Source organism: Cryptomeria japonica, chromosome 7, assembly GCF_030272615.1.
Source record: "Cryptomeria japonica chromosome 7, Sugi_1.0, whole genome shotgun sequence".
NCBI classification, from domain to species: domain Eukaryota; kingdom Viridiplantae; phylum Streptophyta; class Pinopsida; order Cupressales; family Cupressaceae; genus Cryptomeria; species Cryptomeria japonica.
In genome coordinates, this window is record NC_081411.1 from 128,220,439 (window position 1) to 128,364,617 (window position 144,179).

At 34.6% G+C, this 144,179-nt stretch overlaps 4 protein-coding genes across 4 annotated transcripts; 1 reads left to right on the forward strand and 3 right to left on the reverse strand.

Annotated features, from left to right (window-relative positions):
• Window positions 1-4,099: 4,099 nt before the first annotated feature.
• Window positions 4,100-9,127, reverse strand: LOC131072351 (cucumisin-like). The gene is made up of 12 exons (XM_059208320.1): window positions 8,999-9,127; window positions 8,784-8,887; window positions 8,556-8,653; window positions 6,903-7,049; window positions 6,683-6,788; window positions 6,201-6,398; window positions 5,892-6,108; window positions 5,687-5,790; window positions 5,354-5,578; window positions 5,139-5,247; window positions 4,716-4,929; window positions 4,100-4,467 (listed from the first exon to the last, which is right to left on the reverse strand). Exons 1-12 carry the CDS (start codon window positions 9,125-9,127, stop codon window positions 4,100-4,102), a joined length of 2,019 nt encoding a protein of 672 aa, XP_059064303.1.
• A 32,253-nt stretch (window positions 9,128-41,380) lies between these two features.
• Window positions 41,381-45,606, reverse strand: LOC131072350 (cucumisin-like). The gene is made up of 10 exons (XM_058008489.2): window positions 45,436-45,606; window positions 45,220-45,323; window positions 44,903-45,000; window positions 44,410-44,556; window positions 44,213-44,318; window positions 43,419-43,947; window positions 43,037-43,323; window positions 42,839-42,947; window positions 42,181-42,394; window positions 41,381-41,925 (listed from the first exon to the last, which is right to left on the reverse strand). Exons 1-10 carry the CDS (start codon window positions 45,604-45,606, stop codon window positions 41,381-41,383), a joined length of 2,310 nt encoding a protein of 769 aa, XP_057864472.2.
• Window positions 45,607-70,148: 24,542 nt separating this feature from the next.
• On the reverse strand, window positions 70,149-74,491 carry LOC131072349 (cucumisin-like). Its single transcript, XM_058008488.2, has 11 exons — window positions 74,453-74,491; window positions 74,242-74,345; window positions 73,895-73,992; window positions 73,381-73,527; window positions 73,163-73,268; window positions 72,355-72,883; window positions 72,162-72,259; window positions 71,786-72,013; window positions 71,595-71,703; window positions 70,943-71,156; window positions 70,149-70,693 (listed from the first exon to the last, which is right to left on the reverse strand). Exons 1-11 carry the CDS (start codon window positions 74,489-74,491, stop codon window positions 70,149-70,151), a joined length of 2,217 nt encoding a protein of 738 aa, XP_057864471.2.
• Window positions 74,492-78,536: 4,045 nt separating this feature from the next.
• On the forward strand, window positions 78,537-79,508 carry LOC131072348 (F-box/kelch-repeat protein At1g80440-like). The gene has a single exon (XM_058008487.2). It carries the CDS (start codon window positions 78,537-78,539, stop codon window positions 79,506-79,508), a length of 972 nt encoding a protein of 323 aa, XP_057864470.2.
• Window positions 79,509-144,179: the final 64,671 nt, after the last annotated feature.

The window sequence follows — 144,179 nt, forward strand, 5'->3', positions numbered from 1 at the left end:
ATGATTAGGATGAGTCTTATGATGCTACTAGCCAACAAGATGTGTTATGCTGGATGATTCATAGACCATCAACGCATCAGGTAGCATAGACAAGGATAAAACTAGCAAGCCATACTATGCTAGATGATCAAGAAAAAATATTATTATAGGAAAATTTTCTAGAGATAGATTGATAACCATGCCTTAAGGGCCATCATGAAGAACACAAACCACTACTCAAGGGGTACATCAATGGACACAACAAGAAAAAAGGAGGCTCATATGCCCCCCTTAAGATGTTAGTATACTACTATGTTGATATCTTAAGGAAAAGAGAGATCCATAAAAAAGATACACACCTTCAATACTAATGAGATAGCCTTAAAAATAATGCATGCATCTAAGCTAGGAAGGATACACACCTTGAAAAAAGGAAGATATCATCTTAAAGGATACATCTTGCAACAAGGGTAAATGGATCCTTATCAAGGATACATAGTTATTGAAAAGTCAAAGAGAGGGGGAGGATCCTTTTATAAGGATATATAACTCCACAAAGAGTAAAGATCCTAAAAGAACGATAAATTTCTAAAACTAAGGGGGAAAGAATATCTTTGCCAAGAATGCTCACCTTCCCAAAATAAAAGGAGAGGGGATTCCTTATGAAAGATGCACACTTTCAACTCCAAGGAGAGATCATCATGTAAAAGAATATACTTTCAAGAAAGGAAGAAGTCTAATAAAAGATGCACACTTCCAAGAAATGAGGAGATCCTCATGAAGGATGCAAAATTCTATGCAAGGAGGGGATCTTTAAAAAATATACATCTCCAACAAAGAGAAAAGGGATCCTTATTGAGGATATGTGTTTTTGAACTACTCTTGTCCCCTAGTGCATAAGAAAGAGTATTTATACCATAGACTATTATGTTTCTATCTAGGTATGATTGTACATGAAATTGTACAACCATGAATGACAATGAGCCTTCAAGAAGGTGAGATACTAATGTCACACAGTGAGGAGAAACATAATAGAGAAAATTTTATTTAATTATGTGACAAACCAAATGAAGAAGAAGTTGAATGCCACTTTTATAGGAATAATTCCATTACTAGGGATTTTTCTAACTTCTCTCTTAAAGGCTAAACAATCAGTAGTAGTATGACCATACATATAATGGTAAAAATAAAAAAATAAATTTATGTGGTCATCTTGTTGAGATTCGTAATCTTTTAGATGAGGAAGAATGAATGAATGGTGTTTTAAGAGTCTTAACAAGGTTTGGTCTTCTCTAGATAAAGGAAAATGGTTAGGCACTATTCACATGCCATGTGAAGGAAAGTTAGTTTGTATGTTAGGAGATAATAAAGGAAGGGGTAGATGTAAGGGATAAATAGGGAACCCTACACCATCTCTATAATAATAAAAATTTGATATCGATTGAAACCTTGATTCCTTGTTCCATATGTCCAAGACTATATAAATTATATCCTTTTTTAGAGAGTATGTTAAAGTCATCATTGATATCATGAGTATAATACCATATATCCATAATCATTTCATATCCATGATCTCACCAAAAACCATAGCCCAAATAAAATTATGTAACTCCCCAAAAAATAAAATCAATTCCATTTGCACTAGAAATGACTCTAATACCATGTAGAAATTAGCCAAGAAACTAGGAAAAATGAAAGCAATATATAAAAGAAAGTTGGAAAAATAGAGTATTGATGATTGGGTGAGTGATTAATGCTGAGGATGGAGGTATATATAGGAGAATTATCCTATCTACCCCTATAACTAACTTGCCACATAAGCGCCACCTAAGCATGATTAATACACTAATACTACTAAGGTGTTTATTGTTTATCCTTCTATTTCTAGTTAAAGTTCTTTAATATCAAGTAGTTTCCCTTCCTATGGTCTTACCCATTGAGAAATATATATGGTCATGAAATTGAAGTTCTCCAATTATTTCCTTCCATGGTGGTACTTATTAACCATTTTTTACTATGTTTAGACCATGGTTAACACCATCATAATCTATGTAATGACATTCATTAAATGGTCTCACCTCAAGCATTTATGTTGAGTTTGTGAACCCTTAGTATAAACTACATACCATTAGTTACAACATAGGTCTTGTATAAGATTATTTAGACATGTAATATAATAGATAATTTGTTGGAACTTCCTTGCATATTCATTAATTATCTCAAGTTATAATCATGGGATTTTAGTTCCATTTACCCAACATGATTGACTCTTTTGACACTGCATTTAATTGTTATTGGCTATGAGACATGCATGAGTCACATCAATTATGTGTGTTTGTTCTAGTTAATTATACAATGACTACACATGCTCTAGTGAAAAATATATAATTATTGTGTAATATCTACATAACCAATAGATGTCAAGTTAACATGATGACATTAAAATGAATTATAGGATTTATGGCAACACCAACATTTCCTTGACACAAAATTATATTATCATTTAAATTATCATCGTTGATTTATTTTTAAAGTAGTATTAATTAATGTCCTACCCCTTGTTTTAGACAATAGGAATTAGGTAGCCCCTCAATGATATGTAGTGCATCAGGTAGAATTTTTAATGTGACCATTGATGTTGGCACAACACACTCTTTGGTACCGCACGTGTTGGGGGAGATTGGACCTCATGACCTTGTGCCTACGATGTGAATCTCTCACTAATCAAGCTATACTCCCAATGTTAGTTAATGTCCTACCCTCATTTATAACTAAATATTACAATATATTTCAAATCATTTGAGAGGTCATGATTGATAAATATTTAGAGAGTATGCTTATTTGATAGTAGTTTATTTATGTTCCAAGAGTAGTTTAAGAGGATCCATATTAATGAAAACATTTAGTTCTTTATCTTGTTTACATATGTAATTTGGAGTTTTATCTAAAATAATAGAGGTCATTGGTTTATTTCTTAGTACAAGCCAACACTCATAGTACTTTGTGACAAATATTTGGGCCATTAGTGTTGACAATGTATAGATTTGTTGAGGACCATGTGTTGTTAATTCTCTTTAATTATCTTATTTTATATTGAATCAAACTACATGTTTTATAAAGATAAAAGTGCAAATGAGATTCCTGTTTCTATTAAACTCTCTTAGCTACTCACATATGATCATGTTTCTCACCATTTTTTTTAGATCAACATACATCACTAGACTTAGATATTGAATGATTGCTCTAGGATTCTAGGGTTGAATCTTTTTGAATCAACATTTCAAACTTATCTTTAGTAAAAATTCTCTTTTTAATGCACTAATATTTATTTTATAAATTTTAATTTCTATTTTATATTTATTTTAAACCATATTTTATCATCTGTGGTGAACAATTATATCATCAGTAGCAAAACAAATAATGCAAGATAATAGAATAAGTACATGTATTCATCATTAGTTTATTCTTGTATAGATGAAATTAAATAACATGTGTTAGTATTTTATTCACAAATTGATTGTGTTTAACATTAATTTACTTAAATATCCATTTTTCTCAAAACATATAAATTTAACAACATAGTTATCTAAGGCATCCAAAGAATTAAAAAACAAGAGGATTCTACTCTAAAATCATGATTTAACAGTTTTTTTCACAATAATATTATAAATTCTAATAGTATTATAATAATTAAATATATTAAGATTCTTTATTGAATATCATGTCTTAATAAAAAATATAATTTTATCATTTAAAAACTATTAAAATAAAAAAAATTCACCAAATTTCTAATGCACACTTTTCATATTACTCAAAGATAGAATGGAAGAACATGGATATTCTTAAATTGTCAAAGTTGTCAATCAAATAAAAATTTATATGGGAATAGCATAGATAGTGATTGGGCTTCTTACTGTGTAATTACAATAGCTCCATGTCAAGGAACCTGAAAGCAATGTGTTGGTAACAATAGATCGACCTTTAATTGTAACATTATATGATAACTTTTGGTTTAAAGAAGAAAATGATAATGTGTTTGGTTCAATTTTCACATCTATTCCGGAGGGTGCAGATACACTAGCCTTGTATGTACTTTTTGCAACTCCTACATTAGTAACTCCTACATTAGTAACTGTTCTAGGAAATTCAGCTTGAATAGGTTCTCCTGGTTTAGCAACAACCATGATTGAAGGGTAAATTCAGCTTGAATAGGTTCTCCTGGTTTAGCAACAACCATGATTGAAGGGTAATTAAGTTGTCTTCCTCCATTTTTAGATGGCTCTATAGAGTCACAATTACTAAAGTCCCCTATCACCAGAGGTAATGTGGTATCATTGTAATCTTCTCTACAAAGAAAATTGATGTAATCATCTAGGGTTGCATCAAACACAAGCCCTAGATTAGTGGCCATAATTGGATTAATTTGCCCAGCCCCATGCCCAAATTCTACATCTCCATTTCCAGCCAATGTTGGATCCATTATAAATACTGCATCATAAGTTAAATTAGTAAATATTTAAATTAAAATCTTATTTTTTAAGTTAAAAATGGAATTATAAATTTTTTACCTTATTATAAATCATTTGGACTAATAAATAAGGGTTAAAAGTAGATTACCCTTATAACATTACAAACTAAGATTTCAAATATAGAATATAGATGAAATTGAAAATATATAGCAATATTTATGAGTATATATATTGAACATGTTTAATGAGAGGTGAATAATAAAATACTTGTAGTCATTAGAGCTGATTTGATAGCAGTACGAGACCAATCATTATGATGTGACTTAACAAATCCTGCAGCTCCTGCAGTGTGTGGAGTTGACATGAATGTTCCAGATATTGTATTGAAGTCAGGGAATCTTGTCTCTTCTATATTGTGAGTGAGTGGTGCTTTTTTTGACCAAGATGCTAGAATGTTTACACCTGGTGCAGTAATATCTGGCTGAGCAATGATGAATACATTATATCAAGTTTTTTCTAATGGAATATTTATGTGCTATAACTAATTTATATATTTTTAATATTTTTTAACGAAATACATAATAGATGAAAATTATAAATTCTAATTGACTTTAATATATGAAAAAAAGTGTTATCAATTATCCTATAAATTAAAATTTTAATTCAAGTAATATTATAGAAAAACAATACCTTAAGAATGTCAAAAGTGATTGGATTGTAACCCCGAGATGAGAAGGAAGCAACAATGGGTGCTGGTGCTTTAGGAGTCGTAGTTTTGTGAATTATCGCAGTAGGAGAGCTAATAAAATGTGATCAACAATAAGAAATTTATAGTTTCCAATGTTAACACATTTGTTTACTTACTGTAAAAATATTTATTTAAAGAATACTTTTATATAAATTACCTAGTAGAATTGATGTAAGAAAAAACGAGGTCTGCTTGTTTAGTTGATATCACTGTAGTTGGACTAAGCCATGGAAAAGCTGTTTCATTAAATCCATTTAGTATTAAAATGAGGCCGGCACCACCAGCATGAAAAATAGAGTGATCTGGTGCAGTTAGAGAGGAATAGCAAAGAACTATGTTTCCTTTCACTTTTGTGTGATTTAGAGTATCAAATCTGCAAGTCCTGAAAATTTCATAGAAACAATAAATTGTGAGTTTTTTAATAAAAGCATAAATAAAATAAAATATGGCTTTTTAGGGTAAAAAAAGTCTAAATTATATATTTTATTACCTTGAATCATTTGAATTAAAACCACCAGAAACATTGGCAATATTACCTCCATATACTAAAGGATACCATGGTTGCTCCATTGTATATGTGTTTAAAGAAGTTCCCTATTAAGAACAAAAACAAAAACGATGAACTTAATTTAGAATTCTCTATATTCTATTTTGGGAAAGAAATAGAATAAAATGGGTGGATGTTTATAAATTACCTCTATAGAGATGTTGTTTCCTAAAAGAAGTTGAGAATCCATTTTACGATCAATGGTGCTTGCAGCCACAGTTAGAGACCATGGAGAATAATTGATAACTGATCTCTTGTCAGGTCCAGTATTTCCAGCTGAATTTGCTACCAAAATTCCCCTCTTCATTGCATGAAATGATCCAATAGCAATGGAATCTTCAAAGTATTTGGGACAGAAATGATGTCTACACCATCATAGATGGCATCATCAAATGCTGCAAGAATGTCTGCATCGGTACATGTGTCGTCAAAAGTAGAAACCCAACAAACCTTGTACATAGCAATCCTTGCACCAGGGACTCCACCTCTTGCATCTCCTTGAGCAATTCCATAAAGACTAGCATTTTTTATATAATTTCCAGCAGCAGTAGAGGAGGTGTGTGTTCCATGACCTGTTGCATCTCTTGGAGATAGAAAATCTTCTTTAAATATTGGACTCGATAAGCTGCGATAAAACTTTGCTCCCACTAGTTTCCTGGTGATTCATCCATATTTTTAGCTACACTTTTCATTTAACAACATGATGAAAAACTTAAAAACGGAAAATATGTAAAGGCATATTCTCATATAGGGTGAGTGGATGTTACAAGTATGGTATTCAATTGACTAATGAAAAGCTTAAACAATGAAATGTCTACAATTTTTTTGTGCTGTTATAATTTCTATAATATGTATTGTTATCTAATAACATTTTACTGGACCAAAAAGGTACAGTATGGAGTATGTTAATATAAAAATATGAGTAGGAATGAATCTTACTTGTTGCAGGCAGGGAAATCTGGTGTTGTTTGGCATCCACCTCTCCATTTGGATGGCACTGGACCAAATCCAACGTCATTAAAACTCTCTGATTCTGGCCATATTCCTAGAATGCCACATCAACATGAAAATTAATAGCTAAAACACTGTAACTTGTTGAAAAAGTATATAACATATTCTAAACTAAAAGATTAAACAATTTGGTTTAAGATAGTTTCACCTGTGTCCAGAACACCAATGACAATGTCGCTTTGATAATCCAAATTACTGTTTTGTGCAGATGCAGGAAAGCCAATAAAATCCCATGATCTGGTGGTTAAAACTTGCAGGTGCTTGCTTTCAAACACCGAAACCACACCATCCATATCTCTACATAAAAAGCATAGATATAAAATTCCAGTCTTCAACTTTCCCAATAATGACAAAAATTGAAAAAAAAACCTTTTAAAAATGTTTAATTTTAACAGGTTGGCTACACCCACGCTGATATTTTCAAGAAAAGGAGTGATCTAGTGGAATTTTGACAACAATGTAAGGGGATTCATCATTTTATTTTGTTTTTTCTCTAGCAGTATAGATTTTGTTGGGCTTCGTTCTGTTTGTGTTTTTTCAGTTATTTTATTGACTTGGTTCTACTACTGCGTGGGTGTGCTTCTCTAACACCCTCTTTCTAATTACAACAGGTTGTCTGTGTCCATGTTAATATCCTCAAAAAGAAGAGGAGCAATCTTGTGGAATTTTGCACATCAGTGCAAGGGCCATTTGCCCTTCTTTTATCTTTGATTTTAGCTGCATAGACTTTGTTGGACTTGACTCTGATTATATATATATTTTTTTTTTGGAGTATGCTATAGACTTGGTCTTCTTAGATTGTGTGAGTCTACTCCTCTAATGTGTTCCTTTGATTTTAATATTAAGACTTTGTTATGACAGGTTGGTTGTGTCCATGCTAATGTCCTCCAAAAGAAGAGCAGTGATCCAGCGGAATTATGACAACATTGTAAGGGCTATTTACCCTTCTCCTTCTAACTTGCTTTAGCTGCATAGACTTTGTTGAGCTTTTCTGATTATATTTTTCAAACTAAGCTATCGACTTGGTCTTCCTAGACTTTGTGAGTTTACTCTTCTAATATCCTATTTTTTAAATGTTAATACTTTGTTATGACAGGTCGGCTGTACCAAGCCAATGTTCTCCATAAAGAAGAGTGATCTAGTGGAATTCTGACAATAGTAAAAGGGCCATTCATCCATCTCCTTCTAATTGTATAGACTTGGTACTCTCAGACTTTGTGGGTGTGTTCCTTTAACATCTTGCTTTGTTTTTAATGTTAGATTTTGTGAGTGTACTCCTCTAATACCCTTCTTTGTTTTGAATGTTAAGACTTTTTTTTAAGACTGATTGGCTGTGCCCATGCCAATATCCTCAAAAAGAAAAAGAATGATCCAGACGAATTCTGATGATAGTGCAAGGGCCATTCACCCTTCTCCTTCCAACTTTCCTTTAACTGCATAGACTCTATTGAACTTGATTTTTGATTGCTATAGACTTGGTCCTCTCAGGCTTTGTGGGTGTGCCCCTTTAACACCTTGCTTTGTTTTTGATGTTAGACTCTGTGGGTATGCTCCTCTAACCCTCCTAGTTTTGACTGGCTGGTTATCCCCACACTGACATCCTCAAAAAGAAGAGTGATCCGGTGGAATGCTGGCAAGCATGCTGAGGGTCATTCACCCTTCTCTTTCTAACACTTTTTTTTAAAGCTGCATAGACTTTGTGGATACACCCTCTTTTGTTTTTAAAATCATACAATTATCTTTTATCAAATAAAATTATATAAGAAATATTCATTAAAAAGGTTTTAATTTTTATTTTCACCTAAGAGCTGCTCTACATGGGATGGAGAAATCATGGCAGCAAATCCACCGAAACTCTTCCAATAACTATACTTCAACGATTCCTCTGCTGCATCCCGGCTTCAATAACAATATTACAATTATGTATGATCATGTTAGCATTTTAATCAGAGTTCAATATAACAACCACTCATTTATTTTGACAACCCTGGTCAAGCATGACAATAGATTATAGGATTAGTATAATAACCTTCCATGCACAGATTCAAGCATATCAAGGTGCAATCCAGCAGCTGTTGTGTAAGAATGCCCATTATCTTCTGATGGAGCATTGCCCATGTAAACAACATATAGCTAATTTCACACAGCCATTGGTCAATCAGCATGCTGAAAATTTAGTTAAACATAATACTAAGTTTATAAATATCATGTAGTAGTGTAAGAAGTAGAAGAATTTAAATATACCTTTGTATCTTCCTCTGAAGACACTGCCATGCAAAACATTTTAGAATGCAACATTATCAGAAAGAAAAACATGGAGAAAAGAAGATAGCTTATGCTGGGGGCGGCCATGGCAGTTGCAGTGCATGTCATTATAGAAAACTCTCACACAAAACTAAGATGAAATGAGTCCCTGTTTATAGAGGCTGTTGATGCTAAAGTGGTTCGATCCCACGACCGCATGTGTTAGGACGGAAATTCCATCCCATCTGTATTGATGCTATTGAGATAACTCTGTTCTCTATTTTATGTCGATGATCTTGGGAAAGGTGTTCATTTTATGTGTAAAACAAATGCAGAGGTTTGGGGATTATAGGTAATGGAGTCCGGCATGTTCAGGCGGATATGACAATATTCTTAACGAGAAAGGCAAGGTGAAATCGATGATAATAAGATAGTAGTATTTATGTTTAGGATTGTTTATGGATTTATCGTATGTTTTGGATCACACATTGATCTATTATCAAGAAAAGGGCAATGGAGGATTAAGTTGCAGACATGATCTTAAAAAGAAGTAAAGGGAAGGGAGGATGATGGGAGAAAGTGGTAAAAAAAATATCAACAACAAATCTAGAAGCAATCTAATCAGAATCTATTTTATTAACTAATAATATGATAAATATAAGAATATTTTAGAGACGATTTTAGATGGAAATGACGAACCTGAATAAAGATTGTTCATACTTTCTGAGGGACTTATTATTAAATTGGAAAACTTATTTTTTAAATTTTTGCTATGTTTCCGTGCGTTGCCCGTGTTTGATGGTTTTTTTTGGGCTCTACCCGTCTGAGGGGTGATCCCGTATCCCCCTATTTTTTTTGTGAATAGTGTAATTTTTTTATTAATCTAATAGAATCCTGTTGCCTATTCATCAAAAAATATTAGAGATATAACATAATATTAAATATGAAAAAGTTAAAATCAAAATCCAAATACCATATACTTTAATACGAAGAATTTAATGTTGAGACAATTAATCTAGAAAAAAAATATGTTTCAAAGGATATAGTATTTTTTTAATCTTTTGATGTCAACTCATTAATCTTTTGAAGTAAGTTATTACCATCTAGTATCTTGTAATCAATGTCATACTAGGAACTTATGAAAAACTTCTTCTAGAAACTACTTTGACATAGGCCATGTTGCTCCATGAAACTTAGTCTAAGAATAGACAATGTTACACATCTATCTCCTATAGTGATACTAGCTGAGATTGATATGAGTTATGACAAATAATGTTGTTCAATGGTTTTTATGTTTAAGAATCATTTGCATTGAGACTTATAGTTTATTTTTTTCTAGGGGAGTGGTTGATAACTTGGCTTGTCTTAATAACAAGTCAAACTTGTAGCATCTTGATACCTTTATGTATTCACATAAAGCAAGTAATATAGTGCATTGAATATGCCTAATGATGTCAAAATGACATTTCAATTGTAGTGTTCTTGATTATTCTTTCAATTGATCTTTTTATTTCTTTACAACTCTCAAATCCTTTCATAATGACAATGGAATGTTTATATTTTGTAGATGTCCCTAGTCCCTCAACCGTAGGTATTTGGTATGCAAGCCAAAAATATAATGTTCACCTTTTGAAAAAGTATTATTAGGATAAAAGATATGAATTTTGATTTAGGTGATCTATACCACATTGTCTAGCTAGTCCATGGATAAGACCATGCAATGTAGCCTAGTATAAGATGAAGAGAGATCTAAAGAGTAGACTAGTCCTTACCAAGGAAATTGATATATAAATTTTGATAATAAGACTAATATTGGGGTCTATTTATATTCCAAGGAAGTGAATTGAGCATGATGAGAATACATTTAAATAATAGTGCCTGATATTGATGCATTACATATGATCAATGAGTATTCCCCTTTCTATTGTGATTCAAAAATAAAATAAAAGAACACCATCTATTTTGAAAGATTTAAATTTACCACAAACCACAATTAACAACCTTCCATGATAGATAGATGATGTTAATAAGTTTTGAATCTTGTTTAGATATTTTTTTAGCAGGTTGATATGTTTGGTGCAGAAATTAAAGATTTGAGCACTAAATATAGGATACAATTTATGAGGCAAGTGTACTATACAAGTGGATCCATTTTGGCACTAAAACTTGTTTGAGTAAGATTTTTCAATTGATTTTGAGACAACAAAAATATAGAACATCCCCAATTGCAATATTTGTGGAGTTTTGAGGGTGTATCAGCATGGTGTCATCGGAACATAGGAGGTGATATAAAAATAATTTGAACTACCATTCAATGGAAATGTGGGAATGTTCTTTTATAAGATATACATCGAGAAGTAAGGATGCTTGGAAAGGAACATGCATAATGAGGAAAACGTATAGAGGATATTATCCCATATTGGATGGGGAGATGTATTAGTATCATGAGAAAATAAACCAAAGGGGGTGAGGACTAAAGAGACAATATTCATAAAATAGAGGAGAGGATATGAGGTGTTAAAAATTCAAGAAAGAGATAAAGGATTTGAAAAGAGAAAAAAGATATAGGCATTTTTTTTCAAGAAGGTGAATATAATTGTTATAAAAAAGATATTTTGGAGAAGAAGAGAAGGCACATCATAGAGGGACAACACGGAAGACAAAACAATGGATACACGTCTTCATGGTATGAGAGTAGCCAATTGAGCTTCAAGAATTTAATAGAGAGAGAGAGATGGATTCAAGTAGTGTGTTGGTTAACAACTTTGCTCTTTCTTATTTTACGGTGAATGACTCATGTATACTTTTTTTGAAAAGGAAAATGAAACCAATAGTTGTGTAAACCGATTATTGGTTTACCCTCGACATAAGGGTGCAACTTATCGTAAGATATTCAATGAATTTTTTAACATACAAAAATATTAACTTCAATTTTAACCAGTTGGTGAGAAAAGGCATTTCAAATTCATTAGTCAACACCACATGAATGCTATGAAGATAAATACTATTGAGCACAAGATGCCACTGAGAGGGAAGGGGTGAATTAGTGATTTCTAAATTCTTAAAACTTTTACCTCCAAGAGAGATTAATAGTTACCAACTTAAGAACCAAGCAAACCTACCGGTAAGATAAAACTAGACAACACAATTCAACCACACAAATGACACATCACATAACACCAGTATATACGAGGAAAACCCAAGATGAGAAAAATCTTGGTGAGAAATGCCGCTGGAGTCTACTGCTCCAATCCAGCCTCATAGTGAAAACCTTCAATAACAACATTTAAGGCACCAACCCAAGTACCACTCCTTCTTTAGGGTACCAACCCAAGGAACACCAACCCCTAATTTTAGGGCAGCAATCCAAGGAGCACCAACCCCTGCATTGAGCTCCAACTCAGCGATCTATCTTGTACATAATCAATTACAAAAGTAATAGTCAGATTACAAATGAATCTGGTAACCACTGCATACACTTTATCCAACCAGTTTCTCACCTCCTCTATGTCACCAATTTACTTCTACTCTTCTTTCTATCTCCTTCTTAGTCTCTCTGCTCACCTTCACTTGCTGCTTCTGATAATGGTTCTACTTCTACCTATTGAATGAACAATCAGAACATAAACCTGCTACCAGTTACTCTGCTCACCGGGTTATCCTTTCTCTACTCACCACTTGCAGGATCTTCTCTCCATACACATGCAACTACTTCACTCTCCACTACCTTCCATTTGGCATGAACACTATCGGTTCCTACCTCTACAACACACTTTGCAACTTTCTAGTTTATTTGATCTTGCCGGTTAAGCCACTGTTAAACACTCTCACCGGTTTAACCTTTCCTGCTAGCTCTTTTATTCAGATGCTAAGTTCCTTGAATCTTCTAAGTATTATCTCTTCTTTTCTCTATTTAGGATCACTCTCCTTCACCATTCAACATCATCAAATACGGTCTTCTGCCTTCATAATTATTACTAAGCTTTCCTGCCAAAACACAACTTCAAATTGTTGGCATGCAAAGGTTTTTTCCATTGATCACAAGGTCAATCAAATCCAATCTGATCTCGTTCTGCATGAGGATGAACAACATGTAAGCAATCGGATATCTTCTACCATATCTTCTTCCTTCCAAGGCACATTTACTAAACTTAGCAAACACAAACTATCCATTAGCAAGGATCAAGATCAATCACCATAAATGGTTCTGTAGACTGCATGACCCACCTCATTCTAGACCTGGACACTCTGCATCGATCGATGAATCCCATCGATCACCTCTATTCAACCTTCCTTGAACCGCACACCTGTGCAATGTCTCCCATGATTTTCACAGTCAACATTAAATATTGACCAAATACCAACAACCTCACTGATACGACACTTCATCGACCTCTACAAGATTGTCACTTCAAATCCACGTGGAATCCCTGTCGGTATCCATCTCAGCTTAGACCTATGTGTTGGTTCAGATAGGATCACCGACCAAATACTCAACCAATGCACACCTACTAGACATCTAACCCTACTAGTTCTCTAACCTTGATGGTACGTCTTCCCTTACCAATTAACCTTCTTGCCTTCTCCTTCCTTGTGCCGGTGGATCTTGTTAGCTCGGTCATCAACCATGCCGGTCCTCAATAGAAATCTAGGGTGACTCACCATGTGCATCTTCAACAGATTGAGAGCACTTCACTTTTGTCTCTCTGTTCACTTGGTTGTATGTCGGTATCCACCTTGTTTACCGATTTACAAGTTTCTACCTTCATTCTAGTAATGTGCATGATATCTCTATGCCATCCATCTCCAACTCTTATGCACCTGTGTTAACACCACTTTTCATCTGCATACATAACTCCATGTGTGCAATTGTAGAGCCTTATCTTCATTTGACTGGTTCTCTTCTCAACCGGTTTGCTGAGGAGGAAAGATCACCATCTTAACTCTTCCTTCTCTGCCTAGGTAGCACATCATATCTTCAAATGCTGATCTGGTGTACATCTCTGATCTCAATGTTAGGAGCCATCCTCGTCTTTCACTTTAGTCATATGGTCTATGCATCCAATCACCTGCCTTTCCTTACTTTGACTAACTTATCTCGAAGATTCATGATGTATGCCATGTATGTTGTAGGATAAGCAAGGTATTACCATTTACCGAAGGGGAGGAATAGACGAATTCACTTCAAATGCTAAATACTAGTGGAGGAACATCTATGGCACCCGTCGATAATGATGTGACTTCATTGAAGAGAGGATAGATCTCCAACTTGACATATGTCCTAGTACCTTTTCCATATGTCATCTTTGCTCACTGAAGCAATACACACTCTGTCAACACTTTCTCTTTCTTTGTGGGAATCCTACTAGTTAACCTAAAACTACTAACGTATTGGTTCTAGTGCTAACCCTTCATTAGATCATACTGTAGTGAGTTTTACCATTCACATGCTTTCTAGTTCCCATCACTCACTAGTCACTTCTATTCATGCTTGTTCAACATCAGCATGCATACTCACAAACTGGTTCCTTCTTCCCAATACTGATATGTAAGCCAGTTACTCCAACATGCTTACTGTTGGCATTATATACTCAGATGAGAATGGTAGATGTTGTCATTGATGGAAACAAAGTGGAAACAAGGTTCAACAAGGTTTCACAGGTTCAATCAGCAACAGACTTCACCTACCAGCACCGGCAAATACTACAAGTCTTATTCACATCGGCATCCAGTTTACACCGACAACAGATCATACCGGCATCCAAAGCCGACTTGGCAATAGTACTGATTATGAAATGTAAATTATAATTGTATTGCCAACATAATGTATTGTAAAGACTCATATATGTATGAGATCTTGTAGGTCATTTGAAATGAAGTAGGTAATGAAATGTGTGTATGTAAGTGGTATATGTGATAAGATAGGGATATGATACCAGATAATTTCATATGCATTTTGATGTGTTTATCTTGAGAGAGAATACGAAGCAGAGCAGAGCGAAGACTATTCTATGTAAGCAAAATCATTTACCAGCAAGTTTTTTAGTAGAGGTATCAGACAGAGCTTAAACCGGTACTGAATCCAGCATTGCAGATGCTATTTTGAAGCAGTACATTGTTTTTGGATTTAACCATCCAATTGTGTAGTCAGTGGGACTCCATTTTTGTTGTTGAGTAGTGAGCTCTAGGCAGTTGGCCTTCCTGCATGTGGAGGCCCCTATTGTACCGAGTAATATTTATTCATATTGGCCAGTGAGTTTTGGGTCACAAATCCCATTGAGGTTTTTCCCTCACCAGGTTTCCTTGCCAAAATATCTGTGTTATGGTGTGCATTGATGCTGATTCTTTTGTTTCTCTTTATTGCATTATTATTTGCTTACCGGTATATTAATTTCAATTACAGTATTGCAAGTAAGTTTATATCTTTCATCTACCGGTCAGACACTAATTCACCCCCCCTTCTCAGTGTCTTTGGGATTAACCAAGTATCTAACAATTTGTATCAGAGCTTGGTCCTCTATTTGTAGAAGCCTAACAACTTGAGGAAGATTCTGAAACCGGTATTGATGGAAAGTTTGAGACAATAGTTGGAAGTAGCTCTTGAATATTTTGATGTAGAAAAATTGAAGAATATAAAACTGGAAGATGAACTCAGATCTACTCAAGAATTCATCAAAGAAGTTCAAGAAAACCTGATCATGGCACATAATAAGAGAAAATAATTACATGTACAATTAAAAAAATAAGATGATAAAGAAAAAGAAACTCTCAAAGATATTGTAGAGAAATTGAGACAAGAGAACAATAACATGAAGAATGAGATGCAAGGTTTAACCATGAGAATATGTAAGGATATTGAAGATAGAAAGAAGAATGAGGAAGATTTGGTTAGATGACTTAATGAAAGATTAAATGAATCTCTAAGGATTAGTTATGAAAATGATATGCTTAAAATAGAGTTGATTCAGATGCAACATGACAAAGAGGAAATTATGAGACAAGTTATCACTCTGGAAGGTGAGTTGGTCACTACAAGTGAATACGAGGACAAATTCAAAAAGAGCTCAGACAAGCTTGATGATATGATGAAAAGTCAAAACCTGATGGAGAAACAGTTGGAATTGGATTTGAACATGGAGAAAGTTATGGAATTGCAAACAATCATGATCACAACAAACCGGTAAGGCAACCCAATGCTTATAAATTCAATGGGAAATGTTTTAATTGTAATAAATTTGGTCATAGAGAAAATCAGTGTAGATTTAGGAATAATTAGAATACAAACTTATCCATCGGTTAATGTTTCAAATGCAATGAACATGGTCATAACTCAAACAATTGTAGAATGAATGTAAAATGCTATGCTTGTGGTAGATTTGGACATCTATCTAATCAATGCAGAACTCAAACCGGGAAAGGTTATGGAAAATCTATTTAAAGAAACAATGTAACTTGTTATGCATGTAACAAGATTGGGCATATTGAAAGATTTTGTAGAAGCAGGAATGTACCAACAAACGACAGAGGATCTAATGATAAAGGCAAGGAAAAAGTGAATGAAATCAAGCAAGAATTCTCTAAACAATGGGTCACGAAGAGAGATCAGAGAAATGATGAATCTGGCTCTGCACCGGCAGAACAGAGCAATCCCGCACTGGCAGGAGATTCTTCATCTAATTAAGGAATAATCCTTAGGAGTAAGGAAACTAATTGAAGATCATGCATTTTACCCTCAGATGGTGGTAAGAAGTTATAGTTCTTTTTTACCAGCACATATGTTGAGGATTCACTTAACCGACAAAGCATTTATTGTGGTTGTAAGTTAACTTTTTGGTTATAAAGCACTAAAATCTCTCATTTCGACTTATCGAGAATTCAAGTATTCAAAGAGCGCAGAAGTTGAGCACCGACATTCAAAAAGCGAAGCAACAAAGATTTTTTAGGGCATCCAAGGTTTTCACTTAAAAGGTATTTATTTTACGACATGGCTTCTTCATCTTTCATTCCTAAATTCATTGCAAACCCTATTGTTATGGATAATATCAAGCATCCTAGACTAGTCTTTAAGATAATCCCTAAGATAGCTAAGTTGGATGACTCCACTAGTGCATTTTCAAAAATCCCAAAGGGAGTGGCATTTGCTGAAGACCCTAGGGCATACATTCACTGTAACATTGAAGATTTAGGGTCCGAGGATTTAAATAACATGTTCATGAATGTTATCACAAACAAACAAGGTGTAGTCAAACCGAAACTCAAGATTGTAGAATATTTAGGGTTCATTAACATCCTTCACATGCCTGAATTTTTAGATGAGATTGTCCGTTATGTTCTTAGCAGAATTCACAGTGAATTTTTATGGCTAGACTCAGTTTTCAAAATCACTAAGGAAGCAATAGGGCTGTTATAGGTTTACCTTCTACCGGCACTAGGCCCAAGAAGAAAAATAAAATTCCAAACAAAGAGGCTATGAACTTAACCGGTGCTACATCAGATAATAGATCACTTAAGGTTAGCGATATAACTGATAACAATGTCAAATATGCAAGTATGGTTATTGGATACAAAGTTGCTCATACAAATAGGCTGAATTTTGTTTCCAGTCTATGCATTCACAATACTTATGAGATGATAATGAACGATGCTCAAATTGATATTTGTGAGTGGTTGAAAGATGAATTGATAGAAAATTTGGATAAGATCAAAGGTGATAAGAAGGGAAATTTCAAGTTTTGGAATTTGATTGTATGTTTAATGCTATATTTCTCAAAGGAGATTCCCGGTATAGGCCACAAAGATTTTGCCTATGATATTTTTGTTGGAAAATAGATTAAGGAGGCAATTACTGGCATGGGCTCAGATGGTCAAAACAAGGTAAAAGAATACTTCAAGGAATTTCAAGCTAAAATGAAGCAAAGGGAAATAATCTCTCAGAATATTGTTGATAAATATGACAAACATATATGGTTTGTTATTAAGAGAGATGAAGTATGGATGGAGGCAGTTAGACCTAGAACTGTCTAGGTAACTGAGATGGGTTATGAAGTGGATTCAAACATTCTGGAATATTATGCCAAGGTACTCCTAGATTATCTACTGGAACTAATAGAGAAGATCTTTGGCAATGCCAAAATAATTGAAAAAGATATTGAAATTCAGAAGTAGAGGAAGAAAAGAGACAAAATATTGAAAGATGCTTCAAAGTTTGGTGAAGTCTTTACTAAGGGCTTATTGAAACTTGATCTAATGAGTGGTGTTTTTGCACAAGAAATAAAATCGGAGCAATAACCGGTAGCACATATTTCTCCTGTGGCTACCTCATCTAAAACTGATAATGACAAGGCTGTAGAATTCAAAAGGGTGGATAGGAAGAAGAGAAAATCCTCACCGGCACTTGCTCCATCACCAAAAAAACCAAGGATTCTAAGAAAGAAACAACAGGCTGTGAGAGAGCCCAGTGGTCCGAGGAAGAAGGTCACACAGAATAAACTAGAACAAAAGGTATCTGTTACTCTTTCATTGGAAGAGCTTGTAAATGAAATAACTCAGGATGGCAATCTTGGAAATGTTAGTAAGTTCTATCATTCTTTCAAAGATTTTGATAAGGATACCATTGAGGAGAGTATAATTTTGTACTTAGATATATATAAGAAAGTTCTTATTGAAGTCATTGATGTTCTCCCTAATGACTTATATCTGAGACTTGAAGCTAAAAGAATGTCTACTATGGAATTGGATAAGAAATTGAAGGTTGAAGCACTATTGGCTGTTCATCTAGTTAAATCTAGACAAGAAATTGATGAATTAATAGTTGAAGCTAATAGAACTATTTTTGCAAGTGGTCACCGACAAGTAAGCCTCATGTATGGGAGAATAAAGGAACTAGAAGATGAGACAATAGATAAATGGGTATTTTCTTTGTAGACAAAGAGAAAAGAGAAGAAAAAGAAATACAAAAGATTGACAAATCTGTTACTAAGGTATACCAAAGAGGAGATAAAGGAAAGAATAAGGTTGGTAGTGTACCTGACTTCACAATTAAAGATAACTTACCCCCACCAGCACAGGACACCCCACTGATAGTAGCAGAGGCACCGAAAGAAATGCAAAATCAAACTGAAGAGAAGTCAGAGGAAGTGAAAGTAGATGATATTGATCCCTAGTTAAACATTCTATTCAGAATGAATGTTGACACTTGGGACATCAATATTGTAATGGATAAGGATATTTCTGAGGAAAAGAAAGCAGAATCTATCATAGTTGACACTCAACAGAATGTTGAGATACCAACAGACAAAGAAAAAGAACAAACATAATTTGAAATGACAGAGAATAAGAATGAGAGTAAGGATGAGATTAAGGAAGTTGTTAAGGTGGTTGAATAGGTACCTAGAGAAGAGAAGAAACATAATGCATAACCTAGCACTTCTCCCAGTACTTCTACTGTGGACTTCAGATCGACAAATATCATTGATGTATTATTGGATTCAATAAAGAAGATAACTGAATGCAATGCCTTAGAATTTAAGGCTATTGATGACTCTCCCAATTTTGCAAATGATTGCACTGGCGTGCAAGGTAGATCACATTGTTGGCTCAATAGGTAAATTGGAAACTCTATCCAAATTCATTTCTTCTAACATTTAGTCTTTAGATAAAATAAATGAGGAAACTATTCAGGAAAGAGTAAATAAAGAAAAGGAAGAGTTCTTTGATAAAACAATAAAGGATTGTAATCAACAAATTGATTCATTTCTACCGGCATTGAATTCCACTATTTTGGAATATAAGGAATTGTACAGGGAAGCTTGCAAACCTCATCATTCAACAGAATATATTGATGAACAAATCAGGAAAACTCAGAAGGAGATTGATGATATTGCAGATAACATAATTGGTTCTTCGAAACTAACATTAGTCTTAGATAAGGAAATGGATATTCATGAAGAGAAAATTAAAAATTTGGAAAGAGAGAAAGCAAGGTTGAAGATGAAAACCCAACAGTTAAAGAATAAACTTAGCCCAAGATTGGATAATCTATTAGGACACCAGAATGAACTATCCAAGGCAAAAATTCAAGGAGATAGATCACTGGAGCAACAAATGCATTATCTTACTGGGATGATCAGACAGACAGAGACAATAATTTATGATAGTACAAAATTCCTGCAGGGTCTTAATTTAGTTTTGGTGGATATTTTTCAGATTGTACACAACAGACTACATGTATCTAGATAATTTTTGAATTTTTGATACTTTTGACATCCTTTGTCATTGATGTAAAAGGGGGAGTGGTATTATGAGAAAAATGTACAGAGTAAGACATGGTGACAAGTGAACAGAAGGAGATCATTTGCTCAGGGGGAGCACTTTCAATTTTTGGATTTTAGTTTTGATTTTTCTCATGAGTGTTGCCATAAATTCCCAAGGGGGAGATTGTTGGCATTATACACTCAGATGAGAATGGTAGATGTTTTCATTGATGGCAACAAAGTGGCAACAAGGTTCAATAAGATTTCACAGTTTCAACTAGCAACAAACTTTACCTACTGGTACCGACAGATACTACAAGTCTTATTCACATTGGCATCCAGTTTACACCAGCAATAGATCATACCGACATCCCAAGCCAACTTGGTAATAATACTATTTATGTAATGTAAATTGTAATTGTATGGCCGATATGATGTATTGTAAAGACTCATATATGTATGAGATCTTGTAGGTCATTTGAAATGAAGTAGGTAATGAAATGTGTGTATGTAAGTTGTATATGTGATAAGATAGGGATATGATGTCAGATAATTGTATATGCACTTTGATGTGTTTATCTTGAGAGCGAATAAGAAGCAGAGTAGAGTGAAAAGTATTCTATGTAAGCATAATCATTTACCAACAAGGTTTTTGGCAGAGGTATCAGATAAAGCTTAAACTGGTACTAAATCTAGCATTGCACATGTTATTTTGAAGCAATACATTGTTATTGGATTTAACCATCCAATTGTGTAGTTAGTGGGACTCCATTTTTGTTGTTAAGCAGTGAGCTCTAGGCAGTTGGCCTTCCTTCATGTGTAGGTATCTATTGTAATGAGTAATATTTATTCATATTGACCAGTGAGTAAATATTGTGGGTCATAAATCCCACCGAGGTTTTTCCCTTAGCGGGTTTCCTCACCAAAATATCTATGTTATGGTGTGCATTGATGTTGATTCTTATGTTTCTCTTTACTGCATTATTATTTGTTTACCTGTATATTAATTTCAATTATAGTATTGCAAATAAGTTTAAATCTTTCATCTATTGGCCAGACACTGATTCACCCCCCCTCTCAGTGTCTTTGGGATTAACCAAGTATCTAACACTTACCAAGTGGCTTCACTATCCACACTACTAGTTGATAGTACTAACAACATATCAACTATTCTCCCATACCGGTTATCTTGATTTATACTATACCAGTTGACATCAATGACAATACAATGCCAACAATCTCCCCTTTTGGCATTGATGTCAACACATGTAGTATCTAGTATACTACAGATCCTTTCTCCCCCTTTGACAAAAATGGCAAAGGGTCTTGACAACCAGTATACTGAAAGATCTCTCTTCCCTTTTTGTACTGGTTACTTGTTCCCTTTTTACCACTATTCTCTACAACCTCTCAACTAGCAGCACTTGAACCATAGATTAGACACCAATCTATTTGACATATTCTCCCCATGTGCAGGTAACTCACATCTTGTTCACATCTTTCTGTATACTGGTCCATGATGTAGAATTGATGACATTTTAACTCACCCTATATCAAGTGTATTAGATACCAATTATAAGGTATGACTATGAACTCCCCCTGAATGACAACCCTCTACTCTTTATTTTCTGTCAAGTCCTAAATCGATACCCCAAATTGCATTTTGTACCAGTGGAAGTGAGCATCTTTAAATGTTGATGGTATTTCACTTCCACGACATCCATCCCATCTTTATGACATAAACATACCTAACCACAATGCCAAGTCATATTGAGTCCATGTCAACTCTCACACCGGTTGACATTATGATGTCTCATACACATGGGATCAGCTACTGGTCCAACATGCTGTCATTTAGAATAACTTCTAATATTATCCAAGACATAAATTCATCCGTCCAGACCACCGGAGCCACTACAACACAACCGGGACACAATGACTCGCATATACCACTATACTAGATAATATCCATATTGGTAACACAGTTCACACATGGGTTTACACTATTGGTTCACTATCTTCACGAGGACACCTTGTCCATTAGACTCTATCTTCTTTTGTTACTTGTCTCTTATCCCAATTACACTTTGAACTATACATTCACACAAGTATGAGTGCTTAGTCAAGGCAACAACCACACATACACCTATCTCACCTTTTTCCTTCTTAGAGGCAGCAACCTGGCTTCTCCTTTGTCCTTAACAACCATTTTGGGGGTGAATGATATGATCAACATATAACTCCCCCTAAGGATATGCATCTCATTTAAACTTTAGGAGATATCACCTATGCATTGAGTGCATAGTGTCATTTCATGGTCATGTTCTCTTCCTTCTTCCTCCATACCTACTTGGACTCCCTCCTCTTCTCATTTGTAGCCTTTGGATTAGGTCTCATCTTTTTCTATTGATAGATCTTTTCTTTACGAGGTTTGACAGTATAACTGGATATATTGCCATTGAATCATATTGCATTCATCCTAACTAGATAATTGGAAGATCTTTTATATCTAACCGGTTTGATCTTCTTCTTAGGGTCATGCCATTTTAGTCCACTACTAGTTTCAACTAATATCTTGATCTTGCAGGAGCATTTCTCCTTTGGACATAGTTGTTATGCCGACTGCCATGTGCATGAATCATCTTCTTCCTACACTCATTACTTCTATGGCTAGATCCATTGTAGTTATAACATATATAATTTACATTTCTTGAGGTAGGAAATGGACTCTGGTTAGCATAACTGAGAGTGGGCTTATGCATGTTTCTATATTTTGATGTTCTATGCCCAAATGCATTACATCTTTTACAAAATGGATTGCTATTCCTAGGAAAAACACTTTTTCTATTCCTAGACATCATTTTGCATTCCTGCTCCGTATGGCCATATCCTTTACAAGAAAAATAGTGACCAAATAATGGAGACTTATTACTTACAAATTCATGATGCCAAAAATGGGGTGATCTGACTAGTTTGGCTCCTCCACTTCTACTTCTTCGGGGTGTTGTGTCTCTTTGTCTTCCACGGGTGGGGAGTCTCTTAGGCTTCCTTCTTGCATTCTTGTTTCCGATGAACCTATATTCTCTCAGCTTTATTTTTCCTTTAGGATCTGCATTATTTCTTCTTGCTCCATCGATCTTTAGTTTTAGCCTCAAGTCTTCACTGGTTGTAGCTAGGTCAACCTTATCTCTTGGTGCACTTTGGATTGTGAAGGTCTGACCCTTGTTATCTCCATTAGAGGAGACAAACTGAATGTCCTTGTGAGAGACATCCTCACTTGTGGAGCATTCACTGGCATCATATCCTAATCCTCTGGTATTCTTGGTGCATTTTTGTTTACTCAATATTTTGTCCGAGGCCTCAGTATTGCCATCATACCGGATCCTTACCTTGGGCTCATTTTGACACATCTCAAGGTCTTTCCTGATGTTCTCCATTTCTCCTTTTAGGTCTTGACATTATTTTTCCTTTGTCTCCACTTCTAGCTGGAGTTCCTCACATCTTCTCTCCTTAGCATCAAAGACTGATTTCAATTCACTAGTCAATCCTTTTGCCTCTTCTAGTTGAGATGTCAATATATAGATATTATTATTTGATTCTTCAAGGAATATTCACAATCAGCTGTATTCTTCATGAATTGAATCTTTGTACCTCTTAAATTCCTTTCTAACATTTTGTAGCTCTTCTAGTGCACTTACTAGTTCACATTAAAGATCAACTTTGGTTTCATCTTCATCATCACTCCCAAACACATCTTGCCGGTAAGAATGATCTACATGATTACTCTATGATGTGTGCCTCTCATCTTCTGATTATTGAGCCATAAAGAGGTGATTTTCCTCTTCATCATTTCTGCTATAGCTAACAGATCTACCTTCATCATCTGCAAACACATGTCCTTCATTTCTTTTCTTGTTTCCACAAACTAGTTCTGTAGTGCAAGGTTCATTGCCATAAAGTTTCTTCAATCTGTCCCATAGGCTTTCAAAATATTCACATCTCTCCACTTGTGAGGAGACATCACCATATAGCCCACTGAGTATGGCCTCCATATCTTCATCACTACATTTGTTTCTCCTTTCTTCTTCAGGACCGATGGGAGGAATAACTTTACCAGGGCATCCATTTACTATTGAAATCCATACATCAAACCCAAGGGAGGATAGGTAGACTTCCATCCTTCGACTCCAAACAAAAAAAATTGAACCATCAAACATTGGAGTAGGGGGTGACACTAAACAGACCATTATGTTCAAATACCATAATCTACCTAAGTTGGAGAAAGCTTATCAACCGGTAACCTAGGCTCTGATACCAATTATTGAACACAAGATTCCACTGAGAGGGGAGGGGGGTTGAATCAGTGATTTCTAAATTCTTAAACCTTTTACCTCCAAGAGAGATTACCAGTTACCAACCTAAGAACCAAGAAAACCTACTAGTAAGATAAAATGAGACAACACAATTCAACCACACAAATGACACATCACATAACACCACTATATATGAGGAAAATACAAGATGGGAAAAACCTCGATGAAAAATGCTGCTGGAGTCTACTGCTCCAATCCAATCTCACAGTGAAAACCTTAGGTTACAAAATTTAGGGCACCAACCCAAGGAGTACCACTCTTGATTTAGGGCACCAACCCCTGCACCGAGCTCCAACTTAGTTATCTATCTTGTACATAATCAATTACAAAAGTAATAATCTGATTACAAGTGAATCTTGTAACCACTGCATACATTTTATCCTGTCGGTTTCTTACCTCCTTTGCATCACTGGTTTACTTATACTCTTCTTTCTATCTCCTTCTCAGTCTCTCTGCTCACTTGCTGCTGTTGATGCTGGTTTTACTTCTGCCTTTTGAATGAACAGTCATAACATATAACTGTTGCCGGTTACTCTACTCACTGGTTTATCCTTTCTCTGCACATTGCTTTTAGGATCTTCTCTCCATACACATGCAGCTACTTCACTCCCCACTACCTTCCAGTTGGTATGAACACTGCAGGTTCGTACCTCTGCAACAAACTTTGCAGGTTTCTGGTTTATCTGATCTTGTAGGTTAAGCCACTATTAAAGTGTCTCACCGGTTTAACCTTCCCTGCTAGCTCCTTTCTTTAGATGTTGAGTTCCTTGACTCTTCTCATTCTTATCTCCTCTTTTCTCTCTCCAGGATCACTCTCCTTCACTATTTAACATCATCAAATATGGTCTTCTACCTTCATACTTATTACTGAGATTTCCTACCAAAACACAACTTCAAACTGTTGGCATGCAAAGGTTTCTAAACTTAGCAAAGATAGACAATCCATCAACAAGGCTCAAGATCAATCACCATAAATGGTTCTATAGATTGCATCACCAACATCATTATGCACCTTGACACTATGCATCGATTACCTCTGTACGACCTTCCTCAAGCCGCACACCTCTGTAATGCCTCGCATGATTTTCGTAGTCAACATTAAGTGTCGACCAAATTAAAAAACCTCACCGACACGATGCTTGACTGACCTCATTCAGATTGCCATTTCAACTCCATGTGGCATCCTTGTCGGTATCCATCTCAGCTTAGACCTCTGTGTCGATTCAGACAGGATCATCAACCAAACACTCAATCGATGCACACCTAATAAAAATTTAACCCTATCGGTTATCTAACCCTGCTGGTATGTCTTCCCTTATTGTTTAACCTTCTTTCCTTCTCCTTCCTTGTACCGATGGATCTTGTCAGCACGATCATCAACCATGGTGGTCCTTAGCAGTAATCTAGAATGACTCACCATGTGCATCTTTCGCAGAGTGAGAGCACTTCACTGTTGTCTCTTTGTTGACTTGGTTGTATGTCAGTATCCACCTTGTTTATAGATTTACAAGTTTCTACCTTCATACCGGTAATGTGCATGATATCTTCATGTCATCCATCTCCAACTGTTATACATTTGTGGCAACACCACTTTCCATCTGCATATCGATAACTCCATGTTTGCAACTGCAAATCCTTATCTTCATTTGTCTAGTTCTCTTCTCAACTAGCTTTCCGAGGAGGAAAACTCACCATCTTAACTCTTCCTTGTCTTCCTAGGTAGCACATCATGTCTTTAGATGTTGATCAGGTGCACATCTCTGCTCTCAACTGCAGGAGGCATCGTCATCTTTCACTTTAGTGATCTGGTCTATGCATCCAATCACCTACCTTTTTTGACTCTGACTAACTTATCCCAAAAAGTCATGATGTATGTCATGTATGTTATGGGATAAGCAAGGTATTAACATTTACCAGAGGGGAGGAATAGACAACTCCACTTCAACTGGTAAACACCAGTGGAGAAAGATCTATGTCACCTGCCGGTAATGATGTGACTTAACTAAAGAGAGGATACATCTCCAATTCAACATATGTCCCAATACCTTTTCGATATGTCATCTTTGCTCACTGAAGAAACACACACTTTGTAAATTCTTTCTGTTTCTTGGTGGGAGTCCTGCTAGTTGAACTCATACTAACATATTGGTTTCATTGCTAACCCTTAATTAGATCATACTGCAGTGAGCTCTACTGGTCACATGCTTTCTGGTTCCCATCACTCACCAGTCACTTGTCTATTATTCTTGTTCAGCATCAACGTGCATACTCACAAAGCAGTTCCTTCTTCCCAATACTGATATGTAAACCGGTTACTCCAACATGCTTACCTAGTGGCTTCACTGTCCACACTACCAGTTGATATCACTAACATCATATCAACTATTCTCTTATACTGGTTGTCCTGCTTTATGCTATACCAGTTGACATCAATGACAACACAATGCCAAAAATTCCTTTATATACAAAGCCCATGGACTTGCAATCGGATTAATTTCATTTCACAAAACTATCCTTATTAAAGAAATCAAAATATCATGGACTCTGATCGAGGCTCTCTCATGCCTCAAAGGGCAAGGGGGATCAGATGGTTAATAGTAGAGTTATTTAATAGAATCATTCAAAGACTTATGAAAAGTGGATAATCAAAGAAGTAACATATTCTGTAGAAACACATATATCCCAACAAAGATTTTTTTTTTACATTCAAACACGTAGATTTGGAAGTTGCTGAAAATATATCATTTCATTCATAGATAAACATATCTTCATTGCAAATCCAGAACATGCCGAAAGAAACAAAATCTGATAATTTTTTCAAAGTTTTTCAGACCCTTGAAATGACTTCCAAGTTACATAAATAGCCTATAGGCTTATAGTTTTAAAAAGTAATCAAAATTAAATTTTAACTCTATCCAAGAGTTAAAGAAACTATCTTGCCTATAACTAACATAACTAAAAAAGATAACCAGCCAAGAGACGCCAACATAGTGACATGAACAAGATTTTGATGCAACCAAATAATCTTCTTTCTTATCTTTCTTTGTCGGGGTTCCCGGTATGTTCTGCCACTCCAAATGTGCCGCTGAGAAATTGAGGACAAGCTGATAATGAGGAAGCCCAATATGTATAATGCATTACTTCTATATTTCTTTTTCCTTGCTTACTTGCAAGAATTATATCTTATGTTCTTCAAGATGGTCAAAGAAAACTGTCAACATGGACTCAATCCTCGCTATTTGAGAGAAATCATCAGTAATTAGGTATTTTGTCTCTTTGATGAACTACACTCTTTCCTTGAAGGCCTTGATCATCTTTGTTGCATCTTTGACAGTTTGTCCATAATCCTTCAAAAGTTGTATATCAATGCACTACAAATATTTTTGCATTATGTTAACGAGTTCTTTTAACTCCTTAAGGAATTTGATGGATTCTTCATGGCCTTGTTTGATGATTGAGTTTCTCCATTCAATATTTTTCTCCGCCACATAAAACACGTTATCATCTAAACCATCCACAGGCTTCTCAGAAAGAAATTTCATAACTCCAAACCTTTGCATGTCATTCAATTGTGTCAATACTCGCTACCCATTTATTCTTTCCTTTTTCCCATGCTAAGGGCTTCCAATTTTAGCTTCTTATAGCTACGACATCCCCAAACATTTTATTAGATTATCAATGTAATCTATGCTTTCCTGTGCTATGGACTCAAGCCATTTATAAAAAATATCAGCTATCATGCGGTTCCTTTGAACTTGATCTAGTAGCTTTAGGTTCACTGGTGATTTCAGATCATTGGATGGTGATATTTGTGACAGAGGCTAGGGATCCGGGTTATGTATGTCATTAATATATTCACCCATCTGTTTGACAATTTTCTTCAACTCTTGTTTGTCCTTTTTGTCCTTCCAAGTTCTGGATATCATCCTCTTAGCAGAGGACTCCAAATGCTTAGCATCCGCAGACCTTGAAGCAACCCCTAAATCAACCCTTTCAACAACATAATATTTTTTAATGGAATTTTCTGCATCTTTATTTGAAATGGGCCTAGCCACTTCTACTACCCAGTGTCCTATGTTATCATCAACATCTATCATGGCCTTTGTTTTAAGATTTTTGGACTTAGATGTTTTCCCAAGGCATTTTCTAACCATGTCTTCAATGGGAATAGTGAAGGGAACCACACTATGTTTTTTTGCTAATAGAGATCTCTAGCCATCTAAGAGCACTAGAGGAAACTTTGGGTAAAGGCGTCTAATAGCTGGGAGGAACAACAATGGTCATGGTGCCTACTGGGTCCTGGTCTTCTTCAGGTTCTTTTTCCTTGTCCATATCTTGAACTGAGTAATCACTCCACACCTATTCATCCATGTGGTTACCCGAGTCTCTTTGCTCGAGTCTCTTCGCCTGATTCTAGGTCAACAATAATCTGGTTCCTTGTAGGTTTCTTTCTTTCCTTTTTGAGATCTGAGTGTGTGACTCGAATCGACGAGGGTTTTAATGGAGATTTATTTGGCCTTTTACTTCCCACTTCCTTTTCTTTTCATCTCGTGTCACCTTCAATATCAACAATCACATTAGAGGACGAAGTGGGAAACTGAGTAGCATCATGAGGTTGACTAGTTGTTTACACTTTAGGAGCGAATCTATGATACCTCAACTAGTTCTATGTTCTCCTTATGACATTAAAGGACTTAGTCTGAATACTTTCTTCCTCTCTTTTGTTTCAATTGATTTCAGGAATTGGTTGGGCTTGAACTCTCTCATTGAACTAGGGAACCAACACATCTTCACTCTCCTCCTCCCGTACTCTTGAAATATTTATTGACAATCCCATTATAACTATTTGTTGCAAGGTGAACCTTGACCACATTCTTCTTCTGACCTCCAATTCATCAGAACAATTTTCCTAATAGTCCTCTAATTGGGGTTCATGTCAAAAATATGCATCAACATTCAAATTCTCAATTGCATATCCTCTATTGTCAAACTTATGTTTGACAATGTAGGGCTGCAAGTTCAATTTATTGAATTCTAGTTCCAAGTTCAGAGCATCGAAAATAGACTTGCAACTGTAATGGCCAAGTTCAACTAGAAAAATTACTCCAGATTTACCTTTTTCCTTTAATTTCTTATCTATGTGGGCAAGATGTCTAGAGACTTCAATAAGCACATGGTTGTCTAGGGCATACTTGGGAAATTTAAATGGTTCACCTTCCAAGCCCCCCACTCTAATGTAGGTAAATTTGGAGAATTGGATGTAGTAGCTTCCATATATGCTGACTAATTCCCTGGCTTCATCTGACATCCTTTTATTCACATTTCCCTGCAACTCAAAGACAAGTCTGCCTGCAAAGACATCATTCCATCTCGTGAAATTCTCGACATACTTTTGTTGTTGAAAGTGTGAGTAATACTCATAAACTTTCATGCCATTGACCAAGGGTTCATGATGCAACCCTTGCCATTCTCTTATATAAGCAATAGTATAGAAGAGATAAGAAGACATATAGAAACTTGTAATACCGACAAAATGATGCAAACCCTCATGAATCTTGTCAGCGATAACTTGTGCCCAGTCTAGATATTTTTCACTAGCCAACAACACTTGAATGTAAAAATACATCCAATCCTCCTAGTAGAAGGCATGTGCATTTCCTTTAAGTCTATTCAAAAGAATTACAATATCGCGCATCTCTGTTATTAAATTCTCTCTTCTAAGAGGTCTGCGTAATCTGGAACCTCCTTTCTGCAACTTAAGGAGCCAATTCTTGGCAATGACACTCTTGTAGGTTCCCTTTTTCTTAGACAAAAAATGCATATGAAGTACAAATAGACCAATCCTCATACGACTCCTTATCGAGAATGCCCATGGCGGCCATCACCGTTTCCTTGTCAATTTTCACCAACACCTCACCATTACTGGTTCTAATAAACCTATTGTCCGTATCATATCTACTCATGCATTCCATAACCAATTTGGGGCAAGGGGCAGCAGTAGGGAAAGCAACAGCTTCAATCAACCGACTCTTAACAATATTTCTCATCATTGAATTACCATTCGGGTTCCCCACTCTCTCTAGAAAATCTCCCAAGTCAGCTTGAGCCAAAGAAGTATCTCCTAGCTCCAGAAGTGTACTCACTAAACATGATGTGCGACCAAGTTTTTGCAAGGTTGGCCTCATTATTTTTGCTCTTACATTCATCAACAACTTCAAAATAAGGACAAAATTCTACCCAAAATAACGATTTCACTACAGTGGTTTTCTGAGCAAGTAACACAGTGGGAAAGGGATAATCAAAACTCAACTGTTATTGTCATGAAATCTCTCCAACCCTTGGAAGTATGGAGCTATAATTACCTTCAACTCCCTTCGCTTCTCTAATAGTAAGAAGCTACTAAATTACAACTGAAGGGTTTACATATTAAAGGTAAGAAAATCTATAAAAAACTTACGCATGCTTCTTAAAACCTCTTACAATAATGCGAAGGAACTCCTAATTTGATGGGATTTTGATGACTTCTTTTATTACAAATCACTTCCACACAAGCAACTCGAGCTTCCATGATTACTTTCCATAATTAGGATTTTCAAACTTGACATGCTCGAAATATTCCTTTTTGTGCGCCACCTTTCATTAACTTTCTCTACCTTGTTATATTTATAGATAGCTTACAATGAAATTTGAACTGTGAACCATTTAACAAATTTCAAAGGTTCAAGTTCAACATGAGAGAACAATAATGAAGGGACCTTGAAGTGCAAAATACCATCCTGTAGCTCAACACAAAACTGAACTAGGAACGAGCAAAGACTTTTAGATGAACACACAGATGAACCTCAAACCTTGAACTCAACAAGAAGGGTTCAATGGTTCAAGTTCAAAATGGACCTGACATACTTAAGCCTGCCCCTTAACAACAAACAAAACCATAGGACACATAAAGGTGCCAGGTGAACTTTGAATTTTGAACCGAGACACAGGTTCAACATATAGGTTCACTGAAACAAGACAAGTAAGATCACTTCATAAGTAAGAATGAAACGTTCTGAATTTGGGGAGGAAACATTAATTATGCTTTATTTTACAAAAGATAGGATTTTAACTATTGACAAAATAATAGGGTAACATCGTGGAAGGGATTTTCCATCAAGGTATCACTTTGGAGTTCATGTAAGGGTAGAGGTTGTGAGAAATTCACCTTTCTTTGAGAAGTTATTAGGTTTCATGCTAAAATAACGAAGGTGTGATTCCCTTGAATCTAGTGATTTTTTGGTGTTGGAAACACAATAATACTCACAACTGATACCATGTTGAAGTGAGCACCTAGGTATATTAATCTGCAACACCAAATAACCTCCACAAGACAAGAGAGAGGCCATAATAGAAGATGCTATTTTATTAAATTAAGAATATGATATTATGACTACATGATTGACACATGAGATGAGATATAAAATGAGAGGTGTTAGCAAGAGAAATGGGGTTGTACAATCCAAATTTATGTACCTCAAGATATATTATGTATTTAGTTTATACCCCAGAAGACACAGTGAAAGAATTAAGGGGGGCGAATATGAGGGCTGCAATACCACTATCTCTTGATCGTAGTCTAGACTGGATTTAATCTTCCTCATTTTGACCAGTGTGGTATGTATCTGTGGGTCTTCACTATAAAAATAGAATCTATGCAAGAAATCTATCATTACTTCTTCTCATATATTAGTTTCTCCTCTTCTCTCCTAGTTGATATACCAATTTTGTGATACCAAAACTTTATAGTGTGTAATAGAATATATGAATTTGTATAATTAGTTATCATAATTTTAAAACTCCTCCAAATGATGTATGCATGTATCCAGGTGTTCTTCTAGTAGGATATTCCCCTTATATTTTACTATGTTTGGTTATTCTCCTTTTTTCGGTAAGTATATTGCTTTACTAGGATTTTAAAACAATCCCATCTAGTGATAGTAACCTTGTGTGTGTTGTATCCACATGCAATGCTACAAGTAAGTGCATGTATTAGGATTTCCACTCTATGGCCTTCAATGATAAAAAAAATATTCTATTTTCCCAATGTATTGTTTTAGATTTCCTACTTCAAAGTATCTAGTCAACTTGATATGTGATATGCCCCATAATATGTGTTTGACCTAGTGAGGTCCCTCATCAATGTTTTATTTTGTATTCTCTATGCTAGCACAATTGTCTTGTGACACTTCTTCCATGGGTGAATCTTCTTTTGGTGACTTTATTATCATAAATAGTCTTCTAGAGCCAAAATTCCTCTGAGAGTATACTTATGATTTATCATTCATCCATGCTTACAATATAATCCTACTATCCTTTCTTCCCTCAGTCTCATTTATTTCCAGCTCCCCTTCTGAATTGGGTTCTTCCAAAAAATTAGTTTTATATAGTTTAGTTATAGTGTTTATTAACCTCACCATTTTTTTCTCCATTGAATTCTTCTACATAGGATTGTTTTGGATTCCTTCCCAAGGGGATGTGTACTATCATTCACAAATGATATTTCTTCTTTCTTGACATCTACTACTTTCTATGAACAAAAAAAACCTCCTTAATCCTATTAGTGCATCAAATGAATCAAATAACTCGTTGATTATCATCTCCTCAAAATCAACAATCTCTTTTATCCCTTTGACATTAACTTCCACATGTTTCCAATTTCCTGATGTCTTCATATTGGTAGGCTCTATTAGACTAATATTTTAGGGAGTTGGATCTAGTTCTAGTCTCCCTAAGTATTCCACATCCATTTTGGGATTAGATTCAAACCTGCTCCTAAATTCACTATAACTCCAAAGATCTTTTTGTGATGAATCTGAAGGTCAATCATGATTGATTTGTCATTCTAATGATTCCCTACTATTTAGGATTGTAGAATAGATTTCTTATTCTAGTAGTTGCCAATTTTTTTTAAATTCACCAACAAGTTATGTTGTCTTTCCATATGTGCCATTTTTTTTAGGACTCTTACTTCTGGCTCTAAAAAATAGGTATTTTATTTATTGTCCTTTTTTTTTGGTTCATGATCCACTGTCCTCTTAATTTTTTTCATGATTTGATCATGTTGTTTCTTAGTGGGAAAAAACTCTTCTTCCTCCTCTGAGCTCTCCTCTTTTTTTGTTAGCCTTTCTTCTTTCTAGTATTGGCTCCTTGCTTGGTTACCACCATTGCTATACTCTTTTTCTTTGGCTTAGGCTTGATGTGATATTCTTCTTCTTTTGTGTTTCTCTCTTTGAAGTGTAATATTCATCTTCCCATCTCTATGACACCTCCTTATATCCTCCAAAGGGGTTTATGGTACTCTACGAAGGAACCTTTCTCCCATAGTTACATTTGAGATCTATAGACTATCATTTTGGGTCTATAGTGTCTCGATTTTATAATGTTGGTGTGCCTTCTCATAGTTAAAGTGGTCCTATTGGCCACAAAATTTACATTATTTCCTTTTCTCTCTCCAACATTCAGTTATGGTATGACTTGGTTTACAATAATTAAATCAAGTACCATTTTCTTGCCTTCCTCTTCCACAGCCTCAACCTCTTCTTCCCGAGAGAAAACAATTGTTGTAGGGTCCCAAATTTTATATAGCATTTTCATTCCTCTAGTTCTTCTAGCATGGTGGAATTTTGTACTCACTATCCTATGCATATATTTTTCTTTTTTGTTAGTCCTTTTACATATGCCATATCTTTATCATAATTTTGTTTGTCCTTTACTTGAAACCTCCAGGATGAACAATTTGTTGTTTTATGATCGTCCCATTATCTAAAAGTGCCACAGTATAATGAGTTTGGTTTCTTGACTATGCAGAGGTCCACTTTTAGTGCATTTTCCTTTTTCCCTCCAATTTCCCTAGGAAATTTGTTCTGCATATGACCCTCCTTACTATGGTAAGAGTACCGAAATTTTGGAATCTATGCTCCTATTTCCTTGTTTCATGATTTTTTATCTCAATTATTGCTACTCATTTTCTAGTTGTATTTGTTCTACTCTTATATTTTCTCTTTCCCTCTCTATCTTGTGCCACAATTGATTCTGTATCTAACATGCTACTATTACTAATTCTAAATATGCTGCAAAATATATTCCATCCAAATCCATCCTTAGTTCTAGTGTTACTATGGAAAGGAACCATTCCATCTTTTATTTATCATTGAGGGGTTCTTCTAGTGTTTGCATTACCTCTTTGAATCTTTTGTCAAACTATATGATGAATTTCTCATCTCATTGTGATAATTGCCTTAGTTTTCTTATTCCTTCTAGGCTATCAAAATTTTGTAGAATTGCCTTCTGCATGTCATCCCATTTCTTCTCATTTTGTTGATATAATTTGTTGTACCATTTTAAAGGTTTGTTCCTCAGGGAACCAATGAAATCAAATAGCCTTATGCTATCACAAGTTCTATTTCTGCTTTGCTATATGAACTCCAACAAAGAAATATTTTTTGTGTTATCATTTGTGTCTTTCTACAAATCATCATGGAGTCCATTGTACTGTTAACTAGTGCTTGAAACTAAATATCTCCTTGACCATTTGTATATCCTTAGAGGAACTTCTATGCAAAAAATTATGATAAGAATTATAGCATAAGTTTTCCTCTTGCCACATTTATGGTAAGGTTGTAATTATTTTTTGGTAAATGTCATAGAATTTTAAGTCATTACAAGATATATTTATAATGATATCTTCTTTATGGATCTTGATTTCTAATTTTGGAGTGATATATTATTATGTTTAGTTTTTGGTATTATATCTTTAGTGTATCTATATACATAAATTATATTGTGTTATAATTTCAATATGTTACATTTCTTGGTAAAATATTCCTCCATAACCCATTGAATTGTGTACTATTTCTAGAATCTAACTATATATTATCAAAATAAAAAATATCCTTGATGATTAGTTTAGGGTTAAAAAAAAATAGAATGTATGCACTTCATGATTCAATGATTCATCTAGTAAAAAATCTATAGTGATCCTCAATATCTCTTAAACTAAGGGATGATGTTTAAGAAACCTTCATCTTGCATTTGTGTAATGATGTAATTGTTAGATTAATAAAGGTTTAATATATTTTAAATTAGAAAATGGTGTAATGGACTTTTTTAGGCCAGTGATACAATAGATACTATCACAACACTTTGAATTTATATATTCTTAGTTATGATGAATCCTATTAAGGATACCTCTAGGAACACCCTCTCAGATATAGTTGAGCCCAAAGTGAATGATAGGATATCCACTCTTATCAATTAACCTTAAACTTCTCACATTATGTTCATGATCCAATCTATTCCCATATTATGTTCATGATCCAATCTATTCCCATTTGGAATGATACCTTCTTGACATTGCATTGGATTGATTCATCCAAGAGTATGAAAAATGATATTGGGATACAATGAATGGTTTTGTTATCCCAAGCATAGTGTATTGATCATTTTTAGGAATATAATTTGTTATTTGAATGAAATTTTTACTGTAGCCAACATTTTAGATAACTTGGTATTTTGATAAAATTTTGCATCTATATATTTTCCTTTTGTACATTTTTGGTATCCCATCAATTCATGTTAATAGAATATATTTGTTCCAAAAGATGTATTTTAATCTTTTTTTACACTTTTGGTAAAATGCATAGACATATAATTATACTAAATATTAAAAAGTACATATAGATAGTATAAAGATGCTGATTATCTATACCTAGAATAGTGAGCAAGAGGCTGAACCTGAGATTTGGAACCAAAGATCCTCCTTGGGAGTAACTGGGACAGTGACCAGATTGTGGGAGAAACTACTCAACCACAATAAAACAAAAAACAGGCGATAAATGGAAACATTATAACATGGGGAACATTAGCCACCTCCAAAGTGAAGCAAAAGAAGTTTCCTCGATAGAGAGAGAAAAAAATTGAGACGAGGAACGAAGCCTCAAGCTATGACAAAACATAGAACATGTATAAGTATAGCCTATACACAAAGAAGAACTAAAGGCTGAGTGAAAATGCTTAGCAAGCCTTAGACCATCTAAAGTATGTACAAAAGAAAGAAGATGGTAGCATATACATAGCCAAAAGGGCCTAAAAAGTGCATTGCTTTTCTATCAATATCAACCCAAGCTTTGATGTTCATAGTGCAAAAACTGAGACATGAAAGCCAAGAGAGAGTAGATTGACATTAGAAATTCTGGTTCACCTCATTCTGCTTGTCTTCGACAGTATTTGATTTGTGGCGAATTAAACATACCCTATTGTTAGGAAGATCACATAGAGGGGAGATATTGAGGTTGTGAAAGATTCTAGGATGTGCCGAGCAGCCCATAGGTCTTTTCCTACTCTTGATGTTAGTGGAGATGGAGATTTTGTGATCAAGGAGGAGGGAAAGGGCTTTGAACCTATTTTGGATACTCTCTACATTTCTAAGACCACAGCTGTCACTGAAGGCATACAAAGATCTACAAAGGATTTCTTTCTGAAGTGTCTCTAGAGCAATTTTGAGTTCGTCATACATCGAGGTTGAGTCGGGCTTCTTTTGCAAATCTTCTCGTGGGAACAAGACGCCAATGTCTGCGACTCCTTCAAAGAAACTGTATCTTCTAACTGCTGCATCCAACACAAGGTTAGGAAAAACAAATTCATGAACAAAGTCAGCAGCAATGCAGGATAATATGTCAAAGTCCCAACAAAGGTAAAAGCAATTAGACAGGAATATAGAGAGGACTTGGTAGGGAAACAACACACGAGGGGACTGAGGAGAAAGGATTCGGTCTCCAATGATCTCACGAATTTCCTCTTGCATCATGGAGTTCTTGAAGATGAAGATGCGGGGGAGGTGTAGAGAAGAAAAAAAGCCACAGACAGGAAACTCCCAGCACTTCATAGGAATTTTAAGCAAAAAATTATACGGTTGGTACATGAGTGTCGCCCTGTTCACAGAAGCAGCAATTAGGGGAGAGGGGAAAAGCACAAGAAGATGCAGAGAGGGCCCGAGATGGATGGGGAGACATAAAGGATGGGAAGGAAATGGAGCTGGGTGGAATAAGAGGAGAGCTCGGGAGGAGATTAAAAGACAAGCCTGCACATGTGAAAGGTACCTGAAGTGATCACGAAATAGTAAGATTTGGAATGGCGACGTAAAAGCATGTGGGTGATATTGCCAAGTGAGATCAGTGTGATCCAAATCGAGGGAACCATTAATTCGGGTGTCATGTCTGAGCTCATTGAAAGGATAGGAGCAGGGACATAAACTGTTTTGAGGAGAATTGAGGATAGATGCGAGGTACTAGACTTGCACCTACATGTTCCAGTACAATTAAAACCAAATATTAACTTATCTTGATCGATCCAGATTGCATGAGGCGAAGAAAGTGAAATTAGGTTGCCCACTGGTGGCGTTGATAGCACTTGTTGTGAAACTACACTTTTTCAAATACATAGTACGTGATCACAATAATTAGAGGATACTTTGAAGGTTATCCCTAACTTCTGAATAGGACGAAAGCTTGTCATCTGTGAAAAATTTCTCTTCTTGAGGTTGAGAAGAGCCGTTGTTTGCGAAGAATTTTGCTAGCTTGTTGCCCTCTCTCTAGCAGTGAGTAATCTTATACTTTCGAAAATAATAAAGAAGATTTCGAGCCACAGAAGATATATTGGAGTTTCTAATTTGAGGTTTGGTTCATGCTTAAGGCGTTGATGGTGATCAAAGAGTGCCCTTCGATGTCGAAGTTCAAGGATTTGATGTTGTTGGCCAATTTGAGACCTCGAAGCAGGGCCTTCACTTATACAGTATTATTTGTACCATCTTGAATTCGGGAAGCAGGAGCTACGATGACTATTTCTGAATAGGATCTAATGACACAACCCACACCTAAGATCTCGGGGTTAATCAAAATTTAATTTTAAATAATTTCGGGAGAGGTATTCACGAAATATTATTCCTATTTGTTTTGGAAGTCATATTGAATAACAAACTACCTTTGAAGGAGAGGGAAATTAATTTCCAATTTATTAATATGACATAATCCCATGATGAGGTGGAGGCCTTAACATTTTCTGAAATAGAGGATTCGATTTCTTTAGGTACTCTATCCACTGTTTGGAATTGATGTCTGAAAATTCTCTTATTGCTTTCCCAATAAGAAAGTTCCATAACAAGATGGGAGGGGCTACCAGCCAAATGAAACTAAAGAAAGAGTCTTGATGAAGAAGAGGGCAATTGTCTAATACTTCCTTCAGTAAGTGTTGCAAAGGGGTGATCCAATTAGGCTTGTTTCTCAACCAATCCCAACACCATTGGGAAAGGCGCATTGAACAAGAAGATCATGATTAATAAATATTTAGAGAGTGATCTTATGTGGATTTTAGTTTGCATATCTTCACAATCCCAACACCATTGGGAAAGGGGCATTGAACAAGAGTAATAAATATTTAGAGAGTGACCTTATGTGGATTCTAGTTTGCATATCTTGTAAGTGAAGGTTAAGAGGATTCATATGAAGTGAAATAAAGAGGTTTTTTTCTTTTTCTTAATCTTTCTTGTATGTGCAATTTGTAGTTTTTTTTTAGTAAATGCAGGAATATTTGGATTTACAAACAATCTTGTATCATTTTTGTTTTTGTTTTTATATTCATGGTTTGAATTTTTGGTGTAGGTTGGAGCTTCAAGAGCGTATTTTGGAGTTTTGAAGGACAAATATTAGTTTTATCAACACTTGTTTTGCATTTCAAAAAATCAGAGGCAAATAGGGTGTTTATTGTTATTTTACAAGTATTATATTTTATAATTTGAAGGTTTCAAAGGTTTAAGGGATTAATTGGCATATTGTAAATTGGTAATGAATTAATTTACTCATTTTGGATTATTAAGGAAGTTTTTATAAAGAAAGTGCCTATCGACATTCCATTCTTGTTTTAATCTTTCATTTCAGGTTCCTAAAATGGAAGGAAACTCTAGTGATTTTTGAGAAACTAATTAAAAACTCTTGAATTTTTGAAAGAGAACAACTTGGTTTTTATTTTCATTCAAATTCAAAAGGATTTTACAATAGAATTTTTTTGATATAGTTGAGAAAGGTTTGGTGTCATATTCAGAAGAATTTGATGAATAATTTCAAGCATATTCGTAGGAAGTTCAAAAGACAATTAGAGGAAAATGAAAGAGTGGATTTGGGGGCCTCCTTGTGATGCATCACAAGGGTTATAATACATATAAAATTAACCCTTCAAGGGTGTTAAAAAGAAGTAATAAACAACAACAAGTTTGGAGAAAAAACTTGCAAGTTGATGCAAAGAATTGCATAAGGAAGAGTGTGCTAAATTAGTTTGCCAAGAGGAGAAAGATAGAAGAAGAGAACAATTTTTTTTTAGGTTTGTAAGAGGTGTTAAAGGAATCCATGATGAATGAAAATATGATATTTACAAAGAGGAGCACAACCAAGAAATTTTCAGGCAAGAGTGTTTGAATATTTGAAGGCATAGAGTACCTAGAACTCTTGCAAAAATTTTGAAGTATGATTCTTGTTGAAATCCTCCATATATATGTAATCATTCTTGAATAGTTTTCTACCAAATATATTCTAAATTTTTTTTCTTGTGTTATTGTTAGCGGGATGATATGCAATGGTTGTAAGATTTAGAAGTTTGATAGAAACCCCTAATCTTGATTGTGCCAATAATAGAGGTCAGTGATTTATTTCTTAGCAAGCCAAGACTCAAAGTAATTAGTAACACATATTTTGGCCATTAGTCTTCATAATGTATTTCTTGTTGGAGCATAGATTTTATACTTCCTTTTTAATTATCTTATTTCATATCTCTTATCTATAAAACTCCATATTTTAGAGAGCTAAGAGTGCAAAGGAGAGTCCCTATTTTTATTAATTGTTATCTTAGCTACCCACATATGACCATGATTCTCACAACTTTGCCTAGGTAAATATGCATCACTAGACCTACATATTGAATGATTTCTTTAGAACTCCAGGCTTGTAGCTTTGGGAGTCAACATTTCAAACTTACACTTCTAGTAAACAATATCTTTTCAAGGCAATAAAATTTAATTTATGATTTTTTATCTATTTTATTATCTTTCTTTTAAATTATATTTGATTATATATGGTGAACAAAGGTTGAAATTGTGGGTAAGTATTCTCTATGCTTCTATTAATCATTGGTATATGCTTTTATAGATTAAATTATAAAATATATGCTTGTATGTAGGAAAATACTCACAAAAATTCACATAATATTCAAAAATGTTTTCTATTACACATAATTATTTCACATGAAATTTTAATTAGTTTAAAATTTGTGCATGATGCATTTGACGAATCATTTTTTATATGAATAATTGTGTTAACAAAATTGGTTATGTTTAACCTTAATTTACTTTTATCCATCATAATCAATACATACAAAGTCAACAAGATAGTTATCTAAGCCATCCAAAGAGTAAAAGATAATAGCACTCCATAATCCAAAACTCATGATTTGACAATTTTTTTATAATATTGGAATTCGTAATTCTATTATAGTCATAAAATATACTAAAATTTTGTACTATCATATCCCATAGAAAAATATGAGTTTATCATTTAGAGGATAATAAATTATTAAATCTTACCAAATTTATAATGTGCACTTTTTCTTATTATTCAAAGATAGAATGTAAGAACATTTAAAATCTTAAATGGTCATAGTAGCCAATTCAAAAAAGGTTATGTGGGAATAGCATAGATAGCGATTGGGCTTCTAACAGTGTAATTAGCATAGCTCCATGTTAATGAACCTGAAAGTAATGTGTTGGTTGCAATGGATCCACCTTTAATTGTAACATTATATGATAACTTTTGGTTTAGAGAAGAAAATGATAATGTGTCTGGTTCAACTATCACATCTATTCCGGAGGGTGCAGAAACACTAGCCTTGTATGTACTTTCTACAAGACCTACATTAGTAACCATTCTAGGAAATATGGCTTGAATAGGTTCTCCGGGAATGGTGACAACCATTATTGAAGGGTAGTTAAGTTGTCTTCCTCCATTTTTAGATGGCTCTATAGAGTCACAACTACTAAAGTCTCCTGTAACTAAACGTAATGTGGTATCATTGTAACCTTCCCTACAAAGAAAATTGATGTAATCATCTATAATTGCATCATACACAAGCCCTGGATTAATAGCCATGATTGGATTAATTTGTCCAACACCATACCCAAATTCTGCATCTCCATTTCCAGCCAATGTCCGATCCATTACAAATGCTGCATCATAAGTTAAATTATTAGATATTTTCATTAAAACCTTAATTTTTAGTTAAAATAGACATATAGCTTCCCACCTCCCCCCTCATTATAAATATTTTGGGCTAATAAATAAGGTTGTTAAAAGTAAATTACCCTTGTAGAACTACAAAAGAGATATTTCAAATATAGAATGCACATGAAATTAAATATATATAAAAATATTGAGGAGTATATGTAATAAAAATGTCTAACGATAGGTGAATAATATAATGCCTGTAGTCATTAGAGCTGATTTGATAGCAGTAGCAGACCAATCATTATGATGTGACTTAACAAACCCTGCTGCTCCCGCAATGTGTGGAGTTGACATGGATGTTCCAGATATTATATTGAACTCGGGGAATCGCGTCTCTTGTGTATTGTGAGTGAGTGGATCATTTTTGGACCAAGATGCTAGAATGTTTACACCCGGTGCCGTAATATCTGGCTAAATAAACATAAATACATTTTATCAAGGAAATTCCAATAAAATACTCTATAACTAATTTATATATGTTTGATCATTTTGAACCAAATACACAATATATGAAAATGGTAAACTCTAATTTAACTTAATATATAAAAAAGTGTTATTATACATCGTATTTTAAATAAATAATTATTCTTTGCTATTAACTATAGGTAGTTTGACAATATGAATTTTTTACATACTTTATCCAACACCATATATTAAATGATATTTAAGAAATATGATTTAATTTTATATAATAAAATAGAATATGATTATATTATCTTTTATTTTATGTAACAATCATACCTACTATTTAGCCACTTTCATTTCCTAATTAACTTTTTTTACTATTTATAACACAATAACATAGTTGTAAAAAAAAAAAGTTTTAATTCAATATAATATTGTAAAAAAAATTACCTTGAGAATATCAAATGTGATTGGATTATAACCCCGAGATGAAAAGGAAGCCACAATGGGTGCTTGTACTTTGGGAGTTGTAGTTTTTTGAATTTTTGCAATAGAAGAGCTAATGCAATGCAATCAACAATAAGAAATTAAGTTTTATAATAGAATTTAACATATTTATTCATTTATTAAATAAAAATATGTATTTACCTAGTAGAGTTGATGTAAGAAAATACAACTTCTGCTTGCTTAGCTGTTATCACTGTTGTGGGAATTAAATATGGAAAGACTACATCATCGTATCCTTCTTGTATTAAAATGAGACCCGCACCACCAGCATAAAAAATAAAACGGTCTGGCACAATTATAGAGGAATGGCAAAGAACTATATTTCCCTTCACATTTATGATATTTGGAGAATAATGTTCACAAATATCTGCTCCAATTACTAAAGGATACCATGGTTGTTCCATTGTATATGTGTTTAAAGAAGTACCCTATAAAGATCAAAAACCATGAATTTAATCTAGAATTTTCTATATTCTATTGTAGAAAAGTAAAAGTAAAAAATGGGTGGATGTTTAAAAATTACCTCTATAGAGATGTTGTTTCCTAAAAGAAGTTGAGAATCCATTTTACGATCAATGGTGCTTGCAGCCACAGTTAGAGACCATGGAGAATAATTGACAACCGATTCCTTGTCAGGTCCAGTATTTCCAGCTGAATTTGCTACCAAAATTCCCCTCTTCATTGCATGAAATGATCCAATAGCAATGGAATCTTCAAAGTATTTGGGACTTGTATATCCACCAAGTGATACAGAAATGATGTCTACACCATCATAGATGGCATCATCAAATGCTGCAAGAATGTCTGCATCGGTACATGTGTCGTCAAAAGTAGAAATCCAACAAACCTTATAAATAGCAATCCTTGCACCAGGGACTCCACCTCTTGCATCTCCTTGAGCAATTCCATAAAGACTAGCATTTTTAATATAATTTCCAGCAGCAGTAGAAGAGGTGTGTGTTCCATGGCCTATTGCATCTCTTGGAGATAGAAAATCCCTTTCCAATATTGGACCTGATAAACTGCGATAAAACTTTGCTCCTACTAGTTTCCTGGTGATTTATCCATATTTTCAGGTACATTATATATTTAGCAACATGATGAAAAACATTAAAACAGAAAATATGTAAGAGCATGACTCATATAGTTTTAGTGAATGTTACAAGTATGGTATTCAATTGACATATGAAAAGTTTAAACATTGAAATTCCTGCAATTTTCTTGAGCTATGATTATTTCTATAAAATGTATTGTTTAACATTTTACTGGACCAAAAAAGGTGTATTAATAAAAAATATGAGCAGGAATGAATCTAACTTGTTGCAGGACGTGAAATCTGATGTTGTTTGGCATCCACCTCTCCATTTGGATGGCACTGGACCAAATCCGGCATCATTGAAACTCTTTGATTCTGGCCATACTCCTACAACACCACATAAACATGAAAATTAATAGCTAAAACACTATAACTTGTTGAATAAGGAGATTAAACAATTTGGTTCAGATAGATTCACCTGTGTCCAAAACACCAATGATGATGTCGCTTTGATAATCCAAATTACTGTTTTGTGCAGATGCAGGAAAGCCAATAAAATCCCATGATCTGGTCGTTAAAACTTGCAGTTGCTTGCTCTCAAACACCGAAACCACACCATCCATATCTGTACATTAAAACAATAGATCTTAAAATCCCCTATTCAACTTTCCGAACGATGACCAAAATGAAAACAAAACAAGAAAATCCTTTTTAAACTATTTTAATTTTTACAAAAGGCTACACCCATGTTTCCACTCTGGCAATTCAGTGGTGTATTATGTGCAGACTTTGTTGGGCTTGACTCAATTTATATTTTCCAATTATATTAAGGACTTTGTTCTATTACGCTTTGTGAGTGGTCTCTTTAAGGTCTACCACTTTTATTTAATACGATACAATTATTTCTCATTAAATAAAATTATATAGAAAATATTCACTAAAAGAAAAAGGGTTTTAATTTTTTATTTTACCTAAGAGCTGTTGGACATGGGATGGAAAAATCATAGCAGCGAATCCACCAAAACTCTTCCAATAACTATATTTCAATGATTCCTCTGCTGCCACCCGGCTTCAATAACAATATTACAGTTATGTATGATCATGTTAGAATCTCAAGCTTAAACAGATGACTCATCTGAAAATACACTAGCTATTCCATTAGAATCCACTTGGTTAACATGATTTCAAATGATTCAAAACATAGAATGTACCTATTCAAATCAAAATATCAATCACAGTTCATATAACAACCACTCGTATATTTTGGTAATAGATAAAACATAATCACCTTCCATGCACAGATTCAAGCATATCAAGGTGCAATGCAGCAGCTGTTGTGTAAGAATGTCCATTATCTTGCGATGGAGCGTTGCCCATGTAAACAACATATAGCTAATTTCACACAACCATTGCATAATCAGCATGCTGAAAATTTAGTTAAACATAATACTTAGGTTTATAAATATCCTATTCTAGTCTAAGAAGGAGAAGAATTCAAATACACCTTTGTATCTTCCTCTGAAGACACTGCCATGCAGAACATTTTAGCATGCAGCATTATAAGAAAGAAAAGCACGGAGAAAAGAAGATAGCTAATGCTGGGGACGGCCATGGCAAATGCAGTTCTTATCATTTCATAAAACTCCCACACAAAACTAAGATGAAAAGAGTCCATGTTTATAGAGGCTGTTTGATGCTGCCGTTACGTAAACAGACGGCCTAAAACGATACGAACGAGAGATCATCGACCATATAAATGTAATTGGCATTCCATCTCTCTTGAGATAACTCTTCTTTCTATTTTATATGGATGATTTTTAGATTTGAGGATTGTAGTAAATGGAATCCGGCAGATCAGGTGGATACGACACAATATAAGGCGACATTTCTAATGAGAAGTGGAGAAGGAAACCTCAAATCGATGATAATAAGAATAAATGAAACATAAGTTAGATTAGTACAGGCAGAGTCCGAATTTATTACATAATTGTAGGAACAAACTAGTGGTATATGTCGTTTATTTTTTTATAATTTGAATTCAAATAGTTGGCATGAGTTTGTTATCGGTTTTATAATATTCATAATCAATGATCTATCATTATGAAGAAGGTAATGGAAAATTAAATTGTGAACATAATCCTAAAAATAAATAAGATTGGAGAAAGAGTTCAGATATAATGAATCTAGAAACAATCTTGATGTTAAATTAAAATAATTAAAATTTATTTTATTGATCAATAAATATAATACAAAATATTAAAATAATTTTAAAACAAGATTTCAGATATAAATAATCATATTCTATAAAAATTTGTTTATACTTTTTGAAAGGCTGATTCTTAATTTAAGAAAGTAAAGTAAGAAAATGAACATTAGAAATATTGATATAACATTAAATATCAAAATCTAAATCTAAATATTATATGCATTATAACTTAGAAATTAATGATGGGATAACTAATCAAGACAAAGCTACATATGTTAAGTGTTTCAAATGATCTAGTTTTATTTTAAAACTTTTAATGTTCACTCATTAGTCTTATGAGGTTATTCAATGTAATATCTTGTAATCGATATCATATCGAACATTTTGACACAATTTTCTTAGAAACTACTTTGACATAGATTGTGTTGATTGATGCAGTTTTTTTTTAAGGCAAGATAATGTCACACAACTATGTCGTATAATGATTGCATTCAAGATATGAAAGAGATAGTGCTCTTCAATGTTTCTTATGTTTGAGAATTAGTTGCATTGAGAATTACAGTTGATTGTTCTTTGATGGAAATGGTTGATAACCTTGTGGCCTTAATAACAAGTCATACCCATGTCATATTTATATATTTTTTTACATATGTTAAAAAAGTCATACCCATGTCATATTTATATATTTTTGTACACATGTTAAGAAAGTAATGCAGTTTATTGAATATGCCTATGATGTTAAGATGTTGAAATGATGTTTTTGATTTATTGGAGTTTTTATATTAATTAGTTTTAGTTAATAGTTAAATAGATAAATTAGTTAGTATGGTAGTTTTGGAGAAGTTATTTTCGTAGACAGTTTTCATAAGAGAAAATAAGACTTTAAAAAGCCATATAATTAAATCCAATTGAATCAGTTGAAAGTTCTGTTTTGACTTTTTCCCTTTGCACTCTCATTTTGGTATCAGAGCCGTTTCTACCTAAGAGACGTGTATTGGCGAATGTGAGGATGAAGTCGTGCCTGCAGTGAAATAATATGTTAGATTGTGTATTGCAGAGATGGTGTTGTGATGTTCTACTTGCATGGGCGTTTACAAAAAAAATGGTGCAGGTTCCTTGCTCTTACATAAACAATCTACAGTTTATGAATGACATTCGTAGTTTTATTTTGCTCTTTTACATAAACAATCTGCAAACATCTAAAGTAAGAAGGGTGACAAGGAGGCATGGCCTAGAAGCTGCATTTTACCTGAGCGATACATCGACACATGATGATTAGGCCAATCGCTATGGTGTCTGAGAATTGCATGAGAATGGTGTGAAGACTGCAGCACATGGAAACAAATGCCAAAAGTACTCTCACTTACTTGATTTTGCAAACTCCCACCAAGCTTAACCAACCTGTATACAAGCGCAATGTGTATGATGTAATCTGGTTATGCCAAAAGTTAAGGATAGAATATCCTATCTTATCAATTATCCTTAAATCACTCACATTATGTTTATGATCCAATCTGTCCCCATTTAGAGTAACATCTCTTTAGTCTTAAAGTGGATTGATTCATTTAAGAGTATGAGCAATGATTTTAGCATCTAATTGAATGATATTGTTACAAATGATAGTCTATTGATCATTTTTATAAATATAATTTGTTGTTTTAATGAAATTTTTATTCTAGCTAGTATTTTGGGTATCTTAGTATTTTGTTAAAATTTTGTAGTTATATAATTTTATTTTCTACATTTTGAACATCACATCAAATAACATCAATATAATAAATTTATTTTCAATGACATAATATTTATCATTATTAGATATGCATTTTCTTATGGAAGTTTTACACTAACTCATATTTTTAGGCCCTACCATATCTATTGAAAATCTTAGGATTCCAATGAATTTTATAACAATGTGTTTTGTTTGTGTGTAATTTTGATATCTTGTCAACTTGCACCAAAATAATAGAACCATTATTGGAGAGGCACTTATATATTGTTTATTATTTTAAAATTTCATTTGACGTGATCATTAAATAATATTGCTATTGTGTAAGTTAGTGTGTAAGTTTGTGTAAGTTTGTGTCCTCCAACTTACACCAACTAAATGGTGATAGGGATATAATTTTTCATTTAGTACTTTGTAGAGTCCAAATCTTAGAACAAATTTTGTCTCTTGTAGGTGAAGAGTGGTGAATATATTTCAATAAATCTTTAAATTAATTAATAAAAAGAAAGACTTTAAAGTTAAAAGAATAAGATAATATAGAAACTAAGAAAGGCAAGAAGAAGTTTTAGCTAACACAAGGACACAACAAATAATGTTGAAAACTCAAACCAATAGTAACTTAAATAGGAGTGTAGATCTATAACAATGTGTCCCATTTGTTGGATGTTAAAAAAATTTATGCATTAAGAAATGATTTTAGAAAACAACTTCATTTAAAGGTGATGCAAGAAGGAACTTCAAATGAAAGAATTTATTTATTACTTTTTTAAAGTAATAAATTTTTTTTATTTATTTGAAGATCTATACAGATGTGTTTTCAAATTCTACATTCTAGATATTTTTTACTATGTAAATGGAGTATGGGTTAACAAATGGAAGAATAGTAACTTAGTGAAAAATAGTCACCACATTTGTTATAGTAAGAATTGTGATTGAAAAATTCATGACAATTTCAAATTAAGGTGTCACTAGGAGCTATTGGTAGAAAGTAATGTTTGTAGGAATATAAGAAATACAATGTTAAATGTTTATTATATCACAAATGTTAGGAAACATATAAATATGTGAACCATAACTAGTAATTTAAGTGTTTTAGGTAATATACTATTAATATTATTTAATCTTTTATTTTTCATCATCATTGATCTTATTTTTTATTTAATGGTGATCAATAACATTGCTAAAATTTAATTTCACGCACACTATATTGTGTATGTGTTGGGCGACATATTGGATCTTATTGGCTTGTGTCTATCATGTTCATTAAGTAGGTGAATGTGTGTTGTTTCCCATGTGGTTAGCTTTAGAGTAGGCTGATCATAGGGCTCTAAGTGGTTTGTGGTAAAAGATTGTGCTGACTCATCCAAGAGTAGTAGTAAGTTGTCTAGGATCAATGTTAGTTAAAGGATTATGTTAGAAATATTAATAATTGATGATCATGTGACCTCAGATATGATGATTTACATTAAATCTTATTTGACCAATTAATCTTGATTTAAGTTGCGACAAGGTGCTATATTCGTTATTTGTGTAACAATGTATGAAGAATGAATTATGTGGAATCTTTTGATTGGTAATGGGTAGCAAGTTACTTAATGGGGAATCAACATATAAACTTATTTATTATTAGTAACAAAACTCTAGATAGTAGATATATGGGCTATTTTTTTTAGAATATGTGCTAATGATAGGTGACACGACTTCAAATAATTTAATCACATATTTGTTACTATTGATGTATAGAAGAAGAGATAAGTACATTGGAATATAATTTTATACTATTTCTTATAGAGAAATAATTAACTAATATAGGATAATTTAAGAGGGTGATGTCTCCATGTAATCTAACTACAAAAATACACAAAATTAATGTACTTTTCATATAGATATTTAGATGAGAATTTGGGATGGCCATGGTAATATGACAAAAGAAAATATAGTGGATGCCATTCATAGTAGAGGTTCATTAGATAATAGTTGGGTAGTAAATTTATTTCCCAAAGGTACAAGACAAATATTTTAAAACACAAGTTTTTGTTGGGAAGGTAGTTGGGAAATGGTGAGCTGATGAGTTTATGAGGGAAACTATGGTAATTATGGACAAAGATAAATCAAATAATTAATCTATTAATTGGTATAAAGAAAGTAGCCAAGAAATTGTGAGATGATAAGCTAATACATTCCATGTACTTTGAAATAAAATACAACTTGTTTTTATATATGGTTCATTCTTATAGTTAATAAGGACTAAATTTTGATGATGATTGGATGTTTAAGAAGATAAATACATGATTTGATAACCTTATCTCCCAGTTCTATAACATTCTATTGAGAAATAAATGTTTGAATAAAAATATGTTATTTAGTCTTTTGTACTTACAAAAATGCAAGCATCTTAAAGAATAAAAGGCATATAGTGATATTATAAAAATGTGTTCTCAAAATAAATTACTTTTTAATAATTTATTGAAGATTTCCTAAGTATACTTTAGGTTGTTTGTTTGAAATGGTTAGAATATAAGTTTATGTTAACTCTTTAAAAAGAGTATTATCCAAAAAAATTCCATAGTTGGGTGCCTCAATTTATAACTAGGGGATTTCGAAGACACATCTATTTATTTATTATCATTATTATTCAGTTGTTGTTGTAGACCATGATATATTATCAGGGTCTCTTAAAAACAAGTTTGATATTTGCATATGGGATATCCCTAAGTAGTTGTGGATATTTATGATAGAAAAGCCAGGAGCCTGACCTGCAAATGCACCTTCCCAAACCAAACATAATGATTTACATTGTTAAATAAGAGATGAGATAACACTCACAATATCATGTATTTATAATAGGAATGAGCATGGTATCCAGAGGGGAGTGTGGGATCATGATATCAATATGGGATCCATACAGAGCGGCTAGAAGCAGTAGGAGCAGCTAGAGCGGCTACCAGAATAAAAAATTAAATGTTCACCTAAGTCTAGTTAATGAGGTTGCACGCTATGAACATGTACTCTAACACCCCCCCTTAAGTACAACTTAGGAAGAAATATGTAAGAGATGCAACATGGTTCCTGGAAACATTGCCATATTGGGTACCGATAGACAACTATAATACAATGAAATAAATCTCTAATAACCGGAGAAAAGGAGAAAAACCCAGTGGGAGAAAACTCCTCTCCAAAAGAGAGAAATGAAATGATAAAAAGAAAAAGGAAAGGAAGAAACAAGGACTCCTCAAGAACCCCAAAGGACTACTTCCTAGACCCCTTACATTGATTGCAACAGAAGATAGTGAGGAGATGCCAAAGGTTTAGTGAGGATGTCTACAACCTGTTGTTCCATAGGTAAACACTCCAATGAAAGTATACCATCTTGAATGAGTTGTCGAATGAAATGCATATGGCTCTCAATATTCTTAGTGTGTTGATGTTTCATGGGGTTATGAGAAATATGTATGATACTTTGATTATCACACCAAAGAGTAGTGGGATGATCAATAGGAAACCCAAACTCAACCATTAATTATCAAAGCTAAAGAACCTCTTGACTAGCCAAGATGACTCCTTGATACTCAAACTCAGTGGATGATAATGCAATAGCAGTTCGCTTCTTGCAAGACCAAGCAACTCAATACTCAACCTCACTGGATGATAATGAAATAGTAGTTTTCTTCTTGCAATACCAAGAAATTGGACTAGAAACAAGATAAAAAACAAAGCCAAAGGTAGACTTTTGATCATCAACAACATCAACCCAATCTAAGTCAGTGAAGCCCACAATTATAGTAACACCTGATGAATAGTGAATGCCAAAATGTGTAGTGCCTTGAATGTACCACAAGATTCATTTGGCTTCCTTCCAATGACTTTCATGAGGATATTGAGAGAACTGAGATACAAGACCAATTGCAAAGGAATTTATTAGGATGACTATGTGTCAAGTATAAAAGGCTACCAACCAATTACCCATACAAGGTGGCCTCAAATGATGGAGTGATGTAATTGGTAGAAAAAACAATCTACCTGAGTGAAAAGGAGTAGGGAGTGGTTTGCAATCAACCATCACAAATCATTGAAGAAAAGCAAAAGCATACTCCTATTGGTAAATAGAGATATAGTCATAAGACTAATGAATTTAAAGACCAAAAAAAAGTGCAACAAACTAAGATCAGTCATATCAAAATACTCCATCAAATCTTTTTGAGTATCCTCAATCATGGCAAGATACTTCCTTGTGAGAGGCAAGTCATCCACATAAAGATCAAGAATGAGAAGAGCCCCCAAATGCTATTGAATATAAACTATAGGATGAGAGTGAAATCTTGTGAATCTAGAAGCAAGCAAAAAATTGTCCATCTTCTGATACCAAGCTCTAGGAGCTTGTTTGAGACCATACAATGAACATCAAATCCTGCAAACAAGTGAAGAGTCCTGCACAATTCCTGGTAGATGCTTCATATAGATCTCCTCTTGAAGATCACCGTGTAGGAAATAACTCTTCACATCCATCTGATACATTGACCAACCTTTAGTAGAAAGTACAAGACTAATGGAATTCATCTTGGTGACAAGAGAAAAGGTTTTTAAAGAATAGTCACTACCCTCAACATGAGTAAAACCCTTAGCCACTAGATGAGCCTTATACTTATCAATAAAACCATCAACTATAATTTTAATACGATACACCCATTTACACCAAAACAATTTTCTTCCATTAGGAAGAGGAACCAAATTCCAAGTATGATTATTCATTAAAAAAGAATACTCCTTAGCCATATCACTACCCCATGCTGGAATGCCAAAAGAATCTAAATACTTTTGAGCATCAGTAGAAACTACATGACTCAATATACTAATACTTGAGGTTTGGGAATGAGTGCGGCAAGTATTTGTGGAATCACATGTAAGAGAACCAACATCCTCGACAACTATACGAGTTCATAAGGGTTGACTAGGTGCAAGTAGAGGAGAAGGAGAAGATGGGGAAATGTCAACACTAGATCAATACCATCATTAGCGACAATATCATTAGGATCATTAGCATCATCATCATTATCCTTTGGAAGAAAAATATCATCTAAAGAAGAACTTAAAACAAGGAAGGGAGAGGTTTGTGATGCTAAATCCATCGAAGTGAAGGACTCATCAAATTCAAAATTATAGTAAAAATATACCTCTCGAGTGATAGGATTAAATAATTGATAACCCTTCACATCCTTGCATTAACCAAGAAAGATGAACCACTGGCTTTTCTTCTCCATTCCTTTGAATTGACCATCTAGAATGAAAGTCCATGCATCACTATCAAATACCCTAAAAGAGGAAACCTTGGGCTTGACATGAGACCAAGCCTCCTTGGAAGTCATATTCAAAACTATCTTGTGAGGCATACAATTCTAAATGTAATTGGCATAATTAACAACCTCTACCCAAAAAGTTGGAGCCATGGATCTAGACTGAAATCATACAATTGGCCATCCCCCATAAGGTTCTATTCTTCCACTTGGCCACACCATTTTGCTGAGGAGTGTATGGCACTATGTGGTTATGAAGAATACTTCGAGCATGACAAAATCCTTGGAATGCCTAATTGATATACTCTCCTCTATTATCTATATGAATCTTGAAAATGGAATGTCCTAACTACTTCTCCACAAGCACAAGGAAGGTCATGAAATGTCGAAGAGCCTCATCCTTCTACTTCAAAAAGTACAACCATGTGCATCTAGAGAAGTCATCAATAAAGGTGAGCACATACTTGGCCCTTGAAAAATGGAGTGAGAAATGACATAAGGTCACTATGCACCAACTCAAAGAGTGCCAAAGAACGTGTGGCCATACCCTTAGGAAAGAGATCTCTATGATGTTTTCTAAGGACACAACGTTGACAAACTCCCTCTAAACAAGAGATCTCAGGTAGACCAATCACCAAGTTTTGTATTCTCATTTGTTGAAGATATCTATAGTTGAGGTGCCCAAACCGGTCGTGTCAAATTTTTCTCATAGAATTTGCATGAGCAATAAGGGATGATCTTGATGAAGACTCAAATCCATCAAACCTATACAAACGAGATGCATGATCAACTATTCCTATAGCAATGACCATGTCAGGATCTTGCATCTCTCGAATAGTCACCTCTATAGGAGAGAATTCAATGATCCTTCCATCATCATGATTGCAAATTTGGTAGATGGAAAGGAGATTCAGAGAAATATTAGGAAAAAGAGAAACATCATCAATGCTACTATCCTACATTTGAATTGAGCTTGTCTCCAAAACTAGAATTTGAGAAGAGATTCCAACAACAATATGTGAAGTAGGACTATCAGAAAGAGAATCAAGAAGATATAGAGTGTGAGTAATGTGGTGAGATGCACCAGAATCAAGAATCCAATTGGATCTGCTAGAGGACGAAGCCTTAGCTGAGAGAACTTCCCCTTAACCTAAAGAAGAATACTTAGGCATGACAAGATTATGCTTCCTCATAGTTTCCTCTAATGCAGATAGCCTCACACAATATTGTGCATTAGTATGCCTAGGCTTTCCACAAAAGGAATAATTCTTTGTTTTCTTTTTATACTTAGAAGATGATTCTTCTAAGTGAGGAGGAGTAGGAGGAAATTTTTTATTGATCATTCTTCACCTTAGGTGTGGATGGAGTCTCACCACTATAAGATGAATATATCTTGATCTTCGTCTTATACTTACCCTTGCCCTTAGGAAATTGAACCATCAAAGCATGACTCTTAGAATGATCATCCATCTTAACCAATTTGGCATGCTCCCTAATCAAACGATCACAAAATACCTCAAAAGAAGGCATTTTATGGTCTTCTCCCATAGCATCCATAGTAGAATAGAAGGTATAGGTAAACACTTGGAAAGGACCTCTAAGCTTAGATAGAATCAAGAAAATACACTCCTTATCTTGTTTGGCATGACAACATCCTTTCAAATGAGACATAATTGACTTAAATTGCATAAGAAAATCCTGAATAGAGGGAAATGCATTTGAAGTGAGAGAAGTGAGATCAACTTCAAGTCGCAAGATCCGAAATTGGTTGACCTTACCATACAACTCAACGAGCTTACCCCATACTTATTTAGGTGTTGTACACTAAGCAAAATAAAATAGCAAATTATCTGACACATGAAGACCACTAAGTCCTTTTGCCTCATCCATTTTGTTCTTATGAACAAACTGCTTAAATGATAGTGATTTTGGGTTGGTCAACATCCAACATTTTCCGAAGACCCCGAGATTGTAACAATTGGGCCATTATGAGCTTCTATGTGTGATAGTTGTGTGGAGTGAGCAATTCAATCCTAGGGTCTGACATGATGTATAAAGACAAACAAGGGACTGATATGAAATATACACCCCCTAGAATAGATACAAACTAAAATTGCAATTTCCAAACACTAAATTTACCAATAGAGACAATAGAAATAACTTACAACTTCAAGTTAGTAAAATTGTCAAAAAAACACAAAACAAATTGACAAAATTTTCAAATAAAACCTCTAACATAGTGTAGTTCATCAAAGCAGCTTTCTAGTGATATCTTGATTGTTGAAAAAGGACTTCATAGACATAAGTTATGTGAGTTTGGAAAAAAGACTATTTTAGGCACTTTTGGAATCAAAGAAAGCATTTATTCCTCTGGCATAATGACAAGGCGCCATGTCACTACTGTAACCAAGGTGAGCACACCACACCATACATTTCATGGCAGTGAAGGCACCGCATCACCACTGCCACACGCCACACCAAAAGTCTGCAAAATCAATAGAGATTCTGAGAATGAGAGGTTACATCATGAGTCCACGACAAAGAGGACACCTCACCATTGTAAACGGAACATGCTCACATAGACTGCAGCATCGTATGAAACATTAGCCAAAAATCAAATAATTTGACGTGTACAAGAATATTAATAGGCTTAAAATTCAAAGACAGTATATATATGGGAGTAAAGTCCCTCTTCATGTTCCAGCACCGCCACAGACGGGCCCACCACAAGCGCTTTGCTTGAACAATAAAACCCTAAATGCCCAAATAGTGTAGAAAATATATATAAATTTAGGGCCAAATATATGAATTGGCCGATAAGAAGAATATGTGCATAGAAGTCTTCAGAGCAGCGATAACCAGCGATGAGTCATGATAATCAAACGAGAGCTCTCCAAATACGGCTCCCTAGCTCTTCACCAACACACCTGTTCCACAACTCTCCAAACGAAGCTCCCTAGCTCTTCATGGGCATGCCTCTTCCATATAAATAAATTGGTAATAATCTGAGAATGTGCACATGTGAGCTCTCAATGTCGGAAGAAGATGCAGAGTTAGAGGTTCTGATACCATGATAGAAAAGCTAGGAGCCTGACCTGCGAATGCACCTTCACAAACCAAACAGAATGATTTACATTACTGAATAAGAGCTGAGATTACAATCACAATATCCTGTATTTATAACAGGAATGAGCATGGTAGCCAGAGGGGAGTGTGGGATCATGATATCAATATGGGATCCACATGGAGCGACTAGAAGCGACCAGAAGCAGCGGGAGTGGCTAGAGCAGCTGCTGAAAGCAAAAACATTAAATGTTAATTATCCTTCAAATTTATTGTACTCTAATTTTGAATGAATGTGTATTAATATATAGTAGTTATGTGGTCAAATTATTGTTTAAATTATCATAATCATTTTTTTTTTAAATAATGTTAAAATTAATGCTATACCCTCATTTATAACTAAATATTATTATTCATGTCAAATCATTTGAGAGTTATGATTGATAAATATTTAGAGAGTTTTCTTATGTGTATTCTAGTTTGTATATCTTGTAAGTGAGATTTAAGAAGTTAAGTGAAATAAATAGTGTTTTGTCTTTCTTGTATGTGCAATTTGTAGCTTTATCTACAATAATAGAGGTCACTAGTTTATTTCTTAGCAAGCCAACAATCGTAGTTATAGAGGATGTGATTTGTTACAGTCAAGGTGATGAACCTTAAGGAACTAACCTACATTCGCTCTACCTCACTTAAACTGGTGCTAAAGGTGAGCTAGGGGATGAAAATGCAAAACCAAGCTAACTGACTATAAATGAAACTCTCAGATGACTTTGCTGAGTCTCTATCTTTGAGATGAGTGTGCAAGGCTGAGACACTAGCACGACGTACTACCGTCCTATACAGATAGAACACAAAATTCGTATGAAAGCGACAGGTATGATAAAACAATTACATGAATGATATAATGATAAACTAAATAAATGACTGAGAATACAAAGTATTAGAGTAAAGTGAGAAAAGATGAGGGAAGCTTACAATCAGTCCATGATTGAAGCCTCCCACAAGATGATCATCTTCTAATGATTATAGACCTGCACACGAGAAAGATGGAAAATGTTGGGGGTTGTGTTTAGAGGACTGCCTTAGTCAAACCCCCGTTTTGGTGTTTCCACCTCAACAGAGAACATAGATAGTAGAAACCGTGAAAATCAAAATGACAAAGATAAATGATATATGATTAAGCTAATAGATAGATTGAAAATGAGAGATTATAGATACACAAATGAACCAAGAAGAGTAAGTAAAATCCCTCCAACACTTGTGAAGATGGTATCATGAGTTCCTCAAGAGGCTGCAACAATGGTGGTCTTCAAGATGTTGGAAAAAAGGTGCAAGGTAAGAGGAATGGATGCCAAGAGCTCAAAATATCTCCAAATGATTCAGAAGTCCCCATAAAGGCTAGAAATGTGGAAGATATAGCCTCCTAGGTGAACCCTGACATCGATGGTTGCAAATAGAGGTGTTACAAGCTCTTCTGTGCATAGACGTAACACTCAAATGGCCACCTGCGAGCTGACACCTTTGAGGGACGCAAGTGTGGCACATGGATGTCTTCGTGGTGCTATAGTGTATCATGCTCAAATGGTTAGCATGGTCAGAAGAAACCAAGTCCCAATATGACAAGGCAATCCATGTGGACAAAAGGACAAAAATGGAGATGCATGATCTCTAATGAGTTGGAGTGAAGAAGCTTACATGATGTAAAATTGCATGGGGTGCAATTTACAACATTACATTTTGTCCCTGCTTTAGCAAGAATATCTTTATCGAGAAATGTGAAGCTAAAATAGAGAGATGAAGTCGAGATTAATAAAAGGGCTAGAAAATTCATTGATCAAATGAAGTTGCCCCGAGTGAGATAAAGTTGAGATTTGAAACAGATTTTGCTAAGTTGTTTCATCACAAACACATTAGCTGTAGACTAACATGTTAGATGAAAGAGTGATCAAAGATTGAATAGGCATAAAAGCACAAAGTTGTGGCACACTTTTATAAAGGAAATAGTCAATGTTGATGCAACTTTTTAAATTGAATCAAAGGAAAGTGAAATATATGTTTTGAATTTTGAAATTATGTAAACTAATAAAATGTATATATTTTTGTGTATTTTATGTTTGTAATTTTTTAAAAAAATTAAAAGGTTATTTGAATATACTTTCTTAGAAAGTAAACATTAAAATTTAGTTGTTGATAAAATGCTGAAATTGAAGTTACATGAGGCGACACATTTTATATAGTAAATTTTACCTTTTTTTCTTCAATTTTTTTTGTGTATATTGATAACTTGAAACTTTAGTGCCAAATAATATTTTAAACTATTTTTTATGTATTATTTTTCAATAAATTTAAACAGTTGCATGGGCTAAAATGTAACTCTTTTTATTTGGCATCACCTTTTTCCTTAATTGTTTATCCAAATTAGAAAAGAATTATATCATCTTGACCTAGACTCTTTTCTCTAGTGCATTTTTTTTTCAAATTTTTAAAATAAATTTTAGTATTTTTCCTTTACAAGATAATCTATCTTATATTTTAGTATTGATGACCTACTTTCAATAAAAATAAAATATAAAATATAAATATACTAATTAAAATATTAAAAGATATATTTTTTGAAAAAATCACGTATAGATATATAAAAGGGTATTTTTACCTTTCAAAAATAATATTATTTATAAGAGTAGAAGTTGTTAAAACATCGAGTCTTTCAATTTATTTATTTTTGGTAATTGGGCCTAAAGTGGTATAAAATATATATTTAGTAGATAGTTCCAATTGGAAATGTTGTGGCCCATATATAATATAGATATAATGGATCACTATAGACCATATGTTTTACTAGAATTAATTTTTAGTTAGAAGTACTTAAATTCACTTGTGCTGATAAGTTGTCCTGAAACATGACACAATTTTGTGCTTTTACCCATAAATCAAGATAGATAAGATGGCATAATAGAAACAAACCCCACTTAATGGAGGACTATTACGCAAGATACAAGGTAGCAGCTGTTGTGATAAAAGGATAGTGTTAGTATGGGTAGCAAAGTGTGTTATGGTAGATAGCCATACGATAGGGCGATGATTTGCAAGCACAAGGGATTCATTTAGCGAGTCTAGGTTATATCACATACATTCACGACATACCAAAAAATCGCCCTATTTTCACCAAATCTTGTATTTTTTTATAGCATAAATTAAAAACCTCCTATTTTCATCAATAGGTAATATATTGTACCCTTATTTTTGGGTGCACATGCTATAATATTTCCTTGCTATTGCAACGCCCGTGTTTGCAAGAATTTGTTAGTATAGATAGAAAATTGTACTATGATAGATAATCATATGATATGTCAAGATTTAACTTGTATGAATTGAAAGATGCTAGATAGTCATGCGATTGGGTGATCTCGTAGATTGATTTGATAAGTAGTGGATTGGTCCCCACAAAATGAGATAATAAAAATAGATCAAGTGGTTTGGCCCCCGCCAAGGAAAACATGATTAAGAGATCAAGTGGTTTTTCCCCCACTAAGGAAAACATGATAAAGAGAATGTCAAGATAAACAGATGCAAGATGTAGATAATGCATAAATTATAGAAAATGTAGATTATATAGATATGATAGCCTCCCCTTTGAATGATATACATGAAAGGTGTGATATTCTAAGGAGAAGAAATGTTGTAGCACATCAACATAGCGAGAGGTTTACATGGAATGTCATTTGCGATGGATGATACATAAGACCCAAAACATCAACATAAATGAAAGGGCACAAGGAGATCTAATTGTTGGATTTTGCCAAGATCAAGAGGTCAATGAAATTTACAAGATAGAGACATAATATGGGACAAGAATAAACTGTATTCTCATCAATAGAAAAATGATCAACAATCAACTGGATTATTATTGCATACAATGTAGATGAGCCTGCTTATATAGGCAAGGCTAGGGATATGTATGAGCACACAAATATGACATGTGGCTCAATAAGAAACAAGGGTAGGTAGGAAATATGTGTGGGTAGGTAGGAGAAATAATATAATATTCCACATGAGGTGGATCATCCACTGAAGGTGGAATTATCACTCCACTATAAGTGGATATGATAGTGTAATAACAAGATCAACACCATAAGAGGTGGAATTTCTCCTACACACACTATCCCAATGTGGCACAAACACCCAAGTGTCTCATATCCAAACTACTATGAAATGCATTATCCTAAGTAAACTTAAGTAAGTGTAATAATATCCATGATGAATAATTATTTACACCAACACTAATAGTTAGGCACTAGAACCCATAGCAACAGAATAAAATAAATGACATAGTTGCAGATGGGTGTGTCATCATAATGCCAAAGTTCTCAGATCTAAAGAAGTGTACATGAAGACAAAGATAAAATCAAGATTCGGGTCAACATGGAAGAAGGCCTAAATGCCCCCAACACTTTGCGTTGTCCCTAAATGTTGAAAAGAAATAACATTTAATAGAAGAAATAGGTAGACAAATAGAAGAAGTTGTATGATCAAAAAGCTCTTGTATTCGAGCACCTACAAAGTAACTTGGGTCCTCCAGGAGTGGAATAGATAAAGATAGTCAACCTATCATTTCCAAGCACCTATAGAGTAACATGGTTTCCCCAAAAGGGAATAAACATGAAAAGAAACTACAAGGAATACAATCAAACACACATGCTAACGAAAAGATAAAGAAAAATGCATTGTCCTAAAGGTTATGCCTTAGGAGATCATCATCATCCCAATCTAGATAGTAGGGAGAAGGAGGATGAGCTCAGAGAGGGACCACCACAAGAGAAGCACCAGGCACCTCACCAGTAGTGAGAGCCAGAAACAAAGCAACATCAACATCTAGGTTCGGGTATAAGTAAAAAGTTGTGTCACACTTTAATAAAGGAAATGGTCAATGCTGAATCAAAATTTTAAATTAAATCAATAGAAAGTCAATTATATGTTTTTAATTTTGAATTAATGTAAACTAATAAAATTAATATTCTTTTGTCTATTTTATGTTTGTAATTTTAACAAATATAAAAATAAAACTATTTAAAAGTAGTTTTTTATAAAGTAAACACTATATTTTAGCTGTTTATAAAATGTTGATGTTGAAGTTACACAAGCCACCACATTTTATTTAAGAAATTTTAATTTTTTTCTTCAATTGTTTTTGTGTATATAGATAACTTGAAACTTTAGTGTATGGATATATTTTTTACTATTTTTTATAAATATATATTTTTCAATAAAATTGAAAAGTGTTGTGTATTGAAATATAACTCTTTGAGATTCATACCATCTTTTTTCTTAATTATTTATCCAAATTAGAAAAGAATTATACTACTTTGACATAGATTCTTTTCTCTATTGCATCATACCTTTTTCACAAATTTTAAATAAATTTTAGTATTTTTTCTTGACAAGATAATCAACCTTATATTTTAGTGCTGATGACCTACTTTCAATAAAAGTAAAATATAAAATATAAAAACTAATTATAAGTTTAAAAGATATATATTTTGGAAAATTCACTTATAGATCTATAAAATAGTATTTTTTACATTTCAAAAACAATATCATTTATAATAGTAGGAGTTGTTGAAACATTGAGTTTTTTTAATTTTTAATATTTTTTGGTAACTAGACCCAAAGTGGTATAAAATATACATTTAGTAGACATTTCCAATTGAAAAAGTTGGGGCCCATAAATAACTTGGCTATAATGAATCTATATAGACCATATGTTTTATTAAAATTAATTTTTAGTTAGAATTACTTACATTCACTTGTACTGATGAGTTGGCCTGAAATGTGACAGAGTTTTGTGCTTTTACCCACTCACAATCTCAGAAGAGGCAAGGGTCAATGATTGTGTACAGATCGTAGATCATAGACAGTGTTGTGGTATCCTCTAAAGAGTCAAACAAGAATGCCTCTATATAGGATGCATGTGACTCAATCTGAGAAAACAAAACAGGAGTGGGATTGCTACCTTTAGCAAGAGGAGAAGTGACAAATTCAAGAGAAGGCAGGGCTTTCTCAATAACACAAATAGAGATAGGTAAAGAAGTAGACACTAAAACACATAGAGAGATAGCAGTGGAATATATCTGAGCTGATTTGCGCTATCAAAAATCTAGAATGAGGCCTTGTTCAAACTTATGCTTAGGGTGGACAAGAGATATAGGCCTCTTATCAACCATAGTAGGTTGGAGGACTCCAATAAAGATTTGATGAAAAAGTGGCTACAAGATAAGAGGGTCATATAATGATACACAAGACACCACCTATGTGTGCAATGTATCCAAAGGCTAGGACAACAAAGGGATATCCAATAGTAAAATGATAAGGAGTGGCTCCAAGGAAGGAGCAATAAAAACCTACACCCATTTAGAGGGAGGCTCATTGAGAGGTCTTGAAACAACCAGAAATAATACCAAAGATGATGTAGAGGCTGGAATAGCTTAGAAGATAGGATTTGATATGATAGGAACATGTGCCAAAGGTGCACCACCAGATTGCAAGGCAACATCACATTCTTGAGCCATGGCCAATTGATAACACTTACGCTCATGCACACACTGATTGTGATGAAGATGAGGGCTAGGAGATAAGGACCAACAAAATCAAAAGCATCATGCTCCCTAGGAGAGGTATCTAAAACCATGTTAAGGATAGGAGAAGACCCAATCGATGGAACAAGAGGTGCATTCGACATATGCACTACATTCACAACAACATGTAGCCTACCTCACTTCACTCAAAGAGTAGCCAAGGGAATAGAGGGTATCTACACAAGCTATGAAGTAGGCACAAGTGGCAATGAATGAACATGATGATAATGATTTCCCTTCTCATATCGAGAGGGATGAGAGATGTTGGTGAGGATTGGGAGCTAGAAAGGAGGGCGAGCCGCATACTTTGATAGTGTAAGTGCCCTTCCCTTGTCTTCACTAGGAAAAAACACAAGAATAAAAGACACCATCAAAAGTTGTGTGATCCTAGGAAGATGAGGAGGTATATTAGGAGGAATGATTTAAGCCTCAAACCCTGATGAAAAAGGAGCATAAAGCACTACCAGATCCATCTTAGGAATAAAGGGAGTAAAGGTTGATGCAAGAGGCAACAAATGGCTAGGATGGACCAATGTAGGGGCCAAATCCCTTGTCTTATACTAATAATATGCATAGTACATCAAGTCACCATAGGGAAGCATAGGTCCCACTAAAGTAGACCAAAAATTATCCAATGAAAAATCCCCATGGGCTGCTAGTGGTTGATATCCAATATCCTAGATGATATGCACCAAACCCTCATGAGAAAACTTCAAGCACTTATAAATTACTAAAGGGATTGCATGAATAGAAACCAACCAGGGAATACCTATTTTGATAAGAAAGAGGTCCAATTCAAGAATGATAACAAACGTAGATGAAGCAGCCTTGGATCTAACAAGGACTGCCAAGGCAATACTGCCCAAAGGAGAAAGAGACAACCCATTATGTGTCCTAAAAGTTGCATGACACTTTTCATATCTCAACCTATGCCATCCATTGGCAAATAACATTTCCCCTATGATGACATTAACTGTGCATGAAGGATCAACCATCACACCTATAATAGTTTGATAATTGAGCTTAGCCGGGATGTATAGAGGAGTAGACTCTCCACAACATGGGTTAGCTAGAAGGGTGAAAGATATATCAAATATTTAAACTTCTTACTAGAAGGAGATGTCAGAGTGATAGTAACTAGATATTAATATAGGCTCCATCATCTAGCATTAAATCTGATGGAGACATAAAATTAAAAGAATGTAGAGGGAATGAATCTATGTATATCTGCAAATCACTTGTTGTGTTATCAACAAACTTGTTGGATATCTTCTAAAGATTCGAACAATAATTCCTCTATAAAGGATACAGGTGACTGAATCTGAGAAAATGAAACAGGATTGGGATTTTTAGTCCTTGCAAGAGGGATAGTGATAAATTCAAGAGAAAAGGCAAGGCCTTCTCAATAATACAAATAAAGATACGGAAAGAAGTAGACACTAAAATATGTAGAGAGATAGGAGTGTAGCATACCTAAGCCGATTTATGCTTTCAAAACTCTAGAATGAGGCCGTACTCGATCTTCAGTTGAGGCTGGACAAGAGACACATGCCTTCTATCAACTGTAGCAGGTTGGAGGACCCCAAGAAAGCTTTGATGAAAAAGTGGCTCCAAAATAAGAGGGTCAGATAATGCTAAACAAGAGACCACCTATGTGTGCAAAATATCCAAAGACTAGGACAACAAAGGGACATCTGATAGCGAAATGATAAGGGCTGAATCCAAGGAAGGAGTAATAAAAACTTGCACCTACTTAGGGGGAGGTTTATTGAGAGGCCCTAAAATAACCAGAAGCAATAAAAAAGATGATAAAGAGGCTGGAATAGCTTAAGAGATAAGATCTATAATGATACGAACATGTCCCAAAGGTGTACCACCAGATTGCATGGCAACATCACATTCTCAAGCCATAGCCCGTCGATAGTGCTTATACTGATGCACACACTAATTGTGATGAAGATGAGGGCTAGGAGCTAAGGCCCAATAGAATTAGGAGCATCATGCTCCATAGGAGAGGCATCCAAAACCATGTTAAGGACAGTAGAAGGCCTAGCTGATGGAACAAGAGGTACATTTGAGATAGGAACTACATTCATAGTAACAGGTTCCCTACCTCGCTTCGTTCAAAGAGAAGTCAAAGGAATAGAGGGTGCTTGCATAAGATATGAAGTAGGAGAAAGAGATGATGAATGATCATGAGGGTAATGGATCCTCTTCTCATATCAAGAGGGCCAAGGGATGTCGGCCAGGATTGGAAGCTAGAAGGAAGGGAGAGGCACAAACTTTGATAGTACAGGTGCCTTTCCCTTGTCTTCACTAGGTGAAATCACAAGAATAGAAGACACCATCAGAAGATATGTGGTCCTAGGTGGATGATGAGGTCTACTAGGAGGAATGATTTAAGTCTTAATCACTGATGATGAAGGAGCATAAAGCACTGCCGCTCTAACATAGGAATAGTGGGAGTAGATATTGATGCAAGAAGAGGTAATGAATAGCTAGGTTGGACCAATTTAGGGTCCAAATCCCTCATCTTATACTAATAATATACATTCTTTATCAAGTTACCATGGGGAAGCATAGGTTGCACCGAAGTAGGCCAAAAATTATCCAATGAAAAATCCCCATGGGCTACTAGTGGTTGATATCCAGTATCCTGGATGACATGCACCGAGCCCTCATGAGGAAACTTCAAGCACTTATGAATTATTGAAGGGATCATATTCATATAAATCAACTAGGGAATACCTATTTTGACTCAAAAGAAGTCCAATTCAAGAATGATAACAAACATATATGATATAGCCTAGGATCTGACAAGGACCGTCAAGATGATACTGCCCAAAGGAGAAAGATACAACTCATTATGTATCCTTAAAGTTGCATGCCACTTGTCATATCATCCTATGCCATCAATTGACAAATAAGGTTTCCTCTATGATGACATTAACTGTGCATGAATGGTCAACCATCACACCTATAATAGTTTGATCATTGAGGTTCACATGGATGTATAGAGAAGTAGACTCTCCACAACATGGGGCATCTAGAAGGGTGAATGATATATTGAATATTTTAACCTTCTATCTAGGATGTAAGATCATAGTGATAGTAACTAGATATTAATATAGGGTCTATCATCTGGCACTAAATCTGTTGTAGACATAAAATTAGATGAATGTAGAGGGAATGGTTTTGTGTATATCTGCAAATCATAGTTTGTTTTGTCAACAAACTTATTGGATTTATGTTTTTTATCACCAACTTTTATATCTTAACTACCAATATCATCTTGAGATATGTGTCTAAGATGATAACATTGCCCAGTATCGTGACTAGGTACACGGTGATATTGACAAAATTTAGATCCATCATACCAATAAGGGTATGGTATATTGTTAAGTAGAGGTGTGATCTCTAGAAGGTTTATGAGATTGTCTTTCAATAACCTTCACATTATTATTAGATAAGAGTAATTAAGTTTAGTGAAGACCCTATTACACTGTGGTTTCTTTCCAACAGTTATTGAAGGAGTAGATACGACCTTAGCCATAGCTTTGTTATTTCGAGATCCTTTTGAGGACATGCCCAGGAAAGTACTAGATGGGGGTTCGAAGTGGAATCTCCAAACTGAGTCAATGCATGCTGGTAATCAGTGAGTGCAAAACATAGATTAGCAAAGTTTTAATACTAATTAAGGGATAACTTCTCCCTCAATTCCAGCTGCAGCTTTTTTATGAAGATCCTCTATAAACCACAAGATGAAATTTATAATCTTCTCAATTTGTCTTTACTTGCAATGAACAAGGTCAATGATGGTGACCTATTTCCATTGTTATCTTGGAACCATTCGAGGAACAAATTTGTATGCCTATCAAACATTTGAATACAATGGTTAGATAATGAACTATGCCATTCTAATGCGGTTCCCTTAAGAGAATGCAGAAATAGATTAAGTAATACAAAATCTAAACTGTGATAGTCATTACACATGGTCATGAATGAATCAACATGCATATTAGAATATCTATCACCATTAAATCAATGAAACTTCAATGAATCAATTCCCTAGGGAAGGAGAGTGTTCAAGATGGTGATGTCAAGAGGTCTCTTACAATAATAAGTAGGCATCAAAGATAGACCTGAGAAAATGCCAGGTTTATGAGATGTAATTGCAACTATCCCATGCTTTGCAGTATAGTATTTATGATAGGAAAAGTAGGTGGTAGAGGAGGAGGAGGAGAATGATGTGCAAGACTACCTCTGCCAGCACTGACATGAGGACTGGTACCACCACCAGGGATAACATTAGTGCCTAGACGAACACTAACATAAGTGTTATGTACCACAAAAGTGGTGGTAGATCTACTAGCCATGCCAGTATAACCCAAGGGAATGGTAGAAGCATTGATCCTAGGAATGGTGGAATCAACCATATGCACTGTCATCCGATGAATATAAAAATCAAGTTGAGAAACATAAGTATCAGACTATCCAAGGGAAACATACCAGTTAAGGGTATATGACTTTTGACAATCATAAATGATACTCTGAACATCTCCAGGGCTCTTCTATCTAAGTTTAACATGTCTCTCAAAGTGTTTACAATATTTCTGACCTGGGGGAGGATGCTCTCCTAGTTTAGAAAACCCTCAAAGCCTCTCATATTTTACTCTAACATGTTAATTTGTTAAAAATCAATGATGAGAATAGAGTCATGATCAATTGTAGGAGGTGAAGATGGAGGAGAAGCCTTCAGAGTATTACTCTAATAATTTGATTGTGGACTAGGTAGAGAAAGTTCCCTTGTCAAAATGGTTTTGACAAGGTAAGAAGATAGGAAATCATTTCGATCAAGAAAATGATCATTAAACATCAAACCTGGTTGAGGAGGATTGTAGTGATTTGTACGAATACTCTTCCTAGTAGTCCTTCTTATGCCAACTCCCATGGTAGTCTAGGTTGTAAAGCTCATGGACAATCTGTACAATGCTTCGACCATACTATGAGGATGTCTCATGCCTATGACATGTAGAGATAAAGGAAGTTGTTCAGGGTTTTGCTTCTAAGTTATAATGTGATTACGTTTGTCTTTTTTTTTCCTTTACTTTAAAATCTAAATGAAATTATGCAATAAAGAAAATATAGAAATAATAATGAAACTAGTTTAGTTTGAGTTTATTAAAATGTAGAGGATGGGATTTGCTACCCTCAAGGTGATGAACATTAAGGAAAAAACCTACCTTCGCTCTACCTCACTTAAGTTGGCACTAAAGGTGAGCCAGGAGATGAAAATGCAAAACTAAGCTAACTACAAATGAAACTCCTGGATGACTCTGTTGAGTCTCTATCTTTGGAATGAGTGCATGGGATTGGGACACTAGTGTGACACATTGCCATCCCATATGGATAAAACATTGAAGTTGTACGTAAGTGACATGTATGACATAGAATACAAATTACTATAATAAAGTGAGCAAAGATGAGGGAAGATAACAACTAGTCCACAATTGAGGCCTCCCACAAGATACTCTCCTTCTCACGATAATAGACCCACACATAAGAAAGAAGGAAAATATTGGGGGTTATGTTTAGAGGCCTGCCTAAGTCAGACCCTCGTTTTAGTGTTTCCACCTCCACGGACAAACCGAATAGTAGTAATGATGAAAATCAAAATGATAAAGATAAAAGAGATATAATTAAGATAATCAATAGATTGAAAATGAGAGATTATAGATATGCAAATGAACCAAGAAGAGTAATTAAATTCCCTCCAACAGTTGTGAAGACTGCACCATGAGTTCTTCAAGAGGCTGCAACAATGGTGGTCTTCAAGATGCTAGAAACCTTCCGTAAGATAAGAAGAATAGATGCCAAGAGCTCAAAATATCTTCAAATGATCCAGAAGTCCCCCAAAAGGATAGAAACATGAAAGATATATCCTCCTAGGAAAATCCCAACATTGGTGGCCATAGACAGAGGTGTTATGAACTCTTTCAGATGTAGGTGTAATGCTCAAACAACCACTAGCGGGCTGATATATTCATAGGATGCGAGCGCGGTGTGCTAGCATCCCTTGCTCAATTGGTCAACATTAGAAATCAAGTCCCAAGATGACAAGGCAATCCATGTGGACAAAATGACAAAAATGGAGATGCATGATCTACAACAACTTGGAGCAAAGAAGCTTATGTGATGTAGAATTTCACAGGGTATAATTTATGACATTACAATAATACTTAGTGATAGATATTAGGGCTATTACTTTTGATATTTGTATTGCTTGTTGGAGATCAAACTCTATTACTTCTCTTTAATTACCTTATTCAATATCTCTTTGATCAAACTCCATGTTTTATAGAGTAAAATTGCAATGAGACTCCCATTTTTGTTAATTAGTATCTTATATGCCCAAATATGATAATGATTCTCACAACTTTGTCTAGGTCAACATACATGACTAAACCTACATATTAAATAATTGCTCTAGAATTATAGACATGTAGCTTTGGGAATCAACATTTCAAACCTCACTTAGTAAAAAGTATCTTTTTAATGCATTAAAATATATTTTATAATTTGTTTGTTTCTTTTATTATTTCTTTTAAAGTATATTTTATCTTCTATGATGCAAAAGGTATGATATTGTTGGTAAGTGTTCTTTATGCTTTGAACTATTTTATTTATAACATCAAAATAAAAGTAAATCATAAAAAATAATGGAATAAATACATTTATTTGTCATTAGCATATGTTTTAATAGATTTAAAATTAAATAATATACATTAGTAGTTAGGTAAATTCTCACAAAAATTCACATACTATGGTTAAACATTTTTTATAGTACAATATAATTATTTCACATGAAATTTTCATTATTTTAAGATTCATGAAAGTTGTATTCGATGAATCATTTTCTACTTAAATATTTTTTTTAACAAAATTGGTTGTATTTAATCTTAAATTTACTTAAATATCCATTATTCTCAATGCATATAAAGTCAACATCGTAGTTATCTAAGCCATCCAAATATTTAAAAATAAGATAACTCCATAATCAAAACATTATGATTTGGAATTTTTTTTCACAATATTGTAAATCTTAATTATATTATAGTAATAAACATGCTAAAATATTTTATTATCACATCCTAATGAAAAATATGAGTTTATTATTTAGAGGCATCTAAACTGATAAAAATTCACCAAATTTATGATGCACGCTTTTTTCAATTATTCAAAGATAGAATGGGAGAACATGGAGAATATTAAATGGTTAGAGTATCCAATCAAATAAAGCTATATGGGAATAGCATAGATAGTGATTGGGCTTCTAACAGTGTAATTAGCATAGCTCCATGTTAATGAACCTGAAAGCAACGTGTCAGTTACAATGGATCCACCTTTGATTGTAACATTGTATGATAACTTTTGGTTTAGAGAAGTGAATGATAATGTGTCTGGTTCAACTATTACATCTATCCCAGAGGGTGCAGATACACTAGCCTTGTATATACTTTTTACAATTCCTACATTAGTAACTATTCTAGGAAATTCAGCTAGAATAGGTTCTCCAGGGATGGCAACAACCATTATTGAAGGGTAGTTAAGTTGTCTTCCTCCATTTTTAGAAGGATCTATGGAGTCACAACTACTAAAGTCTCCTGTCACTAAACGTAATGTGGTATCATTGTAACCTTCCCTACAAAGAAAATTTATGTAATCATCTATGGTTGCATCATATACAAGCCCTGGATTAATTGCCATAATTGGATTAATTTGTCCAGCACCATACCCAAATTCCACATCTCCATTTCCATCCAATGTTGTATCCATTACAAATGCTGCATCATAAGTTAAATTAGTATATATTTTCACTAAACCCTTAAGTTTGAGTTGAAAATGGACTTATAACTTTTCTCTCCTTGTTATAAATCTTTTGGGCTCATAAATAATGTTGTTAAAAGTATATTACCTTACAAAATGATAAAAGAGACATTTCAAATATAGAATACACATGGAGCTAATTATATATACTAATATTTAGGAGTATACATAATAAAAGAATTAAATAGAGATGAATAATAGAATACCTGTAGTCATTAGAGCTGATTTGATAGCAGTAGCAGACCAATCATTATGATGTGACTTAACAAATCCTGCAGCTCCTGCAACGTGTGGAGTTGACATGGATGTTCCAGATATTATATTAAAGTCAGGGAATCTTGTCTCGTCTGCATAATCAGTGACTGGAACATTTTTGGACCAAGATGCTAGAATGTTTACTCCCGGGGCAGTAATATCTGGCTAAATAAATATAAACACATTATATCAAGAAAATTCTGACAAAATGCTCTATAACTAATTTATATATTTTTAATCATTTTTAATAAAATAAATAATATATGAAAATGATAAATTTTAATTCAACTTAATATATGAAAACAATGTTATTATATCATCTTATTTGTAAATAGACAATTATTCTGGTCTATTAAGTATAGATCATTCTACAATCTAAAGTTTTGGCATTCTTTCTTGAACATCATATATTAAATGATATTTTATGAAATATGATTTAAAGTTAGATCATAAAAAGCAATGAATCTATTTTATGTAATAATTAGACCTACTATATAGCTACTCGTTATTTTCTAATTAACATTTTTTGTTATTTGTAATACACTAAAATATTGACAAAAGAAATAAAATCTTAATTCAATATAATTTTGTAAAAAACAATACCTTGAGAATGTCAAATGTAATTGGATTATAACCCCGAGATGAAAAGGAGGCCACAATGGGTGCTGGTACTTTGGGAGTACTAGTTTTTTGAATGTTGGCAACAGGAGAGCTAATGAAATGTAATCAACAACAAGAAATTATATCTGCAATAAGTGTTGATATATATAAATATTTTCTTAAGAAAAAATTACCTAGTAGAATTGATGTAAGATAATACAACTTCTGCTTGTTTAGTTGTTATCGCTGTTGCGGGATTAAAATATGGAAAAGCTACATCATTATTTCCATCTCGTATTAAAATGAGACCCGCACCACCACGACGAAAAATATAATCATCTGGCACAATTAGAGAGGAGTGGCAAAGAACTATTTTTCCCTTCACATCTGTGTGATTAAGAGAATCATGTCCACAAATACTGCTATTTTCATAGAAACAAGAAATGGTGAGTTTTTCATTATAAAAGAACTAAATATATAAATATTTTATTTTGTAGGACACAAACAAATCCAAATTACATACGTATAATATTTTGTTGTAGTTTAGTATTTTTTATATTATCGTTTTACCTTGTAATACTTGAATTAAAGGAAAAATTGCCAGGATCTCCTCCATATACTAAAGGATACCATGGTTTCTCCATTGTATATGTGTTTATAGCAGTTCCCTACAAAGAACAAAAACCATGAAATTAATTTAGAATTATCTGCATCCTATTGTGATAGAGAAAAAGAAAAAAATGGGTAGATGTTTAAACGTTACATCTATAGAGATGTTGTTTCCTAAAAGAAGTTGAGAATCCAGTTTACGATCAGTGGTGCTTGCAGCCACAGTTAGAGACCATGGAGAATAATTGATAACTGATCCTTTCATGGGTCCAGTATTTCCAGCTGAATTTGCCACTAAAATTCCCCTCTTTGTTGCATGAAATGATCCAATAGCAATGGAATCTTCAAAGTATTTGGGACTTGTATATACACCAAGTGATACAGAAATGATGTCGACGCCATCATAGATGGCATCATCAAATGCTGCAAGAATGTCTGCATCGGTACATGTGTCATCAAAAGTAGCAATCCAACAAACCTTATACATAGCAATCCTTGCACCAGGGACCCCACCCCTTGCATCTCCTTGGGCAACTCCATAAAGACTAGCATTTGTTATATAATTTCCAGCAGCAGTAGAGGAGGTATGTGTTCCATGGCCTTCTCCATCTCTTGGAGATAGAAAATCCTGTTTAAATAGTGGACCTGGTAAACTGCGATAAAACTTTGCTCCCACTAGTTTCCTGGTGATTTATCCATATTTTTAGGTACATCATTGATTTAGTAACCTGATGAATTACTTTTAAAAATATGTAAAAGCATGTTCTCATATAGGGTGAGTGGATTCTACAAGTATGGTATTCAATTGATCAACAAAATGTTTAAAAATTGAAATTGGCGTAATTTTCTTGTGCTATGATAATTTCTCTAATGTGTATTGTTATCTAATAACATTTTACTCGACCAAAAAAGGAACAATGTCGAGTATATTAATAAAAAATATTAGCAGGATTGAATCTTACTTGTTGCAGGCAGTGAAATCTGATGTTGTTTGACATCCACCTTTCCATTTGGAAGGCACTGGACCGAATCCCACGTCGTTGAAACTCTCAGATTCTGGCCACACTCCTACAACGCCACACGAACATGAAAATTAATAGCTAAAACACTATAACTTGTTGAAAAGTATATAACATATTCTAAACCAGGAGATTAAACAATCTGGTTCAGATAGTTTCACCTGTGTCCAAAACACCAATGATGATGTCGCTTTGATAATCCAAATTATTGTTTTGTGCAGATGCAGGAAAACCAATAAAATCCCATGATCTGGTGGTTAAAACTTGGAGGTTCTTGCTCTCAAACACCGAAACCACACCATCCATATCTGTACATTAATACCATATATATTAAAGTCCAGCATGCAAATTCCCCAACAAAGACCAAAATGGAAAAAAATTCTTTTAAAACTGTCTTAATTTTGGCACGGTGGCTACAGCCATCTTTCCATTCTCAAGGAGGGGAGTAGAGATCTGTGGAATCCTGGCAATAGTGTAAGGGGCATTCATTTTTTCTCTTTTCATTTATGCTTTATCTGCATGGACTTTGTTGGTCTTGACTTTGCTATCGACTTTGTTCTATTAGGATTTGTGGGTGTTATCTTTTAACACCTTCATTCTTTTATATGTTTCATTAAATAAAATTATATAAAATATATTCATAAAAAATAAAAAGGTTTTAATTTTTGTTTTCACCTAAGAGCTGTTGGACATGGGATGGAGAAATCAAAGCAGCAAATCCACCAAAGCTCTTCCAATAACTATACTTTAATGATCCCTCTGCTGCCTCTCGACTTCAGCAACAATATTACAATTATATATAATATGTTAGCATATTAATATTAGTCTTCTAGGAGATTAAATAACAATTGTAAATCAATTCATCTGAAATCACATTAGCTATTCTAATAGAACTCACTTATTAAGATAATTTCAAATAAAAATAAATCAAAGCTTAAAATGTATCTATTTATATCAAAGACAATAAAATCACAGATCAATATAACAATCACTCATATTGATTATAGATAATATATAACCACCTTCCATGCACAGATTCAAGCATATCAAGGTGCAATGCAGCAGCTGTTGTGTAAGAATGTCCATTATCTTGTGATGGAGCGTTGCCCATGTAAACAACATATAGCTAATTTCACGCAAAAATTGCAGTCAGCATGCTGAAAATTTAGTTAAACATAATACTTAGGTTTATAGATATCCTATAGTAGTGTAAGAAGGAGAATTCAAAAATACCTTTGTATCTTCCCCTGAAGACACAGCCATGCAGAACATTTTAGCGTGAAGCATTATCAGAAAGAAAAGAATGGAGAAAAAAAGACAGCTAATGCTCGGGACCGCCATGGGAGTTGCAGTGCTTATCATCAGAGAAAGCTTTCACGCAAAACTACAATGAAATGAGTCCCTGTTTATAGAAGCTGTGGGCACGTAAACAGACAGTCTAAAACGATTAGAACGAGGTATCATCGTGCACATAAATGTAATTTGCATTCTATCTCTCTTGAGATAATTCTGCTTTCTATTTTATATCGATGATCTTGAGATTTGAGCATTGTAGGAAATGGATTGTAGGATATGACACAATATATGGCGAAATTGCTAATGAGAAATGGCAAAGAAAACATCAAATCGATGATAATAAGAATGAAAGAAACACAAGTTCATTGTTATATGTCATCTCTTTTTTCTATAATTTATATTCAAATAGTTGGCATGCGTTTTTTCATGGCCTATAGTATTCATAGTCAGAATGTTTTTTCTGATTTATTGCGTGCATTTTTATTTTATATTTTTAGAATTACATTAAGTGATTTATCATTAAGAAGAGGACAATGAAGAATTAAATTGCAGACATAACATTGAAAAGAAACAAGAGGAAAACAAAAATGGAGAAAGAGAAAAAAATATAAAGTAAATCTAGAAACAATCTTATTATTAAATTAAAATAATAAATATAAAATAAATCTAGAAACAATCTTAATATTAAATTAAAATAATTAAAATTTGTTTTATTAATAATAAAGATGATAACTATTAGAATCATTTGGAAAGAAGATTTCAAACTTAAATGACAAATTTCAATAAAGATTTGTTTATACTTTTTGAAGGGCCTATTGTTAATTTGAAAAGGTAAAGTTAAAAAATGGAAATTAAAGATACTAATATAATATTAAATATGAAATATCAAAATCAAAATCCACATAACATATGTATTAAAATTAAGAAAATTATATAATAATAAGACAATCAATAAAGAAAAAGAAACATACATATATATATATATGTGTGTGTGTGTGTGTGTGTGTTTCTTTTTCTTTGTATATATATGCATGTGTGTGTACATTTATATATACACACTATATACATACATGCATACATATACACACTTTAATAAATTCATGCTTTCATATATCAACATATTCATACTATATACACAGTGTAGAAAATACATATATACACATATATACATACATACATACATACATACATATGTTTGTATATATTTTCTACACTATGTATCTAGTATGTGTATGTTGACAAATGAAAAACATGAATTTATTAATTTGTGAGTCTGTGTGTGGTAGGTAGGATTATTTTTCCAATTTTTTGATTAGTTTCATGGTTACACATTATGTATGCTATCCAAGTTTCAAGAAGCATCAAGCTATCATTTCTTGTTACATGTTGCAAACAATGATATTCATTGATATGTTTCCTCCACTTATGTTGTCAATTTCACATCATTGTATAGATGTCATCTAAGGGTTAATTATCAATATAACTCTTTGACTTTATACTATGAAATAATTTTAGTGTCTGAAATAATTAGAATATTACATGGTTTTATTCTAAAACCCCATTTATATTCATGATTTTTTTTTTACAATAATATTTGAAACACTTTTCCTACTAATAGGGTTTAAATTATATGAAATCTATTGTTTTATAGAGTGAAATAATTACAAAGGCTATCTATTAAATAGAAAATTTTGTGATTTTATTCTCAAAACCCCATTTATATGCATGAAAAATATGGATGAGGGAATATGCCATGCATTTTTTGAACTGATACAATAATATATAAATTTAGTTATATCAAGCTCTCTTGTTCATATTGTTATTCATGTTTTTCTTTTGAACTTTAATAATTGAATATTAAACAGATACATACATACATACATACATACATACTCCACACCATTTCTTCTCTATCATGCACTAATCTCTATGGTTTAAAAATCATAAATTTATCTTGATAGACCACTATTTCTATCATGGAAGACCTTTATATTAAACATAGATACATACAAATTAATTTATATTGTGCACACGCTCATATATACATGATTTAATAAATTTATTTATATATATTCATGAAAAACTTTGTATGTTAGATTATAGTATTATGCCTTTCACACCATGCATGTTTATGCTTTTGTTAGTGTCAAATGTATTTATTGTTTCAATTACAAGCAATACTATTTATATATTCATTCTATTGATTTCTATTATATGCTTCACGTGGAAGTTCATTGAAAATAATGACACTATAGAAAAGAAAAGAGATCAACTAGAAGAAGCACAATTAGAGTCACTTGTGGGGTGCACTTCACTTCTACATAGTTTGTTGAGGAAGAAACAAAAATGTCTAAGAATAAGGTGTTGTTCTTGAATGTGCAAAAGAAATAACCAATACAAATAATTTCAAACTAGATGTTAAAACACCTATTACCATTGCTAGATCACAATATGTACAATCAGGGCCCTCACTTAGCCCAATCAAATAATGGTCTATTACTAACATGAAAAGTGCAGTTACCAATATAGAAGACAATGATTGTTAGGGTTACAAAAATCAAGTGGGGAATCTCTCATAAAAGTTTGAGATCAAGGTTGGTTGGAGTTACCATCATCAAGAAGAAGGAACCATGAACCATTTTATCTGAGGAGAACGAAGTTGATGTTACCCAATAGTGCAAGGACATGGTTGATATTGGCCCTATACTTCAAGTGAGTTAACTAAAATCTAATATTACATGAATGATCGGATGTAGACCTAACCCATTCACACAGGGATTCTAAGGAGGTCATAGTGGGATTCCTAAATAATGATTCTTGATCTTCCATGAGTGATTTCTAGTGTGTCTTCTGTCATATGAAAAAAAATATTTGTATGTGGGATATATGATTTTTTTTATAAATAGTAGCCATTTCTATTAAAAGAGATAAAGTACTCTATTCACATTTAAGTACAAAAATAACACAATTGGATGACTCAGGACGAGGAGAGACGAGGAGAAAGGGGAGGCTACTATAAAGAAAGATGGCCCCTTTCAAACAATAACCCTTGTCCTTAAACCCTACCTATGTAGGGACACATCATTTTCAATATATAAGACTATTAAAAATATATAAAATAAAATACAATAATAACATTGCTAATTACAAAAGTTGAGACATATTAAGAGTTATTCAAATATTAAGACAAATTGTTGTGAAAATCTATATTATCATAAAACAAATTTATATTTTATTATAATTCTACATAATATTTAATAGTCTAACACAAATTTCTTCTTTGGTATGACAATCTTCCCAAATTTCCATTGTATTTTAATATAAAATTCTAAAAGGAAGAAAAATGTAATCCAATTTAATCACAACAGAAAAAAATTTGAAATTCAAAGAATAAATCTCAAACAAAATTACTTATAACTAATTTAAAAAGGTGAATTTATAATATAATGATGAAATTTCTGAAAGGACCTATTTTTTTTTTGGACATAAGACAATCATTACTCCAATTTTCAGAAAAATATCAAATTTAATTGCAATATTTTATTGTTTAAACGATATAAATTATAATTTGCTGGCATCCAAAATGATAACATAGATTAATTGTCATTTGCTTTATTTTAAGTATTTGTAATTCACTAAAACGTTATTTTCACTTACATGTTATATCTACCATTAATTTGAAATAAAACAAAGCAAGTATTTCATTTAGAAGATAACAGATTTGATTTATTTTAATCATTACAATTTTTTTATTTTTTAATTTAAATTTAAAAATCCTATAATTCGAAGATATGCATAATTCTATTTATGACATAGCTCATATATATTTAAAATAAATAATTTACACATTTTTCCTCTTAATTTAGTCTGTATCATAATGGCATTCCCCAAGGGTGTGACCTTTGAATCTGGAGAAGCGTTTTCAAGTATAAATCAATGCCCTTTAACACACAACTAGATATAATTCTCTAAATTTCTGCACAGGGAAGAGTAGAGTTTCATAAGGAAGAAGAGTTTGATAATGGATTTTTTGAAGGAACTATCTGAACAAATATTTAGAGACGTCCTACTAAGAGTTCCGTATAAATCTCAATGGAAGATTAAGAAGTTTTTAAAACCTGCCAAAGAGATGATGGAATGTTTCCAATATTATCAAGATAGAATTAAGTTTGGGCTGAGTAAGAAATTCATATGTTTGCTTTATCCTACTGGGATAACTCTATATGACCCTGTCGACCAATCATCTAAAAGGCTCCCTCGTACTCCCACGGGACTTGAAATCTGCCGTATTTCTAGGATTATATGTCTTAATCATAAGATTGTTTTGCTAGGCTTGAAACAGTCTCAGGGTTATACTGCAAAGATTTTGATATATGATTTATTATCTTGTAAATGGAAGCAAGGTGCTGAAATTCCCACTGACAGATTTGACCACATGTTTGCATTTTGTGCCTCAACTGAAGGATCAATTTACATTGCTGGAGGAATCTCTAAAGGTGGGCGTCCACTCCGTAAAGCAGCAATTTATAAAGTGGATGAAGACAAATGGGAGCTTCTTCCTGAGATGAACCAAGAAATTGAGAGGTGTAGGGGTGTTTTTATTGAGGGAATATTTTATGTCATTGGTTATATGTGTTGTAATAAATGTGAAAGATTTGATCCCAAAACAGGAGAATGGACAACAATGCAAAGTATGTTTGCACCAATGCATAAACAAGTTCTGTATGCTTTTGGACAACTAATTGCGTTTAGAATTAGAGGAATAGATCAATACGATTGGGAAGGAAATGTATGGAGAGAGCTAGTAGCCCTCCCTCAAGAAATTAAACTTTTTCATCCCACAGCCACAGTGTGGAATGATCGAATTTTGTTGTGCGGATTTAATTCGAAATTTTATATGTATAAACCTGGAGCAATCTCCGAGGGGTGGAATTCTGTTGGCCAGGTAGATTTTTTGGAGACTGTCATATCTATTGGCACAATAGAAATCTAATAAATCTCTGCCCGTTTCATCACTAAATCATTTGTAATATATAATTGTTCAAAATAGATTTCAGATATTTATCCTTTGAATCTTACAATCTGTGGTCTAAAATTTAAAACATTTGTATTTCAAACCTCTTTATCTTATATAATTTAAGTATATTGTTCATAAATATTTATTTATATTTTTTCAAACAATTAATGATTCTAAATGAAAAGATAAACCTTGATGAATGCAAGACCCATACAACAATCAAACGAAACTGTAAAAATGTTTTGGCATGTGAACATGCCCTCAAATCTCTCACAGATGAATCTACAGTTCCGTTCATTCGACCTCCTTTAGTGGCATCTCTCTCCTCTGGGCATGCCACTTTGTTTCTCCCAAACAAAAGAAAAATATATTAAAATAAAGTTATTGGAAGCACGCAAGCATCCACTAGGTTGGGTACTTAAAACAAATGCACAAATACCGATGTTTTCCTTTTTTATTAAAATTTTAATATATTATATACATATATCTAAAATAGAGAGCAGAGGGGGTGTTTCCTTCTCCTCCTCTTTCTATATAACGAAAGCATGAATGTAGATCTTATAGTAACTCGGAATACCTTAATTGATTAGTTTATGTAATCTATATTTATCTCTAAGTTTCTTATAGAGGTTATTTTAACGAAGAGGCATGGTTACCACTTCTATATAATAGAAGTTCAGATTTTATTTATTTTTTATAAAATGTATTGTTGGATTGTGACAACAGTTCAGCGAAAAAACAAGAAAAGAAATTCAATTTTTTTTAAAGAAAGAAAATAGTTTTTATCTGTTATAAGAAAATTCTTAATTTCATTAAAGGAATAAAACAAATTTTTTCTATGTTTAGTAGATGTAGTTATCTTGAAGATATTTTATATATCTTGGTCGATTTGAAGGCAAAGTAATAGAGTTGTAAAATTTTAGATCGGAAGAACAACTTTAAAGTTGTAGAGTGCAAGAGCAATTGCAAGAGAAATTATAATAGCAGCAACTAGAAGAATAGTAATTGTTTTCTCTCAAGAATAAGAATACCCATACCCTTGCCTGGTGGATGTTTCCTTGATAGCCTTTTTGTAATCAATCTATTGAAGGACAATTATATTCTTGAAATAAATGCATTCTAACACATTATAGGTGGCTAATTTTTTTTGCTCATATTTATGGACTCATCCTTGAGACAAAGACACAGTGAAAGAAATCGCTTGTAAAAAAATTATGATTGATACAATGATTAGTGTAAGCATCTTCTAGGAGATCTATAATCATACCTCAAGAATCAAGTGCCCACATACTATTTGGACAAAGACTTGGGAGATCTATCTAGATCAACATAATCCCTCATTCCTGTATGATCCTACATAACATATTCCACTTAATGATGTTAATCTACCTGTTTCATGATAATAAATTAGAGGATCGTGAATATGATGCAACACTTGAACATCTTATTGATCAAGATACCTAGACTACAACTCTCACTTCTCCAATTGAGATAACAAATCCATCATTTGTAATAGGAATCAGGTGTTGTACACCTTACAAAGGTGTCTAATGTTTACTTTATTATTATGTGTGGTGCACCTAGTGGGCACCTAGACGAACATGCATTACTATGAGTTAACATTTGGAACTAGTTAAGTTGTATGTAACATTGGGATATTTTAATGTAATTTATAAAATTATAAATTTATACAATGCTGAGGAAATTTATTTAATAAAATACCCAATATTAAATGTGGGGGCAATGGGTTTGTAATTTCATGGTATTAGTCCTATGGTTTTATGTGAGCTTGTTTCTATAAAAGAAAACACAAAGGTAGTTGTCTAAGGTTGGCTAGTTTGGGTTTTGAATCTTCTTCTAGAGAGTGCGTATTTGAAGTATGACATGGGATGCATGGATTCATTCTTAGACACATGGAGGATGTATTGGAGAAGCTTGATGTTTCAAAGGTCTTCATGGAGGCTTTAAAGATGTATTGTAATGTTTATTGCTAAATAATACCCGAATCGTTGATATTTTTGAAGGCTAGGTATTTCCCTCTTGAGGGTTTTCCTAGGATATATCTTGTGTCATCTTTTGGTGGCTATATTGTCTCTCCTCTTGCAAATGGGTTTTGAATACTTGTTTGTGTCGATTCCTCCTTTTATTTATATAGAAATTTTCATTATGTGGCTGAAACTTCCCTTTCATTTTTCTATTTTATTAGAGTTTAGAAATGCTTCTTTGACATATTCAGTTGATTATATGTATTATGTAAATCAAATTCATTCAGATTCAATCTCGTGGGATGATTTATGGATAGGTGTTTCAAACTTGTTTGTGGAGTCTCAAATTTAATATTTGGAGTACCAATTTGGGGGGTTACTTCTCCTATTTTATGATAGACATGGTATAGTTGTTGTCAAATGATATTTGTGTTTGGATCTATTTTAAAATCAATTGGAATTTGATCTTTGTTTTATATCTTCTCTTTGATTGGGAATGTGCCTAATTTGATTTACATCATAATCTACCAAGGAAATGGCACACATGAGTAGATTTCAAAGACATAATCTCCATACATATAGATTCTTCTTATTACCAATTCTTGTCTAGGATGAGAAGCATTCATGCATTTGTATATGGTCTAACCTCTTCCCAAAGGGATAAATATTTTTTGTAGCCATTGGATCATGTTTTGTCTTCAAGTATTTACCATTTTGTAGGACATTATATATTGTGGGGTGGGAGGAAATAGTTTCCATCTTTCCTTCCTATGGAGATAAATTGGTAGTATATTTGTGGCGTATTTAGTGCTTTTGGTCTATTGAGTCCTCCATTCCACTCTTTCATCATTTGCATATGATTTTTTGTTCATTTTCTTTCTTTTGGAGATGATTTTTTTCCCATGAGGTTTTCTCCTTTTTCTCTTTGTGAGATATTGCATTTTTAAATGGATATCTAATATGTCCTAGTAGTTGGGTCCCAAAATAATCACAATTTTTTGTATCTTTTACATTTTTATACTTCTCTTTAACTTGCGTTTAAAGGGGTTTTATTTTGAATATGTTATTTTACCTAACAAGTTTGCTACAAGGTCTTATTCACATGTTAAGTTTACTTAGGTCCTATAAATATTTTTAAAAGTGTAATTTTGAGCCAAATCTTATCTTCTTTTAATGTTTTCCATGTTAGCTGTCTTATCATATAGTATTAAGAAAAATGTGTCCAACTTGTTTAATTGCACCTATACCTTTCCTATATAAGAAAGGCATAATATGTACATGTTGTATCCAAGATAACAAAATCCAATTTCCCACAATCATTCATTATTTTTCTCTTGATATCCTCTTTTACATTGCATATTTTTGCTTATTTAGGTGATCTTGAAGGCTTGAGAGCATTAGCAACTCTAGCATCTATGCATTTTTAGATTACAGATAATTTTTTCATCCAATCAACTAGAATCAATAGAATTTTGTTTCCTCCAGGAATCTACTATTAATCATGGTCATGGATTTAATGTTTATTGTTATGAAAGTTATACTCTAAATCATATTTTCAAGACCCTTGTATAAATTGAGGATCATAGTAATCAAATGACTTTGTTTTGTTTGTGTAGTGATGGAATCCCATCAGCTCGAATCAAAATTATGGCACCATCATTAGGGAGAGAATTATATCTTTTGTATTATTTTAAAAATTCCTTGAGCATAGTAACTTAAGAGTATTTATTATTAGCTGGTAAGTTGACATCCTCCCAATATACACCAACCAAATGGTGATAGGGATGTAATTTCTCATTTAGAACTATATTATGGCATTTAAAAGAAATATTTTCTCTTTTAGGTAAAGAGTGGTGTGTTTATTAGTAAATAAGTCAAAAGACTTTAAAGTTGAAAGAATAAGATACAAAGACAAGAAGAATTTTTAGTTAAGATAACGAGACAACAAACAACATGGAAAGACCAAACCAATAGTAATTCAAATATCGATAGACCCACAATAGTGAGTCTAACTTGTAGGACATTTTTTATGTATGGGGAGAATTTTAAAGAAAACACATTCATCCAAAGGTGATAGAAGAAAGAACTTGAAATTACATAATCTATTTATTATTTTTAAAATAATAAAAAAATCTTTCTTTTGGAAATACCTTTCAATAAGATTTTTTTTTAATTTAATTTTGTATAGACTTTATTGTATTTTCAAACTCTATATTCAAAATATTTTTCATTATGTAAATGGAGTAAGGTTTATAAAGTGCAAGAATTAAAAAAAATGGTTATCTCATTTAGCATAGTTATAAATTTCATTGGAAAATTCATGTAAATTTTATATAGTTAGAAATTTCATTGGAAAATTCATGTAAATTTTATATACCTCATCTAGGTATTAGTTGAAAGGCATGTTTATAGGTATAGAATAAAGCTCATGGTGAGTATTTGTTATATTATGAGGAAGCATGGAAATATGTGATCCATAACTAATAATTTAAGATTTTTAGGTAATTCCTTATTATGATTATTTACGTTTTTTTATTATTCATTGTCATTGATCTTATTTTAAATTTAATGGTGATCAACAACCTTGCTAAAATTAAGTGTCATGCACACTATATAATATGCATGTTGGGTGACCTATTAGATGTTGGATTGTGTATCTCATGTTCATTAGGTTGAATTTATGTGGTTTCCAATGTGGTTATATTTAAGTTAGACTAATAATAAGGTTCTATGTGTGTTGCAAGGTGTGCGCCCTTGGTCTCTGTGCAACACAAGCGATGGGTTTGTGACATGGTTTAACCGCCTCCCATGTATTTTATGTGTCTGGTGGTTGTAGCGGTCATTGACATGTCGATATTTTGGTGCAATGGCAACCGTGTTTCCAACAATTGGTATCAGAGATTGGGTCAGAAGTTCAAAACCCGGTTATGCTAAGGGGAGGATTGTTGCAAGGTGTGCGCCCTTGGTCTCTGTGCATCACAAGCAATGAGTTTGAAACATGTCTTAACTGCATCTCATGTATTCTATGTGTCTAGTGGTTGTAGTGTGCATTGACAAGTCGATCTTTTGGTACAATGGTATCCTTGTTTCCAACAATGTGGCTAGTTCTTCATGCTTATGTAGACTCATATAATATTAGTAGGAAATTGTATTGGACCAATATTAGTTAAGGGTTTATGTTGGCCATGTGAATATTTGATCAAATACATGACATCACTAAAAATGATTTATATTATTATATTGGACTAATTTTTTTTATTTTAATTTTAACTAAGATACCACATGATAATTACTTGATTAACAATGCACAAAGAATTAACTATGTGGCATTTTTTTTTGTTCATGGGTAGCAAGGTATTTTCTTTTTTTTTGGTCAGTAATATAGTTTTTTATTAAAATTCATCAAAAAGATTACATAAATAAAAAAACCTCCATATTTTCCTTCTAAATAGCATACCACCCACTAGATCTAAATTTGATATAAACCCTTTACCCCCCACAAAAAAAACTCCAAAAAGAAAGAGTATGAAAATACAGTGTAATGAGCATGTATATTGCCCAATAGTCATCAATATACAACATACATTCAAAACTATTTCATTGTTCTTAACACTTCTAAACAAACATAAGCTATATCACACTAAGCATTTAACTAATGTTCTCAGGATCATCTTTGAACCTAGATAGGACTTTCATCGCCTCCACTATTTGTGCCCTCAGACTCAGATCCCAACCCACCTCCACCTTTGCCACTTCATACTCTATTCTAATAACCTCTTCAACTCGCATTAATTTTGTAAGTGTCTTCAAAGCCTCCCAACTACATCTTTCGAGAGCTCTGCATCTTGCCTCCAAATCATCCTCTTGCTAGTAGACAAAAGGAAGAAGATTCATAGGCTCTGCCATCCCTCTAGAAATGTCAATTCCCACTCCCAAGATAACCCATTCATTAATAGATTCCATGGCTCCCAAATATTATTTCGCTATTAAATCATGTAAAACCCTCTTCACCTTATCCACAACATCCTCAAATTCTAAACCCCAAGAGGCTATTAGAGAATGAATTTCCATATTATTCCTATACCTATGGCTTATATGTGCAATCTCCTCCACCAAAATAAGCTACATCACCTGCACTAATCTTTTGTCCTTGTAAAGAAAAATACCCTGTAGTCATCTATCCATCACCTTACCCACGAAAAGCACCAGTTTCTTCTCTTTTTTGAAGGTAAAGCTAACTTCCATTTTCCCTCTACTATAGTGTCTCCAATCACTACAATTCACTCTCAGAGAAAATAAAGAGATAATAGAAATAAAATGTAGAGCCACCAAATTTAAATATCAATCAATCCTCCTTGCACCACAACCAACACTATTGTCTTACTTCATTGGCATAAACCAAAATCATCAGTGCACTGCCATAAAAATACTATCTGAGCTTTATCCTCCATTATGTCTGCACTATTCGGTATTAATTCCACCTCTAAGTCATGCCAATTAACTTGTCTAACATCCATCACTTCATCCTTCCATAATTATTGGAGTTGCCATAGAGATGTTAACATTCACCACATCATCAATCGATAGACTGCAAAGATCTTCCATTTGATACTCCTATATCTCTCCAAACGATGTGGTCCATTTGGAAAACACATTAGCCACTTTGTTCCCTGCTCTGTGCACATGAGTGACTTTGAAGTCACTAAAACAATTTAAGTCACTTTTATTTTTATGGACATAATTATTTAATAGTCATGTATGTATTTACCCTTTGATTATTGCATTTACAATGATCAAAGACTCATCTTCAAAATGGTATTTTTTGAAACCAAATTTTAATCTGCATTCAATAGCCATGAGTGTTGCTTGCACCCCAGCTTCATTGTTCATACCCTTCTCCAATCGTTTGGCACCCCATGCTATTATGTTTCTCTTCCAATCCCGAAACACCATGCATGCACCAAAATCTACTATATTACCTTTTCACGCACCATCAAAATTAGCCTTGATCCATCCTTCTTCTTGTGTTTTCCATTGTCAATTGAAATGTGAGTTTGTAGATCCTAAAGATAGATCATCCCATCTAGGCCCATGAATGGCCATGGGTAGTAAAGTATTTGGTGGGTAATAAACATATGAATTTATTTATTACTGATCATGGAAATATTGTTTGTGTATATGGGTATTTTTTTTATACATTATGTTCCATTAATATAAACCATGAGTAATAGAGTTGTCACTATTGGTTTATAGAAGAAGAGGTAAGTTTAATTGCAATAAATTTTTATACTAGTATCTATATAGAAATTATTAATTACTATAGCAAGTTGATGAGGTTAATATCTCAATGTAATCTAACTATGAAAATGTAACAATTAAAAGGCTTGTTTTGATAGATTTTTAGATGATTGGTTGCAATGACTATGGTAATGTGGAAAAAAATATCTAAGGAATGTCAAACATATTAGGTCTTGATTAGAGAATTAATTACTATAGGAAATTGATGAGGTTAATATCTTGATATAATATAACTATGAAAATGCGATAATTAAATAGCTTTTTCTTGTAGATTTTTAGATGACTAGTTGGCATGGCTATGGTAATGTGGCAAAAAAACATCTATGCTTGATGTTGAACAAATTAGGCCTTGATTAGAAACTACTTGAGTAGTAATAATTTAAGAATGAGTTAGTATTGAAAAGGTAGTTGGGAAACAGTGAGATAATATGCTCATGTGCAATGTGCTTTGAACTAAACTTAAACCCAAGATTTGGTATATGGTCCAATAAATTATTGTACTTAATTAGGGTTAAATTTTGGTACTGATTGGGTGTTAGGAGAAGCTAAGTACATGATTGGAGAACCTTTTTCTTGATATCTATAGAAATATAATTAGAAATAATTTTTTTAATATAGATATATCATTTATTTTTATTTTTCTGTATATACAAAAATGTAAGCATCTTAAAGTATCTAAGGCATATTATAATATTTTTTTTGATCAGTAATGGGCCAAACCCGAATCACTTTTGACTGGAGATATGAACTAGTGAGACCATATTTTTGAGGGGCCTTATCCTCAGGTTTGTTCAACATTAACACCATTATATCTCCTTGTGTTGTCCTATCTATCCTTGTTAACTACTTATTTCTCCAAGTTACATCTTATCCCTACATTCATCTCTACCATCTTGTACATTCCAATATACCTTATCACTCCAATAAATTCCCTTCTCTCCATTGGTGCGTTCCTCCTTATCTCTCCATGCCATGTCATCCTCGTGGTATCTCTTGCAAACCATCATGGCTCACCGCTAGGTTGGTTAAGCATGATCTACAGGGGTCATCATCATACTTAGCTTCTCATAACATCCAAGGAGAAGATAAGGGGGCATCACCATACTTATTTGGAGAAGCTAAGGATGTTTGATGATCTACAAAAGCTAAGTACATGCTGTTAAGCATGATCTGTAGGGGGCATCACCATACTCCACTATGTCCTTTCCACATCTTCCACTATGAAAACATTTGGTGACATCGTGTGGGTATGAAACACCCTCCTTGAGTGATTCAATTGGTAGGGTATCCAAAAAATGGTGGGGGTTTTGAGAAAGCTCAAACCCAAGACCTCCTAAGTAGGAGGCGCACAACTTACCGCTGCATGGTGGGGTCATCCCCCTAAGGTATATTGTAATATAATAAATTTATGATCCTCTATAAAGAAAATATATTTTAATATTCCGCATAAGATTTAATAAATATATTTTAAGACATCTAATAAAAAAGGCCAAATTATAAGTTTATGTTGATAGGAAAGAAGGAATTATCCTATAGAAACTTTTTCATAGCTAGATTTCTCCATGTGTAACTAGGTTGTTTTAATAAATAATATTATTTTAAATTCACAATTTCTTAATTCTTGTTAATATTTACTTGATGTTGTATACAATACAAAAGTCTCAGGGTATCTTAAGAAGTTTGATAATTGCATGTAGGACATCTCTAAGTAGTAATTAATATCTAATCTATGACAAGTTGTGTAATTGCCTCCTCTCCCATTGAACTGCATATATATGTATTTCAAATTTTCCTACTTTTATTTCTTTATCATATTTATTGTGTTTTATCTTTGAATGAATAAGCACTAGTATATAGTTTTGTGTTTAAATTATCATTTAATTTATCATCATTGCTTCATTTTGTAGTAGTTTAAGTTAATATGCTACCTTTATTTATAAGTAATATCATAATTTATGTCAAATCATTTAAGGTCTCCTGATTGATAAATATTTAGAGAATATTTTTATGTAGATTTTAACATGTATATATTATAGGTGAATTTAATAGGATCCATATTAAGGGAAATACATAGATCTTTATCTATAATAATAAATGTCTTTGGTTTATTTCTTAGTAAGTTGACACTAATAAAATATAGTGACAATATTTAGACCAATATTTTTTATAATGTATATGACTTTCAACAAACCATGTGCTATTAGTTCTCCTTAATTGTCTTATTTCATATATTTTGGATCAAAATTCATTTTTTTGTAGGGCTAATTTAGTGAAAGTAATACTCCCATTTCTATTAAATAACCAATTAGCTACCCATATATGATCATGAATTTCACCAATTCATTTAGGCAAACATACATCTCTATACATGGATATTCATTGATGGCTTTAGGACTCTAGGAGCCAACATTCCAAATGTATCCTTATAATTAATTAGATGTAAGTTTTGGTGATGATTGGGTGCTATGAGAAGCTAAGTACATAACTAAAGAAACTCATCTCTTGAGATTACTTTAGTGGTGAATATTCATCAATGGTGAATTTTTCACGTCAGCCATGTCGGAAATGGCAAATATTTGTACTGACTGGGGGTGGCCATGTTGCCAAAACATTATCAATTTCTGTCAAAGTCACGGCTTGATCGCAATATGTTTTATGCAATTAAATGTTTTCATGCGATGATTTTGCCAATACAATATACGGTGGACACACGGTAAATTTAATTTTTTCGCCTACACTCTCCAAGGTTTCTTTAATAGACGACCATAATTCACCTATAGGCATGTGAAGATTTGTTAGCCAGAAGGACCCAATTCACCTAACATTTTTCCTACAAATGTCTCCATTCACTTCAACTTTTCCCAACTATATTATATTTGCCAATTATTTGGATGACCTATAATCACCTCGAAAATTACATAAGTGGTATTTGGATGACATATAATCGCCTCGAAAATTACTTAAGTCGTGTTATAGTTATGCAAAATTTGCCAAATATTTGTATACCATATAAAATTCCTACATAATTTGCCATATAAGGATTGGTATAAATACATGCAAGGATCAGATCTATCTCAACACAATCTGGTGGGTTCTAGGCTCTGAATTTTGATCAATAGAAAAGTTTCAGACCAAGAAAAATCATTGTTGTTGACTGCATTGGCGATTGCTAGTGACTTAAAGGTGAGCAATCATATTTTTAATTTTGAAGTGTTATAATATTATTCTAAATTTGTCTATATTTGTTTGCATTGTTGAGTTCATTTTTATTCAGTGGTGACCTGTCAATGCCAAGTAGTCAGGACTTAGGGGGGACATTCAAACCTTAGACATCTAGATTGTAGGTCGTAGGGCCAATGAAACATATATTATACATTATAGTCTATTATTGCTTCTTCAACAAATTGATATTTTTTTGGCAGCCTTTATTTCATTGGAGATGTTGAACAGAAAGAGGGGTAGGAAACCTGAATGTGGGGAAGGCCATGAGAGGCCAACCAAAAGAAGAATGTTGTCTTCATACTTTGGCAATGGAAAAGATTGTGGTAAAAATCAAGAAGTTACATCATCACAAGTACAAGTACAAAATTCGCCACCTACACCACATGTTGAAGACGACGGTGAACCTAATATCTCAGATCAGGATGATCTTGAAGAATATTATTTGGTAGATTCCCAAGTTAGCCAAAATGATATAATTGACTTGGGTGATAATGCCATTGATGATAATGCATAGAAGGGGAAAAAAAAACCCATGTCAAAAAAGGGTGAACCACAATTTAAAAAAAGGATCGGGAGTGGGATATATCAGTGAGGAATTTTCAAATTAATTGGGCATCAAAGTATCCATTCATTGAACCAGTGGAGAATCCAATTGAAGGAGAGCCTCCAATAGAATGCCGGTCTAATATTTGCACTTGGAAACATAACAAGGAAATTAGGTTGCAGCTAAAATTTGACACCATAGAAAAGCATATGGGTAAAGTTTATGAAAAACAAATGATAGATGGAGTTGAAAAATTAGTGATACGATGAAAAACAAAGGAGGAATGTAAGCATGTGAGGATTGCTAAAGAGTATTATTTTCATGAGAAAATACAGACAAAGCCTGCTGAAGCTAAAGGTTTTATTGAAGCTAGTTTTGGAAAAGAAATGCAAATAGAGCAACTAGGAAAGTTTGTTCAGTTAAGCGTTGTTTTTTATATTTTGATTAGAGGACATGCTATGACAGATTTCCCATCGATTAGTGGTTTATTAAACTTTTTGAAAGTTCCTAACTATCCTAATAGACACTGGTCAATAAAAAATGGATGGGAATGGGCAAGTTGTCTTGCTGAGGTTGAAAAAGAAGATGTAAAGGAAAAAATAAGAGAGTCAAACTTTATTAAATTTTCTTTAGATGAAGTTACATCAGTAGACAATAGTTCATGGGTATGCATGCATGTTTATGCTATACATAATCATGCCCGCCAACCTCATCTACTATCTATTGCTAAAATGAAGAAGAGTGCGACAATGGAAAATTTATTTCAACTAGTAAAGAGAAGTTTAATTGAATATGGAGTTATGGATGACATGATGGTTGCAAAAAAAATGGTGTGTGTTGGAGTAGATGGAGCTTTAGTATTGCAAGGTCACAAGAATGGTCTTTGTACAAAAATTGAAACTTCATTTGTACCATACATTACTGCAATTCACTGAATAGCTCACAAAATGAATCTACCTTTTGGAATTGTGAGCAAGTATGCTTCGATAAAAAAATTGAAATTTTAATAAGAGAGCTCTACTCACACTTCTGTCAAAGTCCCAAGCAATTTATGGAATTTGAACACTTTGCTGATGGAATAACTGATGAGAAAAAGCTTCTCAAGGATAATGATACCAGATGGATCTCTTTGGATGGTCCAACACATCGAGTTTTTTCAAAATATCCATCCTTGATTGGACTATATCACACAACTCGTGATGAATTAGAACAACTGAAATTTCCTGACCTTCTTCAGAGGTTAAGTAATCTTGAGACACTATTAACTTTAGCAACTCTTCTGCCCATGCTAGAGGAAATGAGGAATATTATGAAGGCTTCCCAAAAAAGAGCTCTGTATTTTGCAGAATATGCTATGCTGCGTAAGATGACATGCATGACCCTTGGCAATCTCTATCGAAATCAACCAACACTATTTGATGAAAAATTTGTTAAGTGGTGGACATTCATAGATTTGAACAATCTTGATAACTTTTTACAAATCGGTGCAAATGGGGAGGTATGTGCCAATGTATGGGGAGTTGAGATACCAATGCACTTCTATGCCATGGTCGACCCCAAGGAACCAGGAAAGCACTCTAGGAAGCAACTATCAAGAATTACAAGGGAAGATTTCAACAAGATTGTTGAGACTGTAACTACTTCTGTGAAGAAAATTCCCTATGATCTTTCCTCACAAATTAGAAGCAGATTCCCTCCTAACAACCTATTCGAAGCCATGTCTATTACGTTTCCTCAATATTGGAGCCTCAACAATGCAACTAATTTTCGAAGTAAGCTATTGACTTTGATAAAATAATTTTGCATATCCAGAGATTTGAATGGAGTAACTATAAATGGAATATTAGATGAAACTCATCTTCAAGAGAAATCATCTCATTTTGCATACACTATGTGAGAACAATATGGAAAAATGGAGAACCTCCACGAAGATGGATCAGTAACAATGCTTTGGAAATATATAGCTGAGAACTTAGTGTTGCATGATTCAATGCCAGAATATTTGAAGCTTGCTGATTTATGTCTTACCATGATATTGGGTTCCGTGGAAGATGAGAGATTTTTCAGTGCTTTGGGGTTCCTAAATTAATGCTAAGAAACAAACTAGACAAAAATTTGGAAAATTGCTTGAGGCTCTATACATGTAGGTATGATGTCCACACTTTTCCTTGTGATAGGGCACTGCAAATCTGGAGGTCCAAATGTGAAAGAAGAGGTTTGGGCAACACTTCAAACCAAAGTTCTAGTGGGAATATTGACTCATGTTTTGGACCTACTGGTAGCATCGAGATGCAATTCAACGAAGGTATGCAGACTCAGAGTGAAGAAACCACAGATAAGAATCAAGAAAGCTCTGAATTTGATGAGGATGAATGACAACTATAAGAGATTGGTATTTATTAATCTTATTACTATATCTCAACATTCATATTTCAAAAGCATATTAGTTTTTGCATTTAGAATTTAATATTGATTTGTAATTGTATTTTTCAACTTTCTATTTCTAGATTTAAAATAGCATAATAAAATACCATAATGTGTTTATTGATGTAGATATGTTTATTGTTTATTTAGACATGTTTGAGAACTTATATTTTCATTAATTCTTTCAAAATATAGCCATATGATACAATTCATTCAATAGTAATACACCAATCTGTGTGATTCTCCATGCAAATTGCAAAAGTGAATGCAAAGTTTTAGAACCCTGTGCAAATGACCTTGAATTCCCTTTTATAGAAATAAGAGAGAAACAATAGCTCCTGTGTGATTCACCAATGTCCATGAATAAGTGAATACAATGTTTTAGAACCCTTTGCAAATGACCCTGGATTCCCTTTTATAGAAACAAGAGAGCAACAACAGCTTCAGGTCAAATTACAAATTTGCAACATGTGAAGACTCAACATCAAAATCACAAACTCAACATAGATTTATATGGCCATCACCAACCGTATTAGCAATTTAACATCTGGTAGATGTCTGATGTCTCCTATTCAAAAAACAAAGTTAAAAATTAAATATTAATTCACGCCATGACAAATTAAATATAGATAATAACAGTGCCTAAAACCTAGTAATCAGAAATAAAGAAATGCATAAATGTTAAAGCAAGGGAGAATTTGAGAATACAAATTTACTGGTTGAAGTTTTGCACTGTGCATCATAGATTCATAGGCTAGATTAGCAAATTAGCAATAGTGAGTGCTGGTTTTTTCCTATTCACAAAACAGAGTTATTTCAAGCGATGCCAAATTCCAAACAGAAAAAACATAAAACCTTGAAATTAAGAGTAAAAGAAGAAAATTGTGCAATACATACTATGATTTTTAAGATTTATGTTCCAATTTTTGTAGGGTGCTCCACTCTTTGTCTGATGGAAGGTCAATATTCTGTAAACTATGCAAAGTCAACTGCAACTTCGTCAACATTCCATAATTAGAAGATTGACTTGACATCACTGTTTCATCCAATACCGAATTTAGAGTTGTAAATGGTTGGATGAATTCCAGAAAGCTTTGGGGAGTTGTGCCCTTAAGAAGCAAGTCTAAATCAGACTTCATTTTTATCTCCATGCTTTTTTTTGTAAGCTTCTTTTCCAATGAATTTATTTGATGGGTCAACGGTCTTAGGCAAACCAAGTTTAATCAAATTATCTTTCTTTTCTTGTAGCTTCAATATCTTTTTTCCACAATCTTCCATAACTTCTGGTGTTTCCCTTAGTTTCTGGCATTTTTGAATGATAGATGATGTCTTAACTGTGGTATGAATGCGGCTCTTAATTCCCTTGGATGCCAAGTAGCTATCAATGGTACTATAGACTACTTGCAAAATATTTTTTCCATATCCTCTTTTGAATAAACATGTATGCTCAACTCAAAGTGCCATTTGATTTTCATATAAATTACTCTCAGACTTTCATTCAATTCAAACCATTCACACAACTTGTCACTCCTCTGCATTATTTGCCGCCAAATTTTTTCTTGTATATACTTCGTTGTATTTTTCATATTATCTTTCAATCTATCCTCCAAAGTTTTTATTTTATCATTTGCATTGTGCAAGTCTTCTTTCATTTGTGTACATTTTTTTATTTCTTCCTCTACTTCCTCTTGCAAATGTTTTTCTTTTTCCTTCCCACAATCAAATAGGTCCTGTATTTTTCTTATTTTGGTAGCAGCAGACTCATAAATTTTGTATAATTTTTGAAAGCTGGCTCTTTCCTTATCAACTTTTTACTACTTTTAGCCAGTTTTTCTATCAGGTCCTTCAATTCTACATCCATCTTCTCCTGCTCTACAATTTCTACTACAGTGCCTGAAATTTTTATCCTTTTCTGTAAATCATTGCACTTGTTATGCTAGGTCTGCCTGTAACTTTTCTATTTGTTTCTCTAGTCTATTTTTTTTTCTATCCACATTTAGCAGTGAAGTGTAGACCACTTCGTTAGTCCTTTTTGACACACTAATTTTGTCCACATTATGTACTTTGGAAAAATCCATTTGGAGGGTGCTAACTTAAAATTTAGAGGGATCTATCTGACAGTGTGGTGGATTTTTATCTTTAGTTGGGGCTGGGGTCATAACATCCATAAACTCTATCATATCTTTTTGTGGGTCATATGTTGGAAATACCCTGTTCCTTGTGGGTTGTTCATCTAAAACTTCAGTCAAGGCAACCCTATGAAATGCTTTCTTTTTTTCTTTATTCACTTTTGTTGTGTGTTCATATTTTCATAGTAATCACGAAATTGAAAATCTGGGCTTGCTGAAGCAATTGAATGTTTGAAAGGTGAGATAGGAATACCAGAGGCTACAGTTCCACTTATTCCTGTAGTTTTAACTAATGCTTGACTAGGATTACCAACAACAATTCTTGATCCTGTCCCACTCCTACTGACACTTTCATGTGTAGTTTTCATAATCTTCTTAGGTGTGTGATCTGAAGCTGCAAATGCTTGTTTTGTAGTGTCAGTGGCACTTGATATAGGATTCTGAATAGTATGAGTATCTACCACTAGTGGCCTCTTGTGAGAGATATTTTGTTGTGGCCCTTGTCCAATACCAAGACAACTAGTATCAGTAGTATTACCCATGCCAACCCCACCAATCACAACGTCACTTGACTGAACAATAATGGGAATACTATCCCCAAATTTCCCACCTATGGCAGTGGCACTTGATTCACCACCAATTGGAATACCATGGTGTGGTGGTGGTTGTGGATTTGAACCTAAAACAAATGTAGGTGGACCCTCAGGGTAATGAGTAGTACCTATCTATGATAAATCTGAAGAATCAAGTCCAATGGCTGGTTTAACAAGAGCTTTTGATTTTGAATTTGATGAAAGTTGTACCTGAAGTGGATACCAAATACCCTCTCATATAGGACCTAGACCACCACTTTCAAAACCCATTTTTTCCATAATGCTTGCCCCTTTGCTATATTTTTATTTCATGGACTCATTGACTCCACCTAATATTTTATGGACTGTAGTAGTTGTTGGAGTGGTCTCAACCTCATACTCATCATCATCTTCACTCCTGTCATATGCTGTTGTGGGATTCTCCATATTCCACAATTTTCTAAACTCTCCATCCTCGTCGATGGTCTCAAATTCTGCACTAGTCTTTGGTTCACTGAGATTCTTCATCAGTCCAAAAATCATTTATTTTGGTTTGAGTCCAAAAACTATCTTTACATTCTTGCAGAATTATTTTGGGAATAGATTTGTTAGATGGAGTAGCAAATTTTTGGTAGAAATTATAGGACCTCCTATTTTGGATGCCTTGGCCCTCCTCTGTTGTCCTCTGTCTGTACAATGCCATAATTTATGATAAAATTTCTCCTGTTGAAATGTTATTCTCAACTACAATTTTCTCCATCTCTTTTTTTACCTCATCCCAGGAGTCCATGTTTCTAAGCTTTTCTAGAAATGGTTTACTTTCATGTTGACATAATGCTAAAGAGTTCCCATTTTTCTTAAGCCTTGCTTGAACTACACCAATTGGATCATACTGCCAGAGACCCTCTTTACCAAATTTAAAAACTGTCAAAAAATCATGTGCCACATTGAATGCTTTTCTCTCAAATGTGAACCCTCCACATGAGAAAGTCAAGGAAGGAAATATGCTCTTCTTTTGCTAACCATGGAAGTGCCTATCTATGCTCTCCAATTTCTGTACTTACTCCAATACAAATACCCTCTCTGTCACATGTATTAGAAGTCTATATGGTTTGATTGCCGATTCGTAAAACCTTAACACAGTGAATTCTTCCATGAAGAACCAATCATGCAATTCTATTTGACTTCCAAGTTGAATGCAATCTCTACAAGACAAAGCCAACCTAGGCATTGGAGTGCTTGTAATTTTATTATACATTAGTGCTAAAAAGAAGTCTACAAAATGATTGTAGTTCTTTCTGTTATCATGCATCCTTATCTTCGGTGTCCATTCATATATTGGACACTCTATTCTATTCTGAGTCTTCTCATCAATCTTATAGTTCACAATTTGAAGCTTGTTGGTCTCTAATATTGTATGATACTTGGATAGAAGGAGATAACACAAGTAGGATGAGAACCTAAATATCTTACAGGAACCTTTTTTATCATTAGTAATTGTTTTTGCATGAATTGAACAATGTGCTCGATAAAATTATATCTTACTGGCTAACCTACATAATGGATATTATAAACCATTTCAAGAGGGCTTTCACCCACTTCCCTACCATTTTCCAATCCTAGGAAAAATGACAGCAAGGAAATAGTATCCCCAACCCATGGAACAAAAATGTTAGAATCATAAGAAGGCTTATGATTCTGATCCAATAGAATACCAATACCACTCTTTATTATAACTTTGATAAATGAATCTCTGTGACTTTGATCGAGACTCTCATAGTTCCCTACCAACTTTCCAAGGTCAATTTGGATGCTTGAGTTTTGGGCTTCAAATCCTAGGTTCAACAAACGAGCAAATTCTCCCTCGTTTATGGATAGAATTTCCTCTTTTGTATTTTTATTGATAATTGTTTTTTATCTTCATCATAATTTTTGGTGCAGACCATGATAAAATTAGGGCAAAGGAATACTTCAGGTAACACCATGCTTCCCAATCCAACATCCCACGATGCGCTTTTATTTGTTCTTTGTTTTAACATTCGATTGAAAATAGTAAAATTTGCCCTCAATACATCTGCTGCCTTACTAGACAATGCATATCTAATATCTATGATACAATTTTCACCATGGATAGCATGGTCATAAATATCATGGTATTCATCAGTGAAACCTGGTGTTTTAACTAGTTCAATTAGGTACATTTTATTTTTCACTTGGCTTCCTGTTGAACTATTGCTTCCCATTTTCCCTATTGCTGTTATTGTTAATAATTCAAAATAATGCTAGGTAAAAACCTAAAAATTCTAACCCTCAAATTGGACCATGAGATTAAAAAAATCAAAAAAGGCGGGATGTAGGTGTTCTAGATTTTACCCAGAATTTCTATTTCACTAGATTGGTGTAGATAGTCTCTATTGTAGCTTGCATTCCTCAATCTAGTAGCTATTTCTGACTCTCCCTTGATTTACTAGCTTGTCCATGAAATGAAATACGATTATTATTTATGAGTCTCTTATTTTGAAAAATCTGAAAAGTACAAAAGTAATACCTAAAGGGCAAAATGTCTAGAGTGATCTTGTAATTTTATTAATTATTATTAATAATAATAATTATTCGATGCAGAAGGATAAAACATTAATTACTTCAGTATAAATTCTAAGGACATTAAATGTAAAACGTTCAATTCTGGGTGAAGTTCTCACAAATGTGTTCACTTCCCACATTCAAACCGAAATCCAACCTAAGCCATTGATCTTTTCTCATCCAACAGATGATGGTACCTATTGTCAGATGTTGTGGGTCCCATGACTTCTGCCATTTTTCAGGCACATCACCATACTTGTGCGACTTATTTTTAAGTCTGTTTAATCATTTTAAACTTTCACCCAAAAAAGAGCTTTATAGACTTAATTATATTTAATTAAATTTAAAACGTTCAATTTCGGGTGAAGTTCTCATAAATGTTGTCACTTCTCGCATTCGGGCCGAAATCCACCCTAAGCCATTGATCTTTGCTCATCCAATGGATGAAGGTACCTGTTGTTAGTTGTCGTAGGTCCCATGACTTCTGCCAATTTTCGGGCACATCACCATACTCGTGTCACTTTTAGGGTCTATTTTTTAAGTTTGTTTAATCATTTTAAAATTTTGCCTGAAAAAGAGCTTTATAGACTTAATTATATTTAATTAAATTTAAAATGTTCAATTCTGGGCAAAGTTCTCACAAATGTGTTCACTTCCCACATTCGGGCCGAAATCCATCCTAAGCCGTTGATCTTTTCTCATCCAATGGACGATGGTACCTATTGTCAGATGTCGTGGGTCCCATGACTTCTACCATTTTTTCAGGCATGTCACCATACTCATGTCACTTTTTGGGTCTTCTTTTTGAGTCTATTTAATCATTTTAAACTTCCACCCGAAAAAGAGCTTTATAGACTTAATTATATTTAAATAAATTTAAAATGTTCAATTCTAGGTGAATTTCTCACAAATGTGTTCACTTCCCACATTTGGGCCAAAATCCACCCTAAGTCATTGATCTTTGCTCATCCAATAGACAATGCTACCTATTGTCAGATGTCATCGGTCCCATAATAAGAGACATTTAAACATGTGCAATAGTTTGAGATAACTATTAAATATAATGTTAATATTATTTGTAAAAATATGAAATTCAAAAATAGTATAAAACATGAAACTTAGTTTCTAGAATAAAACAAATCACTAAATAAAAATATAAATTTTGATATACAATTTGAAAGGTAAAAGTTTAATATAAAAAAGAAAACATTCAAAATTAAATCTAAAATATTAATTTAAAGTTTAACAAAATTCTTTAAAAATATGTTTACGATATATAATTTTAAAAACTAGTTTAAAAATATATATATAAGTCCACCATAAATTTAGTATAATATTAATTTTAATTTAATAAATAAATAAAGACTAAAAATATATAACAAAGTTCAACATAAATTTAGTTTAATATAAATTTTCATTTAATATAATTTTATTGATAAATAATATGGTGAATCTTATTGATAAATCTGCACCTCCTAAGGAATTATGCAATATGCATTACCTTTGATCCTAGTGAGACAATTGGAAATTGAAATTTGAAACACTTGATGGCCCAATATAAGTCTATATATCACTTGCAAGGATCAAAGACATACTTTCACGAGGGGTTCTCATTGATGATTGATCCAACATGTATGGTGAGCATAATAAGTTAAGAATATCTTTATACTTTACAATTGCATGAAGTAACATATTGATATGATAAATTTGATTTAGTCATTAAGATCTTAGATGGTTTATCTTCTCCTACTATAGGTTCTATTACTCTTCCAGTTCTTGTTAAGGTTGGTACTAAGTGCTTGGATGTCATTTTTGCTATCATTCCTAAATCCTACTTCAGATTAATTTTGTGTGAAGTTGGGACATCCTTGCCCTTTGTTATATTCCATGAAAGCGATCCCATATACCGGGTACCCTTCATAAATGTCTCAAATTTCTTCATTATGACAAAATCTTAACTATAGATCATAGCATGTACCTAGTACCAACCCACACATGCACTAGTTCAAAACTTCAAATTCAACAACAAGTAAGTTGGAATTTTAGTTCAAATCTTAACTATATATTTATAAAATTATAATCAACCATAATCAATGTACAAATAATTAATGGAACGAACTGATTTTTTTTTTATATATTAAATATAGAGGAAGAAGCATTACATAAAAAAAGATCATAGTATTAAATTTATTTTCATTGCTTAACAAATTATTGAAATAACGTAGCTCCTATACCAAAAAAATTTGAAAAAAATTAATTAATAAACATGAAATAGAATTATAGAAAGCATTTTTATATCCATAAGACTCTAAGAGGCAAACTAAAACAAACTAGAATTTGAAAAATTATTTTTAATATTTATGCTTTGGAAATTGACAATTTTTATGTCTGAGACTTGAGTCCCTCAAAAACTTAAAAACCAAAATGAGTGATCCACTGAGCCTGTTAGGTTTTGAGGACATAGGAAAAAAAAAACTACTAGGGGCCCATGGGGGCAAGGCTAGGGTAGAGGTAGTGGATGGTTTACAACTTCTCCCTAAGAATTTGGCCCTCCTTCCATGTAGAATTCTTCAGATAGCATAAGCTGAGAGAATTCTTCAAGCCACATGTGATCTAGAAAGTCTTTGAGGAGAAACCATTTCCGGAGGAAGTCCCTGCCAATTCGCGCCCATTTCCTGTGATGTGTCAAGTGCTTCACATTCAGGTTTAGGAGAAACTGTTGCCGGCCACTGGCACTATTTGGTCAGGGAGGAGAAGCTTGGATAATTCACTCATCCAAGGGATCCCCACCCCTAATTCTGCAAGGACGAAAATAGTAATGTCATCTCCAAGGAAGTCTTTCTTAAAAACCTTCCTCAATAGCATTAGCATATCCGCCTTGTCTCCTCCCAGGTTTAGAAGAGATGCCAAGAACTGGGATATAATGTCCGTGTTAACACAGTATCTATTTTTCTTTTCACAGAAACTCTCTACCCAACACCATCCGCACAACCTCATTGGTGAAGAACCCAACCTCCTTGCAGACTGATTGGAGGGTTGGGTCTCTCGCGGAGCCCAGAAAGGCCCTCTGGTCCTCTACAGAAATGCTTCTCAAGCGGATGGGAGTGTCCATCTTGAGAAATAAGATTAACAAATTAAACAACCTGAGCCTATAAACAGGTAAACCAGAGGAAGAATTTAAATACCGCGAGCTTCGACGATTTATCTAGCAAATGGCAAAGGCTAATTGAAGATGAAAGAAGCAGAGATCGTATATAAATAATGTAAAGTGGAAAATCGCGGTCGAACCCTAGTTGTTCTCCCCTCTTCTAACTCCGAGGAGAGAGAAGGGAGGTTCGCTAGGATTCGATGGGTTTTCACTTAGGGGGAAGACTTTACATTCAAAAGAGGGGTTGAAACTCATAAGATTCAATCCCACACAATGTAAGATTGGATGCTAAATGAATTTCAAGGGTTAGGAAAGCAAGGCTACCCTCTTTTGTAAAGAATGTGCATAGAAGAATTAAGCTAAGCATGCATAGAAAGTGACAAAGATTCGCTTATAAACTGAGTTCAGGTTATAGGATGAAGCTGCGGACTTGGAATTAGCAGAAAAATGTCGATACGGCGCTGTCCTGCAAATTTGAGCAAAAGTTGTCGGGACGATGGCGCTCGGCGCCACGGTCCTCCGAAAAATCCGTCAAACGAAGGGGGATCGGTTCGTCTCTGCACAAGGATTCCAGATCTTCAATTTCAGCCGCGTACTTGCAACCTACACACAGAAAAGCGAAGACGATTGGGGGGTTAGGGATTAGGGGTTTGCCTTTAGGTCAAACCCTGGTTTTGGAATTAACCAAGAAATGAGCAAGAGCTGTAAATGTAAATGACTGTAATGTAAACAAGTACTAATACCTTGTTCTAAGGATGTTGGTATCCTTATGTGCGAAGGTTTAGATGTTGTATGTTGTAGTATGTAGTATGTTGTATGTAGCATGTAGTAAATGATCTCCTCTTCAATGGTTGAATCCTTGTCTTGAATGCAACACTTAGCCTTGAATGGAGACTTAGAAGGAATGCTTGAATGCTTGAATGCTTGAATGCTTGAGTATAGTTTCCACGCCTTTTCCCATCATATCGAATGAAAGAGGAAAATGTAGTTTATATACTTGTCATTTAGGGCTGATAGACTGATTTTCCCGACCTTAGGCCGACCAGGGAAGTATATTTCCAAATTGCAATAAAAAAGACCCGATATCACTTAGGAGACCGGGCCCAAAATAGGACCCAGGGACCAGGGCGCTGGGCGCTCTGGTCCCACCTCCGGGACAGCGGGGTGCAAGGAGGTTCAGGCCAAGGTGCTTGAAAAATGCAGTTTTTGGTGTCGTGAGCAAGTTTTGGGGTCTCCATTCAGGTTGCGTGTTGCGTCGCCATCGTGAAGACCAACATGTAGTCGAAATTGCAAGTGTCGCAATTTTAGGACGCTACAAATAATTGAAGCTCTTGATTGTAATAATTACTTCTCTAACCATATTAATTGCTTTAATTTTTTTAAAATCTTTCGTATCTCTACAAATCTTTCTCATAAATGCATGAGTGTGCGAAATTGGAAACATCTATAAACCAGTACCAAGTTGGCAAGTACCAGATTGGAAGTCATGGGGACAGAGTGGATTGCAGTAAGTGAATAGATATATATTAAATGACTAAAATTATCGATCGTGATTCGTGACATTTGATATGTGTCTATTGAATCCAATTCCATTCTGGGCACCTTCTGGTGACCTATGCTCTCTTCAAAAAATTGGGCCGAAATAAAACTTTAGCCATTGATCTACAATCATCGAACGGTTTAAAATCATTCATGGATTTTAGGTATGTGTCACCCTTCATGTGTCAAAGAGGTCACGCTTATTGATACATCATGAAAAGTCTGGACTGAATGTGATGTACATATGTGATGTGATGTGCCTTGTCTATTAATGGCAATGAATTCATTAAATTGCCAATAAATTATATATTTTCCATAAATAACAATATATACACCAAAACAAATTAAATAATTTTCAAGCGGTGGATAAAAATCGCCAATACATTTAAATAATTTTTCCTTCGGAGTAAAATTTTTCGCCCATACAATAATATATTTGTTCCTTTTAACAAAAATTATTCACCTCCTACAATATATATTCTCCTCATAGAACAAGGTATTATTCGCTAGAAATTTATGGACTTTTCCTACCCTAGAAAAAAATCGCCTATACAAAATAATTTTTTTCCCTATTTAAAAAAAAAAAATCGCCATCAATATGAAAATTTCCCCCCGAAAATAATGTCTGATTCGCCAGGATTTTACACAGTTGCCCGGGGCTTGGTTTCTTAAAGTTATCCCTGCTCATCTGCTATTCCCATAAAGTGCTAATGAGAAGCAAATATTTGGATATATATGTGTCTTTTAGTGATTTGTATTTATAGAACATGTAAGCATCTTAAAGGATCTAGGGAATGATATAATATTATCATATACGTTCCTCTCTAAATTAAATAATTTTTTACATTTTGTATAAGCTTTCATGAGTCTATTTTATGTGTTCTATTAGAAATGGTTAAATCATATTTTTATGTTGTCTCTAAAAGAGAATTATCCTATATAGACTTCTCCATGGTTGGATGTATCCATGTGTAACTAAGGTGATTTATTAAATAAAATTAATTTTGAAGTCACATTGCTTAGTTATTGTCATTACTGTTCACTTGTCATTGCAGACGATAAAAGATTCTTAAGGTGTCTTAAGAAGAAGTATGATAGTGACATATGAGACATTCCAAGTAGTAATGGATATTTAAAGTAGAAAAGGTATAAAATTGCCTCTTGTCCCATTGATCTAAATATATATGTACAAGTTTAGTTCACATTTCCTATTTTATTTTCTCTTTCAAATTTCTATATCCTATTTTTAAATGAATAAGCACTATGATTAAAATTTAAGTGGTGAAATTATATTTGTTGATTCCTTATTGTATTAGTGTTTAGATTATAGTTAAATGTTATTATTTATGTCAAAACATATAAGAGATGATTCATAAGTATTTAGAGAGTATGTTTACATGGATTGCAATTTATATATGTTGAATTTAATTGATTTCTTGAAGATCCAAATTAAGGGAAATAAATAGTTATTTAATTTTTTTGTATGTGTAATTTATGAATTTATCTAGAGTGTTAGAAGTGACAAATAAAAATAACTTTTTTTTGTGCACATTATTTGTTGACAAACATTTGGGACATTAATGTTGATATGTATAGATTGTTCAAGACCACATGCTATTACTTCTCTTTAGTTATTTGATTTCATATCTCTTAGATGAAAGTCTATGTTTTATAAAGCAAGACTCCCACTTCTATTAATTGGTCTATTAGATACCAATATTTTATCATGATTCTCACCACTTTTTCTAGGTCCACCTTGATATAGAATGATTTCTCTAACATTTTGTGGCTTTGGCAGTCCACATTTGAAACTCATGTTCATGAAAGAAAATCTCATTTTAATGCACTAAAATTTATTTTTAAATATTTTGGTTTTATTTTAATATTTCTTTTAAATCATATTTGATCACATATAATAAAAAAAGGCTGATATTGTTGGCAAGTATTCTCTATTAGTCAAGATATTTTATTTATAACATTAGTAGAGAAATAATTCATACAAAATAATATGATCATCTACATGGGAGTGAGTAAGGCACGAGCTATGAAACTATGTCAAATGGTGTTCCTGCATGCATTTTTGCATGAAATTGACGTGTTCTTGGAGAACATTGATGGAAATATCTTAATCCCCAAGCTGCAGAACTACTACATGAGCTTGAGTAATAGATCAGAAGTGAGAAAAGAGCCCATTGTCCAACCCTTAGATTCAGAGGCCCTAGAAGAAATTCAGAATGAGAAGATGTGGAGCATCAATTTCCTAATGAAGATGGCTAAAATGAGCTCGAGGTCACGGCCTAAGGGCTGGGTGAAGAGACACTTGAGAGAGGAAAGGCTGTTGTAAAAGGAAGGTGAGCTCGACAAGGAAATCCAGGCAGTGGAAGACGCAGAGGATTGGGTTTGGGCCTTGGAGAAGAGTGGGTTGAAAATGATACTCAGAATGTGGAAGAGGTGGCTATGCCTGAGGCACATGAAGAATGTTGGACCAATTGCCCAATGATTTCCAGAGCTCTGGCTACATGGAAGATAAGGATGGAGGACAAGTTTGGGTCTAAGGATATGGCAACAGACGAGACCACCTAAGGATTTCATCATTGTCTGGTTTGGGGATAGTTATTTTCTTTGTGCTAGAATATATCAGGCCCGATTTTCAAGCCATGGGCACTGCTAATATAGGAAGATAAGTAATAGCTTCTAGGTAGAATAGTTTATGGCAAAATTAGAAGATGGCTTTTTTGGTTGGCTGATAAGAAAAGCCAAAGCATGTACATAACTATGTAACTCTTTTTAAGTTTTAATATAATAGGTGCAGTGTCTTAGCAATTATTTAATGATAAATAAAAAAATGATAAAAAATAATAAAATAAATATACATTTATTCATCATTAGAATGCAATTTTATAAATGAAATTAAATAATGTATGATATTGTCAAACATTTATTATTAAACTTATAATTATTTCAAATGAAAATTGAAATAATTTTCATATTTATGCAAAATGTATTTCTTGAATCATTTTCTATTTAAATAATTTTATTATCATACTCAGATTATGTTTAACCTTAATTTAATTGCATATTCATATTTTTCAAAATATACAAAGTCAAGAACATAGTTATCTAAGCCATGAAAAATTTAAAATATAATAACATGCCACAATCCAAAATCATGATTTCATAATTTGTTTCAGGTCCCAATTGTATCATAGAAATAAATTATACTAAAATGCTGTAATAAAATATCATCTCTTAGTGAAAAATATGAATACTGAAATAATAAAATGTCATCAAATTACCAATGTGCACTTTTTTTATTATTCAAAGACAGAAAGAGAGAATATGAAGTGTCTTAAATGGTCAAAATAACCAATTAAATAAAAATCTATATGGGAATAGCATAGATAGTGACAGGGTTTCTAACAGTATAATTAGTATTGCTCTAGGTTAAGGAACCTTAAAGCCATATTTTGGTAACAATGGGTTCATCTTCAATTGTAACATTATATGTTAAATTTTCTTTAGAGAAGAAAATGACAATGTGTTTGGTTCAACTATAACATTTATTCTACAAGGTAGACATACACTAGCTTTGTATGTACTTTCTCAAAATCCTACATAGTAACTACTCTAGGAAACATTGCTTGAATAGGTTCTCCTAGGATGGCAATAACCCTTTAAATTGTCATCCTCCATTTTTTAGATTTCTCTATTAAGTCACAACTACTAAAATATCTTCTCAGAAAACATAATGTAGTATCATTGTAACCTTTCTTAAAAAAAACTTGATATAATCCATGGATCAATGATGATAAATGGATTTATTTGTCCACTACTGTACCCAAATTTTGCATCTCCAAAATCTGCATATCCATTTCCAGCAAATGTTGGATCTATTACAAATGCCACATTATAAGTTAAATTACTAAATATTTAAATAAAAATATTATTTTCTAGTTAAAAATTTGGTTATAATTACTAAATATCTCTGAAAGAAGTTGGGATATCCCTCCTCTTTAATTAAGAGGAAGTATAGATCGAGGAGGAGTGTGGTACAAAACAACCAAAGCGTACTAGTGATCTACACAACCCAAAAAATTGTCCTAGTTTGTTTTCCCGTGGTTTGTTTGGTTTTCATTCGCCTTCCAGAGTTTCTCTCCATCTTCAACGAGTGTGTAAACCCCTTAATGACGATGATAGAATAAGATATAACATAGTTGTTTGATGTCTACACCTCAGTAGAATTTCTGTAGTATATTGGAAACTTTAAGCAAATGTAAGTGACTGATGAAAAGCCAGTTTCGACAACCTTTGGCAATATTCTCCGGACCCTTGCCAAATGGCAGCTTTGAAATAGAGTTTAGACATCCATCAAAGCATAAATAGAGAGCAATTTTTGTCTGATATTACATTTGTATTGCTCTGGTTAGTCTGTAGTCAAAATGATAAGGCACGTAAGATTTTGACAGAATACCTCAAAATAATATCAGGAATGTAGGCGATGCACAAAATGGATTTATTTATTAGGCTTTAGCATTTTTTTATCAAAATAAGGAAGAAAGAGGCTACATTTGGACAGAGAAGAAAGTAAGGCATGTGACATATTGCCTGAGAATGCGAGGGTTGAAGGAATGAAAAAGAGGTAGCATATATAGAATCTTACCCATAAATAAATAGGGTAGCAACAAAGGGAAGGTGTATAAAAGTGACCAGGAAAAAGCCATAGTTGGTTTGAAATTGCAAAGATGAGATCTGGGAGAATATAAAGAGCATTTTTTAGAGGAATAAAGTGCAGAAATAGGCCTTTGAGTGATAATGTATTTATTAATATGTTTACAAATAATTGAATGTATTCAATTAGACGGAATTATTTTCTAATATGTCTGATTTGTGTTGATTCAAAAATAGAGAATCTATGCCATCTTTATTTTGGTGACTATTAAGATTGTTGAATGAAATTCAAGTTGTTTCAGATAGAGGAGACCTCAGTCTTGGTAGATTAGATTTATAAAAAAAGTTATGTTGATGTACCAGCAAAATTTAATTGTTTTCCATCAATGAAAAGGGAGAGATTGTTAGACATATGTTGTCATTGATGCAAAAAACGATGTTGTATCTTAGGAAGATTGTTGTACAAATATCTATAGTGAAGTGTCATGCATATTACTTACTCCTATGGAATCCAAAAAGTTGGAGAATTATGTTATTATCTTGTCATGATAGAGCATTTTGATTTGCGGTAGTACCTTTGATTGATATGACTATTGAATTTGTTGGGACGTGTTTGTAATATTATGATGCAACTAGTCAAGTTAATGGAAATGTTCTGGAAATATGTTTCAAAAATTTAGTTGTAGTTACACAAGCATGGCACTTAGTCTAATAATTGGCATTGGTTCATATTCACAATTGCTTAAGAGTATTGTCCTATAGCTTGAATGGAGAGTATGCCTACATATGTTTGATTTCTAAAATTTAAGTATAATAGAACTATAGTAGGTGAAAATAAGGGTTTCACCAATTAAGATTGTTTATGGTGAAAATGGATAACAATAATAACAAAATTGAAAGGCTAAATGAATTCAACCACCAAACCCTAGCCTAACAACAACAAAGATTCACCATAACATATGAAGATTACCTAAGACAATGCAAATCAAATGAAATCACAAAGATTATACCATTACATGTCCAATAGGGTTTTGATCTCCATTCTTCCTATCTCCATTGATCTTGCTTGATATATTTGCTCTCAGATTTTATGTGCACAAGAGCTCAACAAAGAACGAAATGTGGTTGCAAGTAGGATCGTAGTGTAGTCAAATGCATAAAATGATTAGCTAGGTTGATTAGGATGATTGATTAGGATGATTGATTAGGGTTTGATAATGAAGGAAGTATCTCCTTATATAGAAGACACTATATGAAATGGAGGGATAAGATTGAGAGGTGTAAAAGGAGGTCGGCTATGATTAGAGGGTAGGTAGAAGAAATAATAAAATAATGAAAGAGGTAGGTAGTGTAGGAATTAAGAGATGAATGACATGTATCATAGGTGGAAAAGGTTAATGAATTAATTAAATAAATAAAGATTTATTTAATTAATAGAAGAAGTGGGATAATTAAATAAATAAAATATTTATTTAATTTAGGAAAAGGATAATTTAAATAAATAAATGTATTTATTTAAATGAGAAATAAGGCTAGAAGAGGATAAATGAATTAATTAAATAAATAAAGATTTATTTAATTAATAGAAGAATTAGGCTTAGATAATTAAATAAATAAAATATTTATTTAAAGTAGACATGACAATTTTGGGTGTCTACATTTTGCCCCTCTTTGAGACAATGCGGCTTGTCGCATTGTTTCAAAGAAGATAAGATGAACTGATACAGAGTTGCCCCAAGATGGGAATTATATGCCCCCTCGAGAGATTGGATGAAAATGTCTGAAAAGATCGCAGACAATCTCTCGATAAGAAAGATGGGATAGAATGGATTGACCGGATAAAGTGACAGAGTCATGGGATAAAGAAGACTGACTCAGGAAACGAGGGCTAGGGTAGTCTATAAGATAGACCACGAGGGGAAAACATCCTCATTGTCATCCACACATCCAAGAGATCAGAGAGTAGAGAGAGAATAGAGCAGCAACAGTCAACAGTGATGGCAATGGCTCACAAATTCGACCATGTTCATCGATTTCAGAGGCCAGCAGAGGTAGGAGAGCGAGTAAGTATCACAAAACCTCCTTGTACTTTTATGCATTTATTGTTGTCATTAATGCATGCTAGGTAGAGTAATAAATGCGCTTAGAATAGGTTCCAAAAAATGTCAAAAATGTGTAGGCGCGTTTGCGTTGGTGCCTGGCACGTTTATGCAATCATCAAAGCACATTTGTGTCCAAAAATGTGAATTTGTGTCTTCTAGGTCAAATCGGCAGTTCTGTGATGAACATACACTATCGATTGGATAAGCTGCTGAGAGGATACACTCAAGTAGGTCCTCTAGGGAAGACTAGAATAGATCAAGGCACTTTGTGATGAACAGTGAGTACCAAGTGTAGTCACATAAATCTGTCAATTTTAATTAAATGAATATTTCGTATTTATTTGATTAAAAATCCACTAGCCATCAGTTAATTAAATTAATATTTAATTAATTCATCTCCAAACATTCTTCTATTAATTAAATAAATTATTCAATTTATTCTAATTAATTCATTAAAATCATATTCTAATTAATTAAATAAATAAAATCAATTTATTTAATTAAAATCCCTTTTTCCTCTTTTAAATAAAATTAAATCAAACATTTATTTAAATCATTATCCCCCCACTTGCATTTTCCTACAAATGCAACTTCAACACATTTATTGAAATAAATGAATTTTTATTTTTATAAAATCCTATTTTCCCTCACCCACCAAATCCACTTGCAAAATCTAATCCCCTTGTAGATTCTTCTAATCCTTTCCTAATTAGCCTAATCCATCCCCTAATTATTGTCACATTCCTAAGCAAAGGGAAGTCACTTCTCAAAGCCTAAAAGTCTTTGATAACCATTAAAGGCTTTCAACCTTCAACCACTTAAATCCTCAAAGTCTTTGATAGCCATTAAAGGCTTCCAACTTTCAACCACTTAATCCCCAAAGTCTCCAATAACTATTAATGGTTAACTCAAACCCTCTTACATGGTTAAAACATTTGTTTTAACTCAACCTTCACCCAACCCAAGGGTCTCATCAAGCCTTTAATGCTTTGACCATGATTATCTCTTAATCATTTGCAGAAAAGTTTTATCCTTGGATTAACTCTTAATCTAGTGGGTAATCCTAATTTAGACTTGACCCTTAGCCTTCTAGATAACCATGAGGTCTTCTCAGGCCTTTAATGCCTCCAACCTCTTCTTTCAATCCAACCCTATGTGGACATTTGTCATCATTTCATTGGTGCCAATTGTGCACATGGATCCCCAACTTTCAAGCTTGACCCTTGATTAAACCTTTCAATCATGGCCATCCATTGCTCCATTTTTCCTATAAATAGAGCCCATTCCTTCATAATCCAGATCCTGAAAACTTGTATGCATTTAGGCTATAGACATTTTTAGAGAGCATTTAGCATAGCATAACTAAAATCTTATCTTTTTGGCAAAATCAATCATTTTAGCATCACTAGCATAGTATTTGGCTTTTCATTTCATATTTGAAGCTTAATATTAAATCTCAATCCTCCATAAGCATCCATAGTGCAAAAAGCTGCTGAGAGCTACACTATTTTGGAACTTGGAGAGGAGAGGAACAAGGGAGAAGAAGCTAAGGCCATGTTAAGAGGCAGTTGGAGATGCCTCATAATCTTTGTTTCGTTTATTAGATACATTAGCATGATTTTAGTGTCTCTCTTGGTATGCCTTCATAGATTAGTTTTTGATTGACTAACACTAACGGTTTTTGTGTCTTTGGTGTTGTTTATCATTGACTAACCTTGTGCCATTTAGGAGGGCATCATTTGGTGAACCCGACGTGAATCAAAGCACCAAAAACATATCCTTTTTTTTTTAACTAACATGTTTGCTTGTTGAAAGTGCCACACAGGTCGTGCTTTAGCGCTATTGAACACTTTCTAGCGCTACCGAACTTTTTCTTTTAGCGCTATTGTTCTTACAATAGCGCTATTGTAAAAGTTTCAGTGCTTTTGAAATTGTTTTAGCGCTTCTGTGATTCTTCTGGCGCTATTGGAACACTTCTAGCACTTTTGCCTCTCTGTCTTCCCCGTTCTTTCAGCACTTCTGTTTAAAGTAGCGCTTCTGTCCAAACACAGACTAGCACTATTGCGACAGAGTGTCGTCCAAGTTGCCTTGTAACCAAAAAATTGAACATCTTAGGCTTGTGGAAGCCCCCCCTTTGACATAAATTTTACTCATGAATTGTGGTTTTTGCAGGTTAAAACTAACCCCTAAAAATCATAAAATTTTCATTTTGGTTCTTTTAAAACTTGAACAAAATCAAATTTCCATTGTTTTCTAGTTAGGATTCATCTTTATTTTGGTGCTTAAAATCGACACACAAAGTTTCTTTTCTTGCATCAAACTAAAGAATTTACAAACCACACTTCAAATTTTGGTGCAAATAAAATACACAATCCACTTTTTTTGATTTTTTGCAAGCGATTTTACTTCATGCAAACGTGTTTTTCATTAAGTTGACCAGGATTTCCGAATTCTAGATTACAAAACACATTGCTTTTGAAGTTAAAAAGAACACCATGACTGTTGGAGCAACATCTCCAAATAGTTAGATCACATTGCAATGATGGATTAAAAAGAACAAGTGAATTTGGTGTTTGGCACGCTTGTGCACAAAGGTCAGTCGAGTGGTCCTACCTCTAACACACACTATCCTCTCCCTTGGCTCTCGTGGTCCTAGGTGCAAGAGAAAAGTGTTAGTAACACTCAAATTTTATCTTTTTAAGAGAGGCCTGCTAAGGGATCGATACTCTTAGGAATGACCTCGAGCGGTAAATCCTTCGAGCCGCTATAGAAATCAGGTGAGAGCGAAAGCTGTAGCCTTGGGTATAACTATTCCTACAGTGTAACTGGCAGAAAGGACAAATGGGCCCCACCACCAGTTACAAGGCTCTTAAGTGAGTCACTGCAGAATGAACTTATGTCCAAAAACATCGAACATGACTAAACACCTTTAAGTAGTAGCCCACCCGTTCTACTGATTGAGGATATTTGAGATATAATTTAGTGCAAGAGCATAGATGGTTTTGCTCCCAAGATACTCACCATACATATTTCCTTGAGTAGAAACATAGCTTTTTGAAAAGTCACTTGTGGCTTGATAAAAGTGGTGACTCCCCCATCATAGGGATCATCTATTTGTTATGCTCGTGCAAGACTTAGTATATCACATCCTTACCTGCCACATCGGGATTCATAAGGTATGTAGTACCAAAGTCGAAGAAATATCAAGATGTGGGCTAAATTTATCACAATTGGCAATTTGACCTTAGGGATAAAAAATGTTTGAAGTGTGTTCGTTTTACAGACCTAGTGCAAATTGAGCCAACTTCAGGCTTTGGAAATACATCTTAAAATACATCTAAGAGAAGGGTCATATACAAGTCCAAGGATTGGGTTGATCTAGACCCATACTCATTTGTACCTTTTGAGGCTACATTCTTGTGTTTGTGTGCTTGCTTTGTTTTCTTGTCAGAGAAAAATAAAAAAATCAATCCCAAAAACAAAGTATTCATCAAACATTTCTCAAAAAACAAACAAAAATACCAAAAACAAAGTGCAAACAACAAAAAGTCAAATTTTATGACCATTCTTCACATATTACGAAAGAAGAAGCGTCATCAGAATATCAACTTGAAAAGAAGACCATTAAGTTCAAAGGCTTTGATCAAACGAAGGAAATTCTTCTATCTAAATAGACAAATCTTTGTCTCACATAGAGTCTTTCTGCATCGCATGCGTCTTTACCTTCAAGGCAAAACAAATGAGTTTGATTCAGAATCATTGAATCGCAGAGCTTTTATGCAATATAGGGCTTTGAGTTATCACAAAAATCAAGGAGGAAAGATTAATCCCAACTTCTTCCCAAACGTCTGCATCACCTACAACATAGCTCGAGAAATACCATCAACACCTAAAAGGGAAGAGATAGAGTTTGTCCCATTTATAACTCAAAGTTTTTATTAAAGTTGAAAACAAAAACATCCATCATCTCATTCATACATCATCAATCCATCCCAAAACTCTCAAAACATTAAGAGGTTCTTGTCCCAGGATTCCTTTTTTAGATATTGCTTGAATCAAACACATCACATCACTTTTTAGATTGTTTCTACATCTAGGATAAGCTCATCCTAAGAGACACATCTACGCAGGTTAAAACTAGTTCATGAGTAAATCCTCTCATTGCTAGGTAGTCAAAATCTGTAACACATCTCAGATTTCTCTACACCTTATCACATCCAAAACTCCTCAAACAAACAAGCAATTCAAACAAAAAAGGAATTTCGGTTACATCTACCTTAAAGTGCTAGAGATCTACATACCACACAATCCACCAATCATCAATCTTTCATCAACAACTCATCATCATCTTCAATCAACTTCACACAAAACTTGCAAACAAAATGGCTCAAAACCCTCTTACATGGTTAAAACATTTGTTTTAACTCAACCTTCACCCAACCCAAGGGTCTCATCAAGCCTTTAATGCTTTGACCATGATTATCTCTTAATCATTTGCACAAAAGTTTTATCCTTGGATTAACTCTTAATCCAGTAGGTAATCCTAATTTATACTTGACCCTTAGCCTTCTAGATAACCATGAGGTCTTCTCAGGCCTTTAATGCCTCCAACCTCTTCTTTCAATCCAACCCTATGTGGACATTTGTCATCATTTCATTGGTGCCAATTGTGCACATGGATCCCCAACTTTCAAGCTTGACCCTTGATTAAACCTTTCAATCCTGGCCATCCATTGCTCCATTTTTCCTATAAATAGAGCCCATTCCTTCATAATATAGATCCTAAAAACTTGTATGCATTTAGGCTATAGATATTTTTAGAGAGCATTTAGCATAGCATAACTAAAATCTTGTCTTTTTGGTAAAATCAATCATTTTAGCATCACTAGCATAGTATTTGGCTTTTCATTTCATATTTGAAGCTTAATATTAAATCTCAATCCTCCATAAGCATCCATAGTGCAAAAAGCTGCTGAGAGCTACACTATTTTGGAACTTGGAGAGGAGAGGAACAAGGGAGAAGAAGCTAAGGCCATGTTAAGAGGCAGTTGGAGATGCCTCATAATCTTTGTTTCGTTTATTAGATACATTAGCATGCTTTTAATGTCTCTCTTGGTATGCCTTCATAGATTAGTTTTTGATTGACTAACACTAACGGTTTTTGTGTCTTTGGTGTTGTTTATCATTGACTAACCTTGTGCCATTTAGGAGGGCATCATTTGGTGAACCCGACGTGAAGAACTAAACTTGCAAACAAAATGGCTCAAACCCGATCACGGTCAAGGCAACGGGAAATAGAAATTGAGGAAGAAGAAGACAAAAATCTCAATGAATTTCAAGAAGCACTTGGAGGAAATATAAATGACGAAAACCCAAGTACTCCCACTCCTACAACAATCGAAAGGGCTCAGCATAATCCTCACTTTAACAGATTGTTTGATGAAATACTCAGGAGCAATGCGGATGCTCACTTCTTAAAACTCGCTCAAGAAGGAGCCAAACTCCCCTCTAGCTTTGATCTTGCCCAATTAAGACAAGCATCAGAAAGACAAAGTCACCATGAGGAGGAAAGAGGTAGAAATCACATCAGATATAACATTCCTCGAGGTAACCCACCACCTCCTCCTCCAAATGAAATGGAGATGTTGTGGCAACAAGTCGAGAATCTCGCCCAACAACTTCATAGTGGTGTTAAGACCAATCAATTCTCACTTAACGACATCTGTCCCTATCTGTTTGATAGGAATATTTATATGCCACCCTTTCCACGAGGATTCGAAACACCCAAATTTGAAAAATATAGAGGAAAGGGGGATCCCCGTGATCATGTCCGAGAATTTCATTCTGCTTGTCTTGAAGTGGCATATGAAGACACATACCTAATGCGCCTTTTTCCCCAAAGCTTGGGAGGAACAACCACATCATGGTTTTCTTGACTACCAGGTGGCATTAGAACATTTGAGGAACTCATCCAGAAGTTCCTATCTCATTACTCTTATAACATTGAACGCGACATCACCATGGCTGATCTGTGCAATACCAAACAAAAACTAGGTGAACTATTCTCAGTATTCCTGCAATGATGGCGCCAAATGTCTAGCAGACGTTCTCTTCAGTTACCTGAACGAGAACTAGTGGAAATTTTCATTTCCAACTTAAACGAAGAAATGGAATTTCACCTGGATGTCAAAGACACGGACTCTTTTAACAATATGATCACCAAGGGTTTAAAATGTGAAAGGGCACTCATCAAGAAAGGACTCATCAAAATCTTTAACAAACCAAAAGATGGTCCTTGCCCATGCTTCAATAATGATAAACCAAACTTCTGGAACAAGAATAAGAATATTGTCAACGATGGGGTTGTGGATGCTCGAACTGTCCAAAATGCACAACCTGTGGTTTGGTTTGCAGGACAAAATCTTCCACCTCAGAATAACACAAATGTTCCTCCTAATCAAGGTCGCATCACATCTCATGATGAACCAAGACCTCGTCCACAAAAAAAAAAATGCACATACACTCCCTTAGGGGAACCCATTGAAACAGTGTTGCGACAACTCATTTCTCAAAATTTGATCACTCTACCTAAGCTATCAAACTATGAGCCTCAGGTCAAACCGGCATGGTGGAGAGATACTGAACACTATGAGTTCCATCAAGGAAGAGGACACAAGACAAGTAATTGTCACCGAATGAAAGATCTCATTCAGGATCTTATTGATCGAGGAGAAATTGAAATTGAAAGACATAACCTAAAAACGACCAATAATGATCATCTGATGTTCAAGAATCCACTTCCATCACAAGATCAAAGGGGTCCTTCCACTTCCTGGCGAGGCACTGATACCACTGATTATACGCAGGCTGCGTATAACTACACTGTAAGTCATCTGTATGATGCCAGTGAACAAATTGCAACTATCACCTTCAAAAATCCCACCTCAAATTGCAATGTTGTTACAAGTCATGGCAAGGTCACCATCAAGGCAGCTCCACAGGGCACCACCTCCATCCCAAAGCAGTACAATCTTGTGGAATACTTAGATAAAACGCCTGCGCTTATATCCATTTTAGAGCTATTGCGCCTATCGCCATCTCATAAAACAATCTTGGATCAAGCACTTCAAGAGGCGTCAGTCCCTGCAAATTTGAATATAGACCAGTTTCAAGCCATGGTTGGAAATCTAAAGTCATCACCTTGTCTCACTTTTTCCGAAAGTGACAACTCTTCTTTCCAACAACCTCATAATGCTTCACTACACATTGAAGGCTTTATCAACCAACACAGGATCAAGCGAGTCTTGATCGATAATGGAGCAGGCCTAAACATTTGTACACTACAGTTGGTCATAGCATTGGGATATGCAATAGAATTAGTGGATCCTCGCAAGAAGATCACCATCAAAGCCTATGATGATGTAGAGCGTTCATCCAAAGGAGCTGTGGTACTACCAATCCGAGTAGGCCCCGTGGTCAAGCACATCATTTGTCAGGTTCTGGACCTTCCTCTGCCATACAATCTATTATTAGGGAGACCTTGGATACATGCCATGCAAGCTGTTCCATCTACCTACCATCAATGTATCAAGTTCCCACATAACGGTACAAAGATCACAATCCTAGGCGATGCAAATCCCTTTGCATTTTGCCATAATATTAGCCATCAACCAGAAATTACTATTCCTAATAATAGGGAAGCTATTTCCTCCACATCATATGTAAGTCCCACCTCTCTTACCAGTTCGAACACCCCTATACCCAAGCAAGAAAAGCTTAAGATGAAAGTAGCAGAGGAAGGTCTTGGAGAATACAACTTGAGTCAGCTCTTTTGTGTGGGAAAAATGCCCACTTCTCCTAGAACACATGGTAAACCACAACAGTTACTCCAGCAACCACTAATCATGCCTGCATGTGCCTTGATGCCTTTCATCCTTGGAAAGAGTCAAGAGGAAGAGACACAAGATGAGGACCTAGCGGACTGGATCTATAAAAATCCCATCACCACTGATAAACCGCGAGTTATACTTCCTATGGAACAGTATGGCAAAGGCCACCTCATTATGCAAAGAATGGGATATGATGGTCAGAGTGCTTTGGGATATTGCAAACAAGGATGACATGAACCTCTGCTACCAGAATTCAAGCCCAAAGGTAATACAGGCCTAGGCTTTGAAAAAGAGATCCTTCCTAAACTCAGATTCAAAGGAAAACCTAGCAAACCATTTTGCCCACCTACTACAAAGAGGACACCTTTCATAATCAAAGCATCATCAAGCACTATCCCCACTGGCCCATCGAGGCTCACAACCCCACCGCAACTATCACCAATGTCATTCATCCCACCCAATGAACCAGTAAACCCATCAGCAACACCATTTGTAGCAACAACTGTATCCGAACCCGTAGCAGCATCTATGGCACCAGCCGTTCCAATAGAAGCCACTAAGTCAACACTGCCGATACTTCCAGTAACAAATCCTTTAATCCCCATCACAATTCCTGCAGCAGCAATTACTACAAAGATACATAAACCAATCACGCCTGCAGTATTTAACTCAAAAGACATCCCGGTATGGTATAGCAATCGGATGCTGGAAAGTGATTCAGAGACCGACTCACATGAGTGGGAATTTGATTCTGTGCAGCTTAATACTTCAGATGAGGAAGGCACATCACCACCTCTGCCACACAAAGACATCCCTGTTTACAGAGAAGCACAGATAAAGACCACTTGGGTACCTGAGCTGGAAATATCTTCCACAGACCCTACGTCTCATCCTACGCCTGATTCTGATAGGGAGACTACCATCAACGACCTTCACCACACTGTCTTAACCCTCACTGATACATCTAACGCACTTAACCTAATCGATGAAGTAATGCCCATTATCTACCCTGAACTCATCAAATGGACCCAATCAAATCCCCCATGTCTTGACCTCTTCCAAAATGATGAGGCTATCATTGACTTTTTGGAATTAAGGGATAATCTACCAAGCAGGGATCACAAAGCTGGATTCGCCATTGAACTTAATAGCGCAGCATACTTCGGGGTGAATGCCAAACCCTTCAGCTGCAAAAATATAACAATAAAGCATGGATCTTCCAGTGAAAACCACACTGTGGCACTGTTTGATCCAACAAAAGTAAAAAGAAAGAGTGTATCCAATGGTGAAAACCTCTCTGAGGCACCTGAGGATGAAGGGTTTGACATTCTCCCTGCTAGTACACAACAGGAACGATCAACAATTCTTATCGAGGAAACCAATGAATACAATGTGGGGACTCCTGAAAATCCTCATATTATACATCTGGCATCTCTTCTCACTCCAGAGGAACAGTCTAAATTTATAGAGTTCTTCCAGCAACGTCAGATCAACTTTGCATGGTCATATGTAGACATTCTTGGGCTTGATCCTGATTTAGTTATGCATCATCTCACAGTAGCAGAAGGAGCCAAACCTATCAAGCAGAAGCTTCGTAAGATGCATCCTCAGATTGCAGTGCTAGTCAAAATAGAAATCAAGAAACTCCTGGATGTTGGTTTCATTAGACCAATTGATTATGCAGAATGGATCTCCAACATTGTGCCAGTCGGCAAACTGAAAGGGGGCATCCGCATTTGTACCGAATTTAGAGATCTAAATAAGGCTTGTCCTAAGGATGATTTCCCCCTACCAAATATCGACATCATAGTGGATCTAACAGCAGGACATGCGATGCTTTCACTCATGGATGGCTTCTCCAGCTACAATCAGATAAAGATCGCACCCGAAGATCAACATAAGATAGCCTTCACATGTCCATGGGGCACATACTGTTGGAATGTAATGCCTTTTGGTCTAAAGAATGCAGGAGCGACCTATCAACGAGAAATGACCACCATCTTCCATGACATGATGCATACTATGATGGAAGATTATGTGGATGACTTACTAGCAAAATCACTCACTAGAGATGGACATCTCCACATCTTAGATAAAATCTTTGATAGACTGGAACAATACCATGTTCGACTCAACCCAAAGAAATGTGTCTTTAGAGTGACCTCCGAGAAGCTTCTAGGATACATTGTCTCAAGAAAAGGCATTGAGGTCGATCTAGCAAAGGTTAAGGCAATAATGGACATGCCACCACCAAAGAATATCAACCAGCTAAGAACACTACAAGGGCGGCTTCAATCCATCCACAGATTCATTGCACAATTGGCTGATAAGTGTCACCCATTCACACATCTGCTACACAAGAACATCCGCTTTCAGTGGGATGACAAATGCCAACAAGCATTTCAGGCGCTTAAAGACTATCTCATGAATCCACCATTGTTGATGCCACCAGATCCATGTAGACCGTTGTTACTCTATATCTTAGCAACAAGTACAACATTGGGTGTACTACTAGCACAACATAATGTAGAAGGAAAAGAGTGTGCTGTATACTACATCTCTCGCACACTGGTTGGCTATGAACTCAATTACACACCTATTGAGCAAGCTTGCCTAGCAGTAATCTTAGCAGCCACTAAATTGCGGCACTATCTGTTGATGCACAAGGTACAACTCATCGCAAAGATTGATCCACTCAAGTATTTACTCAGCAAAGCAGCATTGACAGGTCGCTTGGCCAAATGGGTGATGATTCTAAGTGAATTTGACATTGAGTATGTAGACCGTAAAGCTATCAAAGGTCAAGTTATTGCAGATCAGTTGGCTGATGCACCACTCATAGGCAATCATCCCCTCATTTCCAATTTTCCAGATGAAGAGATATTCATGATCACAACAGCACAACCCTAGAAGCTATATTTTGATGGTTCATACACTAGGCACGGCTCGGGGGCAGGCATTCTGTTTATCACACCTCAAGGTGATAGCATCCCAAAGTCTTACAGGCTCACATTTACATGCACCAACAACATAGAAGAGTATGAGGCCTTGATCACGGGACTCAGGCTAGCCGTACAATGGAAATTACAAGAACTGTAAGTATATGGCGATTCCCAACTGGTCATTCGACAAGCAACAGATGAGTATCAGACCAAAGATGATAAACTCATGCCATACAAGCAAATGGTGGACACTCTAAAGACATCATTTACTACTATCACTTTTGAGCAGATACCAAGAGATCAGAATCGAGCTGCTGACACTATGGCTACTATCGCATCTCTCCTAGATCTTCCATAGAATTCAACACGCTACAAGTTCTTGGTAGAACAGCTTTGGATCCCCGCTTATGATATCCCCGAATCTGAAATGATATGTCACCTTATTGGTTCTGAATCCGCATGGTACGGTGAGTTCTACACCTATCTCTGCGATCATACCCTTCCTCCCAACCAATCAAATAACCAACGAAAAACCTTCATCTGCCAAACTGCTCGATATACCATTATTGCCAAAACCCTATACCGATGTAGTCTTGATGGTACTCTCCTTCGATGTCTAGAACAAGATGAGATAACAAAGGCTTTGGAAGAGGTACATAAAGGAATTTGCGGGACTCATGCAAGCGGTCCATCACTAGCCAAAAAGATCATGCGAGCTGGATACTATTGGCCATCTATGGAAAAAGATTCCTACTACTTTGTCAGGAAGTGCAAGAAATGTCAAATTCATGGTGACCTGATACATGCACCAGCCTAGGAACTACAACCAATCACAACACCATGGCCTTTTTGTCAATGGGGCCTTGACCTTGTGGGTAAGATTCATCCATCTTCATCTAATGGCCATAAATTCATTATTACCGCCACCAAATACTTCACAAAGTGGATCGAAGCTATTCCACGTACCCAAGTCACCAGCAAGCAGATCACCTCATTCATCCTCAATTACATCATCTGTCGGTATGGTGTACCCATGTCCATCATCACAGATAATGGTCTTCCTTTCAAAAATCAGGATGTCTGCGAACTTTGTGAGAAATTTCATATCCAACACTGCTTTTCCACTCCCTATTACCCACAAGGCAATGGTCAGGCCAAAGCATCCAATAAAAACATATTGAGAATCCTAAAGAAGACAGTCAATGATGCCAATCGCGATTGGCATGTTCAATTAAATCCAGCACTGTGGGCATATCGAACTAGCATTCGAACCCCTACAGGTGCAACTCCTTATTCATTGGTCTATGGTGCAAAAGCTATCTTACCTATTGAGGTTGAGATACCATCACTATGGGTTTCCTTGCATAATCTCATTGATGATGAAGCCTACAGAGTATCTCATCTTTAGGACTTAGAGCTACTTGATGAGAAGCGACAAGCTGCATACAACCATCTCAAAGCCTATCAGCAACGCATGAGTAGAAGCTACAATCACCGAGTTAGATCTCGTACATTTGAGGTAGGTGATCTTGTTCTTCGAGAGAATCCTCACAACCAACCAAACAGAGAACATCAAGGCAAGTTTGAATCAAACTAGCTCGGCCTATATGTTGTCACTGCTGTATTTGGGTCCGGGGCATATCAGTTGGCTACATCAGATAGAGAACCGCTCACAGATCCAATCAATAGCATGCACCTCAAACGATTTTATACCTAAGGTGTACAAAGCATCAGGCTCCCCTACATATTAGAAAATACCAAAAACATTCAGAAAAATGTCCTAAAGAAAATACAAAAACATTCAAAAAGTAAAGAAAAATCATGCATCCAAATGGTGAACAACCACTCCGGTGGCACCTTGGGTAAGCGCGATGGCGAAAACCTGGCAAACAGGCGCTACTCGTAAACACCATGGCTCCAGTATCTTTCAAGCTCGTTGCGATCACATTCATACTTACACACATCCATCCAAAACCATGGCTTGTTATTCCTCTGCAATTATGATGGTACTCCATGCGTCTAGCATCCCACTTTTTCATAGTCAGGTCTAAAAACTAGGGGCAATACCCTTAACATATTGATGGAAGTGGATTGTACATTGTCTTATGTGTCATTACGCTCTTCATTCAGGCAATCATCAAAAATATCAAAAACATTCAAAAATGTCCTAGAAAATATCAAAAACATTCAAAAATGTCCCAGAAAATATCAAAAAACATTCAAAAATGTCCCAGAAAATACCAAAAACATTCAAAAACAATACAAAATCCAAAAACATTCAAAATTAGTTCACAAAATCCAAAAAACATCGAAAAACCATTGAAAATCAAAAACAAAAACATGGCAACACCTTGTACATCCGATCAGATACAAAACAAACATTGACATAAAACTCACACGATGACCATTTATCAATCAAACCAAAACAATCAACATCAACAAACCAAAACTATCTTTAAACAAGGATGCATCCTTCCTTATCAAAACAAAGACAAAGTGACGTTTTCTTTGACAAGAAAATTATGTTAAGCTATCAAATGCTTGGTTGATTCATGAGTAATCCATTTGTTTATCTATATCGAAATCTTTCAGCATTGTTTTGTATCGTTTGCGCATTATTTTCGATGAAGTTCTGGGGCATGTACTAATGGTGTCTACATGGGAAGTTCACCAAGCTACGTGATCATAGGCAAAAATGCAGTCATAGATCACTACGACTTGCTGACTACAACGTATACCTCGACCATATGAACATGAACCATTACCAAGGATCCATATTCTTTTATTCTTTATGTATATGCTGTTTGTTTACAGGTGCAAATGCTCCTTCTTTGGTTCCTCCTCATCCAATTGGGATAAAGGTTTTAGTTTCTTAGTACCGTATGCACTTGTCTCAGGATCTGATCAGCCTAAGATCAAGGAGGACGATCCAAGTCATGCATGAAAGGAGATAATCCTTGTCTATTCCGCAAGCAATACTCTGGTCGACTTGACCCTTATATCAAGTCGTTTGTATTAACTTGCTATATTAAAATCCATGAAAGAAATACTCAGGTCATCTTGAATCATTATGTCAAGATGCTTGTATTCTCTTCCAACATTTTAAAGCTCAATGATGAAAATAGAGCACTATGGATCATCATTTTGCCTCATCTATTTATATCTTGCATTCTGTTGCATATCACCCATCCATTCATTCATTCATATGTAGGATTTACATGCCAAAAATGACCAATAAAGCTAGTCTTGGATACAATCACGACCGAGTACTCTGATACATCATCAATGCATCATGCAAAGTCTTACAAACCTTGCATTCCTCATGATCATATCATCCTCACATTTAGTTGCATCTTGCATTAAACATTTAGTTGCATCTTGCATTAAATATTTAGTTACATCTTGCATTAAACATTTAGTTATATCTTGCATTAAACATTCATGTCATTTTTAACTATAGTTCGTTTTCTTGACATTTAGTTTTCATCAAATTATTTGCATCATTGCATTAATCATAAATAATTAGATTCATTCATAAGATCAAATTGTCTTTGATTTTTTTAAATCATTTACTAAGCATTCATATAGTGTTGATTATCCATCATCATTTTGTTATCCTTTATCATTTATTATGGTATACATTCATTTATCCATTTAGTGAAAAAGTACATTCATTCATCCATTCACTAAGTATCTTATTATACTCATTTTAGGATTCATTTCACATCGCATTCATTATCCTCTTTTTAATTGCATCAAGGTACAGTTATTAAAAATATTAGTTATAGTATCATCACACTCTCATATTTAAGCATTTAGATTCATAAGTCCATTTGTTTACAAATCATTGGTTCATACCATTTCATATATCCATTTTCCATATGCATTCATTTACTTATTATCAAATAAACATTTGTACTTTACATTTTGTTTATCCATATTACATTCATCTAAACACATCTAGATGCATATCTATTCATAACATTGCATTCACATCATAAACATATATCATCATCATGGCATTACATACATAAAGCATTGCATCAAAAATCAAGTACATCATACATATATAAACCTGCATTCATATGTCAGTATCCCACATCATAAATCATCATAAAAACATGCATATAGGAAACATCTCATCAAATGCATACATGTACACACATCCATCTAAGCAATAAATCATCATCATGCATAAACATCCATACATAATCAAATGCATATCATCACAATATGGGATCTCCTCATATATATCATCTCATATATCAGAGTACAATGAAGTCTACAAAATTGGCTACCAAGAGCCATCCAAGATACAGTCCATGAAAAAACAATGATACAATATATGTATGCAAAAATGCTCTCTCAAATGCCGCTCTGGCCCGATGCTGTCCCACCACCTCTACCTGCTCCACCACTGGTGCCTGCACCACCTGATCCATCTCTCCGTGGAGGCCTCATCGAACCCCCACTCCCTCCTGCATCCCCTGATCTCTCCTGCCGTAGAGGACCCATCACACCCCCACTGCTCTGCACCCTCTGTGATCGCTCGGATCTAGCCTGCCGCATCTACGAATAGCTGAGAGCTCGCTGGCTAACTGGTATAACCTGCTCATATAAGCCCCGCTAGTACTCTATCTCTGCCTGTGCTCGCCGCATCTCCCTCATCACCTCCCATGTAGGACCCTGTGCTCCTACTCCAATCCGAACCCTCTCCTGCAGCTCGGCCAATCTCTCCACCACAATATCTCTCTCCCACAGCACCACCATCAACTCTGACTTTCATGCAAATAGCTGCACATCCCTAGCTGCTAGCTCCTCCTCTAACCTCTCTATCCGGGTCTGCAAATAAACTATCATATGATCCCGCAGATCTCCAGTAGCTCCCTCTCCCGTGTCCATCGCTGCCTCACCTGTATCACCCTCTCTAGTAGGTCCCTCCCCTGTACCACCCTCTCCAGCAATCCCCTCTCCTCTATCCATCGGGATCTCTCTCTCCATCCTCCTCCCACTCAGCTGCACTCCTCCCTGCATCAAAGGTCCCTGTGATATCTGCAGAGGTAGTCCACCTCTCCCTCTTCGCTGCCTCGGCATCCCCAACCCACCTCCTCCTCCCTCACCTCCTCCTCCCCCACCTCCTCCTCCGCCACCTCCATCTCCTCCTCCTCCTCCCCCACCTCCTCCTCCTTGACCTCCTGCTCTCCGTCCTCATCCCCGTCCCCTCTCATTCTCAAAAGCTGGGATCGGCTCAGCTGCGTCCGATATACGTAGGATCGGGTGCGCCACTCGATACTGTGTGTACTCTGCTATCACCCCTGCATCAACAACCCTCAGTCGTAGGTCCCATGGCCTCGCCTGCAGTGTCCAAAACTCTGCCAGTGCTTGATCATAAGGTAGCACTGGACCCCATGCATACCACTCCCGAATAACCCGTGCATACTCTCCAGATCCACTAGGAAGTCCCTACCACCGTCTGAACTGCCTTATCACTCGTCCCAGCACCTATCTCTCCACATGATATTAGGTCCTCCCAATGAGGAATCGGGTCATGAACATACGGTAGTGCCTCTGCGTCATCATCCCATGGCTCACACTCCAAGTATGGTTGCCATATCACTGCATCCAGGTCATCCAATGCCCGCCGCCACCACTCTAACTTCCCCAAGTGGGGCTGACTCATCATGCCACTGTACATAAACATGTATGGCTGATCCACCGCATGGAATCTAAGGCTCACGGTCGGGTCACTGGTAGGTGCTCCCATGCCCACACATGTAGCAGCGTCATGCCCACTGCTAGAGAACCCCTCCCTCAGTACACTACCTCGTGGAGCTCCTGATACATGTGCGCCAGCACGCACGGCCCCCATGCAAATCGGGTCCCCTCGGTCATCATCATCTCTATCACCTGTCCCCATCCCACTGCCAATCCATGTGACTGCTTGTCTGGACACAGAAGTCCTCTCACAATCCCTGACAACACTGCTGGAAGGGACTCATATAGTGCTGCTATATCCTCCCATGCGATCGACCCATCATCAATGACCACATCCTCATCAAAAATCCTCTGACATGACAGAGTCTCCCAGGATCTATCGTATGTAACTAGCTCCCCTCGAATCGGAATCTAAAGGATGCGCCACACGTCCTCCAAGGTCACAGTCATCTCCCCCTATGCCAAATGAAAAGTGCACGTCTCGCTGTGCCACCGCTCTGCTAGTGCTGTAATCAAACTGTGATTCATACGAATCACGAGCATGCGCATCACCTCGTACAAACCAGTCGCAGCAATGCAGTCTATCTCAGTCTGAGTCAATCGGTCCCGCAACCCCTGTGTCATAGGATGACGCTCGCGTAACTGTAACACGTGCAGATCCTCCTGCACATAGACATTCATCAATCACCATCAGTTGTTTTATTTTCAAACTTTCTTAAATTTAAACCTAGACTATCATCAGATATTTTGATCAAGTATCTTCAGGTCTCAATAGGTAAGCAATCATGGCCACCTAGACTTCAATAGGCATTTATCCTAACAAATGACCTAAGTCTTATCAGGCTGCTATGGTTCAAAACAACTCCCACTTCACCTCGCCATCCATCAATCATTGGCATCAGGAGATTTGTTTTGTCCAACACTGGAGCATCTCTTTATCCTAAGGCAAAAGTGCTATTTTACCCACAAAAGCGCTAGTTTTACACAATAGCGCTACTACCCTAGCAAAAGCGCTCAAAAAGCTATACAAAAGCGCTACAACTACAAACGCGCTAAACCAGCTCTACAATAGCACTCTTTAACATCAATAGCGCTCAATTCACCCCACAATAGCGCTAAAACTTGCATACAATAGCGCTAATTAAACACAAAAGCGCTCAAATAAGAGCACAATAGCGCTATTGCAGCACAATAGCACTAGTTTATGGAGCAAAAGCGCCAAAACCAAAGTTCCAGTGCTCTTGCTCCGATTTGACTTGGACTCAGTTAAAAACCTATCAAAAATGCATGAAAATTAAGTTTTTGAATTTGCGTACCGCTAGTCCGTAGTCCTCTGGGCGTTGGAACCGTCAGACTCACTCGAATCTGTGCTCGGTGATCAGAATCGGCATCGTAGCTACTCCTTGCTCCTCCAAATGTCACTATCAGAGCTCTCGTTTTCAACTGGTCGCGGTCACAAATGATCCTATTTTCACCCCTTTCACCCCATTTATACCCCTCGCCATCACCGTAACTTCGCCCCGCTCATCGTCGTGGTCCCCATGAACTTCCCGAGCCCCCCATTTCTCCATGTTTCCCCTGATTTCTTTTATTTTTCACCAGTATACCTAACTTCTTCTCTTCTACCACCCTGCCAATTTTCATTCTTTTTCGAGAGATTGCCCGATTTTTCAAAAAATTTCGGCCCATCTCTTGAGGGGGCATACCACCCATTAAATTTACATTTTATGGGGCATTTCCTTACACCAGTTTTTCTTTCTTTGAAACGATGCGATAAACCGCACCGTCTCAAAGAGGGGCAAATGTAGTCACATAAATCTGTCCATTTTAATTAAATGAATATTTCGTATTTATTTGATTAAAAATCCACTAGCCATCAGTTAATTAAATTAATATTTAATTAATTCATCTCCAAACATTCTTCTATTAATTAAATAAATTATTCAATTTATTTTATTTAATTCATTAAAATCAAATTCCAATTAATTAAATAAATAAAATCAATTTATTTAATTAAAATCCCTTTTTCCTCTTTTAAATAAATTAAATCAAACATTTATTTAAATCATTATCCCCTCACTTGCATTTTCCTACAAATGCAACTTGCACACATTTATTGAAATAAATGAATTTTTATTTTTATAAAATCCTATTTTCCCTCACCCACCAAATCCACTTGCAAAATCTAATCCCCTTCTAGATTCTTCTAATCCCTTCCTAATTAGCCTAATCCATCCCCTAATTATTGTCACATTCCTAAGCAAAGGGAAGTCACTTCTCAAAGCCTAAAAGTCTTTGATAACCATTAAAGGCTTTCAACCTTCAACCACTTAAATCCTCAAAGTCTTTGATAGCCATTAAAGACTTCCAACTTTCAACCACTTAATCCCCCAAAGTCTCCAATAACCATTAATGGTTAACTCAAACCCTCTTACATGGTTAAAACATTTTTTTTAACTCAACCTTCACCCAACCCAAGGGTCTCATCAAGCCTTTAATGCTTTGACCATGATTATCTCTTAATCATTTGCACAAAAGTTTTATCCTTGGATTAACTCTTAATCCAGTGGGTAATCCTAATTTAGACTTGACCCTTAGCCTTCTAGATAACCATGAGGTCTTCTCAGGCCTTTAATGCCTCCAACCTCTTCTTTCAATCCAACCCTATGTGGACATTTGTCATCATTTCATTGGTGCCAATTGTGCACATGGATCCCCAACTTTCAAGCTTGACCCTTGATTAAACCTTTCAATCCTGGCCATCCATTGCTCCATTTTTCCTATAAATAGAGCCCATTCCTTCATAATCCAGATCCTGAAAACTTGTATGCATTTAGGCTATAGACATTTTTAGAGAGCATTTAGCATAGCATAACTAAAATCTTGTCTTTTTGGTAAAATCAATCATTTTAGCATCACTAGCATAGTATTTGGCTTTGCATTTCATATTTGAAGCTTAATATTAAATCTCAATCCTCCATAAGCATCCATAGTGCAAAAAGCTGCTGAGAGCTACACTATTTTGGAACTTGGAGAGGAGAGGAACAAGGGAGAAGAAGCTAAGGCCATGTTAAGAGGCAGTTGGAGATGCCTCATAATCTTTGTTTCGTTTATTAGATACATTAGCATGCTTTTAGTGTCTCTCTTGGTATGCCTTCATAGATTAGTTTTTGATTGACTAACACTAATGGTTTTTGTGTCTTTGGTGTTGTTTATCATTGACTAACCTTGTGCCATTTAGGAGGGCATCACCAAGATAGAGTACTTTGTGATGAACAGGGAGTACCAAAATATGAGCAGCACTTTGTGATGAACAGTGAGTGCGAATGTGAGGAGCACTTTGTGGTGAACAGGGAGTACCACTAGGATAGAAGCAACACTTTGTGATGAACAGTGAGTGTCACTGGGATAGATAGCAACACTTTGTGATGAGCAGGGAGTGTCACTAGGATAGAATGCCATATGCATTTAGATAAACAGTAGCATTTTGTGATAAACAGTGAATGCCACTATGACTGACACGATTGATTTGCTTGACTGCAGGAGTATTTGCCGATGCTAGAGTCATGGGAGAGATTTCCGTCGACACAGAGATTGCGACTTGAGTTGACACTTGAGGACCGAGCAGCGATTGAGGCTATGGGATTGAGACATATTTTATATGTGCCTGAGTTTCGGGCGAACATGGAATTGTTGACTGCACTGGCGAAGAGGTGGCACTCTGCGACTTGCACTTTTCATTTGCCGATGGGGGAGATGACAGTCACCTTAGAGGATGTATACATGATATTATGGATACTAATCGATGGGGAGTTGGTTCTATACGATCGAAATGGAGATAGGGATGCCCTTAGATGAGTGTCCTAGGATCTAGGACTAGAGATGAGGGTGGGACATGTATTGTACCATTTTTGTATGATGATGTAGACACCTACGGGTGATTGTAGCCATATGATTTTGACATCATTGTATCATGACACTTTATATATATATGAGATGATTCATCTTTGCGGCAACTATATGCATGCGTACCTATGTGATATATGTTTCTATGTGATGCTTATGATATGGATGCAAATATGTATATGATGCAATATATTTGTTCTTTTATGTTTTTAGTATGTTATGCATGATGCAAATGTGAATGTATGTAATGCAAATGAATATGATAATGCAAATGTAAATTTACATGATGAGAATGTAAAATGTGCTAACATGTGTTGTGTGCAGAATGTGATACAGTTGTGATATCTATATGTATGTATGAAATGCTTATATGTGGTAATGTAGGTGCAAACTGCATGAAATACAAATGTTTTTGGTGTTTCATTATACTCAGTCATGTGATAGTTGGCTACATGGACTCAAGAAGAACGATGGAAGTCAATCAAGAAAGGGGGATGAAAGATAGAAGATATGAACGTGAAAGAGCTTCTTGTGTGTTATCATCATTGAGCTTTATTATGGCAAGTAGGTTATGACAATCGAGGCATATGTTCGACCCAAAAAGTCATTGTACCTGTTTGCATGGAGATAAGACAATCACAAACAAGGAATGCCCCAGTTCACATTAGACTCACAATGTCCTCATATCCTTAGACAAGTCATAGCATTACTAAAAGACAATCCACAGACAGCAAATACAAATAGGTGACGATACCCCATCCTCACCTTTCTAATCAAAGACATCCTGGAGATAGAATCTCCAGTCAGAGACATCCTGAAAAAGCTAAAAGACATGTCACCTAAAGATAAAATCAAAAGAAAACCAAGACTCGACACCAACATCCACTGTACTCCTCAAGTTTAGTGTCTCTTGTCACTTGTATAAGTCTTATTTGATTGTGGTCACAATGTTTACTTTCACAAAAAGGATAGATAGCACTGAATCATATGTTGTCTGAGTCTATTGAAAGATTTGATTTTGTTGAAGCTCATTGTTGCTGCTGTCTCATTTGAAACTGACTGAATCCATAAAACTGATATTTTATTGCGAAGAAGATGAGACCTTATTGCAGACTGGCGATGCAAATGTTGCTTTATTGTGGATTGTGTGCGAATAGACTGAAGGAAGCTGGAAGAAATTGTACTCCTCAAAACATGCGATGCTATCAGTTCCACACCCATCATAGACGTAGGATTTGCCTTAGCCACAGATAGGATCTAATTTATTATGGATGGAAAGGGAGTGAAAAGAGAGGTTTATTATGAATGGCTAACCAATCTTGGGTAAATCAATAACAAGCCATGATGGGAATGTGTAATTTTATTATGGATGAATTGGTCGTGAGTGTGTGCAAAGTGAAAGGATGAAAGTGAATCCTGAAGGAGGGAGGAGCAATGTCTCTATGCATGGCACTGGTGACCCAGTTTTCACCATGGTACTTGCCTAGGGCACCACCGAAGTGGTTTTCACCTTTGGACAAAATTATTTCTCTTTACTTTTTTTGATTTTTCAATGTTTTTTGTGTCACAAGGCGCCTGTTTGCCAGGTTTTCACCAAGTAACGATTTTTTTTGTTTTTATAATTTTTTTTTGTATTTTTGAAATTTTTTGATTTTTTTGTATTTTTGAATTAGGATATTCCGAAGAGCTATGTGTAGAACCTGCGAAGGTGTATGTTGTTGATAGGATCCTCCAAAGGTTCACCTTCTGTAGTTGAGAGCTGATATGCCCCAGATCCATATGTTGCTGTAATGATGTAAGGACCAAGCCAATTTGGTTCGAACTTGCCCTTCTTCTTTCTGTCTTGCTGATTTTTGGGGTTTTCTCTGAGAACCAAATCACCTACCTCAAATGTACAAGGCTTAACCTTATGATTATGGCTGCATTGTTCCTTGATTGAATGATGTGTAGCTTGAGTGTCTGTCTTCCTTGATAAAGGAACTAAGATAGAATTACTAATGTGTGGACTACATAGGCCCATATGCGTGTCACCTAAAGAAGTTTGGGCATCCCTGATAACAAAGTCCTTCGAGGAATCTCCATTAAAGATCCATGATGTATCACCAAAAGTGGGGTGATGTGCTGAACAAGTGGATGAGTGATGAAGGCTTATGATTGCGAAAAGAAGTGAGAGTAGGATAGCATGATGGAGACTTAGGATCAACAAGTATGCTTTTTGACTTGAAATTGTAGAACTTTTGCCCCTAGTTATTTTTATATTAGGGGAGATCAACTCTTGCTCTTTTTGCTTCATAGGATTTTTATCCTTAACTTTGATTTTTGCAGAGTCCAATAGCTTTTGATTTTGATTTGAACTAAAGGACTTCTCTCTATTTTTGACTTTTAGATTTTTCTTTTCAAAGCTTAATTTTTCATCCCCAATTAGTAAGGGCTTTTGTAATTCTTGTTGATCCAAGTATAGAAGTGGAGTGGAAATGGAAGTAGTGGATGATATGGTAAGGCTATGTGATTTTTCAAGAGGGCTGGTGATATGCTCAATAGATTCTTTGTTGGAACCATGCTTAGGACTATTGATATCAAGAGTTGCTTGAACCACTAAAGGAGATTTGCATTCAGACTTAGTAGCCACAACACTAGGTGGTTCACATCCAATTCCTTGCAAATTGTTTGTAGGTTGCTCCTGTTGACTGAATACCTTAGGAGATAGTGGGAGTTGCTCAACATGAAAGATATACTCACCACATCCCAGGTCTTTAATCTTGAACTTTTCTTTGATCTCTACTTGTTTTGATGTAGAAGCTTTTAAGGATTCTGGATCCACATATGTTGATGAAGGAATAGCCTCTCGATTAGCTGGAATTGTTATTTCTGATTTAGGTCCTAGATTATGGCAATATATGAATGGGTTAGGATCAGCTTTGACGGTCACTTCAACTCCATTGTGCGGAAACTTGATACATCAATGATATGTAGATGGTACTGCACCAATCTCATGAATCCATGGATGTCCTAGCAATATGTTGTATGTGAGATCAAGGTCTAGGACTTGACAAATCACATCTTTTGTAACTGGCCCAACTCTGAGAGGTAAAATGATTGTGCCTTTGGATGAACGCTCTTCATCATCATATGCCTTGATGGTGATTTTATTTGTAGAATTCATAGCCTTATCAGAATATCCTAATTGTTTAATTGTGCTCAATGTACAAATGTTTAGACCAGCGCCTCCATCTATCAAGACTCATTTTATTCGATGTTTGTGTATGAAGGCCTCAATGTGTAATGGTGCATTATGTGGCTGACTTACGGAGGCATCATCAGCTTCTGTGAATGTAAGGGAGTGTGGAATGGAAATGTATCCCACCATGGCTTGAAACTGGTCCACGTTCAGATCAGTAGGGATAGAAGTGTCTCTCAAGATTTTGTCAAGAATGGATTTATGTGCAGGGGATATGCACAAGAGTTCAAGGATGGAGATGAGCGCAGGTGTCTTCCCTAACTGTTCTACAAGGTCATACTCAGGTTTGGTTGATGAAGAAGTGGTGTTCTTGGCTGGAGCACCTTGCAAAGTGATTTTACCTTGACGGGTTGTAACATGACATTCAGAGGTAGGTTCGGAAGAAGATCCAACTCCTTTCAGAACGATATTGGGTCTTTGGGTAGAATTCTCAGGGGTTTTGTCCTTGATTATAATGGTAGAGACATAATTGTCCATCGAGATGTGATTGATAGTTGAATCATAGTTATAGGATGCTCTGGTATAGTTGGTTTGATCATCTGTGGCTTTAGCTTTTCCCTTGTCATGCTTTGGGAACGACTCCTTAAACATCTCATGTTCTTGATTGGATGAGTGTCCCTCAATCTCAATGTCACCTCTATCAATGAGATCTTGTATGATGTTCTTTAGTTGATGACAATTTCCTGTCTTATGACCCTTGCTCTTATGAAATTCACAATACTCATCATCATTCCATCAATTTGGTTTAACCTTTGGTTCATATGGAGGAAAATTTGGAACTGTGATTACCTTGTTTGCCACTAACTTTTTGAAGACTGACTCAAGTGGTTCTCCCAATGGAGTGTACTTCCTTCGTGATCTAGAAGTTGTTTGAGTATTCACTTGATTGTTTGTAGAACTTGATCCCAAAAAGATGAATTTGGGTCGCACTGTATTGGCATCAACAACACCATTATTGACTGTGTTCTTGTTTTTATTCCAAAATCTTGGCTTGTCTTTTCCTTTAAAGTCATCTTTGTTCTCCTTAAATATCTCAATGACTCCTTGCTCAATTAGGACATTTTCTATTGCTAAGCCTTTTTCAATGATGTCCTTGAAGGTGGACAAACAAGCTTTCCTTAGATCATAGCCAATGTCTTTGTTAACATTTTGTGTGAACATCTCTACCATTTGTTTTTGTGGAATTTCACAAGAGCATCTGCTAGCTAGATTCCTCCATCTTTATAAAAATGATGCAAAAGACTCTCCCTCTTTTTGCTTGGTGTTGCATAAGGTAGTGATTGATATGTCTGTCTCTATATTGTAGGAGAAATGTTGAATAAATGCCTCTACTAAGTCACCCCATGACTTAATACCAAGTGGGAGTTGGGAGAACCATTCCATAGCTTGATCACCTAAGCTTTGTGGGAATAATCTCATCAAATATGTCTCTTCTGAAGCTACTTCAATGCAAGTTGTGAAAAACTGTCTTATGTGTGCCTTAGGATCCCCTTTTCCTCTATACTTATCAAATTTAGGCATCACAAAGTGTGGAGGAAATGGAGGCATTGGAATACTCTTGTCAAATGGATAAGGACATATGTCTCTCATTGTGTATGTTGGCTTCAATGTATTTATGTCCTCCATTTTCTTTTGTAAGTCCCTTATTTGTTGCTCCAAATTGCTCTTAGCTGGAGATCAACTTCTTGGACCATACCCAATGCTTGAGGCACCAATTGGAGGAGAAGCATGTTGCATATATGGATGATATTGATCATACACATGTTCATATGGAGGAGGTCTATAGTGATGCTGCATATATGGACCACTTGGTATAGATTCATGTTGAGGAACAAAATATCTATTTTGTCCATGTATACCATACTCTACAGGCATGTCATGTTCTAATGTGTTGCTCCCAAATTTGACACGGGGTTTCCTTGTGTCCAAATTTTGAGCATGCCTTTGAATATCCAATTGCTTTGGTGGTTGATCCTTAGCATTTGTATGTGATTGAGCATATCTTTCTGCATAAGACTTCCATAATGGTCTGTGAAGGTGACTATCATATGCTTGACCATGTGTGTGTGGGACCTCTGGTTTTTGAAACAAAGATGATGGTGATTCAGGCACAAGATGTGGTCCTCTATTTCCTCCACTATTAGGCCTCCTTTGATCCATGTTGGAGTGAGTTTGTTGCGAAGGTTGATTTTCCATCATTTGAGACATGTCAAAATCATGAGGTATCTTGGCTCCACTTTGTGCCATCATTTGTAAGAAGTATTGTCTATCTCTCCTCATTATTTTCTCAATCAGTCGATTGAAGCGGGGGTCCATAATGGATTCTTCCACATCTGCTGAATGTACTGAAAAGTTGTCCATATTGTCATTGTGTGTATCATTGTTGTTTGTAGTGTCCATGTTCTCAACATTTGGAATGTTTCTATAGGCATCCATGTCAGGTAATGTGTTATGATCAGTATTGAAAAAGACATCATTGTCATACTCATAAGAACTCATGTTTGTGGACTCTTGAACCTCTTTAGTTTCTCTCCTAGATTTTTGAAGACAAGTTTCAACCATGAACTAGGTATTGACCAAGATGTGTGAGACTAGATGAAAATGGAAAAAGTATGGAAGACCAAGAGTTGGATGGAGTGTAAATGAATCTGAGGTGTACTTGCAATGTCCAAAGTGTAAGACCAAGTATGTATGTAGTAGAGTAGGTGTGACTTCCAAAGAGAGGATAGTTTCTCTTGATGAGGTAAGTTGACCTTAACTCTAAGTAAGACCAAATGAGACCCAAAGGTGATAGACCTTGATGAGAGACCACTTAGCAAAGTGTTGTTGTATGTAGTGTGTTGAAAAAGTATGATGAGGACAAGCAAGTGACCTTTTGACTCAAGTTTAGACAAGTGTGAATGTAAAGCAAGATGTGAAGCAATGATGGACTATTTGAGACCCAGAGACAAGTTGAATGCTAGATGAAAACTTGGAGAAACAACCTAGGAAGCTCAAGAATTCCGAAACTGATTTCTCTTGTTTGCTGGACTATAAAATTTTTCCAATTTGTGAAGTTGTTGGTTGTGACCAAATTTGAATGTTTGACTATTTTTCATGACAAGAGGACACAATGTTGATGAGGACTCAATGTTTGCAAGTGTTTAGACTGATAATGACTCCAAGAAAAGTGTGTTGTTTGATGTAAAATTGTTTTGCATACACTTGAAGACACAAAAGACACAATGTTTTGCTGTTTGGTCTTGAATGTTTGAATGTTTAAAATAAGTCAAGCACACTTCTTATGGCTGGCCAAGACAATAGTTGTTGATCCCACATGGGGTTTTACCCCCGAGGCTACGTTATTCAGAGCGGATACTTAGATGCTTGACCTCACTGACTCTACCCTCGGCACTCACTTCTCAGGTCAGCCAAGTATCAGTCCCCACGAAAACTCCCCATGGAAAACTTTGTATCTCTACTAAGAACCGTATGTGTGTGGGCCGCTACCAAAGGTCCGACCTCCTGCCCCAACAACTAGAAGGATTTGGGCTTCTAAAACAAAAAGGTGCTAGTAAGGGCATCCGCTCGTGTGGCCATACATGCGGCACTTTCAACTCTGCAAATACAGAAGGCTCCTAGTCGGTAGGGGTTACGTCCTACAACTGATCAAATAAATTTGATCAAACGGGTTTATGGGGAGACATAGTGTCGGTATGAACTAATCAGCACACGTTATTCATAGTTTTCACCATGAATACAGTTATTTATAGTGGTTTGAAAGAGGTGGGTTTTCCTCACTACCACTTGGGTCATTCTCTTCTCACTAGTAGTCCTAATGACCATAGGGAAGACAGGCCCTCTAAAGATTAAACAAAAAGAGCCTATTGCTCAAGACACAAAAGACAATGATTCAATTTTAGTGCACCAATTGAAGTGTTTGCTAGTCTATGAAAACAAGGCACACAATAAAAGTCCAAAAACCCTTGCCAAGGACCTGCAACAAAGATTTATTAGTAGTTTGGGTTGTTGCAAATGATCACCCCTTCCTGCAAGCACACAAGTTAGGTAAATTTTAGATCCAAAAGACTTTGTGAAATAGGGGCCTTCAACAATGCATTTTGTTGACCAATTCAAATATTTGATTCATCATTAGAAAATGACCACTTTTAAAATTTCAAGAGATTTCCAGAAATGTAGAAAATCCAAAAAATTTGCTAATTTGCTCCAAAAATTAATTTTTTATGAAAAATCATAAAAAAATCATATAAAACGCAAAATCGATCCAAAAAATCTAAAATTTTTACTGGAGAGTCCTGATGATCTTCCAAACCTACACAAAAAAAATTTCTGCAACAAATCCAAGTAGTTTGAGAGATATGAGTAAAATAATGCAAAACCCTAATTTTCAAAGATTTGATTTTTGAGGAATGATTTTGCATCAAATTTAAAATCACAAAGAACAGATCCTGTGTATAATTCTAAGAGATTTCCAAAAATGTAACAAAATTCGAAAAATTCTCTCATTTGCTCTCAAAATTAATTTTTTATGAAAAATCATAAAAAATTCATATAAATTGAAAAATTGATCCAAATAATCTGAAATTTTTACCAAATCCTTCTGATACTTTTATTGACCTATAAAAAAAATATGCCAAAATTTGAAACTGTTTGTGAGATCTGATCAAAATAAGGAAAAACTCTAATTTTTAAAGATCTAATTTTTAGGGAAATATTTTGCATCAAAATTAAAATCACAAAAAACAGATCCTATGTATAATTATGAGAGATTTCCAAAAATGAAAAAAAATCCAAAAAATTCTCTCATTTTCTCTCAAAATTATTTTTTTATGAAAAATCATAAAAAATTCATAGAAAATGAAAATGTGCTCCAAAAAATCTAAATTTTGTATTAAAAGCTCCTGATACTTTCTTCAACCTGCAAAAAAAATTTAGTGCAAAATTTCCTAGGTGTTTGTGAGATATGATCAAATCTCTCCAAGATCTTGATTTTTGGTTCAAAACCCTAGCTGCACAAGGTTATTCTCCAAATTGTTTTACAAAACAGCAATATAGGGTTAGAAAAATCTGCAAAAAACATAGATCTAACAAAAATCTATGTCCCACGGGGCGTGCCAAAATGTTTATGGTGAAAGTGGATAACAATAATAACAAAATTGAAAGGCTAAATGAATTCAACCACGAAACCCTAGCCTAACAATAACAAAGATCCACCATAACATATGAAGATTACCTAAGACAATGCAAATCATATGAAATCACAAAAATTATACCATTACATGTCCAATAGGGTTTTGATCTCCATTCTTCCTATCTCCATTGATCTTGCTTGATATATTTTCTCTCAGATTTTATGTGCACAAGAGCTCAACAAAGAACGGAATGTGGTTGCAAGTAGGATCGTAGTGTAGTCAAGTGCATAAAATGATTAGCTAGGTTGATTAGGATGATTGATTAGAATGATTGATTAGGGTTTGATAATGAAGGAAGTATCTCCTTATATAGAAGACACTATATGAAATGGAGGGATAAGATTGAGAGGTGTAAAAGGAGGTCGGCTATGACTAGAGGGTAGGTAGAAGAAATAATAAAATAATGAAAGAGGTAGGTAGTGTAGGAATTAAGAGATGAATGACATGTGTCATAGGTGGAAAAGGTTAATGAATTAATTAAATAAATAAAGATTTATTTAATTAATAGAAGAAGTGGGATAATTAAATAAATAAAATATTTATTTAATTTAGGAAAAGGATAATTTAAATAAATAAATGTATTTATTTAAATGAGAAATAAGGCTAGAAGAGGATAAATGAATTAATTAAATAAATAAAAATTTATTTAATTAATAGAAGAATTAGGCTTAGATAATTAAATAAATAAAATATTTATTTAATTAGACATGACAATTTTGGGTGTCTACAAAGATAAGAAAGCCACTGATTTCTCTTAATTAACCATTACATTGAAAGAGGGTTTGACCTAATATATCTAGGCTTGATCCCTCTAAGGAGGAAAATCTGAAATTCTGATTAGATTCCACTTTCAAAGTTAGGGTTAAGTTCAACCTAATTTTTTTAGGATAATGGTGGTGGTCACCCTAGTCCTTCACATTTCCCACTGTCAATAGGGAACATGTTCATCTTTATTAAATTGTCAATCCTCTAAGACACAACTCTGTATCTATTTCCTACACAAAGAAAAAGAGATAAATTGTTGGGAATAATGGTTTGCCTAAGTCAAAATCCAGTTTAGGAATTAACCTTGAATAAATAAATACAAATACTAAAATAACTACTAGAAAGATAATATACCTCAAATCTGTAATTGTTGATGATAATGCTTTGTTCTTTGAATGTAATCACATATGTTGTATGAAATGGTATGAACATGACAAAAACCAAATCACACACACATGCTTGCAAAAGAATGATGTAGCTTTTCTCCACAACGATTGAATGATGAATATGCATCCTTGGAGATCTCTAAAAATGCTTTATAATGAATGTTTCACAAGTGCAAGGAAAAAAAAGATTGCTTGTAGATGAAGAATTAGAATTGATAGATGAAATTGGGTTGATATTATTGAATGTATTAGGATATTTTTGAGTGCTGAAAATATGTTCTTGATATATTTAAGGTTGATTGAGAATGTGTTGTCATTGATGTCAACATATTTTCTCTATTTAGTGCAGTGATGCGATGATTTAGATGGTTGGTTTATGTTGTGTGTTAATGTTCAACTATTGTGGATTAAAGGGTTTGTTGAGTGGGATCTATAGTTGATTTAGTGCAAGTATCAGAGGTCCGCATGAAGATTTGAGTGAGATTTGAGTATCATTGTTGTGGCTAGTTTTTTTATTGTTTAGTAATGCTAGTGTTTTATATTTTGATATAAATTATTCTGCAAAATAATATCTTGATCTATGAATGTGTGGAATATTATTGGGATGTTGATGTGTGTCTTGAATTTAAGTCATTCATGATTTAGAGGACCACAAGTGAATATTTCAATTTGTAGTCAGTTTAGTTGGCGTTCTTGAGGACTGGTATGATGATAACGTTGATTCTAGTAATTCAAGTTCGTGTGGATGTTGTTGTGGCCATTAATGGTGCTTGTGGATGTTTTTAGATCATGTGCTATTCATGTTGATGGTCTGCATTGATCGGTGAGCATAATATTAATGATTTTCTTGGATCTGGTGGTATTATTCATGTTCTTGGCCGACATGGTCATTGTAGCATGTTGTAGATGTTCGAGGCATAATTCTTGGAGGTTTTTTGTGTTCATGGTGGTTGTTTAGGTCCATTCTATGTCTTAGCCAATATTATATTGCTCCACATGTGATATTTTGTATTTGATCAACAACTTTATCATTGTAATTATTTTAGGTGTGTGAGCCAACCTTGATTAGGTTGACTCATTGATTTCATGTATAAATATATATTGAAATCTTGTGACAGTTATGGTTTGTGGATAAATAATATATTAATCATTCGGTAGTAGAGTAGAAGTGGGAATAAGTAAGTGAAGATTGTTATGTGCTTAATCAAAACTATAACCAACCATTGGAGATTGTATCTTTTTAGTTTATGATTTCTTGGATGTGATCCAATGATGTTTGTAAGGAAGTGAGCCTTCCCAAGGTTGTAGCGCTTCTCGTTTCTTGTTTTGAGTATAGTGAGCTCTAGGAAGTGTGACTGAATGCCTGTGCATTCCCCATTGTAATATTTCATATACTTCTAACATGGAATCATCATATTGTGGGTAGGTTTCCACTGTGGTGTTTTCCTTGACTAGGTTTTCCACGTCAAAAATCTTGGTGTTGTAGTGTTATGAAATTGCAACCCTTGCAATTATTGACCATATTAGGGTCCTCACGCATGCGATTCGAATCCCTAAGCTAGATCAAAGACTAGAGACTTTCTCGGTACCTGAGAACTGCATCTTTCTTGCCCTATGCACTACCTAGACTGTGTCTTGTCCTGCAAAAAAGGGCAAGACAAGGGCATGGCGCCCCTATCCCCTACCCCATTTTGGGGCAGGGCCCTTTTCAAATATGCTTTGGAGGTTGCACATTGAGAAAAAAACTCCCCCAGTGTCAGTCTGAGATGGAAAATCAGTCAGTTAACCCTAATTGATGAGTATATATGTCATATTTGTCCTCTCATTTGCATAAGTGGGATAAGCATAAGACCGATGCATGAGATCATGCATTCAAGCATTCTTTTCCAACATTGAGCATTCTCAAGTCTCCTTTAAAGGCTAGGTTTTGCATTCAAGTCAAGGATTCAACCATTGAAGAGGAGATTCATTCCAACATTCAATTCCACACAAGAAATTCTATCAACATTTATATCACAACATCCCTTTAGGTGATTTACATTTCAGTCTTTCATTTACATTTACTTGCAAGTACTTTCTTTCATTATTTGGTTAATTCAAAAACTGGGGTTTGACCTAAAGGTAAACCCCCAATCCCAACACCTTTTCCTCTCTTTTCTATGTGTAGGTTGGAGGTGCACATCTGCACTTTTGGATTCAGGCTCCATTTGCAGAGGCAAAAAAACCCTTTTTGATTCACCAATTTTTCAGAGGACCGTGTACACTAACACCACGGTCCAGACAACTTTTCCTCAAATTTGCAGGGCAACTTCATCTCGACATATTATTGCTAGATCCAGGTGTACAACTTCATCCTACGCTTCTATCTTAAATTATAATTAGATTTGTGTAGCTTTTTCACTTGGTCATAAATACACAATTCAATCAATTCAAATCTCAATATTAGAAGAGGGGATTCACTTACCATCACTCAGATTTCAATCTCTTTCTCTAGAGGTTGAATCTAGTATATTTTCCTCCCTCTTCCAATGTAATGTGGAAAATATGTTTGAAGAGAAATCCAAAGTGAAACTTTTATCTCTCCTCGGAGGGAAGAAAAGTTGTCCTCTTGATATCTCCATCATTCACCTTTTTCCAACATTACATTCTGGTGATCCCGACGTCTTATATGCTTTATTATGAAAATCATTTCATATTTTTCATTTACAAGTTTCATTTTTTGCAAACTTAGTGGTTAATTCATTCAAAATCCTAGTTTTTAAAATTGAAATTGAACTTGTAATTTGTAAAAATTGCATGTTATTGTTTGAGATCTAAAAATTGCTTTGCTTGTCAAATTCAATTTCTTCATTTCCTTGTTCAATTTGCAAATCAAATTCACAAAATTAAGATGTTAATTGTCAAAACCCTAATTTTTAAAAATCATCTTGAAATTGTTCAAAAATTGAATTTCCATTTAATTTTCAGATTTGTGATTGTTTTCAGACTTATCTTCTATCCTACAATTCACATTTTCAGTTTCCATCCATTTTCCAAAATTCAAATTTTAAAAATTAAGTGGTTAGGTCATAAAACCCTAATTTTCAAATTTAATTGGATTTTATACAAATTTCAATCAATTTCATTCAAATTCAGATTTCTAAAATATTCTCCAAGGTGTCCCTCTCCTTTGGGTATGACTCTATTCAAATTTGCAGTCCAATTCCTCTTATCCTATAAAACCCTAATAGGGTCCTCTTTACAAATTTGAACCTTCATTTTTCCTATCTCGAAATTATAAAATTTACCAATTTTTGGGGTTAGCTTTAAATCATTGTAATATTCATCATTGAAGATTTTGAAAAAAGTTGGTTGCACCATGTGCATTCCCACCACGGTCCTCGACTTTTTTTCTAAAATTTCAGGAGACTATTATTACTGTATTTAATAGTGTAAATCCAGAAGGTTGGCTTCTCTTGTTGGTTTTTTATCCCTCTAACATCGAAGATACCTTCAAATTAAAAAATTTCACATATTTTTAAATTAAGAGGTTAGTTCTAATATGCCCTAATTTTCAAAATTTTGATTTTAAAATTAAGTGGTATCCCCGTGGCCCTAATTTTAAAATTCCAATTTTCTTTCATTTTTGGAAATTGTGTCATCTTCTTCCAAAAAAGTTCAAATTGTTTAATCATTATTTTTTTAAATTTTGCATTACTCAATTTTGTAAGCTTTGTTCCAAATTCAAAATTTCAATTTTCCCTCTAGTGCATGAGTTTCACCACTATTAGTCCTACCAGCACTATCCCCATTAGACGAAGCATTAGAATTAAGGCTTTCCAAGGTTTAATTACTGAGGAGATGGAGCATAATTTGGGTGACTTCTTTAATGAATCCTAATAATCTCCCTATCTATCCAATTAATGAATCCCATGACGAATACGAAGCTTTGACTAGAGTTTCCATAGACCAACTTTTAAAATTGGACATTCAATTTGATAACTTTCAACAATGGATGTCCCTAGAATACCCTAATAGTGAATCTCTTCCATTAATTGAAGGCCTTAAATGCATGATTCGAAGTGATAAAGAATGAAATTGATATATTGTGTGGCATTCCTCATATTGTTGATTATAATGTCATGCCTATCATGAGTTGTGCTGAGAACTTAGGTTATTCACAACCTTCAAATCAAATCAATTTTTTTATTCATTTGACCACTTTAGTGGCTACTGTTCCTACTTTCACTTCAAACATAATGGCTACATGAACTCAAAATGTCATTCCTACAACCATTGGTCATGGGGGCAATCCCTCTTCATCATTTAATCCTCCATCTTTACCTATGTCTTTTATAAGTGTAGTCACACAAATCTGTCCAGCTTAATTAAATAAATATTAGCTATTTATTTGATTAAAA

Coding starts and splice junctions, on each gene's coding strand:
- LOC131072351 (XM_059208320.1), bottom strand. CDS start 9,127: ATGACATGCACTGCAACTGCCATGGCCGCCCCCAGCATAAGCTATCTT. Junction 8,888..8,998: donor CTTCAGAGGAAGATACAAAG/GTATATTTAAAT, acceptor GTGTGAAATTAG/CTATATGTTGTTTACATGGG. Junction 6,399..6,682: donor GATTTCCCTGCCTGCAACAA/GTAAGATTCATT, acceptor ATGAATCACCAG/GAAACTAGTGGGAGCAAAGT.
- LOC131072350 (XM_058008489.2), bottom strand. CDS start 45,606: ATGGACTCTTTTCATCTTAGTTTTGTGTGGGAGTTTTATGAAATGATA. Junction 44,557..44,902: donor CCATGTCCAACAGCTCTTAG/GTAAAATAAAAA, acceptor TTTAATGTACAG/ATATGGATGGTGTGGTTTCG. Junction 43,948..44,212: donor GATTTCACGTCCTGCAACAA/GTTAGATTCATT, acceptor ATAAATCACCAG/GAAACTAGTAGGAGCAAAGT.
- LOC131072349 (XM_058008488.2), bottom strand. CDS start 74,491: ATGTTCTGCATGGCTGTGTCTTCAGGGGAAGATACAAAG. Junction 73,528..73,894: donor CCATGTCCAACAGCTCTTAG/GTGAAAACAAAA, acceptor ATTAATGTACAG/ATATGGATGGTGTGGTTTCG. Junction 71,704..71,785: donor TCTTACATCAATTCTACTAG/GTAATTTTTTCT, acceptor ACATTTCATTAG/CTCTCCTGTTGCCAACATTC.
- LOC131072348 (XM_058008487.2), top strand. CDS start 78,537: ATGGATTTTTTGAAGGAACTATCTGAACAAATATTTAGAGACGTCCTA.